Below are 144,179 nucleotides of genomic sequence, written 5' to 3'. Positions count from 1 at the left end.
GGGGTAGACAAGGTCAAAAATCTCATGACACCAGGTTATAGTCCAACAGGTTTATTTGAAGTTGCAAGCTCAGTTCCTTCCTCAGGCCGAGTGTGTGAGAGACCGTAGAAGACACAGAATTTATAAGCACAAAGGTAACAAACCTAAAATTGGCTGCTTTTTGTTGAATCTTTAATCAATTAGGAAGGAGACTGCTCATTAAAATACAAAATCCAGATTCGTCTCGAGTCATTGTCCCGAGATAATTAAAGGTTTTATCAATGTATACAAGAGTTGACATCTCAGATCAGGCGATGCATTTTCGGTGTGAGGTCTTGCTTAAAATCTGTCTATGTTTTAAACTGGGGCCAGGTTTTGTTTTTTTTTGACCAAAACAGAATGTATCTACAACTACACCAACATCTTGAATGAAATAATTCATGTGTGTGTGTGTGTGTGTGTGTGTGTGTGTGTGTGTGTGTGTGTGTGTGTGTGTGTGTGTGTGTGTGTGTGTGTGTGTGGTGGGGGGTGGGGTTACAAACATCACCTAAGTACAAGGCATGGCCATCTGTGCTCTCAAGAAAAATCACAACGTCTTCATCAAACTAGCAAACAAAGGAGGAGCCGTCATCATGGCAATAGGACGGACTACTGCAAAGAAGTGTACTGACAACTGAACTACCAGGAACACTACAGACTACTACCTGTCAATCTGATCAGACAACACACCCGTCAATTCAACAGGCTGATCAAAACTTTTGATTCAGTCCTTCAAAGTATCCTACATAGCACCATTCCGCATATTTCTCACACAGGGGACTTCTACTGCCTTCCAAAGATGCACAAAAACAATACATCTGGACATCCCATTGTGTCAGGCAATGTGACCCTGTGTGAGAAACTCTCTGGCTATATCGAGGGCATCTTGAAATCCATTGTGCAGGGAACCCCCAGCTTCTGTTGTGACACTATAGATTTCTTACAGAAACTTAGCACCTACAGACCGGTGAAATCTGGAACATTCCTCGCCACAATGGACGTTTCGGCACTCCACACCAGCATCCCCCACGATCTCAGCATCGCTGCAACAGCTTCAGCATTCAACACCAACAACTGCCAACTTCCAGATTTCCTACAACTCATCCACTTCATCCTCGAACACAATGTTTTCCTCTTCGATAGTTTTTCATCCAGGCACACGGAACAGCCATGGGGATCAAATTTGCTCTTCAGTATACCAACATTTTCATGCACAGGTTCAAACAAGACTTCTTTGCTATTGACCTCCAACTAATGCTATACACCAGAAAAAATGATATTTTCTTCCTTTGATCTCATGGCAAGGAATCACTGAAACAACTACATCGTGATATCAAAAAGTTTCATCCCACCATCAGACTTACTGTGGACTATTTTTTGGAATCAGTCTCATTCTTCGACACACGCATCTCCATCAAGGATGGACACCTCAGTAACTCATACTCCTGCAAACCCACGGATAACCTCACAATACTGCACAGCTCTAGCTTCCACCCTAAACATATTAAAAAAAGCCATCCCCTTGGCACACACAAGATCTGGTCAGTTGAGGGGGAACACAATGGACACCTGAAGGTGTTGAAGGATGCCCTCATAAACACAGGATACAATGCTCAAATCAATGATTGCCGACTCTGTTGTGCTACAGCAAAAACTGTAATGACCCCCTCGGAAAACAGACATGAGATATACCTGATACAGTACCCTTCATCTTCCAGTACTTTCCCAGAATGGAGAAACTGCGCCATGTTTCTTGCAGCCTTCAACACATTATCAATGATGATGAACACCTCACCATGATATTCCCTATGCCTCCACTTCTTGCCTTCAAACAACTGCCAAACCTTAAAACAGACCATTGTTCCCAGCAAGCTACCCAGCCTTCAGGACAACATTTACCACAACACCACACAATCCTGCCATGGCAACCTCTGCAAGACTTGTCTGATCATCGACATGGACACTACCGTCACACGTGGGAACACCACCCAACGCAAATGTGGCAGATACTCATGTAGCTCAGCCAACATTGTAAACCTCATATGCTGCAGGCAAGGATGGCCTGGGGCATGGTATATTGCTGAGACCATGCAGACGCTATGGCAAAGAATGAATGGCAATGATCACCAGGCAGGGGTGTACCCTCCCAGTGGGGGAGCACCTCTGATATCAAGGACATTCAGCCTCTGATCTTCAGGTAAGCATCCTCCAAGGTGGACTTCAAGATACGAAACAATGCAAAATCGCTGAGCAGAGGCTGATAGCCAAGTTCCACACTCATGAGGACAGCCTCAATCGTGATATTGGGTTCATGTAACACTACTGGTGACCCCACCACACTATACACCCGCACACACACATACACACACTCACACTCACATACGCACATACACACACAGACGCAATCTCTCACACACACACTCACACATAGACACACACCCTCACACACTCCCTCACACTCACACTCCCTCACACTCACACTCCCTCAAACACACACACACACAATCTCTTTCTCACAGACATTCTCTCTCTCTCTCACACACACACACACACCTCTCTCTCTCTCTCTCTCTCTCTCTCTCACACACACACACACACACACACACACACACACACACACACACACACACACACACACACACACACACACACACACACACACACACACACACACACACACACATGAATTTGTGTAGTTGCAGATACAATCTGTTTTACTCAAAAAATACAAAACTTGGGCCCAGTTTAAAGCATGGACAGATTCTAAGTAAGACCTCACCGAAAATGCATTGTCTGACCTGAGATGTCAACTCCTGTATACATTGATAAAACCTTTAATTATCTCGGGACAATGACTCAAGAGGAATCTGGATTTTGCACTTTAATCAGCAGTCTCCTTCCTAACTGTTTAAAGATTCAACAAGAGGCGGCCAGTTTTAGGATTGTTACCTTTCTGCTTGTAATTTCTGTGTCTTCTATGCTCTCTCACACAATGCGCCTGAGGAAGGAACTGAACTCCTAACAATTGTGTTTTCAAATAGACTCATTGGACTATAACCTGGGTGTGTGATGTTGGACTTTAGGAGAGTTAAAGTTTAACTATTGAGACTGCTGTCATTGTTCCCAACCATGAACACCTCACACTGTTGCCTGAGTAACATAACCTGAACCTCTGTCTGATCGTTAACAACTCCAGCCCGAGCAGACTGCACAAAATAATCACATGATCTTCTCTGTTTTACCCTAAGTAAAAGACAGAGATCCGGAGCTCAACAATCTTAAAAAATTTATTATTATTATTTATCAAAGTTAAACTGGAGACTAAAGTATTTCATACAAGTATATAATAGCTCTATATTCCAACATTTCACTTCAGACTTTAAAAGCTTGTGTTATTTTGAACTCCAGATACCAGAGAAAAAAAAACACAATCTTAAAAAAAATCAAAGTGTACTAGAATCCTTTGGGCAACAGGTAAGTTAAATTCATTTCACTTTCCTCAGGTAATGAATCCCACTCTTTCAAATAGGCAATTAACCTTCCTCAAAAGTCTGAAAAGAAGAGGTTGGATAAGCTCAGACTTCTTTCACTGGAGTATAAAAGGTTAAGGTGTGACCTTAGAGATGTTTATAAAATCATGATGGGCATAGCTAAGGTGAATGGCAGGAGTCATTCCTCTAGGGTGGAAGATGTCAAGACAAGGGGGTATTTTTAAATTGAGAGGAGAAAGTTTTAACAAAGACGTGAGGGCCATCTGTGTTTTAAAGAGAGTGGTTCATCTTTGGAATGAACTTCCAAAGTAAGTGGTGAATGTTAGTACAGTTACAATGTTTAAAAGACTTATGGATAAGAAACGTTAGGAGGGATATGGGCCAAGTGCCAGCAGATGAGACTAGTTTTATTTGGGAACATGGTTGGCATGGATTGGTTGGACCAAAGACTCTGTTTCCATGCCATATGACTCACTGACTGTTCACCTTGCACTTCTCTGTCCTTGAAAGCAATTATACCCCTATCTTAAACTCAGCGCTTCTGACTACATAGCTCCATCTTATAAAGAGCACAAGATCCACAAAATGAAGGCAAAGATAAATAGATTATATCATAAAACTGAACATAAAACTGAAGTAATTTTTCTAAATAATTTCATCTATAAGATTACATTGCATCTAACAAACATACTCAGCACAAGGTTTTATTATCACAATTTATCACTAATGCCAGCAAAAACACAAAATGTACATTGCAACAAAATATTGAATCTGGAATGATACACGCATTAGGACAGATTTTGCTGTTAAAATAATGCTGATGCCAATAACTGTTGAGTTTATTCTGGAATAAACATATTAATGACCGCAGGTGAGGAATAAAAGTGATATTCAATGCCAGTATCCAAATGCCAAGTCCTGGCAGTTCCCATCTTTTGAAATCGGGGCTCTGATGGGGTCTTCTCATCAGAACGGCATGGTCACAGCAGTGGCCACTGCTCCTGGCAGCAGCTCGAAGAAGAGAGCAGCCATTTGATCAGTGCTGGAAGTACTGCCTCAGCATAACAGAAAGTCTGAAGACTTTGGAATGGTTGTCTACTCTTGTCAGCTTTACCCCGGGGCTTTTACCTAGCTCACTGCAAAGGATTGAGTCTCCAGACTCTCATTCTTCCAGATATTAAATGCACAACAAAAAATATTCCTCACTTTTCTTGGTTCCCATCTTTCTTTTCTCTCCTGATATGATTATTTGGGGTAACAGTGTTGCAAACAGGTCTGAAAGAGTTAATACTGAGAAATGCCATGAACACCATCCACAATATTGGTGACATGGATCTTTTGGACTTTGGGCAGAACAGCACTGAATGTCAAAGGAGTGACGCTTCATGTCTGGTTCTCCCCAAAGTCTCATTAATAATATATTTTGTCAATATAACCTGTCACACATGGTGAGCTATGATCTTGATCTCCACTACTGAGGGGGTGTGTATAATAGTGAGCATTATGATGTAATCACACAAGAATTTCATTATTGAGAAAAACTATTGCAATTAAATCCTCTATCCTTATATGGCAAGATCAAATTTTCATCATCAGCTAATGAGAAATCTATTTGTATGCACGTACATTTTTATTAATTACCCAACTTTCTGTATTAACTTTTCCTTCCTGAAGAATGTTTACCAGGATAAGAAACTCAATGCTTCCAAAACTCAACGGCAACACTCAAACCCCTTAGGTTGGTTCATTTGCTTCAGGTCCATGCCCGTTTGTGCCTCTACTGGTCATTTTCCTTCAATTGACTCTAAATGGGGCTGCCACAACTGCAGTGCGAGCCCCCATGGTCACTGGGTACGGGAATCTCCCTGAGCTGTCCAACCATACAACTGGAAAATGGAAATGCATCAGCCTTAGAACACCAGTTTGTACCTTTGGCAGACTCAGGCAGTGCTAGTACCCACACTGATGGCCTTTGCAGGCAGGGGCAGCAAGCAACTTCCAAAAGACAGGCATTTCTTCAGTGTAGAGGGAGACACAGCCAGCCTCTTTCACCTCAGTGACGGAAATTAAACTTTAACATATATCTCTTTAGAATTATCACTTAACAAGACCTAATGGGATAATGAGGCCACAAGACACATTATAATTGTGGAAATAAGCATTACTTACAAAACTACAGGTTTTACACGATGACTAATGTACCCACAGAATGTTTTCTTAATCCACTCCCTACCACAGCACCAAGGCACAAGCCCAATTTGCACAGTTAGACTGGAGCAGTCCTGCAGTATGGTATGTCTTGTTGATGATGAAAAGTAGGCCATTGTCCCCTGGTCAGCTTCAGCCAAAAAAGTGTACCCTGGCCTGCTAGCAGGCTCCTGCCCAGCTAGAGACTCACTGTCTCAGCCTGTGGGCAATGTAGGAGGAAAGAAGAGGGGCAGGATGCCTCTGGAACATCCTGAGAAGAATTTGCCAGTGTACGTTTTGTGTCACTCCTGCTCCCCATGGGTGTTTGATGCCTCGTCTCACTGAGCATGGTGTTTTCATGCCTCTCTCTTCAGGTCAATAACTCACTAATGGCTGAGTAGACCATACTACCTCTGAATGGAGATTGGTTCTCGAGCCTTGTCTGCCCAGAGCTGAGCAGCTGCCTGGTCTCCTGCAGAATTCTGAGTGTCAGATATGCAAGGCATTTCTTCCCCTGCAGACTGCACAACATATATCAATGAAGTAGTTGCTAGTTTGTGTGCCCAAGTCTGATCTAACTAGATCTAGTGAAAGTCCCTTAGGTTGTTGCTGTGAGGTTTTGTGAGATGCATTTGCAGCAGCAGATTTCGAAGGATTGATGGCCCAGTGGTTGTGAGATAGCAGAGAAAAGATAGTGTCATTTCCACCAGTGAACTGCTGGAAATCATTGTCTTTTTTCTTCTGGCACTGTTGATCATCCCTTTTGTGGGATCCAACTGTGCAGTCCTGCATTGCTTTCTCAGGCTGGTCAAGTGTGATGCAATATCTTCTTGATTCTATTTACCAGGGAAAAGATGTTTCATCTTTTTGTGACTCTATCAAGCAATGTCTGCAGAGCACATTTTGTGAATAGAAAGCCAACAGAAGCTTATTTTTACTAACATCACTTCTTGTGTTGTAGGAGTGTCCACCATAGGCTGAGGCTTGTCGCATCTGAATTGATGGCCAACTGGTCTTTAAATCTGGAGCTAGACCTTAGAACCTGGAATTTCAGCTTCCAGGCAAATAATTAGCTGAGTAACGTGCAACATCTTGCTGAGGTACGTCAAGTGACGTAACCTGCCCCGGGTATTGGCATATATGATGCCATCCAATATACGTGCTGCCATACTTTAACCTCAAAAGGGAAAATTCCACCCTATGTCTCGTTAACCACAAGGGACTCTCCTAGTTAGACCAGGAAGTAATTATCTTCCACCACACTTGACCAAAGAAGACTGGCAATTTGATACACTTGGAAAGGATGTTGGCAGCAATCTTCTTCATGAAGCAACAAATTCACACTGCTGAGGGAGTCAAGTGGCCCCAATATAGACTCTTAACAAATGAAACTGTACACCTGAGGAATGAATGTATGTAATCCCCTAACTCCTTAGCTTTTAGTTCATACATGGTTGATTTGCTCAGGACATATTACCCACATCACAAACATTTGTCTTACAAAAGAAAAGAATGTCCTGTAAATGAATAATTATTCCATATTTCTAAAAGTTTTTTCAAGCTACATAACAGATCTCAGAAATGTAACCAGATTAACTGAAGTTGAAAAAGTACAATACCAAAGAGTAAAACAATGACTTTATTTATCAATTTAACTGTTCCGTCATTTTTACCAGATTAAGTACCGCATCAAGCTTGACAAGCAGTTATAAAGTATCGTAAAAATGGGCTATAGATAAGTAAAAGTGTAATTATGCCATTTGTCTGATTATTATATACACGTTACAATACAACAGAACAGTTGATTTTGAAAGGACTTTAAATATTCTGAGAAATCACTTATCAAATAGATGAATAATATTTGACAATACTGTATGGTATTTAATCATTTTGAAAAGTGCATTCAGTCCTGTTTACATTTTAGCTAAACCTACTAGATGGCTATCACAACGATCACAATGCCATCAACACTCACACCTGATGAGGATTTTTCACACTTCTCTGAAATACAGGCCACGTTGACTGTCAAAAATGCTTGAGCCCTTACATCTGATGAACTGAAAGACTAAGAAGCATCATTCAAGTTGATTCATTTAATGGCTTCCACAGAAATTCTTGCACAAGGGTTTAATATATTGGCTTTAGTGAAGAACTATATCACTTCAATTAGTAAATCTAGAGTGTTGCAATTCATTTAAATGTTTCATGAATTTAACATTTAATCATTTATCAGGAACTGATTTCATTGAAAAAGTGAAAAAAAGTATGTGCAGAGTGATTTTATTCTCTTAAACATTTTATTTGTTTCACAGTTATTAATTTCAATAAACCAGATTTGACTAAAACGTTATGCTCCCAGCAGTGAGATTGGCTGTTCAGGAATGCACATAGGCACTTAATGATAATCTATCTCTTAATTGTGAGAACTCATTGTCAATTTTTCACACAAACATGCATGACCACCTTAGCTCTCATGCCACATTTGTGGGGTGCTGCTCTATAACATCTAAGACACAAATAAGCGTCCAATCACATTACAACTAGCAAACAGGCCATCACAAGGCAGATGTGGATCGGGCACAGCTGAGCTGACAATTTCTCAGCTGGAGTGCCAATCTGCTGGCATGTTCCCACTTCTTGAACTATTTTTAGGGAGACATCTTCTGGTGTGTGATGACTATCAATGACAGGTATCCAACTAGATAAAATAAAATGGTATTTGAGTGCACTTTTCATATACTAAATGGAATTGACAGACAGCTACAGGATTCCCCCATGTGTTTGGAACCTGTTGAGTGAATGATGGTGACCTTCCTGTTGCAGGATGAGAACCAGAAGTGTATCTTTCAAAGCAGCCCAGCGTGGATCCACTGGAGTGAGAGGGTAGAGAGTCTCAGCATTAGCTCATCCTCCAGAGGGGATCTGCATCCACAATGGTAACCGTCATGTGGCTATGATATAATTGCACCATTTGGGAGTCTTCAGAAGTGACTCCACTTTAAGATACAATCACAATCCTGTATATGAGGCAGCAATGGCCAGCTCTCCACTTGGTACCTGCCAGATCTACCAATAATCATTGAACTCCAAGGCTGCAGACCCTGTGCAGTATATTCATTTGGTTGGGGGGGAGGGGGTGGCGGGGGAATGCAGGGAGGTCCCTAAGACAGCCTCTGATTCAGCAATTTCCTTGAAAATCTGCCCCAGGTTCCCAAACTACAATTCAACCAAGGTCAGCATTAAAGACTTTGAAACTGAAATTCAGCTCAAAAATAAGATAAAGTTATTCATTAATGCCCTGTAATGCATCTCATGAAGATGCAAAAGTTAAAAGGGAAACCTTTGAAATTAGACTTTCATGTAAAATCTCCTCTCAGGCGTCTCTCCCAATTTTCATTTGAACTTAGTGGAAATGAGAATCAGAAGAGATGTAGAAAGTATTACCAGCTCAACGCCATTAGCCAAAATTAAAATAACTCTAAAGGGTTTTGAATTGAGAACAAAAGTTGGGTGGTGTTATGATGATCTAAAATATGCACTTTCATTTTCCAGTCACATACTGTTACATTCTTGGATTGAAATACTTCTAAGAATAGGGACAAAACATGAAGACATGAAGGTAAAATGGTCACGGCAATGACATGACCATGCGGATTAGCAAAACTTCATGAAACCATGTAGAATAAAAGAAAATCATCTGAACTGAAATTAACATTTTGTCAGAGATACAGAGATTTAGTCAATCCAGTCAGGCATGAAAAGGCCCTCACAGCCTATTTCGATTTATGGCCCAATGAGAATTTTCAGATATTGGGAATGAAAAATGTTTCCTGCAATTACCAAGCTTGAAGACAATGAATTGAGATATGGAAATACACAAAGGAGGCAATGTCATCAGGGTAATGTCATTGAACTAGTAATCTAAAGACTCAGGCAGGTATTCTGTGGAGAGTGGTTTCAATCCCAACAAGGTGGATGCGAAAACAGAAGCTGCAGGAAAAGCTCAACAGGTTTGGCAGCATCTGTGAAGAAAATATCTGAGTCAACATATCAGGTCCGGTGACCCTTCCTCAGAACTCTTTTTTACAGAACATTCAAGGTGGTTTGAATTTGATAAAAAATGAAATTAGAAGATAGTCTAACTGCAAAAGTCTCTCAGTTTGTTCTACTTCATCTGGGTAACATGCTGAAAATGAATTCCAGCTATTCCAGGAAATGCCACAAAAACTGAAACTTGCAAAATTCTCCAATTTAACTGGCTTTTTAGACTCGGGTTGTCGGAAAGCTGAAGAAGGGTCAAAGGAAGGATCACCGAACCCGAAATGTTAACTCCGTTTTTTCCTTCACAGATGTTGCCAGACCTGCTGGGCTTTTCCAACAACTTCTGTTTTTGTGTCAGAAACACAGACCAAGTTTCTGTTTCTAGCATGAATTACTACTTACTATAATTAAAAAGATTCTAGTTGGAGATAAATAATTATGAACTGTTGACATATAACCCTGCTAGTTACTCTCTAAATCTAACTCTCATGCCCTTTTCAACTCCCCCCTATACACACATATCGAAAGAACAGGCAAAAAGGAAATATGGGTGCTCTGGTTGGGGGGAAATACTGGGAAGGCTGCTTTTTGATTTTCTTTCTCCAGACATGCCCATCTGTTTAAAAGCTGACTGGTTTCCACTTATAAACATTTTTGACTTATCAATGAAGGTCACAGATGACAGCAACTAGAAAGAGGAAATAAAATGCTATTTTCAGGCTTGAGAAGCTTTTTACTGCAAAGTAGAAGCAGTTTTTATTTTGCAAGGTCCAATGATTTCTGAAAAATAATCATATTTCCAAACCAAACTGGGAGCCATTCACCTAGTTGTTGGCAAGTAGAAAGCTTTTGTCAGTGTTATCTGGTCACTAGTCCACAGACAAACCTACTACTTGTTATCAGCCAAAGTGCCATTCATACACACAGTTTGGGTCCGGCTTGTATGCAAGCCAGGCTTCCACAACTAAATAAATAAGCAGCTGTGTAAACAGTACTTGCAATGAGTCTGAGTTACTTCCTTTTTAAACAGTGCAACAATCCTTAATTTTTAAAATTTTTTTCACATTTCAGGTTACAATAAAAACCACAGAAAATAAAAAGATATGATATTTACTAACCTTGTTGTAAAACTCCATCTGGTTCACATAATGTTCTTTTTGGAAGGAAATCTGCCATCCTGTTCTAGCCTACGTGTAACTCCAGGCCCACAGCAATGTGGTTGGCTCTGAACTGGCCTAGTAAGACAAGGTTTTAGGACAGTCTGTGATGTGTAACAAATGTTGGCCCTGCCAGTGACGTCAACAACATACAAGAATAAAACTGAAGATTGTTTTTCAATTGGTTGCTTTTGGCAGGACAAGAGAGATGGACTTTCGATGGAAGAACTGGAACAAGCTGGTGGAAGCACTCTTTTTACCCCTCAAGAAAGAAAAGTGCCTGGTGAACTGAGGAGAGAAATATCAGGACACTAAAAATTTAAAACAGTGTCTCAGTGATTAGCACTGCTGCCTCACAGTGCCTGGGACCAAGGTTTGATTCCACACTCAGTGACTGTCTGTGTGGAGGTTGCAAATTCTCCCCATATCTGCATGGGTTTCCTCTAGATTCCGGTTCTCTCCCATAATCCAAAAATGTGCAGATTACGATGGATTGGCCATGCTAAATTGCCCACGGTATCCAGGGGTATGCAGAGTAGGCGGATTAGGCATAGGAATGCAGAGTTACAGGGTGGAGGGGAGTGGGCCAGTCTAGATGAGATGTTCTTCAGAGGGAAGGTGTGGACTCAGTGAGCTGAATGGCCTGCTTCCACACTGTAGGGATTTTGTGTTTCTATCTTCAATATATACCATGACCGATGATTTAAGGCATCAATCTCACAACCATGGTTTCAAGTTAAGACATGAAGTCTCAATAGCATCCTTAAGGATATCAAAGTATGCATCCTTTTCACCCATCTTTCGTTTGTACTGGACACTATTCATTTTTAACATCACAATTGCGTGTGTCTGCTCAATGACATGTCCTCATTTTTTCTGAGTTAGCCGATATTAAAATTGCTCTTTATATCTTTTGAGAAATATTTTTAATGGGTTCTTTACTAGTAGGGTAGAAATTGGGTGTGTACATTTGTAGTCAGGTACAGGTCCAAGCTAAAAGAAATTTAAATCTTTATTGCATCAAACAAGGAGGTTTAAAAGGGGAGCCATTTACCCCTCATCATTTCATCATAACAGTGGAAGAAGTCACTCCTCCCTCATTTTCAATTTTGTTTTATTCTTACTCTCCTTCTGTAATTTTTCTTCCTTCAATGTGTGTTTCTTTCAATCACGTCTAATACTTTCCAAAACCTTTCTCTTTGTTGTGGTAACTTGCACGATCTGCAACAGAGATCAAACAAACTGCCAAAACACTAGTAACCATAACTACCTATTAGCCAACACAGTGTGGAGCTGGATGAACACAGCAGGCCAAGCAGCATCTCAGGAGCACAAAAGCTGATGTTTCGGGCCTAGACCCTTCTTCAGAGAGGGGGATGGGGAGAGGGAACTGGAATAAATAGGGAGAGAGGGGGAGGCGGACCGAAGATGGAGAGAAAAGAAGATAGGTGGAGAGGAGAGTATAGGTGAGGGGGAAGAGAGGGGATAGGTCAGTCCAGGGAAGACGGACCGGTCAAGGAGGCGGGATGAGGTGGTAGGTAGGAATTGGAGGTGTGGCTTGAGGTGGGAGGGAAGGATAGGTGAGAGGAAGAACAGGTTAGGGAAGCAGAGACAGGCTGGGCTGGTTTTGGGATGCAGTGGGGGAAGTGGAGATTTTGAAGCTTATGACGTCTGCATTGATACCATTGGGCTGCAGGGTTCCCAAGTGGAATATGAGTTACTGTTCCTGCAACCTTCGGGTGGCATCATTGTGGCACTGCAGGAGGCCCATGATGGACATGTCGTCTGAGGAATGGGAGGGGGAGTTGAAATGGTTTGCTACTGGGAGGTGCAGTTGTTTGTTGCGAACCGAGCGGAGGTGTTCTGCAAAACGGTCTCCAAGCCTCTGCTTGGTTTCCCCAATGTAGAGGAAGCCACACCGGGTGCAATGGATACAATATACCACATTGGCAGATGTGCAGAACCAAGTAGAGGCTTGGGAACCGCTTTGCAGAACACCTCCGCTCGGTTCGCAACAAACAACTTCACCTCCCAGTCGCGAACCATTTCAACTCCCCCTCCCATTCCTCAGACGACATGTCCATCATGGGCCTCCTGCAGTGCCACAATGATGCCACCCGAAGGTTGCAGGAACAGTAACTCATATTCCGCTTGGGAATCCTGCAGCCCAATGGTATCAACGTGGACTTCACAAGCTTCAAAATCTCCCCTCCCCCCACTGCATCACAAAACCAGCCCAGCTCGTCCCCTCCCCCCACTGCATCCCAAAACCAGCCCAGCCTGTCTCTGCTTCCCTAACCTGTTCTTCCTCTCAGCCATCCCTTCCTCCCACCTCAAACCGCACCTCCATTTCCTACCTACCACCTCATCCTGCCTCCTTGACCTGCCCACCTTCCCTGGACTGACCTATCCCCTCCCTACCTCCCCACCTATATTCTCCTCTCTACCTATCTTCTTTTCTCTCCATCTTTGGTCCGCCTCCCCCTCTCTCCCTATTTATTCCAGTTCCCTCTCCACATCCCCCTCTCTGATGAAGGGTCTAGGCCTGAAACGTCAGCTTTTGTGCTCCTGAGATGCTGCTTGGCCTGCTGTGTTCATCCAGCTCCACACTTTGTTATCTTGGATTCTCCAGCATCTGCACTTCCCATTATCACTACCTATTAGCTATTGTTGGAGGGCAGGAATTAAAACCAGCTGTACCTATTTGTGAGTTTGCAGGGCTGTAAACATTTGCTGAAATATTTGCTAATTACTAATCATCTCCAGAAAGTGTTTGCATTTTGCCTTTCACTGGGAATATTGATTTCCTGTCTTGCTCTTTGTGCATTTCCAATTAAATAGTTGAATTAGATTTCTGTGACCACAGCTACACCTCTGGTTAATCAGAGAACAGCAGCAAAAAGTTTAGACACTGGATTGCTCTAATTTTTATATATTAGACTGAAGGGGATAAGTCATGAAAATATTAATGTGATAGCATTGGCTGATCTTCAAAAACCATCTCACAATAACTAAATTTACTTTAATTCTGAACTTCTAAAATCATTGTACATAAAACATGCAAAGAGAGATGATTAAGGGTAGATGCTAAGCCACAACTGACCATGTTAGAGATAGACAATGTTTAAATCGCCTGCTTCACAAGGACAATCGAAGTAAGAGCTGGAGTGGACTGCTGTTCCTTGATATTGTGAAATGCAACAAGATTATTAAGGACATTGAGACAAAAGCACTTTTGGGTAGCATTGATTATAAATAAGGGCAACCTCAGTTTTGAAAGCTGAATACGCTGGATACGCTATTCTAGACTAAGCTATATCAATAGGGTAGCAGTGGCATATATTCAATAGGATTGTTCAGAACACTCAGATTAAGTTCATTCTACGTGAATAAAAGGAGAGGACCCACCCCCATGGTTAACTGAAGTAAAGGAAAGCACCAAATTTAAGAGAAAAGTATGTAATTGCCCAAACATGGAAGGCTGGTCAGGAGATTGTATTTCAAACAATTGCTTTTGGCAGGTCAGGAGAGATGGATTTTTGACTGAGGAATTGGAACCAGCTGGAGGAAGTGCTCTTTCTACCACTCGAAAAAGATAAGGCCCTGGTGAACTGATTGGAAAGAATATGACAAATAGCAGGGAATGACCAAAAAGTCAGGAAAAAGAAACCATGAAAGGAATCTAGCTAGAAATGTAACAACAGATAGTATGAGTTTCTACAGGTGTTGAAAAAGGTAAAAAGTAAGTAAAGTGAGTGTTAGTCCCTTAGAGAGGGAGAGAGAGAACGAGAGAGAGAGAATGGGAGTTAATAGTAGGTAATAAGGAATCAGCAGGTGAAATTAATTTAAAATTAATGGATATAAAAATGCATTCCAATAACAGCTGGAAATCATGACGTAAAAAGAAAAGAGGGGATCAGTGAAAATGGAACCACTAGGGAAGCGATACTCAGCAAACCGATGGAGCTATGGGCTGACATGAGACCTGGACCCAGGGTGCTTCATCCTAGGATCTTAAAAGAAATGACTAATGAGGCAGTAGATGAATTGGTGTTAATTTTCCTCAATTTCCTCATGTCAGGAAGGGTTCAATGGGACTAGAAAGTAATAAATGTCACTCTCTGAAGTAAGAAGGGAGAGAGGCAGAAAACAGGAAACTGTGGGAGATGTTAGAATTCATCATAAAGGAGTTTATGATTGGGTTTAGAAAAACTGAAATTGCTTAGAAGATTCAGGGCAGTTTTTTTAAAAGGGGATCATGTTTAACAAGCTTGATGGAGTTCCTTCTGGATTAGCATAAATTGTGGATAAAGAAGAGCCTGTGCTTGAATTTCCAGGACATTTGACAAGATGCCACATTAAAAGTTTTGGGTTAAATTGGCAGATCATGGTTTAAGAGTGGTACAAAAAGAAAATTGCCTGGCTGTTAGAAAAAAGAGTATGCATACACAAGTCTTTTTTCTCTGTTTGGAGTATGAGATGAGAGCAGTTCTGTAAGGTTCTGTGTGGGAGCTTCAGCTTTTTACAATTTGCACCTCTATGATTTTGATGAGGAAAGTGAGTCATGATAGCTAAATTTGCAGATGATGCAAGAGTAGGATAATATGTTTGAAGAGAAAATAAGAACTTTGCAGACCGATGAAGCATGGTGAGTTAGTGTGTTAAAATCTGGAGTATAATTTGGGAGAATGTGAAGTAGTTCACTTTGAAAGGAAGAACAAAAAATGTAGAGTATTACTTTAACAGGGAACAAGTGAAGAATTCCAAGGTCCAGATGGATTTAGATCTCCTCGTGCATAAGCCACAAGAAGTTAATTTTCAGGTACAACCAAGTAATTCGGCAGCATGATGGAATAAAATCCTCCATTATACCGCAGTTATACAGGATATTGTTGAAATAACATCATGAATATTGTGGTCAATTTTAGTCTCTTTATTTAAGGAAGGATATACGTATGTTGGAGGTGGTTCAGACAAAGTTTGCTATATTGGTATCTAAATGAGTGGATTATTTTATGAGGAACAGTGATACACACTGCTCTTGTTTCAATTGGAATTGAGAAGAATGAAGGGTGCCTTGATTGATGTATGTACGCAATTGCTTAAGAGACGTAATGACCTAGTGGTATTATCATGAGACACTTAATCCAGAGACATAGATGATATTCTGGGACTAGCACTTGAATCCTGTTAGGGTATGATGGAATTTGAATTCAATAAAAAAAAACTGGAACTAAGAATATAATGATAAGCAGAAAATCATTGTCAATTGCTAGAAAAAATACCCCTGTCTGAATCATTGATATCCTTTAAGAAAGGAAATCGGCCATCCTTACCTGAACTGGCCTACATGTGATTCAGTAATTAGAATGGCTAATAAATGCTGGCCTATCCACAGGTGCACACATTCAATGACTAAAAAGCAAACCCTGAAATGTCCTGATAATGTGGATATGGAAATGGTTGTGTCCAGAAACCGTTTTAAAATTATAGACTACCTTTTCAGGAATGAAATGAGGAAAAGCATCTTCACCCAGAGGGTTGTGCAACTTTGGAACTTTCTGTCTCAGAGGTTGGAGGTGGGGGTAATTGAATATTTTTAAGGCAGCGTCAAATCAATTCTTCTCAGGCAATCGAATCACTGGTTATCAGGGTGAATGGGAATATGGAATTAAAAACACCAACACATCAGTCATTGTCTTATTGAATGTCAGACCGGGCTTGTGGGGCTGAATTTGCTAATTTTGCTCTTAATTTATTTATATGTTTGCACAGTTCCTTCATCTTAACTCCACTTCCCCACCGGATAACCACATCCTGCAAATTCTTTTGAGTCCAAAAGTCTATTGATCTTGGCTTTGAGTGTTTGCAACAACTTAATGTCCACAGCTCTCTCAGGTACAGGATTCCAATTATTTCTCTTCATTTTCATCCAAAATCGACATTCTCTAATTCTTAAACGATGGCCTTTGGTTCTAAGCTCTCTAGGCAGAGGAAGAAAAGCCATTTAGCACTGCCCTTTCAAGTCGTCTCTGAATTTTATGTTTTTTCTTTAATCCAGATCACATTCCTACAGTTCTAGAGAGTATAAAGGTTTATTGTATTTAATTTCTCTACAAAACAGTCTTCTCAGCTCAGGTATGGTCAATCATTAGAAAACCCCTCCAGAGACAGTCTTTGGTTGCATCTGAACACAAGAAGCAGAGATGGCAAGTAGTCTTCCTGAAGAACTGGCATCGCTGACACAGCATCAGTAGATGTACACCATTAGACGGTTGAAATTCCAGCTTTTTTTAAAAAAAAGATTAAAACTTTTCAATGGTGTGAGGAATGGAGGACAACACAAAAACCCTAAGCACGCTCACAGCAATTAAAAATAGCTGAGACCCAACACTGGGTCATCTGGGTCATTGGGGCCTCTGTTGTCATGGCTGAATGAATCAGTGAGTTTTTTTTCAAAGAAAATGGTGCCAATAGAAAGAAAGCCAAGATTACACTTCTTAAAACTTTTACTGTAATAAACTGACACTGATAGCAACATAGGTCAAACATTAATAAGCCGGCAAAGGATAGGTTAAATAAAATGATAAATTTCACATTCGGTAGTCAATGTCACAAAGATATACCTTACAAAGTTACAAGCACCCAGATTACATCACTCACCAAGGCACTACTACATGCATTCTTACATTTTTCTAACCAGACATGTAGGATCTCTCACTTTCCATTCAATCATTTTAGATCTTGAATCACTCTCACCAGCAGCCATATCTCATCTGACGTTCTTGGACAATCGAGGTGCATGTGTATTAATCCTCTGTCACTCAGCTCAAGACAGTCCGATGACTTAGCTACCCCAATTACCTTTTGAATTGACCATCCAATATATGTGGCTCATGACCTAACTCTCTGATGTAAACACTCAGCTTGCTTACATATTATCTCACTAGCAGTTTCTGGAATTTAGTTTTAATTTTGCTGCTGAGCAGAAAACATGAATAAATATGAGTTTACAGTTAACTTGGCTTGCTCCAATGTTCTGGAATTCCTACCACAACATGGGCTGGAAAATGCCAGCACTGCAAATAACTTTCCATTCAATTTTTCCTTCAAATCCCACCTCAGGTCACATGGGCATTTCTTGGAGCCCAATAATGTCATTACCAGGAAAGTGATTACCCCGCTCTTAGAATACTCTTTAGTTTAATTCTAGATCTGAAGGGGTTAGGAGCAGATTGGTCACTCAAATATCTTAACACACTTACATGTTTCAGATTTTACCTATGTTTTAAATTTAACATTGACCAGCCAGATTTTCCAAGCCTCCAACCATTGAGAAACCTGATAGCTTTCCTGAAGCAAAGTGCTGTGTGGCATCCAATTTCCAGCATTGTCTGTGAGCAAAGAAGAGCAGAAATTCTTCCTGACTGATCAACACATCCAAGTTAACTTGTTCCACTGCCCTCATCAGATACTTTCACAATATCACTACCCGCCTTCACATGTTTAGAGCCCCACATGAATGCTGTATTTTCATGATCAGGTATCTCCTGTAAACACTGACATCCAAACTGATTCTGCATCACCCCCGCCCATAGGCATCTTTTGACCCTACAATCTTCACTTTATCCACCCCAACTCACGATGTAGCACTGTAGAACAAACTTACCTGCTCCTGAGCTGTAGCATTCCTTGTCCAACATTACCTGATGATCAGGCAGCTTCTGAGTGAGTGTCATATTGCCGTAACTGTTAGCACATTGGCATTTCAGTCAGAGTCAAAGGCTCCTAGTCTGCTTGTCCTCAGGGATTGGTTTGGAATGTGGGGAGAATGTCTTGCTGTGTGGCACGCTAAGACATGAATTTAACATCCACAGTATGTGCCAACAGCCTGTGCAGCAAACACTACACTTTCATTCAATCCAAAGACCACGTTGGAAACCAGATGGGAGCTAGTCCGCAGTCGTTGGGGGCAGCCTTCAGTCAGGGTGTCATGGTAGTGTCAGTCAGAGCACAATCTGCACCTTGTCTCGGGTTAGAGCCATGGCCAGTCACCCCTGTCACTCTGTCAGAATGCAGTCCAAGCAATGGGCCATGTTGTATACTGTAGGTCAAGTGCCAGCAATCAGGCGAATCATGATAGGTCAGTCAGGGTGCTGCAAAGATAGATGTCAGGTCCTGTTAGTCACGTCTAGCTGTGATGGTTGAAGTCTGTCAAAGATTTGTGGTTTTTATACAGTCCTGGAGTCAGACTTTCATTTGTTAAAGAGGGTGCAATGGGGACTGAGGGCAGCTAGGAGATCATTGCCAAAAGTGGTAGGCAAGTCAAGGCTGGGAGGGGTGGGGGAAAGGAGGGGCTTTTTGTGGAGGTGGGAACAAGGACATTAACAGAAGTAACCTCAAGGTGTATGGGGGTCGGGGTGGAAAATGGAACAGCATTGGAGCACATGCTGGACTACAGTAAGGGGTTTAATGGCAGTGATCACCAATATGTGGCCTCCCGACGGGAGTGTACAGGAACAGGGTGGCAATCATTAAGATGTAACTTTTGGACTCATGGCCATGCAGACAAGCTATAGTTGAAGGTTGGTGTTGTTAGTCTCCAAGTAGGAGAATTTGTGGAAATGGGCTGTTGGAGTAGAGTGAGTTAAAGAGGGGACACGAGTGCTTGTGGGCATACCTAGCAACCAGTCATGCCTTGTGTTGATGATGCCCATCTTGAGCTGCATTCCTTGCCATCACATGACATTCTCTAGTTATGAAATGCAACTAGAAAATGGCTGGGACAATGTCCACGACAGATGGCGACAGTGCCAGTTTGATGGATGAAAGTATGGGACCCACATCTACTAGATGCTAGAACATTGATGGGACAAATATGTGAAGCAATTCAGTAGAAGCCTGGAATTAAAAGAAATAGTCTGATGATGTTTGTGTAACCACCATGAGTTGTCATTTAAAAAAATATAGCTTCTTCATTAATATTCTTTAGAGAAGGGATTTTACCATCTTTACCTGATCTGGCTTACATGTGACTCCAAACCCACAGCCATGTGAGGTTAACTCTTCACCTATCAGTCAAGGATGGGAAATAAGTATTGGCCTAGACAACAGTCAACATACAAAGAACATATTAAAAAAAATGCAATGTGTCAAATACTGCTCAAAGGCAAATGGTACCATGCCGTTGGCGCTGGCTAAATTAACTTGTCATCTCAGCAATGCATAAGATAATGGCAATAATTTAAATAGAGGTAAATTGTGACCAAAGGCCTGTGGGCCTCATCACTTGTGGTGGTTCCAAGGGTGCCGTGGGACAAGGATGCTTGCTGTATTATGTTGTATATATCTGGTGAGGGACTTGGATGCAGTGATAGGTCTTGTGGTTCAAGTGGATCTGGAAGGGAAGGGGATTGGTCACTTAGCTGGAATGGCACCTTCACCAAGTTGGTACACTTGAAGCAACCAAGGCTGTGGTGAAACAGATGATAGGGCTGCCTAAACTGCCCTTTCATGGCTTGGAGGGGGCTGGGCGTACCTTGTACAAGTTGAACAGTGAGTGTCGTAGTGTTTTGCAGTGCTATGCTTTGAACAATCAGAACAGGCAATGATATAATGTGATAGATGTGACAGGAGCTACTGTCTGAGAAAGAGGATGAGGACAGTGAACTGCCCATTGAGCAGCTCATTGGCATCAGGCACTGCAAAACGATTGACGTTTAGTTCCAGTAGATGTGAGCTGGGTACAGAAGGCCATCATGGACTGCCAAGGTCATGATGCCAGTGCTTTGTGGTGTCAAAATCGATCTTCTGTTAGTTTCCTTTGTGTGCCCTTTTGCTGGTTATCAATGAAAGCTTGTGTTTGGACTTGTCCAACTGCCTTCCTCTATGTAATGTTCCCCTACAGGAGTAGGCTAATTCGCAGATGTTCAGTGGTTATTGGGGTTACACTAGCATTGAGATAGGGTGTGTGTTTAGACAGGATGTAGCTCATGGCAGGTAAATTATGTTGCGTGACAGTTACACAGCAGTAGATGAGAGAATGTGTTTGTATACGCAAAGAAAACTCAGCAAGATCTAGTCAAGCGCAATGAGTATTGTGGCTGTGTGGCTGCTGCACCATTTCATCGGCAGTGAATAGCAATGTTGGATTGCTTACCTGAATACACATTTGCTTTTCAAAAATGGTCAGGGTGCAGGATGTGCCACTTGTTTGGTGCATATCTGGTGATGGCAGAGTCATTCTGGGGAAGGGACTGGACAAGATGGGGTGCGAATCAGATGCAAAGGATGCCATAGGGATGGAGCAGATCGATAAGAAGGTAATTTTGGCAAGACACAGGAAGAAAACCAACTGGGTCTCACAGCAAAGACTCCTCCAAAAAACCTGTCATAACTCACACTTAGTCAAAAGAATGGAAGATTTTGCGCCCTATCCCCTTCATCAGCATTTCCACGTAACAAAACAGGCAAGTGCTTTAGATGCTGTGTGTTACAGATGAATCTATTTCCATGACCACTGGAAGATTTCCTTCCTTTAAAACCAATGCTGGTTTTGGATGTCAATTCACAATAAAAATTTTCCTGAGTTTCCAAACTACACGTTGCACTTCTAAAAATATTTTAAAAATACTTCAAGTATATTGATACTTCATAAATAATTATTTTACTTTGGAAGAATAATGGTTTGCAGATGTAATTATAGATTATTTATTTAGCAGAATAAGAACACATATATTTGATAGGATCATACTAACTATAGAAAAAACTACAAGCAGAATGTTTTGAAGTTATTTCAGGTTATTTTGCTTCTGATAAAGATTGTTTTAACAAAATAATTCATGCAATTGAATAAAAGTGCAAATTCAGTCAATTTTTATGAGGTGAAATTGATTAAATAGCAGCCATTGTTTCGTGTTTTAAAATTGTATATACTATAAGAACAACAAGTCATTGTTGGGTCAAACTTTATTAGTGCTGACAGACTTGAGTCAAAATATTTTATTGGACAAATTTTTATGGTTATCACTGAGTTTAAGTATCCACTGCTTATATACTATAAAGCACAAATTTTAAAGACAAATATCAGTGCAACTCAGTGCCCTGAATAATTTTAACTGCATCCTTCATAACAGTTTATCCATCTTCAATGTCACCAATTGATTTTTAATATTTATTATCTCTATTAACTAATCTCAAAATGTTACGATACTTATGACAGGCCAGTTCCATAATGATTTCATAAATATTCAGTCATATCTACATAAAAACGATTATCGATAAATTTTGTACAAGGCAATAGTTACAAGGTTTGAATACTGTTTGCAATTTTGAGACTCAAAGGACATTAAAGTCATTGTGGGAACATAGCATTATCTGACAAGGCTGATACCAAGAATGAGAAACTATTCAGAGTGATACTTGGACTGTTGCCACTGGAGCAGAGAAGAGCAAGAGGGGATTTTATAAGGAGTCTTAAGACCTGAATGGCACTGAGAGAATGGATTGCAGTCAATTTTCCAGTGATTTAGGAGTCAATATTAAGAAATCAATAATTTTCAAAAATAACTAAATGAGAGAGGAGAGATGTTAAGTTCTTTCATCTTCTATCGGAATGCAGCAAGGGTTATTATCTTATGGGAGATAGCAATATCTCTTATCTACTGTTAATGTCGCTAACCAGTCTGAAAAAATGTCAACTGTTCTCTTACTATAATGTAATAAACAATTTCCTGTTACTCAAGTTCATGCCTCTTTTACTCGATTTATTAGTTATTAATTCTATACCATTTAAAACTAGTAAGCCCCTTAAGAACAGTATCAGAAGATGCTTTGGTTGCAGCAAATCTTCCCAAAGAAGATCCTCTCAGAACTATGTGCCAGCAATGTGAATCTCTTATGTCATAGCTGACTTGAGGGAGCTTCATTTTTGAAGAACCATCATCAACCACTTTGCACAGGTCAGCAAAACCCTTGCAGTAGCACAAAGCACTGGTGTCTACCTAATATCTCAGATTCATTTGATGTTGTTCGACTGTAGTCATCATTCTAACAATACAAACTGTATTGTTTCAGACCTTACACGGCAAAACTGTTTAATGATGCAAAGTAGCTCATCAGAATCATTGGCTGATATTTCTTTCTAGCCAAACACTTGCCTGGAAAGTGATTCAGCTTCTTGCAGTTTGAGCACTGTCCTTCCCATGCTGGATATGTTCCCGTTCTTTTATGTGCAATATCTAGATATTTCTTCTATGCAATATCTAGATATTTCCTTTGATCCTTTTGCTAGTTCTCCTGTAAATGTTTCTTCTTTTTTTTCCAAATGTGTTGTTTTCATTCAGCCTGTAATATCTCTCTGAATACTGCAAAGCCTTGTCTGTTTGTTCAGAGTTTCTGCACATGTCAACAACTTTGTTGAGAAACATTTCTTCACTCTCAGCAGACATGCTCACTTGGCAGGATACCTTTTGTCTAAAACAATCTTATTACTGATAAGATCATGTTTCAGTTATGCAAACTCACTGGATCCAGTTCGATGTATCCCAGCATTCACATGTTGATCAATAGTCCCCATTTCCCTTTGAGCTTTGATGTTGAATGAGCATCATTCATAAATAAAATTGAGAATAGGGCTCAAAGTGCATGTCCGAAGATTGCACAACCTGTGGACCCTGGTTTTAGTGCTCCTCAGTGTGATTTGGGCTCAAATACAGTGTCTACCAGTCTTTACCCAATACAGTTAGCAAAGTTGAAATTCCTGAATGCTCAGATTTTTTTTAAAGCTATCTATTTTCAGTTCATAGTTCTGTCACCAAAAATAGAAAAAAATCCCAATTCTGTTTCAGAGATAATGGGAACTGCAGATGCTTCAGAATCCGAGATAACAAAGTGTGGAGCTGGATGAACACAGCAGGCTGAGCAGCATCTTAGGAGCACAAAAGCTGACCTTTCGTGCCTAGACCCTTCATCAGAAAGGATTAGTTTCATATCTCCTTTCACTTCCAAAGCAGCAAGGAGTGGAAAATTGAAGGAATTTTGATTCATGCAGTTGGAGACTTCTTCTTACATCCTTGCTGTAACTGTCAATCGCTGGCTCTTACAACTCTGTAAATGCATATCTTTTCAACTGTCCTGCATTGACAGCATGTTGTACATTATATGCTGTTAATAGTTTCCACATTTTGCACACTGAAGGTGCTTATTGCAGAGGTAGAGGTCCTATTAATACAGCAAATCAGCCAATGCATTCAGTGGACAGTTGGATTTTTCCAAAGAACATCATCCTATATTTCTTTTCTGTTTGTTTGGGTAGCTTACAGAATTTAATACCATTCATCACAGCATACCTGTAATGAAATGGAAATCTGTTTTATTATCAGCAAGTAAGCTAGGACGAAAATGCCTCTGGCTAATATCATGGAATTCCTTTCTTAATGGTGTGCAGTTCTGGTCACCACACTAGAGGAAGGATGTGGAAGCTTTGAAGAGGGTAGAAAAGAGGTTTACCAGGATGTTGCCATAAGGAGAGGTTGGACCAACTCAGATTGTTTTCATTAGAGTTTTGGAGGCTGCAAGGTGACCTGACAAAATTATATAAAATTATGAGAGGCATAGGTATGGTGGATAGTCAAAGTCCTTTTCCCAGTGCAAAAATGTCAAATACTACGGGAGAGATAATGGGAACTGCAGATGCTGGAGAATTCCAAGATAATAAAATGTGAGGCTGGATGAACACAGCAGGCCAAGCAGCATCAGGAGCACAATACTAGGGGACATAGGTTTAGAGTGAGAGGAAAAACGTTTAAAGGAGGTGGATGAGGCAAGTTTATACACAGCTGGTGCTAGATTGTCTGGAATATGCTGCCAGGGGAAGTGGTAGAATCTGATACATTAGCAATGTTTAAGAGGCAAATAGACAGACACATGACAAGGTAGGAAATAGGAGGGATATAGACATGTGCAGGCAGATGGATTGGTTTAAAATCGAATCATGATCAGCTCAGACATGGTTGGCCGAAGCATCTGTTCCTGTGCTGTACTATTCTTTATTCTATGTTGTCTGAAATACTGTTTGCTATTAAATTTGGTGGAAGTGTTTACAGACTGATAATCAACATGCTTGCAAATACAATTATGTGGCCAACAAGTCTATGTATAAGGTTCCCCACAATAGGCTATTCTACAAAATGCGGAGGAATGGAATTGTGGGAGATATAGCAGTTTGGATCAGAAATTGGCTTGCTGAAAGGAGACAGAGGGTGGTAGTTGATGGGAAATGTTCATCCTGGAGATCAGTTACTAGTGGTGTCGGTGTTGGGTCCACTGCTGTTTGTCATTTTTATAAATGACCTGGATGGAAGGATGGGTTAGTAAATTTGCAGATGACACTAAGGTCGGTGGAGTTGTGGATAGTGACGAAGGATGCTGTAGGTTGCAGAGAGACATAGATAAGCTGCAGAGCTGGGCTGAGAGGTGGCAAATGGAGTTTAATGCAAACAAATGTGAGGTGATGCACTTTGGTAGGAGTAACCGGAAGGCAAAGTACAGGGCTAATGGTAAGATTCTTAGCAGTGTAGATGAGCAGAGAGATCTCGGTGTCCATGTACACAGATCCTTGAAAGTTGCCATCCAGGTTGACAGGGCTGTTAAGAAGGCATACAGTGTTTTAGCTTGTATTAATAGAGGGATTGAGTTCCGGAACCAAGAGGTTATGGTGAAGCTGTACAAAACTCTGGTGCAGCCACACTTGGAGTATTGTGTACAGTTCGAGTCACCGCATTGTAAGAAGGACGTGGAAGCTTTGGAAAGGGTGCAGAGGAGATTTACTAGGATGTTGCCTGGTATGGAGGGAAGGTCTTACGAGGAAAGGCTGAGGGACTTGAGGCTGTTTTCATTAGAGAGAAGGTTGAGAGGTGACTTAATTGAGACATATAAAATAATCAGAGGGTTAGATAGGGTGGATAGGGAGAGCCTTTTTCCTAGGATGATGACGGTGAGCACGAGGGGGCATAGCTTTAAATTGAGGGGTGAAAGATATAGGACAGATGTCAGAGGTGGTTTCTTTACTCAGAGAGTAGTAAGGGAATGGAAGGCTTTGCCTGCAACGGTAGTAGATTCGCCAACTTTAGGTACATTTAAGTCGTCATTGGATAAGCATATGGACGTACATGGAATAGTGTAGGTTAGATGGGCTTGAGATCGGTATGACAGGTCGGCACAACATCGAGGGCCGAAGGGCCTGTACTGTGCTGGAATGTTCTATGTTCTATGACCCAGTGCACAGTTTGCCCAAAGTGAATGTTTAAGAATCTGTTTCGGAAGTCAGCCTCTTCTGAACAGCAAAAAAAAGTATCAAAATGTTTCAGAGTTTTACCCATGGCAAATTTTGATTTGCTCAACTTATTTTTCATTTGTTTATATCCGTATTAGGAAGTTAACCCATTCACTGTTTCATGCAACAGAAACATAAACAGAATTGAATTGCAAAACGGCCTAATGTGCAAATTGAATGGTTATTAATGATGACTTGTATTAAAACACCTCAAGTTAAGTCTGTGTTTGCTACTTTTGGTGAATGAGTGGTTCTTGAAAGGCCTTGTTGTTCTTTCTGTAGAAATGTTTGATGCAGATTGGTATCATTGAATGCGTCCGAGGCAAAATTGTTGCTGCAGCTTCAGGAGAACAGACGGTAGGTGGCAGCACTAGGCAGGAGCGACAGAGGCCGGAAGTGTTGCCAGTCGCGCCCGGAGAAAGTCTCGCGAGACCTTTGTGGCGGCCATGTTGTATTTTGGCTCCGGCCTTTTAATAAGTTGGAGACAGGGAGAGGGGCCGAGATAGAGAGAGAGAGGGAGGGACAGGGACAGACGTAGACAGAGAGGGAGGGGTAAGAATAGGGGGGAAGAAAGAGGGAGAGAAACGTCGTGGGGGCTTGGCGGCTTGTCGAGCTGCCCCCGGAGAGGAGCCGGCAGGCACCGTCCTGCCCAACGTCAGGAATGAGGATCAACGAGGAATGAAAGGCGGTGAGTGCACTTCTAACTCTTCATCCCAGCTTGTGTATGAAAAAGGGGCTGGGGTTCGTACCAATAACAAACCTTCTCCCCTACTCCTTCATCATCTTTACTTCCCCCACTTCATCACCACGCATTATCCCTCCCTAACCAGTCCAATATTATCAACATCTACCCCGCTCCTCCATCACCTCTTTGCATTTAATGCATCATCATCACCCCGACTCATCATCTTCACTATCCCATCATTATCTTTGCACACTCCATCATCACTATCCCATCATTATCCTAGCACCCTCCGCCGTCATCGTCATTATCTTTTCACCCATCATCATCATCATCATCTTTTCACCCTCCATCATCGTCATTATCTTTGCACCCTCGGTCGTCATCATCAACTTTGCGCCCTCCGTCGTCATCGTCATTATGTTTGCATCCTCCATTGTCATTATGTTTGTATTCTCGATTATCATCATTATCTTTGCACCCTCCATCATCATTATCCTAGCACTCTCAGCCGCCGTCATCATTATCGTTGCCCCCTCCGCCGTTGTCATTATCGTTGCCGTTGTCATTATCGTTGCCGCCGCTGTCGTTATCCTAGCACCCTCCACTGTCATCTTTCACCCTCCGTCATCGCACCCTCTGTCATCATCATTATTATCTTTGCACCCTCCACCTTCATTATCTTTGCATTTTCCATTACTATCTTTGCACCCTCCATCGTCATCATCATCATCATCTTCAGCACCCCTGTCATCGTCATCATCTTCAGCACCCCCGTCATCGTCATCATCATCTTCAGCACCCCCATTGTTATTATCATCTTCAACTCCCCCTGCCATCATCTCATTGACAGCTGGTTGAATTACAAAAGCAAGTGAAAATGTAGTGTGATTATTACATGATTATTTGCTTCCAATCACGTTCTTTTATCCGTGCTTTCATTCCCCTACTTTGTTGAAACCTGGTGACTTTTCTTGCAGGTGGATCTAAAAAGATCTTATGATGCTAAAAGGAAGACAAGGAATTTATTCCTATTGCCCTAGCCGCTCTTTCGCCCTCAGTCAACATATCTAAAATAGACAATCAGCCCATGATCAAATTGCTGTTTGTGGAGCTTGCTATGTGCAAACTGGCTATTTTGTGTCTTATAATAGTAACTTTACTTCCCAGGTATTCAGTTAGCTGTGGTTCTAACAAGTAAATACAGGAGAGATTTGAAAATTATTTTGTAAATTATCTTCTGTACAGAAATTAGGAACTGTCAACAATGTACCAAAAACAGATTTTTAATTTCAACACTGTGCAGTACACCTGTGTATGCACCCTAACCCTGGAAATAAAGTATTTACTAGTGCTGTATATTTTATGAATTACTGATTATGCATAATACTTACAGAAGCAGTTCTTGGTTTCAAAAAAAAGTTAAACACTGGCATCTGAAAGCCTGCGTGCATACATTGGGTAATATTTGTACTGAAATCTTCAGAAAAATTAACTTCACATTGGTGTTCATATTAACTACTTTCAGCTGTTAATTTTTACATGTCATTATGTAGCTACGAAGTGCATGTGGTGGTTTGTGCATTACTGGTGCTGCTCCTTTTGTCTACAAGTTGTGTGGAGTGATCAGATGTGGACATAGATCATATAGGTGCTAAAGTTGGGCAGTTGTTGTTTCTTCTTGCTTTGAGCACAAGAACTCCATTAATGTAAAGTGAAAATGTGAGACAGTGATAATTTTCAACTGATAAAACTTTGCGTAAAATACTCTTAGTATTTACAACTTATCTATAATATCACAAATCTTCAAACAGAATGGCTTCTTTGTGGGAAGCCTGGCCGAGTGGTCTACCACACTGGATTAAGGCTCCAATCTTGATGATGACGTAGGTGTGCGTCTCGCCACTGTCATTTGTGCCCGTGGTCTGTCATGCTGAGTCTTTGTGTGAACGAGTTCAGTTTAAGTTGCATGGGCAAAAACACTTGCTTTGAGCACTGCAGCCTATGATGAAGGGTAACAGGAAGCTCCATCAGGTCAGCCGACCCACTGTTTTTGGAGTGTTTTGGTTATCACGTTTGCCTCATGCACAAAGAGGTTCAGGATTGCTGCCTCATAATCTAGACACATTGTGTTGCACCCACTTTTGGGTCGGCGTGGTGTCTCAGTGGTTAGCAGTGCTGTCTCAGTGGTTAGCGCTGCTGTCTCACAGCATCAGGGACCCAGGTTCGATTTCACCCTTGGGTGACTGTGTGAAGTTTGCACGTTCTCCCTGTGTCTGCATGAGTTTCTGCTCTGGTTTCCTCCCACAGTCCAAACACACGTAGGTGAGGTGGATTGGCTGTGCTAAAGTGCCCTTAGGGATGTGCAGGCATAGGGTAGGGGATTGGTAATGCTGTATGGAATGCTGTTTGGAAGGTCATTGTGGACCTGTTGGATCAAATGGCCTGTTCCACACTGTAGGGTTCAATGATTTGAGGTGTTTAAAGTTCTTCATTGTTTCACTATTCGTATTCAGAAGTCTCAAAGTTAGGTGGAGTCAAGTAAAGAACTGTTGGGACATTGCTTTTTCGGCATCCAATCTTTGCATCAATGTTTATGTTGATGCTTAGATTAGGAAGATAGTCTCCATGTCATAAGGCTTTTCTATTAAAATAAATCTTCTGTTAGGAAAATAAATATACTTATTTGAATAAAGTAGTACAAGAGACAGTGCAGCCCATATTGCTTGTCTCCACTGTTTGATAGATTGGTCCCTTGTTTCCACATTTTCTTGCATTGGATTCAGATTGAAAATTTGCCAGTCTGGGAAGGTGTCATCAGAAGCAGGTATTTGTTTTCCCAATGGTATTGTCAAGCCTTTCTTCTGCAGGTTCTTTATTTATCCTTAAAGACTGGTGGTATTGCTATTAAGTCACGGTGCCTTTATCAGCTTCTAATATGTGCACTATACTGAACCATTAAGTTCTAGTATAAAACACAATTAATTGAGTCAATGCATAGGATCTTTGACATATCTTTATGTACCATAAATGAGACAGCAATTGTTCTAATGGCTTGTAGATGGAGTACAAATTTTGGAATTAGTTCAGTTAAAGTCCACCAAGACACTTTTCCTGGTAGTTTTTACTGTGGTTACTACCATTTTTTTACCAATTTGAGTGTAATAGCTAGATGAAATTAAATGTTAAATTTGCTTTCATTTTTATTAAAATTTAAAGAGATTTTAAAGAGAATGCACTCTAATAAGTTTTTAATAACAGTCGGGGAAAAAAAACAGTTTCTACATTCATGGTTTTGTATTCCTGTACTTGTAATTGCTCTCAGTACTGGAGAAGGAGGTTGAGAGTTTGAATCTGATTTGTTGTTATAAAATAAGGAAACATTTGCTTGAGAGACATCTATCCAAATGAGTAGTGGGTTGAAAGTTTCCCTTGATCTATAAGAATCCAATGAATTTGAGCCTGGTGGGCATGAGCTTAATTTTGCCCACAATTAACAGCCCTTGTTCAAAGGCCACAGGAAGGTGTTAGAATCCAATTTTACAAGTACAGAAGGTTCTCAAGTCTCGGACCAAAGTAGGTTGTTGGAAGAGACGGGGGAGATCATCACCGGGCTTTTGGCAGTGCTATGTCTGTCCAGGGAATGGCGTAGTAAATGTGTGAAATCAGGAATTTGATTTCTTCAGCATTAGTGTCACTTACCTTGTAATTCCCCAAATTTTTGAAAATATATTGTGCTATTGCCATCTTCCTATTAATCTAGGTGTGTTTTATGAAGAACATTGCTTTGACCATAGTAAAGACTTTTTGTGTCTTGAATGTGTTGCTTTTTATGGTGCACAAATGCTGGATGATTAAACACGACATTAGTAATGTCCATTTCAGATTTTCTGTGGGTTGCGAGGTGACCAGCGGTTCAAACTAAGAAGTAACTGGAAACAATAAGGTGATGAAAATTAGATTTTGATTTTAGGTACTTTGTTTAGGTTCTCCCATCAATAAAATACTGAATAAGGAGGCAAGGGATTGTCACAGAGATTTTGATTATGCTGCAGTGAACTTGCCTTGCTCTAAAATAGAGATTCTTTGGTGTATTTTAACTAAAGAAGTGAAAAACAAGTACAGTGAATCTAAGCTGTCAAGTTACAAAACTTGGTCAGTGATTCATTGTAATGTAACTGTCCCTCTGTGTAATACTTAAAAATGGTTTAATAATACAAAGCATCTTTGGACTTGTGTGTTGACTAAATATTTTGTGTAGTAATCATTTGTGGTAACTTGGATGCAACTTTTTAAGATAACAAGGTGTAGAGCTGGATGAACACAGCAGGCCAAGCAGCATCAGGGGACCAGGAAAGCTGACGTTTTGGGCCTAGACCCTTCTTCAGAAATGTCAGCTTTCCTGCTCCTCTGCTGTTTGGGCTGCTGTTTTCATTCAGTTCTACACCTTGTTATCTCAGGTTTTGCAGCATCAGCAGTTCCTACTATCTCAAACAACTTTGTAATAACTCTCTGTGCTTTTTTTTGGTTTATTTGCAGCAAAAGTGTTGTTTTTTGGGTTATTTCAGGGCCATTGATATGTGCCACTCCTGTATTGTTCAGTAGGCTCCCCTCACTGCTTGCAGTGAGGTATCTTGTTTGAGTCCAATGGCTAAAATTGCAACCTGTGCCCTACCCTTAGCAGCATAGCAGACACAGAGCTGACAAAACCATTTCAAAGACTTAATTGTTAGCCTATTACTTTTAACCATCTCAAAAATACAGAAGATGCTCTATAATTATACAAATGCTACCAGAAACATTCGAAGTACATGTTTCTTCATGTTGCATATTGGAGCTCAGCCTTGCACTGTTTTGCTTCTATTTACTGAATAATTATGTGAAGTTGAAATGTTTGGATAATTAACAAAGGATTGTGGGTATCTTTTTGTTTTTCAACCATTTCGTGGTAATATTCCTTCCAGTCTATGTTATACCCACTAGCATGGTTGCGGTTATCTAATTCTAGCCTCTTAAACATCTTTTTATAATCACATCACGGTTGGTCACCATCTCACAAGTCCTGGAATTTCCTTTCTATAGCCCTCTGACTGTCAATCTTTTTCTTCCCTTAAGACGCCCTCTTAAAGTCTACCTCTTTAACCAAGCTTTTACTCATCTGTCCTGATATTGCATTATGTAATTTTGTGTCAAATTATGCTTTATGAAAGTCTAAAATGCCTTGTGACGTTTTATGGTGTTATATAAATGCAAGTTGCCATTGCATGAACAATTTAGATGGGTTCCATTTCAAAATATCAAATATCAGGCAAGATCATTCTGAAAACATATTGTGGCCCAGCTGGAAATCAGTTATTACTGATAACTTCTTACCCACCACCCCCAAAAACTAATTTGAACAAATTCTATTCTTGTGAACCTGTTGTAACTGTTTTTATTTGTTGATGGCATAAAGCTACAATGTATAGTTTGTGGACCTTGGCTATTCAGTATTCCCGATGAGACTCTTAAAAACTCAAGTGGACTCTTACATACTTCCAGAAAGAGAATTGAAGATTGCCTAACTCTCATAAATATGCCACCAGATACGATACTAAACTTTATTAACCAGTGTGTTCACAGGATTGGTTGCTCGGTGCTGAGTTGCCTTGTCTCTTCTGAGATATTTAATGTCAATTGTACTGTTCCCTTGAGCAAGAGAGGATTATAGTTAAGCATGTAGTGCGCTCAGTTGAATTTTTATTCTTTTGGAAAGTGGATGAGGATAAGGCACATAATGCTTGACTGCTGCATTCCGTGGCAAAATTGCATGCTCGCATTTGCTGTGTATTTGCACAGATGAAGAATTGGCATGCTGCTGCGAGGCGCAGCTTATTGTTAGTTGGAGATTTTGCTTGGCAGTATTATGCCAAGTAGCGTTCCCTGGGGTGTTTATTTTCAGCATTGGAATTTGGATGCTTTTTGTGATCAATGCATATCTGAACAATTTTTCCACTATGTTGGGCAGATGCCAGTGCAGTAGCTGTACTGGAATTGCTCACCTAAAAATGCTGAAATGCCGAGTTGTCAGCACTGCATGCTGGATGTCATTGGGTCTTATTTGTTATGGCCATTGTGTTCAACTATTTCTTGAAGTATGAAACAAGAGCTACATTAAGTTATTTGACCCTTTGGGCCTGCTCCACTGTTCTTCCTCAATCCTAATGTTCCTATTGCCTAACTTCCATCTTCCCAAATGGTCTCTTACTTCTGTAGTATACCTGTTTCTTGAATATCTCAATAGCTAAGCACCTGCACCTCTCTGGGGTCGAGAATCCAAAGAGTCACAACCCTTGCAGTGAATACATTTATTTTCTCAGTATTCAATGACTGACCCTTCATCTTGAGACTGTGGACCCATCTTCCAGTTTCACCAATCAAGAATAAAGCTTTCATAGGAACAGAGATAGTCTTCTCAGCCCCTCCAGCCCCTTTTGTCATTTAGTGAGACCATGGCTGATCTGGGCATAGCATCTGCACTATCAAATTGCTTAAGAATTTTGTCTTTCACTTACACCACCTCCCCTCTTCCTTACCACTGAGGATTATAAACCTATTATAATTAATTCCTCCTTCTAAAACAATCTGTCATCGCAGTAACCAGTCCAATGAGTGACTGCAAATATTTTCCATGCCCTAGATTCTGCATTGTGCTCTTCTGCTGCAATCCCGTTGTAATAAAGACTACTATGCCATTTGCCTTGTTAAATTCTTGCGTGTCTGCAAGTAAACTTTGATGTGCAGGGATACACTGGTACGTCTAAATGCATTTCCACACAGAGCTGAATTGACTGAAGGTGGATTTTTGTAATGGTGGGAACTAGTGTTCTCGCAAATCCTTCTTTGCCTGGCCTTTTTGCTGCATCATGTGGTCCCATTAAGATTGAGCGTGCACACATCTTAAGGAGAACCTTGGTTGTCCATGGCTGGTTTACTCTGACATGTTCTTGATTGCTGTACAGTCGCACATATGTCACTTTAGAGGATCAAAGTTTAGGACTAGGTCAAGCTGGTTCATCCTCCTCGTACTTCTGGTTGAAGTTAGTACAAAACCTTGTATGTCGTGGCCAAATGCTGGACTTCATCACTGAGGACAAACATGTTCGTGAACTTTGCTTCTTCCGTTAGTTTGACAGTTTCTGATGAAGAGTTACTCAACTCAAAACATTAACGGTGCTTCCCTCTACAGGTGCTGCCAAATGTGCTGAATTATCCAGCGCACTGTTTGTTTTAGATCTCCAGCATTTGCTATTCTTTGCTCTATATATCCATGTTTCTGATCCTGTTTGCCTATTGAGACCCACACCTTTAGTAATTTCCACTCCATTTCTGAATACTATATTTGAAGGCTGCCTCTCCATGGTCCTCTCAATTTTAACATTCCTTTTCATACCATACTTCAAGAAAGCTTTTTTTCATGTCCTTTTGTATTGTAATTCCTTTTTCATTAGCTTTTCTCAAGATAATTTTGCTTTTGTTTTGTTGATGACCTTTGCTTGCACTATGTTGCTAACGCTATGCGGTAGTTACTTTGGTTCTCCCATGAAGTATGAAATTGGTGTAAAGCTCCCATATCAGCTTTGTTGATTGGATCACTGCCTGTTGTTCAGCACCAAAATTGGATAAAGTAAAACAAAGAACTGTGGATGCTGGAGATGTCTGAATTACCCAAGGACAGAAATTGGTAGAGAAACTAAATAGCATCTGTGGAGAGAAAACAGATAACGTTCAAGTCCAGTGATGTTCAGTGTGTGTCGGAGAGAAGGGGTAAACGTGTGTTGCGGGGAAGGGAAAAGAGAAAAAAATATAAACTGGTCTTGCAGTGCTTTGCTGAGGGATTGCAGTATTTTTTGGGGGGGGGGGGGTGCAGTCTTTTTGATGACCCATTATACCAAGGGTTCTGTCTTGCATCTTAAGTGGATATGATAGATCTCTTCACAATATTTTGAAGAAGAGCAGAAGATTTCACCCTCAGCTGATATCATTTTGAACGCTTCTGTTCACTCTACACACATCCCTCTCCCCCCCGCCAAAAAACAAATCTGTGTTTTATTACTTGTTATTTATGGAAATATGTGTGTACTTTGCTTCATTTCCCTCATCTGTGAAGTATTTTGAGATGTCATGGGGTTGTGAAATACAATAATTGTTCTTTTTTGGTTTTGGTGTCCCAAGCCTGAAGAGGGAAAATCAGGCAAGATGTCTCTTTATCATTAGTGTTGTGGACATTGTGTCATGAATATTCAGTCTTTTAATATTTAAAATTTCACATACCAAAACCAAAAGTTGCAACTGAAATGCAATTATTTTGTCCTAGATTTTATACACTGTACAGAAATTCCATGATGTGGGACAAGGAATCACAATTATATACTGTCGAAGCCTGACCTGTCAAAGAAGAGGAGCAGGGGTAGTTGGAGAATTTAGTCTTGGTGGAAAAATGAGTAGCATAATGATCAGAAGAACTGGGTGTTAGAGTGACTGTTGGGTTAAAAAAAAATGCAGATGAAGAGCCAAGAAACTTGTGTATTAAAACGCATGTTTTTTAAAAATGTTTGGTGTGATGAAAGATAGGAACTGACTAATCCAGATTTTGCTGTTGCTATGTATTTTCATAAAATCAAAAGAAATAGGAGCAGGGAAAGACCATTTGGCCAATTGAGCCTGCTCTGCCATTCAAACAAACAGGTTTTGATCATGACCTCCTTTCCACTTGTCTGCCTGTCCCTCACAATCTGTGACTTCTTGTCAATCAAAAATTGTAATATCATCCCTGAATATCTTTAATGAATCAAACTTTACTGTTCTCTGTGGAAGAGAACCTGAAAGATTAACAATGCTCAAGAAATTCCTCCTGACCTCTGTCTGAAATAGGTTGTTCTGAAACTCTGTCTCCTCGTTCTAGATTACCCATGAAGGAAAACACCCATTCAGTCTCTGAGCAAGCTACCTCTTCTTCTCCAATCTGAGCAAGCTCTGTCTTTCCTCTAAAATTACTTTGAATTTCTTAGAATTATAGAATGGTATTTTATAAGAGGTTTGTTCAACCCATTGGGTCTTTGCTAGCTCTCAGACACACAGTCTTTTCCCCTTTTGAATTCCATTTTGAAGGCGAGCATTGAATTGGTTTCCACCACTCTCAATCACTTTAACTACTTGCCAGTTGCATAAAAATATTTGTAGTCCTAGTTGTTTTGGTTTAATAAGATCACCAGTCATTCTTCTAAACCCCCATGAGTGTAATCCCAGCTTGATTATAAACATTCATTGATAGTGAGGAATTAACTACCATAATCATCACTAGAGAAGTGATGTTTGACAGACTGATGGGTCTAAAAGCAGATAAGTCTTTTCATGTTGCCTCTATCTTTTGTCAGCCATCATTGCCTTGTCCTTCCCAAGAAAGAAGAAACGTAGCAAAGGATGAATTTCTGCTGAATTACCCCCAGAAACTCGTGCCATTGCTGCTTTATTTTCTTCCTTGCTAGGCTCCCCTCCCCATCAAGTCTGGCCAGCTCCTCCCTCACGTCTTTGTGGTCATCATTACTCAATTATAATACTATTAAATATGATTCCAGCATTTCCCTGTCAAACTGCAGGGTGAATTCTGTCTTATTCCAGCACTGCCCCTGAGGAGTTCCTTGATCGTAAGCTCCCTTATCAAATCTAAATCATTGTACATCACCAAATTCAGAAATACCGGGTTCCCCAGTGGGCTCTAATACAAGCTACTCCAAAAAACCATCCTATAGACATTAGATACATCACTGTTCATGACTTATGCTACCAGCCTGATTTTCCCAGTCCACCTGCATGTTGGAGTCTACCGTGATCATTGTTACAATAGCTTTTTAATATGTCTTTCTGTTTCCTGGTGTTTTATTCCCCACATTCCTGACCACTGCTAGGAAGCCTTTACACAACTCCCATCAGGGTCTTTTTTGCCTTTGTGGTTCCTCAACTCTATCCACATGTTCTATGCTGTCCGAATCTGTATCACTTCTTGCTACTGATTTAATTTCATTTACTTAGTGACAAAGCAACCCTTCCCCCTCAGCCCATTGGCCGTCCTTTTGATAGGGCATGTATTCTTGGGTGTTTAGTTACCACCCCTCATCCCCTTGCAGCCACATCTGTGATACCCACATTGTTTCTGCCAGTTTCAGTCGGCGCTACAAGTTTGTTTACCTTGTTTCATGTACTGCGTGCAGTTAAGTACAGTACTCTGTCCTGCATTGATTGCCCCTTATTCGCAGAGGATGGTGCGTGTATGGAATGAGCTGCCAGAGGAAGTGGTGGAGGCTGATACAATTACAACATTTAAAAAGCATCTGGATGGGTATATGAATAGAAAGGGTCCCGAGGGATATGGGCCAAAAGCTGGCAAATGGGACTAGATTTATTTAGGGTATCTGATTGGCATGGATGGTTTAGACTGAAGGGTCTGTTTCTCTGCTGTACAGCTCTTTGGTTCCATACCAAAGAAAACTACTGCAGATTCTGGCAGTTTGAAATGAAAAAAAACCTGTGTACTCAGTAGTCAGGCAGAATCTGTGGAGTGAACGAGTTCTCATTCAGACCTGTGAATCTTTTTCAAAACGAAAGCCATGCAGTACTGTCGGTGTGGTTTCACCGACTATTACCACTATTGTCCAAACAATTTTCTGCATTTGTGCTCCACCATTGTCCCTCCCCCATAACAGTAAAGACTAACATTTTTACATAAATACTTGCTGTACCTGCATGTTAACTTTGTGAATCATGTATGATAATACACAGGTGACTCTACTGTAGCAGTCTGTAGTCCCTATCCATTTAAATTTGACATTCTTCTCCAAAAGTTGTGAATTTTCTTGTATTACACAATCTGGGCTTTCAAAACAAAATAGAAATGCTGCAGAAACTCAACAAGTCTGATTGTTTTCCTCTTCAAAAATGCTGAGTTAGTGATTCGGATCCAGTGACCCGAGGATTTCAAATTGCCAACATCCATAGTTCTTTGGTTTATCCCAGTTTTTAAGGCTGTTTTTGCTTTAGTTCTTCTCATCCAGATTCCCCTCTTCTGTATTTGCTGCAACTTGAGGGACTGATTCTTTGGAAGAGCAGCAAGAGCGGGAGGGAGGCAGTCTGTGATTTGAAGAAGGTGTTCTGGCCAGTCTTCCAGCATGACAGGAGCAATCCTGGAGAAGCTGTCACTACTCATTGAGCCAGTTGATGCTGAGACTGAGCTTTAGCTGGCTGGGGGTGGGATTTACTGAACTTGAGTTTCACCTGTCTATGGGTTAAGGGGAGCTGCTTTAAAGCTGCTGGCCACCTTGGTGTCATTCATGTCTTGCTATGAATTTTACCCCAGTGCTCTTGAGACACAAGTTAAAGGATTATTTGATTTGCTTCTGATTTTGCCCCTGAACGTAGGCAGGCCTGAATATTGCATGTTGAACGTGCAGAACCTCACTGTAATCACACTGCGTATTCTTTCTCCTCTACAACCTGTTTAATGTGAGCAACAAACCATTTTGTCTTCCGTTCATTTTGGGCTGTGTCTTCAAAGTAGCTGATTTCAATGCTGAGTTTCAACTTAATTTTAGAAGAAAGGTCAAAAAGAAATACTTTCTGATTTTTAAGTTGCCCATAATTAAGTATGAACTTTAATTGAACTATATTGTACCTGTCAGGTATGAAAGAATGCTGATATTTTTTGACATTTAACTCAACAGCCCGTACTAGATTTGAGTTTTTGCTGGAGGTAGTGGTTTCATGGTGACAGTGGATCTCACCATTGCTGAATGAGTGGGAGGAGGGTTTTGGAAAAACAGGCATGTCTGGGGGTTTGAGAGATTTTGTCAGATCACCAAAAACATCCTCCTTGTAGATGTAGCATAGACAGATTATCAAAGAGATATCGAGATCAAATACCACAAATAAAGAAGGTTAGATTATTGCATGATTGCACCATCTTATAAGAACCAGCAAAAACAATAAAGATGTCCCTGAAAACTAAAAGTAGTCTCCAAGAGTCAAAATCTAAATAAATGTTCAAAGTCTCTGCCATTTTGCCATTTCCCACCCTAGGTATGTGTCTCATCCTGTATGGGACTAACATTTGTTTCAACTACTTTGTAAATTTTTATGTGTTGTTAGAGACTCTTGCCTTCTGTCTTATTTTTCTTGCCAGGTGTTTTTCCTCTTTTATTTGTTAGTTATCCTTTGCTCGCTTCTATAATTTCATGAATAATGTGGCCAACCAGTAATTTTGGCAGCATTGCACATTATTTCTTTCAATTTGATGCTATTTTTATTCCTTTATTCATTTAAGGGATGAGAATATTGCTGGCCAGGCAGCATTCATTGCCCATCCCTAATTGCCCAGAGGGCAGTTATGAGTCAATCACATTGCTGTGGCCGGAGTCACATGTAGGCCAGACCAGGAAAGGATGGCAGTTTCCTTCCCTAAGGGATATCGGTGAACCAGAAGGTATTTTCTGACAATCAGCAATAGGTTTGTGGTCATCATTAGATTCTTAATTCCAGATATTTGTTGAATTCAAATTCCACCATCTGCCATGGCAGGATTTGAACCAGGGTGCTTAAAACATTATCTGGGTCTCTGGATGAACAGTCCAGCAATAAAACCTCTGGGCCATTGCCTCCCCATTCCTAACTTAGTGTCATAGAAATGTACTGCATGGAAACAGACCCTACAGTCAAACTTGTCTGTGCCGACTAGATATCCTAGATAAATCTAGTCCCATTTACCAACAGTTGGACCATATTCCTCTTAAAACCTTCATATTCATATACCCATCCAGATGCCTTTTAAGTGTTGTAATTGTTCTAGCCTCCACCACATCCTCTGGCGGCTCATTCCAGACACGCATGAGAAAAGTTGCCCCGTAGGTCCCTTTTAAATCTTTCTGCTCTCGCCTTAAACTTATGCCCAGTAGTTTTTGACTTGCCCACCTCAGGGAAAAGATATTGACTATTTCCCCTGTCTATACTCCTCATGATTTTATAGACCTCTATAAGGTCACCCTTTGGCCTCTGATGCTCCAAGGGAAAATAGCATCAGCCTCTCCTGATAGCTCAAACCCTCTAACTCTGGCAACATTCTTGTAAATCTTTTCTGAACTCTTTCAAAGTTCACAACATCTTCCCATGTGGTCACTGCCACTGCCTTTATCTGTCTTCTCCCTTTTTGATCTTATCTCCCCCCAAAGTTCCAAAATGATGCAACAGCTTATAAAACAGTAATTATTGCTCTTACAATTGGAGGAAATCAGCTTTAACGTTGAAAATACCGAAAAAAAAACAGAGCAGCTCTTGCAGTCACAACATTTTCCTGTCCTCCATCTTGGATTACCCAGAATTCTTACCTATGAGTCTTTCTTTCGCAAAGGAAATATCTTTGGGTTTATGAAATTTGTGTTTATGCCCACCTTTGATAATCTACTGTCTTGTCTTTTAACCTGTTTTCTCATTTACTTTACCCAAACCTGCCTTCATACCTTTTCAATTGTCTTTATTTAATATTAAGTGACTAGGTTTAGAACAAAGAACAAAGAAAATTACAGCCCAGGAACAGGCCCTTTGGCCCTCCAAGCCTGCGTTGAGCAAGATCCTCTGTCTAACCTGTCATCTATTTTCTAACGGCCTATGTCCATCTGCTCCCTGCCCATCCATGTACCTGTCCAAATATATCTTAAAAGACGCTAACATGTCTGCGTCTACCGCCTCCGCTGACAACGCGTTCCAGGCACCCACCACCCTCTGCGTAAAGAACTTCCCACGCATATCTCCCTTAAACTCCTCCTCTCACTTTGAACTCATGATCCCTAGTAATTGAATCCCCCACTCTGGGGGGGAAAATGCTTTTTGCTATCCACCCTGCCTATACCCCTCATGATTTTGTAGACCTCAATCAGGCCCCCCCCCCCCTCAATCTCCGTCTTTCTAATGAAAATAGTCCTAATCTACTCAACCTCTCTTCATAGCTAGCACCCTCCATACCAGGCAACATCCTGGTGAACCTCCTCTGCACCCTCTCCAAAGCATCCACATCCTTTTTGGTAATGTGGCCACCAGAACTGTACACAGTACTCCAAATTTGGCCGAACCAAAGTCCTATACAACTGCAACATGATCTGCCAACTCTTGTACTCAATACCCCGTCCAATGAAGGAAAGCATGCCATATGCTGCCTTGACCACTCTATTGACCTGCGTTGTCACCTTCAGGGAACAATGGACCTGAACACCCAGATCTCTTTGTTCATCAATTTTCCCTAGGACTTTTCCATTTACTGTATAGTTCGCCCTTGAATTTGATCTTCCAAAATGCATCACCTCGTTTTTGCCTGGATTGAACTCCATCTGCCATTTGTCTGCCCAACTCTCCAGCCTATCTATATTCTGCTGTAATCTCTGACATTCCCCTTCACTGTGTGCTACACCACCAATCTTAGTGTCATCCGCAAACTTGCTGATCAGACCACCTACACCTTCCTCCAGATCATTTACATATATCACAAACAACAGTGGTCCCAGCACAGATCCCTGCGGAACACCACTGGTCACAGGTCTCCAATTTGAGAAACTCCCTTCTACTAGTACTCTCTGTCTCCTGTTGCCTAGCCAGTTTTTTTATCCATCTAGCTAGCACACCGTGGACCCCATGTGACTTCACTTTCTCCATCAGCCTGCCATGGGAAACCTTATCAAACACCTTATTGAAGTCCATGTATATGACATCTGCAGCCTTTCCCTCATCAATCAACTTTGTCACGTCTTCAAAGAATTCTATTATGTCGGTAAATTCTATTAAGTTTAGATTTCTTGCACTCAAACCAAATGTGAAATCGGTTTTTGCCATCATATTTTCATAGAGGATTCCTTACTATGAAATTATTAATCTTGATTTGTTATGCACTGTTAGATCTAAAATAACCTCCACCTGATATGTTCCATAACACATTGTTCTCTAAAAAACTGTCCCTAATACATTCTGTAAACTTTTCTCTCGGCTACTTTGATATTCTGATTTTATCCATTTTATGATTGTTACAATCATGCACATTTATTGCCGTACCTTTCTGGCAACAGCCTTTTTATTGTTCGGTACGGATACTTTCGGGGTTTTATAAATTCATATATTCTCACAGTGAATTGGTTTCTTTGCTATTTCTTATCACCACCCAAATTAATTCCACATCTTGTTCTTCTAAGCCAAGATAATTTTTCACTGCTGTACTATACTTGTCATCATTTGTTGACAGAGCTACTTCATCTCCATCTCCCTCATCTTTCTGGAATGTCAGATGCCTTTTAATAGTCATTTCTCAGTCTTGGGCACCTTGCGACCATGTCCCTGTCATGGCTATCATATTTATTTTTCTACGTTTGTTTATCAGAGTATCTATTTTGTTATGAATGCTGTATGCATGCGAATTGAGAATGTTTTAATTACATTTTTATTATCTTTCACAATTCTAATTGTATCTGCTGGTTTGACCTTAGGTTTGCATGTACAGTCCCTTCCTGCCTCATGCTAGTAATCATTAGCAATAGTACAACTCTATATTCTTGCTTTTCACTTTCTCATTTACTTTCTCAATTACATCTGCCTGAACTTGCTGAGAAGTATTTAGTTTTAAGCCCTGTGTACATTCCTGATTGCATTACTCTTTAAACACAACAGAACAGCTCCCTTTTTCTCTAATACTGGAGCAAGAGCCCCATAAATTGGAAGACATGTCTTTCACCAATCCTTGAGCCAAGCATTCAACTCTCTAATCCTATTGCCTTCTGCCAGTTTTCTCTTGGCTCAGGTAATAATGCAGAAATTGTTATTTCTGTGTTTCTGCTTTTTTAATTTAACCACTTGCTGCTGCTGTATTATCACAACCACTTTTTTAATTCTGGCAATGTTGTGGATTCGCACACGGATCCTCCCCTCCCACTTCAGAAACTCTTTCAGCTCCAAGGACTGGAGCTGAGCAGGGAACACAGCATATGGGGCTCACACTCTCAGCTGCAGAGACAGTATAGACAGGAAAATACAGTGCCCTAACTCTAGTAGATTACGTTCTACTCCCCCCATTTTGAATGGTCCTCTGCACCATGGTACTGTAATCAGTTTGCATACCCTCCATGCAGCCCCTGCTGGCATTTACACAGACAGTAATAACCTCACAACTGTTGGGCAGTTGGATAAGGCAATTTATATTAGAGCAATGAAAAGAGAATAGCCCTGTTGTAATGCACAAGTAATATCCCTGGACTGGGAGGCTTGGGTTCAAATACCAGCTGCTCCAGAGGTGTGTAGTAACATCGCTGAACAGGTTGATTACAAAAATGGGTTAAATTTTTAAAAAAAAAAGTATTCTCCCATCATTACTTCTTTAGGACTCTTATGGTCCACCGGTAGTGTCCTTCTGTCTGAGTCAAGTGGCCTAGGTTCAAGTCCCGTCTATTCCAGAGAGGTGCAGTGATACCCTTGAACACATTGGTCTGAAAATATGTTCAGTAGTTTTGGCCAATAGGTTAAGGTAATGAATTTGAAATCCACTGGGGCCTCCCCATGCAGGTTTGTACCCTGCATTTCCTGCTTCCTTGATTCTTCACTTTGGGCAGGCTCTTGTGATAAAGTGGTAGTGTCCCTACCTTTGAGCCAGGAGGCTGGGGTTCAAGTCTCATCTGCTGCAGAGAGGTGTAAAATAACATCTTTCAACATGTTGATGAGGGAATAAAGGTTAATTTGAAAAACATTCAAGCAATGAAAGTAGTGGTACAGTGACAGTGTTCTTACTTCTGGATTAAGAGGCTACGTGCCTCTCAAGTCACACCTGCTCAAGAGGTGTGCGATAACGTTTCAGAGCAGCTTGCTGGGAGAAAGTCATTTAGATTTTTTTTAAAGAAAAGAGTAAAGCAAGGAATTCTGTGAGGGTGATCTGACAATTAAAATATTGGGTAGACCAGAGCAGCTGCAAAATATGCAGAATCCTTGTGGAAGCTGTCAACTGACATTCTGATAATGAAGCCGCCTATGCCTATAGGTGGCAAGATTAGGACAAAATTTAGGCACAGGTTTGATGCGTGTGTGTGGGTTGGCAGATGTGGATTGGTGGAGCGAAGTAACATTGTACTATGCAGATTCCAGGCAATGACAATATACATGAAAAGAAAACCTTTTTGGCCCATTGTGTCTGCTCTACCAGTCAGTAAGATCTGATAATCCTCAATTCTACTTTGACTTTTTCCCTTAACCCTTAATTCCTGTACTGATTACTCGATCTGCCTCAGCCTTGAAAATTCATAATGATCTAGCATCGACAGTTGTTTATGATAAAGAATTCCACACATTGACTATTCTCGAAGAACATAAAACAATACAACACAGAACAGGCCCTTCAGCCCTCGATGTTGCGCTGACCTGTGAACTAATCTAAGCCCCTCCCCCTACACTATCCCATCATTATCCATATGCTTATCCAAGGACTGTTTAAATGCCCCTAATGTGGCTGAGTTAACTACATTGGCAGGCAGGACGTTCCACGCCCTTACCACTCTCTGAGTAAAGAACCTGCCTCTGACATCTGTTTTATATCTATCACCCCTCAGTTTGTAGCTATGCCCCCTTGTACGAACTGAAGTCATCATCGTTGGAAAAAGACTCACTGTACAGAGAAGAGCTTCTCCTTGATTCTGTGCAACTGGGTGACTCCTCAGTCTGAGATAATGCTCTCCGGTCCTAGACTTTCCCACAAGAGGGAACATTCTCTCTACATCTTACCTCATCAAGATTTGTTTGTTTCTCTGTTGGACTGCTGAGTCCAAAGGAAGCTGCCATCAGAAGTCTGTTGAATTCTGGCATGGATAGGGATTTCCAGGCATTCAGAATCAATAGTGTCATTGAGCTGGGTAAGTAATTTTGGAAACTGTGAGGGATCGTTTAATGTGCACAGATCATTTAAGGGCTATAGAACAGGTAGAGAGAAATAAGTATCGACAGTACCCTCTGCTTTATTGAAAGGGGTGCAGAGTACAAGACCAAGGTGATATTGAAATCGTATATGACACTGATTAGACCTTATTGGGAGAAATGTGCATATTTCTGTGCTTCACATTAAAGCAATGAAAGCAGTGGAGAGATTGCAGAAGTGATTTACAAGAATTGTTTCAGTTGTGAGTGTTGTCCATGGAGAGAAGATGGCTAAGAAGAGATTTGTTGGAGGTTTTCACAATCATGAGCAGGCTGGATAGAGTAGATAGGGAGAAACTGACTCTGTTTGAAAAAAGGATAAAGGGCAAAAGAGCATAGTTTGAGGTGATTCGCAAAAAAAAGCATGACATGAAAAAATTCACTCAGCAAGTAGTTTGCACTGCCTGAAGCTGTGGTGGAGGCTGGCTCAGTTGAGTTACTTGATGGCAGTAGATGATTGTTGGGATAAAATTAACATACAAGAATATGGGGGGAAAAGTAGGAGATTGGCACTCGGTAATGATGCTCCTTCGAAGAGCTGGTGCAGGCGTGGTGAACTGAATGGCCTCCACTTGCTTTGTAAGACACCTGTGATTTGCATTCTCCTATTCTTATAAGGGTACACCCAGAAAATAAAATGTTCTGAATATTTCCACTACTGAGCAAGATAACTGATTAGGAAATACTTGGTTTAAAGTAAGAAATAAAATATCATTAACTTTAAAAAGAATTGAAGTATTGATTTTCTGTTTTGATTCAATATACTGGAGAAAGTTAACATTCCAAGACTATAAATTCAGTGCTACTGTGGTTATTGCATCAGTAATGAACTGTTTAAATCTCGAGTCTTAGCTCATTAGACAAGGCAACATTTTTTTAAAGGTTTCTTTATTTGTAAAAGGCAGGCTTTCATCAGTCCAGTGATGGCGATTTCATATCTGTCTGCAGTTCCTCAGCAGTGCACTCTGGAAAAGTGCAGTATCTACACTGGTTGTTCTGTATTTCTGTGCTCAACTGAACACATTTTTGCTAGATTTAGCGAAATAATTGTGATGAGCAGTGATGGATTTAGCATCTTCACTGCAAAATCTAGGGCAGTTTGATTATAATGGACTATTTGTTTTCACAGATTGGTAGAGGCAAAGCAGCTTCAGTGTAAAGTCAACCATTTTTGGAATGGATTCCAGTTGGCCTTACTAGGTTTAGTAGGTTCAGTGATGAGTATTGAGCCAGAGATAATTAATCATATGACTTCTAAAAGAACATTTTTAAAATAATGGCTATAAAACTATTAAGTTTATTACTTGGTTTGAAAGAAAGTCATAGATGAGGGTTTTAAACTGAAGGAATGAGAAATTAATTGACCATTAATTGAATTGTTAATTGGTAAATTGACAAACAGACAGTGCAGAATAATCAAAGACATAATTGCAACAGTATAAAACTGCTGCAAATCTCTAAAAGATTAAACAGTTATGGTCAGAAAATCAGGCAAGGGGTAAGGAAAGGTTGAGATTCAGTAGACTGGGAGAGTCTTTTACAAACCAACAGGGTGATGCAGAATGACAATGTGGGGAAGAAAATGGAAGGGATTGCAATGTGGAATATGAAAATAAGGGGCCCAGGAATCTGTACTCTGGTCTAAACTTTTCACCCCACATAATACATATGATAAAAGTAGTTGATTATATTTGCAGTTAGATAGTGTGTATCGCAGTTCTGTTGGAGTTTGAGCTTTTGGACAGTATGCATTTGAATATGTTGCAGGTTGGAGCTGTGATGTTCCAATCAGCTTTCCGTCACATGGCTGACCAGGTGTTTCTCCCATTCCTGTTGACTACCGTTGGCATGCAAGTTGATCCTTGACCTGTTTGGCTCAGTTATACATCACTTTGGTTGGCTATCATGTCCTGGAGTGGGACTTGAATTCTGGCTCAGAAGTAAAAGAGCTACGCACAAGACCTCCAACTAGGTTAGGGGGAATCTCGAGATTATGGATGGAGCAGGAAGTTACTGAGCAACATAAATTCAAGGATTGTTACAAAAAAAATTAATGTGAGTTTATCTATTTTACTGGAAAATATTCCAGCTGTAAAATTCAGACAAGGAGTTTTATAGGAGCTAAACTATTTGGGTGGCCAGAAGACCTATTGTACAGATACAAATTGTTTTAATTTTTCACAGTCAGAAGTTATTGGAATGTCATCTTTATCTTAAAGTTGGAATAGAAGGAGGATGGAGTCACATTTGAGCTATTCTGAGCATTGTTCTGACTCCATCTAAAGTGTTCTTTGTTTTATGAATCAAATTTGAAATTATGTTGGCCTTGGAAGTAGTACAAGATTAAATTGTGACAGCAGGTTCTGTAAACATGACTTGAATCCCCTTGAATTTGGAATGATGAATGATCTAATTGAAGTTGATTTGCGTATGGAAAGTTAAAGGAGACCAAGCTCGTCTTTGACCATGAATAAACTTGATTCTGCTAATAGCCTGTGTGATTGAGACCCCTAGTATTCCAAGCATCAAAAAAGCATAGATGTTCCATACTTCCTCCTTGACCCCTCTGAAGCTTCTGTTTTGTCAGATTCCAGTTCCCTTATGACTAATTCCACACTTCCCCTGCTCACTGTCTTAGGCTGAACCAGATAGTTGACAATCTTAGAAGCCCTGACTTGGTTGAATATCCTCCCGTATGTATGCTTCTTCAACTCCCCGATGTCCGTTACTGCTTTGCCCATATCTCAACAAATTTGTAGCTGAAATTCCTTGCTTTTGCCAACTTCAGGTTCAATTGCCCCAAGGCCCTCCTAGTTAACCTGCCATGTTTATTCCCTCCATGCAGTTGAGGTCATTCAAAACTCGGTATTAACTGTGGTCACCTCAAGTTCCAGCCATTTTTCACACCCCTCCAACCTGCTGAGGCTTAAAAGTGAAATTCTCATCCTTTGTTTCAAATCCATTAATAGCCTTGCTCCATTTTATTTTCTTTTTAGCCCCTTTCAGCCCTACAACCATCAAGATGGTTCGATTCCTCCAGTTCTGACTTTGTGTATCACGATCCCTCCCTGTTGGCCATGGCTTCAACTGTCTTGGCTTGAAATGTGAAATGTTCTACACTCTTCTCTCTCCCTCTCCTCCCCCTCCCCCTGCATTGCTATAAATGCAAGTTGTAGTTGCTTGGGTCACACTGAGGTTCTGGTCTCCACTCTGGAACAAATGAGCTAAGCCGAGCAATATGAAAGCATGCAGGGATAGAGCAATAGTCATTCTCCTTGGGATGCATTCTTTTGAGACAGCAAAACTTGGCATGGGTGTTTTCATTCCAGGTAAACTGATCTCTGAATCAAATGCTATTGGAAAATCAATGATTTTAATGGTAAAACTAACAACGTTGATTTGCATTCTGGTAACTTCATTAAAGTACTAATTACCTTTTTTAAAAAGAATTTTGACTGGAAAACTTGGAAATGAATGACTGTCTACATAGGAGTGTAATTTTCAGTATTTTTTGGTCTGAGTATTGAAATGATTTCTTTTTTATGGCTTTCACACTGTTTCCATTATCATTAGTTTCTACACCTTATATTTTATACAGTCTTCTTCATCTGGTCACAAATTGGGCAACCGTACTTTCCAAAAGGCTATTGCACTTCCTCTGACCATAATTATGTTATACTACATTGTTTAAAAATGCACATTATGTAGTGGCAACTTGAAGTCTTAAATTGCAAGTACATTCATGGTAATACAGAGCAATCCTTCAGAACCAATGACTTAAAACTTGATTAAAGCCTTTTCATGTTGAGTACTCATTTCTGCTGTAATATGCTTGAGATTTCTTCTGGACTGTGTATTCAGCAGTTCAAAGCAGACTCCATATTCAATTTCTAATACTGCATTCTGAGTTACTACCCCTGACTATTACGTAGTTGAAAATGATTTTACAGTCATTGTCTTTTGGGTAGTGGCATGGCTCATTTTTCACACGTTGTACTTAATTCTAGATCTCCACCATTTAACTCCACCGTTCACCCTCTTTCCATTATCATTATCAATGATTTTACATGCAGAAATTAATCTGTGATGGAAAGTTTCTTTAAAAAGTTAGGAACAATTTTCTGACTGGTATTCTCTTTTTGCACCTTGAAGTGATATGTGACAGTCTCATTAACTTTTTCTCTTGATCAAAATGTTTGTGCCAAATTTCAAGCATTTCTAAAATACAAAACACTAACAATGATTCTTACTTTTTGCCTGAGAGCCAGCACACAGGAATTATTATAGAAGAACCATTTTACCTGCATCAGCTTTCTGCTTGAAGTAGTTCTAATCATTTTTTTGCAGTATCTGAATTAATGTATTGATTTGGAAGCGCTCAAACCTTTGTACTGTGGTGTGTGCATCGCTTCGGACTAGCCAAGCAATGAGTCTTAATTATTGTACATGTGGCTAGCTTATAAATGACTTTGACTCCATAGAACTAATGACTCAGTGAATGATATTGAGGCTGTTCAGAGGAATTTAATGTGTTAAAGAGCAACTTGAAGTCTTAAATTGCAAGTACATTCATGGTAATACAGAGCAATCCTTCAGAACCAATGACTTAGAATTTTCAGTATATGTTCCAATTAGATCTGTTTCTTGTTACAGTAACCTGCTGTGAATAAAATCATTCTTACCATGTCCGTAGAGTTTCTATTGTCATTTTTAAAATTATTCTTAAAGAAGTTTTCAGATCAGTTCACATTACTGTAAATTGGAAGTTACAGTTGCAAGTGGAGGTGAACTTGGAGAGGTATGCTTATGGCTACTGGGACAAATTGGAAAGGAGATTTTGGGACACTGAAGCTTGTATGTATTTGTTCTTCCACCCCCTGATTAACTCCAGGCTGAAATATAGTTTATGGCTCATCCAGTGAAATAATGTGGGTGTTTTGCGCATACATTACTTGCAGAGTGACTTTAGTTTGTTGAGGGAGTTTTCTAAACATGTCTGTGCTGGGTCTTTGTTGCAGCAATCCAAAATGAATCTGGATTCTCTCCTGCTCATAATCATGATGTTCTTCCTCTTTATTTTGTCAATTTCCATTTAAAAGTGGCCCATTTATAGTCCTGTCCGAGACAAAGCATTCCATGCTTCAACAGTGCTCCACATGTATATATATTTTCACAAGAACTCAAATTTTTTTGCTGATTTAGAAGTGATGACTCCCCATTTTTGATTTTCTAATCAGAAGAAATGTTCTTAATTTACGAAACCCTTAGTAATTCGAAGATTTTTGTTGAAGTTCAATTTTGCCTTTTCTAGGATTAAAACTCTGTATCCCATGTTTTCTTTTTATTTATACATTCCAATTCCTGCACAATCTCATTGAACTTGCAGTAGTGCTATAATGTCCTTTCTATTAAAGTGCGCTAAAAAACTGCCTACAGCACTGTTTGAGTTGTGACTTAACAAATGCATTGTATAAATTGATTACTTCTCTACTCTTGCCCTCCAAGCCCTATTGTATAACACTCAAATCCCTGATACTTGTACTGTTTTTATTTGCATAGAATTTTACATCTGGAGCCCTAGGTATTTAATTTCATTCACTCTTCTCTGTTTATTAAAGCTGTACTTCTTTTTAGAGATGTGCAAGGGGTGTAATACCAAACAAATATTCACAGTAAAGTTCACCTGACACTTCTCTGCCTTTAATGCTAAAATAACGACTGAGCCAACAATGGGTATATTAAGTGGGTGACCAAAAACTTGGTCAAAGAGAAGAATTTAAACAAGCAGAGACAAGTTTTTTTTTGCCAAAGAATGCCAGAGGGTGGCATGAAGGCATGACTCATTGTAAGCAGACAGAGATGCAGGTAGCATAAAACCAAAATTTGAAAAATGTGGTGGGCATTGTTCTAGTGCTGGACAAGATTCCTGTCAGGCGAGACAAAGTTGTGAAGGTATTTTAAACATGTGCTTTAAAGTGAAAGCAAAGGTATCAAAAACAAAAGTTTTCATTCCATATGAGGGAAATAAATGCACAGATGTCAAAAGTTAACACCCTAATTCAAAAGATGAATGCATCAGCAAAGAAGAAGCTAGCTAGTGATATGAATAGAAAAAAAACACTCGACAAACAGAGAGCAGTTAAATTTAGAAATGTTTGAGAATAGCTGGTCATAGGGCAAGGCTTCATATAGTGGGGATTGAGTCCCTAAGTGAGGTTGTGAGCTGAAATTTTGGGCTGTGAGGCAGCAGTGTCGACCATGGAGCCTTGACTGAGTTCTGACAGCGATTCTCCTGCTGTAACAGTCTCTCCTTTCTCAGCTTCACTCACCCACCCCCAACCTCGACTCTTATTGAGAGCTCACAGCAATTTTCAAGCCTCACAATGGAATCACAGTGGATCAGTGTTTAGGAAGCAAATGCTGTAGGGAGTAGACACCAATTTGTAATTGCAGGCTACGCTTGATTAATTTCATTGGAAATGTTGGGCATCTGGACATAATTGCTTCTCCAAATTTATCTAGCTTGTAACATAGATGCCTAAATTCCTAATTTGTACATGCTCAAAATTTGTTATAGTTCGCAAGTTTTACAAACTCTTTCTTAACATAAATTCAGATATGAGATAATGAGCATGAAGAAATCCAGAGCGTTGGTAAGTTACACTTTGTCCATCTGGAGAAATATTGATTTATAGCTCTTGCATTTCCACTTTTCAGTGACCCCTCTTGTTCATGAGTGCTCATTTACCCTGTAACGCTGTAGACTTCAATCTTAGTATTTGATTAAGGTCAACAAAAAAAGACAATGGAAGTTTGATCTGTAAAGATCAATACTATTTTGTTTGTTGAACATTGATTAGTTTGCATTAGTCCAGGAAGAATGGTACTGGAGTTTGCTACAATTAGGATCTCTGGCAAACTCTGGCAAGAACAATGTCAAATTAGCAGAGTGAACAGGTATTTCAATCTCAAACATTTACAACAGAGCTGGTGTCAATTTGACCCATTGTCCTGCTTCTTGGAAAGAGTCTGCAAGGTGCCATTTTGTGGGAACAAGAGTAAGGCACAATAGTAGATGTGCTTATCTAATCAGGTATCAGTTTTGAGTCCAAGATATTTTATGTGAGTGCTTGGGAATTGCACTGCTTCACATGAAAAATGTATTTTGTGGTTATACAACCAAATGACTAGCTCTAATTTTAAAATTAGGCTCCTTATGACCTGGATTTTTCTCGCTGGAGAAAATACGTTCTTTGTACTGACCTTATAAATATCTTGTTTACAGGAGTTTGGTGGGATCACTCGAGGGAAGAAAACCAAATTTACTTAGCTTTTCCACATAATTTATCTTGTAAGTTCTGGTATTTTGATAAACCCGCACAAGACTCCTTTTGAAGGCCAAGGGTTAAGTAACCAAATGATGGTGTTTGACAAAGGCTTTTTACAACTGAAGCATTTTTCTTTTGATTTGATTTTCTTCTCCTATTTTCGTAAAGAAAAGGCCAACATTCCATAAGGCTATTTAATTACTTTAGTGTATGGGCACTGGCTTCCAGTGATCCTTATCTATAGATATTCAGATCCCTTTGCTGTTTCACAATTCCAAGATTCTCATCACTTTAAAAAAAACTCTTATTTTTCTCTCTTTGATGGAAAGCTGACAACCTTGCTTACCTCCCTACATTGAACTCCCTTTGCAACTTAGTTAGATTTTTTGGACTTTCCACCAACTGCCTAACCTAATTGTGCCGTAAGTTAGAGTCATTTGCAAGCTGCAAACAGTACCACTCTTGTCTTGATTCAGGTCATTGCATTTGATTTAAAAATTGCTGAGGGTCCAGTGTAAGTTTTTACATCTCAACATTCAGAGCTTTTGTTTATGCATATGGTTCCCAACCACCTAAACAATTACAAATCCATGTCACAAGGTTGCCTCAAAATGTTGTGTGCTGCATCTCCCAGTTTGTGAGAAAATTGAAATTTATTACATTGTGTTTTTTTTCAACTAATTGCATATCCTCGATGCCCTCTTTTTTTTCTGTAGCTGTAACTGTAGCTTATTGGTATTACTATTCCACTTCCTTCTTTAATTTGAAAGTAGTTTTAAAAGATCTGTTTTTAAACAGTTTTTTTCCAGCAATTTGTGCTTTCGTTTCTGACTTCCAGCATCAGCAATCTTTGGTTTTTCTAACGATTTAATAGCCTGGATTATGAGCTCTCAATCATATCTACTTGACATCCATTTTTTCAATGTTTCCAGTATTGTGTCTTTTATGCTAATGTTCTGATTTGTGTCATGTATCTTTGTCATTTTGTGTTTATGTATAACGGTCCTAATTGGACCATTTTCCCCACCTCATCTATGAGTCTGGCTGGTCTTTGTCAGTATAATGATTTACTCTGATTTTCTCCAACTTCTTTTGACTAACTTAAATCTTTCACCATTGCCATATTCACTCTTCCTGCAGTGATCCATGGTTGGTTCTCTAGTTTACATGAAAACTGTCTTGTTTCATACCCTTTCTGGAAGAAGGTCCAGTTTCCATTTAAATTTTCCAGTCTAACTCTTTAAGCTTGGTAGGAATCATCTGAATTCTCTGCCTCCAACTTGGAGTTAGAGATTTTGGAGCCTTTCAGATGCTGGGTAGTTGCCTATTGAAAGTTTCAATTTCCCAGGCAATTCCCACAAAATCAGGTTTTTTGGTATTCTCATATGGTCGCTGTGTGCAACTTTTGTCAAGTTTTTGCAATGGCGAAAGATCAGGGTCATTGTTTAAGACCAGTCATCTGAAAAAAGGTCATCGACCTGAAATGTGAACATTGTTTCTTTCTCCAAAAAAGTTGCTTGATCTGCTGAATGCTTTTCAATCTCTCCCTCCCTCTCTTTTTTTTCTCTCTCTCTCTCTCTCTCTCTCTCTCTCTCTCTCTCCTCTCTTTCTTTCTTTCTCTCTCTCTATATCAGAAATAGGTTGCTTTTGAACACAAGCATTTGCTGTACTTAATACAGTATTGTTTAGCAGTTATGTTACTCACTATACAAATTTCATCTGGTTTATGCTGTAATCATTTCATGTTTGAGTGAATTGCATTATTTATGTGCCATTTTCATTGCTAAGTTTTCTCTTTAGTTTATTCTTGGTTCGTTTCCTTTTTATCTTGTTGAAATGGGAAGTAGCAGTGCAGTGCAGAGAACTGAATTCGCACATTTCTGGGATGAAGTACAAGTTTGTCCTAATTGGTTCGATACTCTATAGTATAGAAAATATTAATCACAGGAAGCATATTTGTAGATCTTGAACTCAGCAGAGAGAAAATGTCAGATAAATGCAAAGGGGTTATGGCTTTAGTTGAGCACCTTTGAATTTACAGGGAATTAATGTTAAATTTGAGTGAGAGACCAGGCCACAGCTCATTTATTGCATGAAGTTCTGACCATGCTCTTTAAAAAAAAATGATATTGGAGTCAAAGAAAGAGCACAGCAAAAAAAAATCCACTGTACTGATAGAGCATTTGGAAAACCAGTGATTTCCAAAAGAATTGACCTTATAATGGAAAGTGGAATCTGAGAGCTTTTCAAAATTGAAAGGATTCAGGAAGCTAAATAGTAAATTTAAAGAAAATCAATTGGTTGATTAACGAGTGAAATACAGGATTATTGCTTGAAACACAAAAAGAGACGTTAGAATTGTTTTTTGCTATGGTGTGCTAAGTGTGTGATAGGTGTGTTTTAAGCTGCCAGCAGTGGCTCGAGGAATAATTAGTTCAATTTCTGGGCAAGTTAGAAAGAATCTCAGACCTCCAAACAGCTTAATTTCATTACATTTGTATGTCATTATCCCATTCCAAATCTCACTTCTAGTTGTACGTTTCTCAGGTACTTAAACTTCAGTTTGACAGATGGACTGTTTAGTGATTTAATTGCTCTGTGTTTTCCTTTTTAATTCAAAATTTTGGGAGATTCTGTCTTCACAGTTTGAACTTGAATGAATTGTAAAAGTGTTAGGCGCATAGAAGTGGGTAGGATGAGCGCCCCAGGGACAGCAGTTGATAACACAAGCAATCTGAGGTCTGATCTCAGACGCAAAACGAATTGTCTGAGTACCAGAATAATGAACTGGTATATAGAGAAGTCAGTCTTCGAAAATCAAAAGTTTGGAGAAAGACTGAATGTGTAGAAAAGTATCTGAAGGGCTGACTTTGAATCTCGAAGCTGTCAGTCACACCAGAACTTAGTGCTTAGAGCTTTGTTTCCTTAAAAATGTGCTATCAATTATTAAAGGAGCCTGGTACGTTTGGCTTTGTCTTGGAGATTGAACATCTTATATACGCTCGCCAGCACACTAAATTGAATGAATCGCTGCCCACAATGCAAGTTGCTGTCACCGTCCTCAAGTGTAGCAAGTTAGGGCATGTTTGACATGAAGGTACAGGGAACTAACCAGCGTTTGTTGTCATTAACAATGTAGTTTATTGCCTGTAAAAGCTAGTTACAGGTTATGTTGATATTGTAGTGTAGGGAAGGCCAGTAATATAGCAATGTAACAGAGCAAGTATGCAGACCAATATAGATGGGTTAAGTGAGTGGCCAAAAATTTGGCATTTGTAGTGGTAAAATGTGAATTTTTTCACTTTAGCGAAGAATGAAAAAAATCAATGGAGAATGACGGTAGAATTTTGAGATGCGAAGGAATCTAAATGTTCTAGTACAGATAAAGCAAGTGAATAAGGCAGAAAATGGATTGCTACCCTGAATAATGAAAGGAATTGAACAGAGAAGCAAGGTGTTCTGAAGAAGTATCATTAGTCTCGACATTATTTATGCTCTATCTCCATAGATGCTGCCAGACCTACTCAGTTTCTCTAGCATGTTTTGTTTTTAATTCAGATCTGCAGTTCTTTGCTTGATCTCTAGTTTATTATAGAAGCAAGGAGGTTATGCATCAGTTATGCAGAGCATTGGCAAGGCTATGTCTTGAATACTGTGCGGTTTTAGGCCTCTTATTTAGGTAAGGATTTAAAACCATTCACGGTTGTTCAGAGGAAGCTCACTAGATTGAAACGTGTGAGGAGTGTTTGCCACATAAGCAAAGATTGTTCAGGCTCACTCCTAGGGGAGGCAATGGCTTAGTGGTGTTATCTCTGGACTATTAATCAAGAAAGTCAGCTAATGTTCTGGGTGCCTGGGCTCAAATTCTGCCCTGGCAGGATTTGAACCCGTGGAATGGAATTTTAACTCATCTATTAAGAATCTAATTTTGACTGGGAACAATTTGCGATTGTTGGAAAAAAATGCATTTCATTCACGAATGTTGCTCAGGGAAGAATTTCTGCCATTTGGCCTACACGTGACTCCAGACTGATAGCAATGAGTAGATTCTTAACTGCCCTCTGAAATGGCCTAGCAAGCCGCTCGTTTGCATCAATTGCTACAAACCCTCATCAAAGAAATGAAACCAGATGGACAACCTGGCATCGGAAACGACAATTTCAGAAATAACCCTGTTGACCCTGCAAAGTCCTAGCAGAGTTGGCAGCACAGCAGTATCCATTAGGAGGGTGTTTTCCTGGAAGTCCTCAACATTGATTCTGGGCTCCATGAAGCTTCAGCGTGCCAGGTTATAGATTGGCAATGAAACCTGCTGATTATCATGTACCATCCTCCTTAAGAATCAATAATTTTCCGTGTTGGATAACACTTGGAGGAAGCATTGAAGGCAGCAAGGGTGCCGAATGTTCCCTGTTTGGAGGATTTCAGTGTCCACTACCAATAGTGGCTCACCATTGGCGTTACTGATCAAGCTGGTTGGGTCCTAAAGGACATAGCTGCTCTGACTGAGTCTGCGGCAGGTGGTGAGGGACCCAACAAAAGAGTAAATATATATGATCCCGTCAACACCAATCCGCCAGTTGCAGATGTATCTATCAGTAAGAGTCGCTGTGGAGATGACATCCCACCTTCCCGTTGGGATACCCACCATTGCATTTTGTGGTACTGTCACTGTGCTAAATTTGGTTAGACTTCAAACAGATTCGATGATCCAAGATTGGGCATCTAAGAGGTGCTATGGGCTATCAACAGCGGCAGAATTGTGCCCCACACAATCTGCAATTCCATGACCTGGCATATCCTCCGAGAAACCATCACCTTAAAGCTAGGCAAATGACACTTGTTCAGTAGAGAGTGTAGGAGGACATACCAGGAGCAGCACCAGGCGTATTTAAAAGTGAGGTGTCCACTTGTGGAATCAAACAGGACTAATTGTGTGACAAACAGCATAAGCAGCAAGTGATAGACAGAGCGAAGCAACCCTAAAACCAAATGGATCAGATCAAAGCTCTGTAGCCCTGTCACATCTGTCATGAGTAGTAGTGGACAATTAAACTCATCACTAGAGAAGGAGACTCTACAAATATACCCAACTTCACTGATGGAGGAGCTCAACATAACAGTGCAAACAATAAGGCTGAAGTATTGGCAGAAATCTTCAGCTACAAGTGCTGAATGGATGATCTACTGTGGCCCACAGCAGTGGTCCCCAGCATCACAGATAATCAGTCTTCAGCCAATTCAGTTCACTCCACATGATATCAAGAAATGGCTGCAGGCACTGGATGCTGTAAAGGCTATGGGCCTTGACAATATTCTGCCAAGCATGCTGGAGACAACTTGAACTCCTGACTTGCGCAAGACTTGCCACTCCCATAGCCATACTCTTCCCTGACAGCTACAACACTGGCATCTGTAGAAAATTGGCCAGGTATATCCTGTACTCTTGATCATCAATAAAGTGATGGAAGATTCATAAACATTGCTGTCAAGCTGTACTTACTTAACAACATCCTGTTCACTGACAGCCAGTTTGGGTTCCGCCAGGGCCACCCAGTTCCTAAAGTCAATCCAGCCTTCATTCCAATTTGGACAAAAGAGCCGAATTCCATCAGTGAGGTGAGAATGACATTCCTTGACAGCAAATCAACATGTGATCAAGTGTTGCATCAAGGATCCCCAGCAAAATTGGAACCAATTAGAACCAAAGGAATCAACAGATAAACTCTGTGCTGGCTGGAGTCATATCTGGCACATGGAAGATTGTTGTGGTTTTTGGAGATCAGTCAACTTGGCTTCAGAACAAGTGTGTAGGAATTCCACAGAGGAGGGTCCTAGGCCCAACCATCTTCACCTGCTTTATCAATGACCTTTCCTTTATCACAAGGGCAGAACTGGACCTTTCATTTATGATTGCACAATGTTCAGCACCATTCATGACTCCTCAGATACTGAAGCATTCCATGTACAAATGCATAAAGACCTGGACAGTGTCCAGGTTTGGGCTGACAAGTAACATTCACACCACACAAGTGTGAGACAAGTACCATCTTCAATAAGAGACAATCTAATCACTGACCCTTGACTTTCAATGGGGCTACCATCATTGAATTACCCACTGTCGACTTCCTGGGGTCACCATTGACCAAAAATTCAACTGGACTTGCCATATAAATACACTGCTATAAGACCAAGTCAGAGACTAGGAATGCTGTAACAATTAATCTACGTCCTGATTCTCAAAGCCTGTCCACCGTCTGCAAGGCACAAAAGTCTTTGGAATACTCTCCACTTGCCTGGATGAGTGCAGCTCCAACAACATTCATGAAGCTTGCCACGATCTGGAATCAAGCAGCCTGCTTGATTAGCACTGCATTCACAATCATGAACTCCTTCCTTCACTGATGCTGAGCAGTAGTGTGTATTATCTGCAAGGTGCAATGCAAAAGTTCATTAAAGATCCTTTGACCACTTCCATTTAGAAAGACAAGGACAGCAAATATATGGGGGCATCGCCGTATACTTGCAGTTCCCTCGCAAGTCACTCACCATTCTGACTCGGACATATATTGCCATTTCTTCACTGTTGCTTAGTCAAAATTCTGTCCAACAGGGCGTTGTGGGTTCACCTACATCACATAGACTGCAGTTGTTCAGCAGAGTAAGTTGCAACCACTTCAAAAGCAACAAAAGAATAAATGCTGGCCAGCCAGCAATGTCCACATCCCACTAATGAATTTTAAAAAATGAGGCTTGTTTTTTACTGAAGTTTTGAAGACCAATTGATTTGATTGAGGTTTTTAACATCCTGAATAGTGTTGACAGGCTGGACGTGGAAAGGATTTACTGGGGAAATTGCAAGCAGGGGAGCAGTTTTTAAGACAGGTAAGGGGAGTTATTTCTCTCAGGGTTGAGAGGCTTTGTAACCTCCTTTCTCTGAAGACAGAAGCAGGGTCATGGAATATTTTTTAATGTGGCACTAAGTTGTCTTAAGACAAGGAAATCAAAAGTTATCAGGTAGATGGGATGTGAAATGCAGAACATGTTTCAGCGCAAGAGCAAATTTGAAGGGTGAATGGCTTACTTGTCTTACTTTTCTAACTCTTAATGGCTCATACGGAAAACGTTATAAAGCTGTCTTGCTTCTAGATTCATTCAGGGTTCCATGCTGCACCCCAAACTCATTTAATACTACATGTAGTTTGCGACATTTAGGTGCATCAAGAAAGTCACAGCTTTTCAGCAGCACTACTCTTGGTCACTATTTTTAATAAAAAGAGGTATTGTGTGACCATAGAGCGCTCTACCTACCAACCCAATAACGTATTGTTAGAATGTTTCAAATTCTCTTGTGCATGAAGTTTACAGACAAACAATTTTGACTCCTTTTTGAAAGCTTTCCGAAAACCCATATCTATTGCTTTCTCCTCATATACTCCGTCACTTCAAAATAAATTAACATTATTTTAACAAACATTTTACTGGTTCTTGCCAATTAACCAGTGGATTTCTAAATGCTCAGTTTGCCATTGATTCTGGATTCCAAAAATAGACTAACTGGTTTGAACTTCGATGGTTCATTGTCACATAGGCAGCTCTTTAATGTCAAGGGATAATTTTCATATTTAAGACAGATTTAGAAAATCTGATGAGCACCTCTTTGATTTTGTATCTGCACAAAACCTTTTGGGTAAAGCAATTATACCTTTTGCTCAACAAAACTCAATAAAACTTCCCACTTCTAAGTGAGCATCTTTGGGGTGATCAAACCCAGTCACAAGATCACTTCTACTCACATAAACAGATGGGCTTCAAAAAAGAACTATTTATTTGCTGTTCAACTGCCAATAAACAGCGTCATCTGCAAACTTACCTACCATGCCTTTGATCCCTTTGTCAAAGTGTTTGATAAATAGTAACCTTCAATTTTACACAAACTTTTCTCCTTGATCCTGTTGTTTGCAGATCATTGTATAGCAATGGCTCAGTTGAATGGCTACTAATTGTTGAACAGAGAGCTAAGTTATCTCAGTGATATAATTTGTAAACTCTGGTCCAAGCATAGTGACAGGTACAGTCAGAGCTTCTAAAAGAACTTGCTGCTGTGTTTATGGGTCTTCAAGTTTCACTACCCCCATTATGTATAATACTTGAAACCACAAAATGAACATTCTGCCTTGTCACTTGTGCATAAGTCCTGGAAATACTGGAAATAAGCCCTGTGAAAAGGAACTGAAGTGAAGAGCTGTCCAACAAAACCAATTAATACATTTGCGCAATGCATCAAAGGCCAGATGAGAACGTAAATCCCCGTGAAAGTAGTCAATGAAAAATCCCATCTCTCCTTGTCAGAAATTTGAGGCAGCATGCCAGATCCTAGGATTTTGTACACTTTCAGCTTTATCGATGAAGCTTCTATATTTGGAGGCTACCTGAAGGTGTAAAATTTGGTACAAGATTCTTTGCCCCTCATAGGATGAGATAGTATGTCTTCATGCCTCTATTATTCTGCTCAAATACACAGATTTGAAATCTTTTCTGTTTGCTGTATTTTTTAAAAAAAAACTACCTTGAAATTGACCACACAATGTTGTTCCTGCATTTGAAAGTAAAAGTAACTTCATGCCCATACTACATTATTGGTCTGAAATCTGTAGTGACCCTCTTACTGAAACTGGTTGACCAAATGAATTTGATTACTCTCAAAGATTTGGAATTAGATTAGGAACCTGACCATATATTGCACTTTTATCTCCCTTAAGAAGTGAACTCCAAATGCTACCTGAAATGAATCCCATCATTTTAGGCCCACAGGGGATGGATAAAAAAAATAGCCTAGTCAGTATTGACCACATCTTGAGAATAAAAATGCAGCATATTCCTTTACTGAAAGCGCACACAAAATTCAAATGAACTGCAAGTGGAGAACCACTAACATAAACACTTTTGAGAAAAAAAATCTTGCTTTGAATTGAAGTACAAAGTCAAAGTCTCCGGGGTCACTAAATTCACCGAAAGCATAAAGCTCACAGAATCATAAGCATGTAACATAAAATCGTTGTCGTACTCTTGCCTCAGCATTCCTGTGTTGTCAGTCATCAAACTGGATAAGCATATGCATGAATTAACCCCAATTCTAAATACAAGCTAGAAGAAAATTGAAGAACATGGAAATAATTGGATGTGTGCTTGGGATCAAACGTTATTTGCTTCTATATGAATTCAGATTTTAAGGGTGGAAATCTTTTACAGTGCTTAAGTTATGAGTCCCAGTAGCGTGACGCACAATTTTATGAAAACTACACGAGCCTGAACTTGGTGCTATAAAATGACAGGAAACTTGAGTTTTTAAAGATAGTTGCTTTGAAAACATTCTCTGATCCCCAGTCACGCACGCAGTCTCATGTCCCAAAATTCACCAGGCAGAATCAAAGCACATGGGATTGGTGTAACAGACTGACATGGATTGAGAATTGGATAGCAGACAGGAACCAGTAGGAATAAATGGGTCTTATTCTGAGTAGAAGGTTGTGGCGAGTGTGGTACCTCAAAGATCAGTGTTTGGGCTCCAGCTATTCACAGTATACATCAATGATTTGGTTTGGGTTGGAAAAAGCTGTAAGTGATGAGGAAGATGTCAGGAGCTTTTATGATAAGCTTAGTGATTGGGCAAATAAATGGCAAATGCAATCTAATGTGGTTAAGTGTAAAGTTATCTGTTTTCGTAGGAGGAAAATAAGGCATAATATCATTCAGATAATGTTAGATTGGAAAATATTGATGACCAAAAGAATCTGGGTGACCTTATGTACTAGTCACTGACAGTTGGAAAGGCAAAGACATGTTGGCCCTCATTACAAGAGGGTTTGGATGTGGGAACAAGGGAGTCTTACTGCAGCTGTACAGGATCTTGGTGAGACCACACCTGGAGTAATGTCCACAATTTTGGTCTCTTTATCTGAGAAGCCATCACTGAGAGAACTCAATGAAGGTTCCCCAGACTGATTCCTGGGATTCATGGTTTGTTTTATGAGCAGGGATTGGTTTGACTTTGTCTATACTCATTGGAATTTAGAAGAATGAGAGGGGATCTCATTGCAACACTTCAGTGTAACACTTAATGGAGTTGGGACTCCAGAGCAATGAATTGTGGTCTGCATATATCCTGTCAACCTTCTTGGACTGTGATGAGAAATGTCTTTACTTGAGTGGTGGAGCTCTGGAATTCTTTCTCAAAGTAGACTTTCAAGACCAAGTCACAGAATATGTTTATGGAATAAATAGTCTTTTTAGAGGTTAAGGGTGTTGAAGTGTATGTATGGGGGGAATGTGGGAATATGCAATGAGATAGAGGATCAGCTGTAATCACGTTGAATGGAATGGACTGGTTGAGCCGAATGACCTCCTGCTCCTATTTTCTATGTTTCTGTTTCACTGGTGCACTTAAGCTCATTTCGCTCCAGAACAGAAACACTTTCTGGCTGGTGAAGAATTCAGAATGACAGTTCACATCAACTTCAACTTACTCCAAAAAGGTTGAGCTGCGTGTGGTTTAGGTTTACTTTCGTTTTGTTTGTGTTTGGCGATGAATTTATTGCTTACTCGTTCTTAGTTATTGTCTGATTGCCTACCATGCCTCAGTTTCAGTTCATGTTGAGATTTACATGTTTTTAGTTTCAAATAAACTTTAACAGATGCATGTTCGATGGATGACTTTTCAATACTTATGCATTTTGGCAAACTGCGTGCTTTTATTTCTTCAGGCTTTTAATATATTTTCACAGCTCACCTGAGACTTTATAGAAAGCTCAGAAAATGGTTAAAAGAAAGGTACAATTGAATATGAAATTCAACAGCTGAGGAACTATCCGTTCACTGCAAAAAAAAACCCAAGGGAAATTGATGTAAAAACAGTGCCAATTTAAGGCAGAGTTACCTAATCTTTTGCAGCTCATCACTGGTCACCCAATTCCAAACCATTGAGTGAGCTACATAATTATAGAAGAAATTTGCTCCACCAGATAAAGTTCAAACCATACGCTCAGTGCACTGCCTGCAGAAAAATATAGATTTATCTAAAAACATTGTAATTAAAAACTCTAAACACATGTTCACTCACTTGTATCCATATATTAAAAAAGAAGCCAGACCTGTGCACACAAAACGCAGTTGCTCCAAATGCATACATTCTAATGTTCGGTTTTGAAACAAAACTTTGCTTCTTCATCTGTGCTAAGCTTAACTCATTTTTACGACTAAGAATTCAGATTTCTGAGTCTATAAAACTCGTGACAAAGTCTGTTTCCCTCATCTGACTAATGTACCCCTTGATATGGCATTGCTTATCCTTAATCATGAAAAGATTTAAACAGATGAAGCTAAAATCAGCTGCACGTGATTCAGATTAGTTCATCAGATGATGGGATCATATGGCTGGATTTGGCTTGCAAGGCGGCTTTTACATTTGATTTTGGGGTGCAGGTACTTTTTTGAACTGCTGTGATCCTTAAAGTGTAAGGACTCCAACAGTGCTGTTAGGAAAACAGTTCCATGTTTTCAGTTTGGTGACCATGAAGAAAGGTGATATACTTTCAAGTCAGGCTGATGTGGCTGAGAGGGGAACATGCAAATGGTGGTGTTCCCATGCATTGCTGCCGATATCATTCTGGATGGCTAGAGATTGCACGTTTGGAAGGTGCTGTCTTAGGAGCCTTGATGACTAATTGAAGTACTTTCTGTAAATTCTATGTACTTCTGCCATTGTCTATTGGTAGTGAAGGGATTGAGGCTGATAGAGCTAAAATTAAATGGCCAGCTTTGTCCTGGATGGTGGCAAGTTTCTTGAGTTTTCTTCGAGCTGCACCCATCTAGAGAAGTCACACTTCTGACTTGTGCCTTTGTAAATGAAGGAGGTGAATTACCTGCTGTAGGATTCTTGACCACTGACCTGTTACCTTAATTACATTATTTGTAAAGCTAGTCTAGTTCAGTTTCTGTTCAATATTTATCCCCAGGATATTGATCATGTGGGGATTTAACAGTGTAATGTTGTTGAATGTCAAGGAGAGATTATCAGGTTCATGCTTGTTGGAGATGTTCATTGTCTGACATTTTTGTGACACAAATGTTACTTGCCACTTAACTTCTGAAGTCTTTATGTTGTCCAGGTTCTGGTGCGTATGACCTGGATCTAAGGAGTTGCAAATGGTGCTGAATGTTGTGTAATTGTAACCAAACATGCCCAATTCTGAATTCATGGTGTAGGGAAGGTCTTTGATGAAGCAGGTGAAGATGATTGGGCCCAGGGCACTACCCTGAGGAACTCTTGCAGTGATGTGATTAGATTGACATGATTGGAGTGGATTTGTTCTACTTTTTGTGGATGGGACATTCTTGCGAATATTTCCATCTTGTTAGATAGATGCCAGTGCTGCAGCTGTACTGGAATAGCTTGGCTAAGGTGCATCTAGTTATGAAGCCCAAGTCTTTGTAAACTATCATTGGATCATTGTCAAGGCCTGTTTCCTTTACAGTAGCCAATGCCATCACCCTTTTGCATGATCATGGGAGTGAATTGAATTGGCTGAAGACTGGAATCTGTGGCGTTGGGGAGCCTCTGGTCGAGGCTGAGATGGATCGTCCACTTGATACTTCTGTCTCGAGACGGATATAAATGGTTCAGCCTTGTCTTTTTGCAATATTGTGTTTGGCTCCAACAGATGAGGGTGGGGATATTTTTGGAGCTTCTACCTCATTTTAGTAGTTCAATTGACCACAACCATTCATGACTTGATACAGCAGCATTGCAGAGCTTGGATCTGATTTGATGTTTATGGGATCACCTTTCCTTTTCATTGCTTTGTTTTGTATGCTTTTCATGCTGTTTCCATTATTTAGCAATAAAATAGTGCTGTATTGTAGCTTTGACATCTAATTTTTAGGTATGCCTGGTGCTGTCTTGCCATGCCATTCTGTGCTGTTCACTGAACCAGGGTTAATTTTCCCCAGCTTAATGGTAATGGCAGTGTGGGAAATTTGTGGGCGTAGTGTTCCAAACAATATGGCTGAACTGAGAGTGCAATCAATACAACTTGGTAACTATTACCAAGACGTGGCTCCGGATGACTTAGATTTGGACCTGAAATTTGAAGGGTATGTGATGCTTAGGAACAACAGGAAAGAAGGAAGAGATGGAGGAGTGAGTCTCTCAGTGACTGTTTGTCTTTGCACAACAAAGAGAATGTCCATTTCAAGCCCACCGACTCCCACAGCTATGTGGAATACACCTCCTCCCACCCACCTTGCTGCAAAAATTCCATCCCTTATTCCCAATTCCTTTGCCTCCGCCACAACGCTCCCAGGATGAGGCATTTCACTCCCGCTCATCCCAGATGCCCTCGTTCTTCAAGGGCCGCAACTCCCTCGACCGTGTCTCCCACATTTCCGGCAACTCATCCCTCACACCCCACCCTTGCAATAACCACCCAAAGAGAATCCCCCGAGTCCCCACGTACCACCCCACCAACCTCCGGATACAACGCATCATCCTCTGACACTTCTGCCATTTGCAATACAACCCCACCGCCAAAGACATTTTTCCCACCCCACCCTTGTCTGCCTTCCGGAGAGACCACTCTCTCCACGACTCCCTTGTCCGCTCAACACACCCCTCCAACCCCACCACAGCCAGCACTTTCCCCTGCAACCGCAGGAAGTGCTACACCTGCCCCCACACCACCTCCCTCACCCCCATCCCAGGCCCCAAGATGACTTTCCACATCAAGTAGATGTTCACCTGCACATCTGCCAAAGTGGTATACTGCATCCGCTGCACACGGTGCAGCTTCCTCTACATTGGGGAAACCAAGCGGAGGCTTGGGGACCGCTTTGCAGAACACCTCAGCTCGGTTCGCAATAAACAACTGCGCCTCCCAGTCACGAACCATTTCAGATTCCACTCCCATTCCTTAGAAGACATGTCCATTCTGGGCCTCCTGCAGTGCCATAATGATGCCACCCGTAGGTTGCAGGAACAGCAACTCGTATTCCGCTTGGAAGCCCTGCAGCCCAATGGCATCAATGTGGATTTCACCAACTCCAAAATCTCCCCTCCCCCCACTTCATCCCAAAACTAGCCCAGCTCTTCCCTGCCTGCCGAACCTGTTCTTCCTCTCACCTGTACCCTCCTCCCACCTCAAGCCACACCTCCATTTCCTACCTACTAAACTCATCCCGCCCCCTTGACCTATCCGTCCTCCCTGGACTGACCTATCCCCACCCTACCTCCCCACCCAAACTCTCCTCTGCACCTATCTTCTCCTCTATCTATCTTCAGTCCACCTCCCCCTCTCTCCCTATTTATTTCAGAATCCTCTCCCCATCCCCCATTTCGGATGAAGGGCCTAGGCCCGAAACGTCAGCTTTTGTGCTCCTGAGATGCTGCTTGGCCTGCTGTGTTCATCCAGCCCCACACTTTGTTATCTAAAGAGAAACGAGTGATGTTTAGGAATCAAGAATTGACAGCAGTTTAATAAAGCAAAGATCTACAGATGGTGGAATCTGAAACAAATAAAGTGGAAACAGATTGGTTGGAAATGATAAAGGCAAGAAACCACTTGGAGTAATGACATCGCATGAAATAAAAGAAGAAAGAATGAGTGCTCGTCGGAAAGGCATGGTGATAATCTTTTGAGATGTTATGTTTCGACTGAAAAAGTCAAATTGGCAAAAATAGCCTCGATTGAAGATCATACAATAATTTGAGCATAGTTTCTAAGAACAACACATTCTGGAACTGATCATAACATTTGACCTGATATTCTGTAAATGAGCTATGGTCAATTCACAATATTTTGGTGAAAACAACCATTATAAAATTAAATTTTGCTTCATTTTGACAGAGAGGAGTGGGTCCAAAATGTGTTTTGTTTTAATTAATGTAAAACATGAGGGCATAAAAACAGAATTGGCCAAATTTGTGTTATTGGATATTTGAATAGAGATGCAGTGACAGACATTTTGGAGATATTTCTGAATGCACAGAATAGATGCATTCCAATGAGTAAGAACAATTCCATGGAGTGGACCCGCTATCTGTGGTTAACTGGAAATGTTAAAGACAGTATCAAACTTAAAGAAAAAGCACATACGTGTAACTGGTGGCAGTTCAGAAAATTTGAGAGATACGAAAATCCACAAAGAATGACGTAACTTTTTTTAAAAAGTGTACTTTTAAAGTTCAAGAGCAAACTAGCCAGAAATATGAAAACTGTTGTGAAGAGTTCCTATATATATTGCAGAAATTGTTAGTGAGTGGTAGTCCTGCAGAAAGACAGACTGGAAAATTAATAATGAAAAATAAGGAGATGACAGGTGAACGTGGCAGCTGTTCTGTGTCACTCGTTATAGAGGATGCAAGTAACATCCCTAGAAATCATGATGAATCAGAAATTGAAACATTGGGACAAACTCAGTGTGGGGCGAAGGAGGAGAATCACAATTGCCAGAGTGGCACTGACTAAATTGTGTGAGTTTTGCGCTGACATAACTGGGTCCTGATTGACTGACTTAATCTTAAGCTCCTAAAATAAGTGCCTAGTGAAATTGTTGATTCTTTGGTTTTAATTTTCTAAAACTGTCTTTTATTGTGGAGGCTCCATTAGATTGAAAGATAGAAAACATAACTCCTGTATTCCAGTAGAAAGGGAAATGGGAAAACTGGAAATAATAGGCCTGGTAAAATGGGGAAAATGTGATAAATTACTATTAAAAATAGTGACTGCGTGTTACTTGGATAAGATCAAAGTAAGGATGCAGAGTTTAATGTAGTTTTATGAATGTGAAATCATTTTTGACCAATATATTGAAGTTCTGTAAGGAGGTTAACATATGCTGTGGATAAAGGGACATGTGTGGATGTACTATGTTTTGATTTTCGGAGGTTTTTGATAAGGAACCACATCAAAATTTGCTATGGTAAATAAAAGCTACCTGACATTACCTTGTCTGGCAAACAGAATGCAGAGAATATGTGGAAAGGAGTATTTTTCACACTGGCCACGGAACCAGAGCCTGGGGACCTCAAGTATTTACAATTTATGTAAATGACTGAATGGACTGTGGGTATGATTGTGCTGATGACACAAAGAAGGTCGGAAAGTAAGAGGGCACAAAGTTACAAAAATGATTGATAGATTGAGGAGGTGGGCAAATGGAGCATAGTGTGGGATAATATGCAGTTATGCATTTTGGCATGAAGAATAAAAAGCATATTAGCCAAGAAGTGAGATTTCTAAATTCTGTGACACAGAGATCTGGGTGTCTTTGTGTAAATCATTAGGAAAGCTGGTAGAGCATTTCTAATTTATTTTGCGGGAAATGGAATACAAAAACCAAGAGGTTGTGACAGTATATGGGAAGAGATAAATAGAGTTAATATTTTACATACAGACAAAAGAAACTGCAGATGCTGGAATCCAATGTAGAACAATCGGGAGGCTGGAAGAACATAGCAGGCCAGGCAGCATCTGGAGGAAACGAGCAGTCAGCATTTCCAAAACGTTGACTTCTCCTTTCCTCCAGATGCTGCCTGGCCTGCTGTGTTCTTCCAGCCTCCTGTTAATATTTTACATCTAGTATGAAGAATCATACCTGACTCGAAAAACTTACTCTGTTTCTCTACAAATGCTCTGAACTTATTGAGTTTTTGCAGCATTCTCTGTTTCTAATTTCACAGGGTTTTCCTATGAGGGAATATTTGACAGAATGGGCTTGTTTCTGTTGGAGATTGGAAGATTAAGAGGTGACTTGATTAGAACATATAAAATCCCAAGGGTTGTTGACAGGGTAAAAATGTGGACAGGATGTTTCCTCTCACTGGAGAACTGAGGAGTAGGGGCTCGTTGTATTTAAAAATAACGAGTCACCTATTTAAAACAGAGATTAGGTGGATTTTCTTATTGGTTTTCAGAGTCTTTGGAACTCTGCCCCTGAAAATTGGTGGAAATCCTGATTACCTCTGCCTTAAAATTGGACACGTTTTGTTTTCTGTGTAACCTGTTTTCTCACCAAGGTTAATTTTTGTCAATTAATGAATTGAATGGTTATAAGGTGAAAGCAGGAGTGCGGATTTGAGGTTACAACCTGATCAGCCATGATCGTGTTGAATGGCAGAGCAGGCTTATGGGCCTGAATAATCTATCTGTGCTTCTGATACATATGTCCGTATGAAGTTACAGGTTGTGGTTGAATACAGTTTATTTACCGATGGCTTACAGTGCCTTGTGGATGCTTAGTTGAGAGTGTTTGGATCTGTATGAAACTTGTACTATTCAGCACAGTTGTCATGCCACACAAGACAGTGGAGGACTCTCCATTGTGACTGTGTGAAAAAGCCAGTCTTAGTAGGCGCTGTCATGGATGGACATATCTGCAACAGCTACCTTGGTAATTTTGGGTTTGCTGATGTTTTCTGTCCCTCAGTTGCATGTAGGCCAGATCAGGCAGTGATGACAGATCTCCTTCCTTTCAAGGACATTAGTGAACAGATGGATTTTTACAGCAATTGACCACAGTTACATGCTTAACTTTAGGCTAGATTTTTAAAATTCCAGATGTTTGTTGAACTTGCATTTCACCATTTACCATGGTAGGGTTGAAGTTGAAAATTCCATAACCTGTGGATCTGAAATAATAGTCCATTGACATTACCATTCATTGTACATCCTTAATTAAAGGTGGACATTTTTACAAATTATATTTTCATTCTGCATGCTCAACTAAACGGAATGAATCGTAATAGTATTGTGTTCTTCACATATTTGAATCTTAACCCTACCTTCTGATGAATCTTAAATCAGAGTTGAAATTGCAAGTTTCTCATTGATCTGCTCCTACTGTTGATGGACAGGAATGCATTATTACATTTGCAAAACTGCCAAGATCTGTAAACAAGCCTTGTGAAAAGTAGGCACACCCAGGTGTTGAGTAATAATGACCTGCTGTTGTTACCTAGAACTGCTTGTTTATCAGCCAAAAGGTGCAACTTCCTTCTGCCCACCTCTATGAATGTGCATATCTTTCCCCATTATGAAATCTTGATGCGCGTGTTTCCTTCCTTACACCCTTATTGGATGCAGCTCACCAGGATAAATGTAAGATATTGCATTTTTATAAGACAAACAAGGGCAGGACTTGTAGAGTTATTGGTAGGGCCCCGGATATTGTGGTAGAACAGAGTCTCGGGTTCAGTACACAATTCTTTGAAGTTTGCATCCCAGGTAGACGGGGTGATTAAGAAGACGTTTAGCACGTTCGCCTTCATTACTCAGACTTTTGACTATAGGAGTTGGGGCATCATGTTGAGGTTATACTGGATATTGGTGACGCCTCTTCTGGAGTACAATGTGTAGTTCTGATTGCCCTGTTATAGAAAGGATGTTATTAAATTGGAGAGGGTTCAAAAAATATTTACCCCAGGGTGTTGCCAGGAATGGACTTTTCGAGATATAAAAGTCGACTGGAAAGGCTGGGGCTTTTTTGACTGGAGCTGAGGAGACTGAGGGCTGATTGTGTTGAGGTTTATAAAATCATGAGGGGCATAGATGAGGTGAATGACTAGGGTCTTTTTCCTAGGGTGGAGCAGTTCAAAACTAGGGAACATATTTTAAAGGGTGGGTGGAGAAAGATTTATGAAGGACATAAGGGGCAACATTTTTACACAGAACTGCCAGAGGAAGTGGTGAAGGCAGGTACAGTTACAACATCAAAAAGACATTTGTAGAAGTTCAGAAAAAGGCAAGGTTTGCAGGGATATGGGCCAAGCACAGGCAGGTGGGACTACTTTAGTTTGGGAATATAGCCGGCATGGATTAGTTAGTCCAAAGGGTCTGTTTCCATGCCAAATGGCTCTATGACTACCTCCGCCCTTACCTTGGCCCAGCAGGACGTGAGTCTCTGTTAGAGTGAGACTAGGTCATTGTCTCTATGCAATAAAAGCTTGGATTGATGGGTTGTGCAACTTTGGGCTGCCAAGTTTCCCTTCCCAATTAGAACTTTCTGAGTTAGCTAAATTTCAGACACTTCGTATCATTTGCAAGGTGTAGGTAGGAAGTCATGAAGCACAGAAGCACCATCTTAATGTTTCTTGCAAGTTACACAGCTAAGAGCAGCACAACCGAACTCAACCGATTTGCAAACTTTTGTGTTATGATAAAAGCCATCAAATTGAAGGAATTTGAGTGACTTGCTGACAACATGTCATAATTAGTGTCATCCATGTTGTATTCAAAAGATTCAGTGAAATCTTTGACTAATATACATTTTTTAAAAATCATGTTTTATCAGTAATTGCATGAGCTAACCCAATCATAAGACCCAATGAATCAAAACAAACAATGTCACAAGTATAAGATCAGTGTCAACTCTTTAGGGACCTTAGGAATTATACTTGAGAGATTTCTGTCTGAATGAAATGTCAATAGTGGTAACATCAGGAAAGGGAAAACTTTTGAATTATTGTGGAGCAGCCTCAAGAATGAATACATCTGCAGCATTTTGTACATATGTAATATGTTGTAATGTAAGATATTTCAAAGTGCTTAACAAACAGTTTTTAAATATTTAGTTACTACAGTATCTTTGTTTTGTCTTCCAGTTTGACAGTATTTGCCTCAGACACGCATACCACTTGAACTAGCTGTTAAATTGAAGGCATCTCACATGACAGTTGAGCAACATGATTTATCTTTCATCTGCCAGGGACCAGTACAGTTCTGAGTTATTGGTCTACTGTAATGCACTGATCATGCCCCAGTAACTGTCACATTTAAGTCTGCCTCACTAGGCCTTATTCGCCCATCTGCTTTTTTGGCAATTGTTTCTTTTGCAGCACTGTCCAACAAATTTTCTTCAAGAATATTTATTGGAATACAGCAAGACTAGTTTAAGCCAGTGTGCATTAAATTAAACATACATTTCAAAAGCTTACTTTGATGTCATGCAGCTTGTACTATATGTATACATTACGGCAAAACCATTCTCTTCAACAGTGTATGCACCATCTGCAGAATGTAAATTTGCTTTCATGTAAATTGGGATACTAAATAAAATCTGCTCTGATTTAACTTCACAAGTCACACCAGCATCTTGAGTGCTGCCTTAATTTGACCTTAACACAGCAAAAGTTCAAAAGCCAAAAACTCCTCCAGCTCTACATCCATCTGAAATATCAGTGCTCTAATGCTGACATCTTGAGCATTCCCAATTTTAATCATGCCTTCATTAACAAGAATGCCATAGGCGTCTGAAGGCTAGAGGAATAAAACTTCTGCTTCTCTTCCTTCCTCCTTGTAGCTCCTCCTTAAAACCCACCTCGGTGATTGAGCTTCTGTATCGTCTGAATCTAATATTTCCTTACTGCCTCAGAAACATTTTTAACGCTGCCATGAGGTACCCTGGAAAGCATGAGTAAATTGACTTGCTTAACTATGAGTTGTAAATATCACACTTGAGTGTTAATAGTCTGACAGTGTTGCCTTTTCCCTTTGAAAATGGATTCATTTATGAGGCATGTGTGAAAAAAGATTATCTTTGTAATAAAACTGCAATGATATATTAATCTGTAGTCCACTGATAATTACTTATTTATAAGATGGCAATAATGCTTCCTGACCATTATTGATAATTAACATGTCTAGCGTCATATCTAAGATACAGTTATTGTTTATTTTGATAACATCAGGAAACATGGTATGGGTTATATTCCTTTACCTTCACGTTGCTATTAACCCTATTCAAAAAAATTGTCTCTAATGTGGTCAGTTTTTATTGCATGGTTTTTTTTGGTTAACACTTTAGATAAATAGCTTAGGATCTGAAAGCATTGAGAGACAGAACCTAAACCTGTGCTTGCATTTTTATTATCCACGTTTGTGCCACATATGTTGCTGATGTTTTGCTAAATAATGAATAAAGAGTTCCTTTATATTTGGTGAAGTTGAGCCCTCTTTGCCAGCCTGTGCTTTGCCAGTTTGTGAAAACTACAGTGAAAAACGCTGTTAAGCTGTTTTATTATGTTAGAGATGGCACATAAATGCAGTTGTTATTGCTTTCCAAAATTTCTGCTGAAGGTTCTGGACATCAGTAATGTATGCGACAACATCAGGAAGTCAACAGCCTTTTGAGGAGTGCCAACAGGAAACTTGTGTTTCAAAATAGTTGCCAGCTTGCATTATGGCACATTACTTTGCAGCTGCATTTCCTTTATATAATGTGCTTGAGGTGGTTTATGTAGCTGGTTTTTGTTGGATGCTTCTGGCTATCTGTTTATCAGCATCCATGCTTTCGCCGTGAGGTTGGTAAGCTATTAGCCGCATTTGATAATGATTGTTCAAAACTTTGCAGTTTTTATTTTTCTTGCAGCTTTGGGAAGTAAGCCCCCCACACCCTGCACTTGTTCAAATGATATATTTTGAAAGCTTTTGATCATAGTTAGAAGACAGAGACTGGCATGCTGCAGCATACATGTGAAGAAATGTTGAAGTACCTCAGCAGTTGAATTTTGAATTTTTGGGAAAGGTTGTCAGTTCTTAGTTTCTCTGCAAACTTTACAATCAGAAAATGAAATTTATGATTCCAGGTCTCATAAGTTCTTGGGGGGCTTCAAAAGTTTCTTTTGATGTGGATTAAAACAGCAAAATAAGAGAGTTGTCAACAAGTTATTATTTTCTGAATTCACTAAATAGTATCTCCTAGCTTAAAAAAATTCTAATGAAAGTAATTTGATTGTAAAAATCTGCTCACTATTTTAGAAGTTATTTCTGTCCTGCATTGAACGTAAGGTACTGTGTTACACTGCACAGTAGAGATTAAACCAGTCAGAGCATTGCTTTGCGTAGGGTTATGATATTTGGATGAAAAATGCCTTATTCTCTCCCTACTTTATATTATGACATAAGACATTGTTTCCACTTGGTCTTTAACTGTAAAAGTGAATGGAAGTGATATAATGTTTTATTTTGTGGAAATGCCTTTCAGTGTTGCTGATCACTTGAATGCTTTTGGTTTCTTTTTTGGATAGCATTCAGGCTTCTAAAAACTGTGGTGTACTACATTCAGTATGATTGTCAGACTTGAGGAATGGATGGAAAAGGAGGAAGGAAACGTGAATATGGTCCAGCACATAATGATCATGTGAACTCACAACCAGAGCTGCTTCCTCCATTTGCGAAAGGAAGCAAAACGGTATTTTAATGGAAAAATGTAACCATTCTTGTGAACTATGTGATGAAACTGATTTATAAAACCATTTTGAAAAAGAAATGATCAATGTATAAAAACATAGCTCCATAGCCAAAGGAACCAAGAGATTCAGATTTGGTTTTGTTTTATTGTCATCTTTAAAGAGAGTAGTCATTGAAAGATACCAAGAAGTGTAAATATCTGGAGTGTATGTTTTATATACTGAGAAAGCATTAGAGTCCGCTATCAGAAAACAATCACCTGCTTAAACAGACTAAAAATTGAGTGAAGAAAAGAAAATTTAGAATCTATACTGGAATCAATCAGCACATGGGACTTGATAGTAACGTGTCAAACAGCTTCCCATGCAAAACATGGGTTTGCCAAGGAGTGTTGAAACTGGGTACTGAAACTATCATCAGAGACTAATGATTCAGTGAATGGGTTGAACGTTAATAACTTGAAATATGCAAATGACACTGCACTGATTGTTGAGTCAGAAGAGGAGCCACAGGGAATTGTAAACAAAGAAAGCGAGGTTCATGGGACATGGATCAAGAGCAAATGTGAAGAAGACCAAAACAACAGTGATAAACAGAGACTTAACCCTGAAAATAAAAATTGAAGTAAATGATCAAGTCCTGGAACAAATAAGAAATATTCACATATCTTGAGAAGGTTGTTACATCCAAAGGAAAATTGAGATTGCTAGGAGCAGCTTTGTCAGCACGGAGGGCATGTTACCCACCAAAAAATTGAACCCATATCTTAGAAAACGAACACTGGGATGTTGTATTTTGTCGTCTATGCCATGTGCCTCTCAAACAACCAGAGCCTACTGTGCAACTGAATGCTTTTGTGATGTGAACATAAAGGAGGCTTTTCCTCATGACTAATAAATTGCTGAAGGAAAGGGAAAAATGTTACAACAAAGGTAGAAAACCAGTTTTGGCCGCATCATTAGAGCAGCTGGCAGAGGCAATTATTGGAATGAAAGATGGACAGACAACACAGGTAAGGGAAGCAGAGGAGAAAATGTGTGAATGGACCTAATGGATTGTGTACGTTTGACCTGTGTGGAATGTGTAAGGGTAGCATAGGGCAGACAGAGGTGAAAATCTGAAACAGTTAAACGTCTTAGGAAGATGACACCAATTAATGAAAAAAAAATTAATATAAATAAATAAAATTAAAAGTAAAAACACAAAAAAATGAAAAAAACACCCATCTTTGGCAAGGATCGTTTTGTGCATCATGTTGTGTTCTATTGTTGAACAATGCATGAGAGAAATTCCTCGAGTCTCTTACAAATCTGCTGATTTTAACCCTAAGATATAGGAGCAGAAATTAGGCCCATTGAGTCTGCTCCGCCATTCAATCATGGTTGATGAGTTCCTCGACCGCTTTCTCCCCCGTAACCCTTGATCCCCTTGACAGTCAAGAACCTATCTATCTCAGTCTTAAATGTACTCAATGACCTGGCCTCCACAGCCTCCTGTGGCAGTGAATTCCATAGATTCACCACTCTCTGGCTGAAGAAGTTTCTCCTTATCTCTGTAACGACATCACATTTACTTTTGTTTTAGAAAAGGTTTGTGAACTGTTAATGTTATGCTCTGACGTGTAAGACTTGCTATTATATCCAAATGTGTGCTTGCCTCTTGACTAGTCCTAGATTGAGGTCCCGGTTTGAGTTGCGGAGATGGCGCTGCCTGGTTCACGTTCAGAACTGCAAACTGATTCCATGGAATCAAAAGAATTCCATAGAGCCTTAGGTTGAAACAGAAGACGTAGCTTTCTGTGATACAAAATAATTCACTCATTGCATTTACGTCTTGGAACTCCCGATTAACTGAGACTAGTAGTTATTAGCTATTGATTTCGATATTTTTAAAGTCAGTTTTGAGCACTCTTTAACAAACAGACATGTTAAAAAAAATTAGTCATACTTTTCATATAAGCTGTCTTTTTATTTTGCCAAGCCAATTGTTTTTTATACTTACCAATAATTACTATAAGTTCTGTATTTGTCTCCCAAATTTCGAGTTGAGTCTCAGTTGTGTTCTTGCCTGTGAAAGTTTGTATTAGGGGAAAGGGCTGTTCGATTCTGTGCTCTTAAAGGAAATGTATGTATTGACTCTACTGTACAGCCTGAGTCTAAAAATAGTGCAGTAGCAGGAAACAGTTTTTCAATGTGCATTTTTGTGTGCGGGCACTTAAACTTCTTCAGATTCAAGATTGTTTGCAAGTAGTTGTCAATTTTTGGCCTCCTGCTGTTGTGATTGGTAGCCATTGAGTGCAAACCTGTTGCTTAGTGATAAAATTACCGGGCTATAAATCCAATGCCCAGGGTTCAAACATTAGTTCATATTTCACCATGATGATGAGATATCAAATCAGAAAAATCTGGAATAAAAAGTTAGTCTAATGGTGACTGTGCAACTGCTGTCGATTGTCATTAAAACGAAATTGACCCACCAATGTTCTTTTTGAAAGGAAATCTGCCTCCCTGCCTGATGAAGGGTCTAGGCCCGAAACGTGAGCTTTTGTGTTCCTGAGATGCTGCTTGGCCTGCTGTGTTCATCCAGCTTCACACTTTATTATCTTGGATTCTCCAGCATTTGCAGTTCCCATTATCTCTGCCTCCCTTACCTGGTTTGGCCTACGTGACTCACAATCAACAGCAATGCAGTTGATTGCCCTTGGCCAATTAGATATGAACAGTAAATGCTGCCTAGCATCTGTATCCCAGGAATGTATTGTTTAAAAAAAAGTGTAGATGTGTTTACAACAGCATGCATGTATTAAGGGGAAGGACTATTCTATTCCATGCTCTTAGAAAGAAATAAGTATACTGACTCGACTATGCAGCACAAGTCTAAAAATAGTTCAGTGGCTGGAAACAGCTTTTCAATATTCATTTTAGTAACACATGTAAAATACTCTTTCTCGTGCTGCTCAGCCTGTCTGCATCCTTCGGGCTGACTGCACTATCCTCCCCTAATGCCACTTCAATGTCAATCATCCGTTTCAGTTTGCACTGGCTTTGTTCCATTCTTGCCTAATTGCTGATAAATGATTGCCTGGCTTTTGTTCCGGCTATCTGTTGCCTCAGTTCCTAGAGATCTACCCTGGGACCCTGCACTGTCTTTCTCATCGACTGGTGACCTGAGAAAGTCAGGCTCAGTTTCCACATGTGTGCTTCATGACATTCACCTCAGCCGCACCACCGCATATTCCTTTTTTTCTGTTCATGTGCAGAAGGAATGTTCTCATGTAGCAAGTTCAGAGTTAAATGCAGAGGTGTGCTTTAGAACCAAAAAAAACTTTCGGTTATATGTATTTATAAAAAAAGTTATTGATATGCAGCAAGCAAGGAAATATTAACAAAATTTTTAAAATTTGTCCTTTCACAAGATCTGAATGTTGCTAGCAAGGCCCACCACTAATTGCCCTTCAGAAGATAGTACTCACTGCCACCTTGGCTGCTGCAAATTCTGTGATGTAGGTACATCTACAGTCCTATTAGGAAGGGAGCTTGAGGATCTGCACCCTCTAAGAATGAAGGAATGACAACATAATGTCAAGTCAGGGTGGTCAGTGGCTTGGAGAGGAACTTGGAAGTAGTGTTATTCCTATACATTATCTGTCCTTGTCCTTCTAAGTGTTGGAGGTCATGGATTTGTTCAGTGGTCGAGAAAGAGTCTCAGTGAGTTGCTGCAGTGCATTGTGCAGATGATGCACACTGCTGACCATTGGTGGGGGTAGTGAATGGATGCCATTCAAGTATAATGCCCTGCCCTTGAATGGGATCCTTAAGTCTTGCTGGACCTGTGCTCATCCAGGCAGGTGGAGATTATTGACACTCCTGACTAGTACTTGTCGATGGTGGAAAGTGTTTGGAGAGTCAAGAGGTGAGTTACCCGTAGCAGAATTCCCAGTCTTTTGACTTTCTCTTGAATCCACAGTATTTCTGTGGTGGACATTAATGAACATCCACACTTAAACATAGAAGTAATTGGTGAGGAAAGTTGTGCTTAGGGCACTACCTTGAGAACTCCTGCAAAAGCTTTAAACCATACAGGACAAAAGAAGCCCACTTGATTAGTACTGCATTCACGCCCTTTACCACTGGTGGCAGTGTGCACCAACGACAAGATGTACTGCAGAAATTCATAAAGATTTCTTCGACAGCACCTTCCAAACCTATGACCGCTATCATCAATAAAGGCAGGCGCACACATACATGGGAATACGAGCACCTGTAAGATCCCTCTGCAAGCCATTTGTGTGGCACAGTGGCCCAGTGGTTAACACTGCAGCCTCACAGTGCCAGGGACCCGGGTTCGATTCCACCCTCCGGCGAGTGTCTGTGTAGAGTTTGCACATTCTCCCTGAGTCTGCATGGATTTCCTCCGGGTGCTCCGGTTTCCTCCCACAATCCAAAGATGTGCAGGCTAGGTGGATTGGCAATGCTAAATGGTCCATAGTGTTCAAGGATGTGTAAATTAGGTGGGGAATTATAGGAGGAGGGGTCTGGGTGGGATGCTCTGAGCATCAGTGTGGACTTGTTAGGCTGAAAGACCTGTTTCCACACTGCAGGGATTCTATGATCTATGGTCATCCGTCTGTCCTGAAAATATATTGTTGTTTGTCCAATGCTACTGCGTCAAAATCTTGGAACTCCTTCATTGTGTTGCTTCAAACTTTGCCTGCCATTGCTTGGACCTTGGAAGTTCATGTGCAGCAGACACTTCCAGATTGGAAGTCATTGTTGTGGTGTGCAGATCCTCCACACCACAACAGCAGGAATGTAGATCCTTTCCTGACAGCACTGTGGGTGTACCTACACCACATGAACTGTAGTGGTTCAAAAGGTAGCTCACCGCCACTATCCCAAGAATGATTAGGAATGGACAGTAAAAGCTGGCTTCTCCAGTGATGCCCACATCCCCTGAATTAATAAATATAAGAAAAATAAACCTCATAGGATTGTGTGGCAGAGGAGTAAGCCATTCGGCTCATCACGCTTCTATTATTGTGTTTTTTTCCCCCCAAACAGTGCTTCAGTTTAAGCCCATACCTCTGTTTCATCCATGATAACACTATCCAATTGACATTTCAAGATGACTGTGAATTCTGCTTCTACTACCCTTCATGTAGTGTGTTCCAGATTTTAATTCTCTGTGTGAAATCATTTCTCACTTTTGCCATCTATATCAAATTTATGATCTCTGCTCACCGGCCCATCTGACAAGAATCATTTTGCTTGCTGTGTCAAACCTTTCATAACTTTGAATACTTCCATTAGGGCTTCCCCTAAGTTTCTCAATTTTAAGGAGAATCATCCCAGCTTCCGCAATATCATGACATAATTGAACTCCCTCACTCTTGGTATAATTTTGTTAATACTGCTCTACATGCTTTCTACACCTTACTCCAATGCCTGCATAAAAGTAATGTAAGTAACCCTTACAGTGATGCAAAATTAAGAATCTTCTTCAACATTTCATCTGTATAACTCTGTATAGGGAACCCTGATAGCTTTCGTGCTGTCACCTTAGGTCATTTAGTTTTTACAGACACACAGATTAGTTCAGTCAGCTATTTGCTCTTTGTTAAAAGTATGATATCATGAATTTACCCATAGCCATTTTGATTAGCCAAGCCTCCTGCAGGGCCACCTTCAAAACAGATGCTAAAGCTTTTTTCTGACTTAAAGAATGCATTCAAGTTGTCCGAAACTGTAGGTGTTTTGTGAATCAACTTTCTTGAGATCACTTATTAGGATTGAGGCAAGTGGATGATTCACTGCAGTCTTTTCCTGTGAAGTTAAACCTGTCCTGTAGATAATTCTCTCTGTATTGTCAACCTGTTTTGCAAGTATCAAATCTTACCCAACAGACCAGTTTCATACTTGTTCCTGTTTGTCGAGTTTGGAATGTAGATATTTAGAAAAAAAGCATGTGATTTGATTTCAGTGACTCCAAAATGAACCCCTTTTTGATGATGAAGTTAGTCTTGAAAAGTTGATTTCAACACTAGTTGCTACAGGATTTTATTTGAAATAATTTTATTAGAAGTTGTAGTTGTTGAGATTTGTCTCTTGGAAGTTGATCAAAGACCCCATGAAATTCTCAAAAGGCCATACAATATAGGAACAGAATAAGGTCATTGACCCATTGAGTATGCTGTGCCATGATCTGTTTCTCAACCCCATTCCCCTGCTCCATTTCTGCGGACCTGGAGCCACGTGTCAGCCAAACCACGTACAGCTGAGAGGTTTCCAGTTCTCAATGACATTCGCAAACCAGATGAGTCTCTGCGACAATCAATGACACCATTCTGTGCTTAAATTCCACCAGCTGCCATGACAGAATTTGAATCCATGTACTCAAAGCATCATCCCAAGTCTCTGCCTTACACATCTTAGAACATTACTATTACACCACTAATTCCTCATCAGAGTTGGCTGGTTGGAGAGTACTCCTACCAATCCTGTCCTAAAAAAGCTAAAGCTCCCCGTAACCTTTGATTTCCCTACAATCAAAATGTCAGCCTGAAATGCTCACCATAATTGGGAAATGTGCAGGCATACAAATAATTAATTAAAACAAAATAACTCTGACATTTACTGTCACTACGGAGATTTTCTTGAGTTGTTCGGTAGAAATGTCTTGAGACCTACATTTCCTGATTTTTGCTGTTCGATGCTGCGCTGTGAACATAGTCAAATTGGAGCTGTTCACAGTAGATTATCTCTGGTTGTCCTGATGTGACGTTTTGTCCAGTTGACCTTTGGTTCTCATACTGAGTTGGGAGAGCTCATGTTGAATCTTGCCATCACTGCTGAATTTGATTTTCTGGCTCAAAACTTTGAACCCTTGGTTAAGGATCATGTGCAACTTAAATTAAATTTTTGCTTCCCCCTGGACTTGCCTCCAACCTGTCCTCCTCAGACTGGCCTGTTACTTCAGGCTACACTCTCCATCACTGAACCCAATTTCCTCATTTTCATTATGAACTTTAACTGAAGAGTCCCATCTAGTGGCAGACATTGGTAGGTACACTGACAAACATTTGCTACAAAAGTTCAGAGTTTGTATCGTTTAATTTTTTTTGGAAAAATTGTCCTGCTTTGATATACATTGTATTTTAATTTTGTAAAATTATTTCAAATAGAATACACAGTGCTATACAAAGTACGGTACAGTAATTCAGATATATAGAACATAGAACAGTACAGCACAGAACAGGCCCTTCAGCCCACAATGTTGTGCCGACCATTGATCCTCATGTATGCACCCTCAAATTTCTGTGACCATATACATGTCCAGCAGTCTCTTAAATGACCCCAATGACCTTGCTTCCACAACTGCTGCTGGCAACGCATTCCATGCTCTCACAACTCTCTGCGTAAAAAACCTGCCTCTGACATCCCCTCTATACTTTCCACCAACCAGCTTAAAACTATGACCCCTCGTGCTAGCCATTTCTGCCCTGGGAAATAGTCTCTGGCTATCAACTCTATCTATGCCTCTCGTTATCTTGTATACCTCAATTAGGTCCCCTCTCCTCCTCCTTTTCTCCAATGAAAAGAGACCGAGCTCAGTCAACCTCTCTTCATAAGATAAGCCCTCCAGTCCAGGCAGCATCCTGGTAAACCTCCTCTGAACCCTCTCCAAAGCATCCACATCTTTCCTATAATAGGGCGACCAGAACAGGGCGCAGTATTCCAAGTGCGGTCTAACCAAAGTTTTATAGAGCTGCAACAAGATCTCACGACTCTTAAACTCAATCCCCCTGTTAATGAAAGCCAAAACACCATATGCTTTCTTAACAACCCTGTCCACTTGGGTGGCCATTTTAAGGGATCTATGTATCTGCACACCAAGATCCCTCTGTTCCTCCATGCTGCCAAGAATCCTATCCTTAATCCTGTACTCAGCTTTCAAATTCGACCTTCCAAAATTATGTACACTATTTCATATATGGTGCACTTTCATTTCATTTCATTTCATAGAATCCCTACAGTGTGGAATCCCTACATTCAGCCCATCAAATCCACACCGGCCTTTCGAAGAGCATCCCACCAGACCAAACCCCCTACCCTCTCCCTGCATTTCCCACCCTGGACACGATGAGAAATTTAGAATTGCCAGTCCACCTAACCTGCACGTCTATGGACTATGTGAGGAAACCAGAGCATCCGGAGGAAACCCCTGCAGACACGGGGAGTATGTACAAACTCGGCACGGAAAGTCACCTGAAGCTGGAATCAACCATGTGCTGTGAGGTAGCGGCAGTAACCACTAAACCACCGTGCTGCCCTTCTGGCAAAAATGCCTGAAGGAATCCAACTCTGATTTTAACATTTATTCTAATAGGAACTGATGATTCACTTAGAAGTTGTGATTGTCAGGTGTGTGCAACTGTAACTTTAAGTGGTGACTGCCTGTTTATTTGAATAATAGTTATTGCATAAAAGTAATCCACAACTGTTAGCAAAATTTTACTTTTTTATTTACGCCTTGTGTACAGATCAACCCCTGACTTACCACAAGATTGTCGTGAAGGTCAAGCTGTCACCCTGATTCAAACCTACTTGATAGAGTAAGAGCAAACATTGAAGCCAGATGTTAAATTCCTTCCTTCTCCGTGAATACCTTTAGCTTTTTTAGGACAGGGTTGGTAGGAATACTCTCCAACCAGCCAACTCTGAGGAATTAGTGGTGTAATAGTAATGTTATAAGATGTGTAAGCCAGAGACTTGGGATGATGCTTTGAGTACATGGATTCAAATTCTGTCATGGCAGCTGGTGGAATTTAAGTTCAATGCATAAGATCTGTAATAGTGACCACTTAATGGTGTCATTGATTGTCGCAGAGACTCATCTGGTTTGCGAATGTCATTGAGAACTGGAAACCTCTCAGCTGTATGTGGTCTGGCTGACATGTGACTCCAGATCCACAGAAATGAAGCTGATTTTTAACTACCCTCTGAAATGGCTCAACAAACTATCTGTTAAAGGGCATTTAAGGATTAACAACAAAATCTGACCGTGCAGCAGAGCCCAGATTCCACGAAAGAATAATACTGTGATTTGACTTCAGCCACTCCAAAATGAACCCCTTGTTGATGAAGAAGTTAGTCTTGAAAAGTTGATTTCAACACTAGTTGCTACAGGATTTTATTTGAAATAATTTTATTAAAAATTGTAGCTGTTGAGATTTGCCTCTTGAGAGAAATGAAATAGCTTGCCTCTAATAATAATTAAAAATGTATTTTCATAAACTGCAATTACAAACTTGCCACCTCCATGCTCTTTACACCTTTGACAGCTGCTTCCTTTTTAATAAATTGAACTACGATGTTTTACATTTGGCTGTGTTTTGTTTAGAATCACTTCACTAAAATGCAGAATTTGTCAGTGGAACATAGTTTTTCTTTGAGTTATCCGCTGAGAACATAATTTAAAATTAAACATCGTTGCACTTTGACGCTAGTTGGGCCGAAATGTTAATTCCATTGGCTTAGTCAGTCACAAGAAATTATTCCATTTGTTTTTACTTCCAGATGTTTGCCAATTCATAATTGTAGCCTACTGACTTAGCTCCCTCTTACTGGCTAATTGACAGTTATAGGAAAATCTGCTTGTTAAATGCTCACAATGATATGATTCCAGTTCTGAGTTTTAAAAAAACTTGACAAAATAAGATTTTGATATTTTTGGCAAAAGGGGGGCTATAAAATTATCATTTGTGAGCATTTCCATATCATATTATTAAAAAATTGAATAAAATGAGATTGCAATCTGATTATGGTTCAATTTATTCCATATTGTAACTTCATGCATCGACCAGACTTGTCTGGAGTCATCCCCATTGTGCCTGATTCTGGGCAGTACACTTTTAAGAAGGAGTTAGAGGCATCAGAGATTAACTATCATGGTGTCAAGGATGAAGGATTGAAGTTACAATACTTGGGTAGACTGGAAAAACTGCCCTTTCTCTCCTTCCTGCAGTGGTGATGAGGAGCGGTAGTGGATTCACCTTTCCTAACAAATGAATGTTGATTAATTTAAATATTGATGGAATAACGTCAAATGTTTTCGAAGCTTTTCACCCTTACACTCATCAGAACAATTCGTATGAATATCAATTTATGGAAAAAAAATCAACATTTATACTGCATGAGAATGTTGGTTGATTGGCATATGGACTCCAGTGGCTTGACAAGCAGTTTTTCTTTTAAATGCTAACTAGCCATCTAAAACTAGTTTGGGGTCGATTCTGTGTCATCGCCAAATCTTGTTTTGCAGATTCAATTGCAAATATAACATATGAACGAACTGTCAAAGTGGTACATCAGGGTGTTGACTTTGTAGCATGCATGCTTAACCTGCGATGGCCTGACTGTTCTCCTCAAAAAAATAAAATTACTTAATGAATTTTGATCTATGTGTTTCCGCACCCCCTCCCCACCACCCCCATACAGTGGGGTCCAATTTATAACATCAGAGATTGGCTTTCAGAATGCCTTTGTATCTGAATTTGGAACTTCTTACGGCATGGGTTCCTATCCTCAACTGGTTGTTGAATATCACCTTCGGTATGTAGGAGTCCTCCATGAAATTCAAATGGACAACGCAGCAAAGCTGAACTCTTGAGCATTCTCCTGATACTTGGCATGTGGCATTTTGCAAGCAATGCATCTGGGACTTTGTCCTGCCGCTTGATCTTGCAGATTGATCCTAAACCATGAAGATGGAGTTCCCTCAGTTGCTTTATGTTTCATTGTTAGCTTGTGCATGACTTGCCTGATAGTAAACTGCTGGATTGCAGACATTTATCTTTGTTTCAAGACAAATCCCATTCTCTTTCTAAAGCCTGTGGTGATATTTAATGTTGAAATTTATTATGTTGAAGTACAGAGAAAGAAATTGTTTCCACAAGATTGGACAACCAGAGGGCACAAAATCTGACTCAATGGTGAAAGAGCCAGAGGCAGTATGAGGAATAACTTTGTTTTAACGAGAGCTAGGTAGAATTTAGAATGTACGATTTCTTACAGTGGTGGATGCAGGTTAAATTACAGCTTTTGGAAGGTATTTCATTAACACTTGGATGAAACAATTTAAGAATATAGAGAATATATCCAACTAGGTTGCTCTTTGAAAGAGCTGACGCAGATTATATGAGCCAAATGATAGCCTCCTCTACCATACCATGCTTGCTGATTCTATGATCATTAGCATTATTCCCAGCTGATATTTTGATAACTGAGAAACAAGAATGACACATCACTGGTAATGTTCAGTCTCTATAGTGTTTGATCATTTTTTCCCTACATTTGAATAAATGTTATGAAATATTTAAATGTCTGTTAAGATAGTGATATTTCCCAAAGACAGTATTGAAACAGATGCAATTAAAGTTGATTTAAAGTTATCACAGTTGGAACATGAGCTGAATATATTTTCCAGTTGTTGATTTGGGCCAACATTTGTAAAAACACTCAGCTCTGTTAATGTTCCATCAGTTCTATACTTTATCTTCCTCTTAATATATCTTAAATATTGTAGTCATTTGGTGTCATCCTTCTATAAAAATTTATTGAATTATTGTTTGTGTGCAGCTGATCATCCAGCAGCTAGAGGGTGAGCTCAAGGCTTTGGATTGTTAGGTATAGTGATGGTGAAGAGGCTTCACTCCTAGTGGAACTCCGACAAATACAGTTGGATAAACTGAATATCTGGAAAAGACTAAGAGAATGCTGGTGTGTGAGATTTTTCTTGGTAAAATTATTTCTAGCCGTTGCACCATCACTATAGTATTGTACTTAAACTGAAAGGTTAACTGGAGCATTACATGTGTAGTCAATTTCTTTTCATATTCAATTTATGTGCAAACACACTGAGATGGGCCCGGTTTGAAATTTCTCTTTTGATGTTGTACCATAGCCATCTTGGACCTGGCGCTGTCAGCAAAAGATAGAATTGAAGTGGGCATGCTCTTCAGTATATTGGTATCAAGGTACTTGGAAGAATTTGTTTCACATTGACTTGTAGTGTCTGATGGGTAAAGTTAGTAGTGTGAAGTCCTACTGTAGTCAATTTTAAAAGTATCAGTTTTAATAAGCCCAGGAATTTCTAATCTCATTTAGGAAAACAAAACAAATGTTTAGCTTATTTGATATGTTCCGTGAGTATGCACATATAGTTTTGTATGTTTCTTCAAATTAATAGGATTACCAGTAAGTGAAAATTGTTTTTTTTTAATTGTACTGTGTATTAGCTCAGAATCATGTTGTTTTGCTGTGTATTTCTGAAATGAGTGAGCCCCTTTGTAACTAATAATTAACCAAGATGCATAGCTTTCATAACGAGTCTCAACTAATTTGCTGGGTTGCATTATTGGACTTTGGCTGTGTTTCAACTCCCTGGATCTGTCAAGGTAGTTTGTCTTTTGTTTCCTGAAATGCTTCAATTTAACACAAGCCATGCTGTATATTTTACATGCATCATTTCTACGTCGTTGTTCAAAGCTTGAAATTCCCTATCATGATGTATTTTAAATGGCATAACAGTAACTGAACTCCAATTGTAATTCATTATCATGCGTCTAGAAACGTTTGATGAGCTTGAATACATGCATTTTTCATGCCGTTTTGGGCGTATCACTTACTAAAGGTGCTTGCATTGTATGAAACATTGCTGGAGGGGTTGCAGGTTAGCCTGCTTTTTTTTCAACTAACGGTAAAACTCAGTTGTGTTGTCCGTTCCTCAAATCTTCACTATATTTTGTCTTTCTCTCTCTGTACAGAAAATGCCGGAAGGGTCGGAGGACTGTAGGCACTGGCAGGCCCATTGACATCCATCCCCTGTAACTGTTCCAGTATATCCATCAAATCCTGGCAATGGCGCAGGGCATCCAGCAAATAGATATTCAGGTTTTGCATGACCTCCGGCAGCGCTTCCCTGAGATCCCAGAAGGAGTGGTGTCTCAGTGCATGCTGCAGGTACTGTTTCAAATGGGACCCATCAGCTGCTGAATATGCGTTAGCTTTGGAACAGCAAAGTCATGGCTTGATGTAGCTTTACTTTCTTTGTACTACTTTAAATTGTTGTGTGGACGGTCATTTATGTTAATAATAAGTGAAAGCTTTTATTGTCCGGAAGGGGTTATTGTGACTTCAACTGACTTCCACCTGTGACCTTGAGAATCTTTCACTCTGGGCGACGTTCTTTGAATATTTATGTGTTATCCAAAATTACACGAAATGTTTTGCAAAAATATTTAAGGAATTATTCCCTATTTTTGTACATCCCATTGTCAAACATTTTAAAGACTACTTTGTAAAGACTCTAATTTTGTCAAGACTCCAAATAAACATGCTAAAAGAGTCTGTATCATTAATAAAAATTGAAAATATTGGAAACACTCAGCTTTAGCAGAACCTGTGGAGAAACAAAATTTTTGGTTAGGTCAATGACCCGTTGTTGGAACTGAAAAATGTCAAGATGCGTAAAAGATTTTGAACAAGTACAGAGACAGGGCAAGGTCGAGAGAAAGTTCTGATTTGGGATGAAACGTAGAAGCAGTTGAATGACGATAGGATTATGCTGCAAAAGTAGATAGTAATGGGAAAAGCAAAATAGAAGATCCATCTTGGGTAATGCATGGTAAAAGCAAAATTACGATCGAAAGATACTACCCAAACCAGTATATATCCAGGAATATACATCTTTTGTTGTTGAAGGAGCCAAGGGAGGAAATATGATTTGATTATCACCATGAAGAAATCATGAGGCGTATACTTCTGATGACAACAGATGTCACTTTCCAAAACTGTGTCTCCATCTGGACACTCATGAAAGGCAAAGATAATGTAGTCAAATGTACCGCAATATTTCAAGGAGAAAGTTGTAGAGTAAGCATTCGGCAATAAAACAATTAAACAAGCTCACAAATTTGTAAAAGATGATTTGACTTTTTCATGACCTTGCCTGTAACGAAGAAGCACACCACGGATATAGATTGTAGATCTCCAAATATTTTTGGAAAGTATTTCACACACAGAGCAATTAAGTTAATGAAAAGTCATTGGAATTCAAAACAGAAAATGGGAACCAGTATAGACAATTTTTTCGGTTTCAGAAAAAGCTTGAAGATGAATAAGAAGCTAGTTTTATTTGAGGTTTAATATTTATTTGGTTGTGGTGGGCGGTAAGGAAAAGTAAATATGTTGTGGAGCCACAAAAAAACATACTGTTTGGAACACGAACAGAAGTTGCTGGAAAATCTCAGCAGGTCTGGCAGTATCAGTGAAGAAAAAAATCAGTTAACATTTCAGGCCTGGTGACCCAGAGGGCCTGTGCAAGGGTCACCGGGCCTGAAATGTTAACTCTGATTTTTTCTTCCTTCTTCACACAGAGTGAGAAATGCAGGGATAGGATGGGATACTCTTCAGAGAGTTGGTGTGGCCTTGATGGGCCACATGGCCTACTTCCACACTATCGGGATTTATGATCTTTACAACTTTCTGGGCTCAATATTGAATTCAACCTTCAAATTGTGAACCTATTCCTTCCCTTTTTAGCTTCACCTTTTAAATTCTCTGGCCCCTCCTCCCACCCTAGTGGGACTGTCTGTTTTTCCCAGTCTGGCAGTTAGACACATAATTGTTCTGCCATTCTCACATTCCAATCACTTAATCTGAGCGATCAACACCTTTCTCCCCCTAACACCCTACCTCCCCTTCCCCCAACAGTTACGTGAATGCTGCCCCCTGCATGCTTCACTTCAGCTCTGATGAAGCGTCATTTAGATTTGAAGCATTAGCTTGCTTTCTTTCTATGGATGCTGCCTAACCCACTGTCACCCCGCCCCCGCCACAACCGCCCCAAGAGGATCCCCGTCGTTCTCACACACCACCCTACCAACCTCCGGATACAACGCATTACCCTCCGACACTTCCGCCATTTACAATCTGACCCCACCACCCAAGACATTTTTCCATCCCCTCCCCTGTCTGCTTTCCGGAGAGACCACTCTCTCCGTGACTCCCTTGTTCGCTCCACACTGCCCTCCAACCCCACCACACCCGGCACCTTCCCCTGCAACCGCAGGAAATGCTACACTTGTCCCCACACCTCCTCCCTCACCCCCATCCCAGGCCCCAAGATGACATTCCACATCAAGCAGAGGTTCACCTGCACATCTGCCAATGTGGTATACTGCATCCACTGTACCCGGTGCGGCTACCTCTACATTGGGGAAACCAAGCGGAGGCTTGGGGACCGCTTTGCAGAACACCTCCGCTCAGTTCGCAACAAACAACTGCACCTCCCAGTCGCAAACCATTTCCACTCCCCCTCCCATTCTCTTGATGACATGTCCATCATGGGCCTCCTGCACTGCCCCAATGATGCCACCCGAAGGTTGCAGGAACAGCAACTCATATTCCGCCTGGGAACCCTGCAGCCATATGGTATCAATGTGGACTTCACCAGTTTCAAAATCTCCCCTTCCCCTACTGCATCCCTCAACCAGCCCAGTTCGTCCCCTCCCCCCACTGCACCACACAACCAGCCCAGCTCTTCCCCCCCCCCCCCCCCACCCGCTGCATCCCAAAACCAGTCCAACCTGTCTCTGCCTCCCTAATCGGTTCTTCCTCTCACCCATCCCTTCCTCCCACCCCTAGCCGCACCCCCCACTACCTACTAACCTCATCCCACCTCCTTGACCTGTCCGTCTTCCCTGGACTGACCTATCCCCTCCCTACCTCCCCACCTACACCCTCTCCACCTATCTTCTTTACTCTCCATCTTCGGTCCGCCTCCCCCTCTCTCCCTATTTATTCCAGTTCCCTCCCCCCATCCCCCTCTCTGATGAAGGGTCTAGGCCCGAAACGTCAGCTTTTGTGCTCCTGAGATGCTGCTTGGCCTGCTGTGTTCATCCAGCCTCACATTTTATTATCTTGGAATCTCCAGCATCTGCAGTTCCCATTATCTCTAACCCACTGTCATCTCTGGCATTTTTTTGTCTTCAATACAGAATCCAGCATTTGCAGTAACTTGCTCCTATCTCCCAAACCTTTTCTGATCTGTCTCCAGTGAAATTATGTCCTTCCTTAAAGGGACCAAAACTGCTGACAGTTCTCTCGGTGTAGTCTCACCAGCACCTTGTAAACTTGCAGTAAGACTTCATTGCTCTTGTACTTGAATTCCCTCAAAATCAAGGCCAACATTTCATTTAACCTGAGATAATAAGGTGTAGACCTGGATGAACACAGCAGGCCAAGCAGCATCAGAGGAGCAGGAAAGCTGACGTTTTGGGCCTAGATCCTCCTTCACCGAAACAGCAGCTTTCCTGCTCCTCTGATGCTGCTTGGCCTGCTGTGTTCATCCAGCTCTACAACATGTTATCTTAGATTCTTCAGCATCTGCAGTTCCTACTATCTCGTTCCATCTAACCTTCCAGATTACCTATTGCACCTGTGGGCTCGCCATCTATGTTTTGTACACAAATACTCCCATGTCCCCTCGTGTGGCAGCTTCCTGCAGTTTCTCTCCATTCCAGTAAAACTCTGTTCTTTTGTTCTCCCTTGCAAAATGAAAGACTTCACATGAAAAGTATGTCTAATGCTGTCTTAAATATTTCATGATTTAGCTTCTATTAATCAGGACGGAAGCAAATTCCAAAAAATTACAACCTTCGGAAAGGAATTCACTCTTCTCTTTGTTATGTGGGTGGTGCCTTATTTTAAAACTGTTGTCTCTAGTTCTGCATATCCCCATTAAGGGACGCATTTAATTAGCATCTACCTTGTAAAGCTCACTTAGAAGTCTGTGTTTCAACTCATTCCATTTGCCCTCCTAATTACCTGCATCCTAATTCAGTATTTTGTGAACTTGGATATTTTGCTTATCTGTTCCTTCCAAAGTTCACAACTTTAGATTTTCTCCATCTGCCATTCCCCCCGCCCCCACTTATATGAAGAATCGGTGCCCCTTTGTAACCCCTCCCAACTTTTATTCCAACATTTTGTTTAAGTTTGGTCTCAGGATCTGGATATTGCTGCCTTGGTCACCATTCATTGCCCACCGCAATTGTCCTGGAGAAGGCAGCGGTGACCGTCCTTCTTAGACCACAGCCTTTACTGAATGCAGATACACCCACAGTCCTGTTAGGAATAGTGTTCCAGAGTTTTGCCCCAGCAACAGTGAATGAAGAGTAATATCATTTTTGCTTTGTAAAGATAGTTAATTTGAGAACAACGGACTGAATCCTAACACCCAAAAGATGCAAGTAGTTTTCAAACCAGAGGTTAACTTTTTTTAAAATCCGAAACCAGAGCCAAGCTCCTCTGCATTTGATTTTAGTGAAGAAGTGATAGTGGAAGAGACCGATATACTGTTTTGAGACAAAATGGTTAAGTATGATAATGAAGCTGCGTGTTTTTTGAAGTCAGGTCAGTCAGGTTTCTGGGCCTTAGTAAACCTGGATAATGAAAGGAAGTGCGAAGAGTTGCATTCACAAGGTAATTACCTTTACAGCACTGCTATGGGCCAGGAAGTGTTCCAACAATCTTCTCACTAAACCATCCCAATTTGCTATTAATGATCGCACGTAGCCCCATTCCCTGACGTGCCTAATCACCACTTGAATCTGCCAGTGCTTCTCTGTTACAACCTTTACGGTAGGCTTCCCTGCCTGAACAACGTCCAGCCTGCATTCCTGCTACTTGTAAATGTGAATGCCATGCATCTTCACCTAGCCTGTAATGGCCAGCCTAACTTCCTGGTCACAGCCCATTTCAAATCCTCTCCTTCCTCCTCCAACATGACTGTCCTCAGCATCCTCCAATGTCACAGGAATTCAGAACGTAAATTTGAGAAACATCTTGATGAAGGGTCTAGGCCGGAAACGTCAGCTTTCGTGCTCCTGAGATGCTGCTTGGCCTGCTGTGTTCATCCAGCTTCACACTTTATTATCTTGGATTCTCCAGCATCTGCAGTTCCCATTATCTCTGATCTTATCTTCCATCTGGGCACCCTACAGCCTGGAGGGCTCAACATTTAAGTCCTCGAATTTCATATAACCTTCTCACCCATCCCTTAGCTCCCTTTCTAGCCCCACCTCCTCCCTTCCATTCCTACCTACTGACTCTCCCTTCCATTCATCTCTTACATTGACCAACCAGGTTGTATCTACTACCAGTGCCAGCCTATTACTGCCATTCTGCAACCCCCTTCCCTCCTCTCTTTATCTGCGGCTCCCCCTAGCCCCACATTCAGTCCTGAGGAAGGCTAATATCTGAAACGTTGACTGCTCCTTTCCTCCAGATCCTGCCTGGCTTGCTGTATTCTCCCAGCCTCCTGTTGTCTATGTAAGAATATAAAATTGCCCTGGACCAAATGTCTGCTGAAGTTTCAGGGGAATTTATTCTTCTGGATTCCCCAATCTCAAAGCAATTATCCACCTGCTTTTCACCCTTTGAGGAATACACCTCAGGGTTAATGTCCATGCTGGTATTGCTGTTACGTGACTATGATTACAGACATTGATTGTGTTTTGTTTTATATTGTTGAATTTGAAGAGAATACCTTAATGTAGTGACAACCAAGATGATTTCTGAGACACATTGTATCATTTGTAGAACTGTAATCTATGCAACAAGAAAGCCGCAATTGGTAACTCAAGCATCCATCCTGTACATTTGTTAAATTAACATGTTATGAAGTTGTTGTACTCCTGAAGTTGTACAACTTGATACCAAGGAATTTACTCTGAAAATCTCACACAATCAATGTGGGATATTTCGCAGTGATCAACTTTTCAAGAAATTCATTCTGACCAATCTGTCACATAAGTAGACAAACCTACACAATTATTTCGTCGTATTTTTGTCTGCCCTCCTGTAGGGCAAAGGGAATCTTTCACTTGATCCTGGTACAAGAAAAACTGGTATTAGGAGGGATTAAGGTTTGTTTTCTCTTTTTTGTCTGTCTAATGGTTATACCAGGTATTCTGGATTGGTACGGTTCTGGCCAGGTGCTGTGTTAAAAGAGGCCCAGTAAATAACTTCATCCTTAAGTAATCACTAAATACTGTATCATTCAGTGTGCCATCTTTTAGTATTGCTCTCGTGCAGCCATGACACTGACATCTCCCCAACAACGTGGAGATTGTACAGGTATGTCCTGTTCACAAGAAGCAGACAAATCCAACCCTGCTGACTATTGCTCTGTCACTTTACTCTTGATAATCAGTAAAATGATGGAAGATATCATCAGCAGTGCGATCAAGCAACACTTCCGTAACAATATCTTGCTCATTGAGTTTTGTCAGGGCCATTGAGCTCTTGACCTCATTACAACCTTGGTTTAAACATGGATAAAAGGGCTAATTGCCAGAGGTGAGAGTGACAGACCTTGACATCAAATCGGCATTTGAGGTGAGAGTGCTAATTTTATTGAGTGTGGCATTGAGAGGTCGAGCAAAACCAGAATCAGTGGAAAGCAATGTTGTGGGGGTGGAAGAGGAGGGATCTCTCCAATGATTGGAGTCATACATAGCATATAAAATGATTGCAGCTCTTGGAAGTCTGTTATCTGAGCTTCAGGATTCCTCTGCAGAAGTTCCTTCGCATTGTAACCTGGGCTCTACCACCTTCAGCTGCTCCAACAATGACCTTGCCTCCAATCAAAAGTCAGAAGTGGGGACGTTCACTGATGATTGCAGAATTTTCAGCTCCATTTGTGACTCCTCAGATACTGAAGTAATCCCTGTCCAAGTGAGGCAAGCTGTGGACAATATCCAGGTATTGGAACGTCAAATGACCAGTAATATTCACATCACACAACTGTCAGTCAATGATCATCTCCAACAAGAGAGAATTTAATCGTCGCCCCATGAAATTCAGTAGCATCACTAAATTTTGCCATGCCAACATCCTGGGTGCGTGTAAAGTGAACTGGACTAGCCATATAAATATAGTGGCTCTAAATGCTGGTCAGAGTCCAGGAATCTTGCAGTGAGTAACTTGCCTTCTATCTCCCTAATGCTGTCCACTAACTCTAGGGCACTAGTCAGGAGTGTGAGGGAATACTGTCCACTCACCTGGATGGTAGCTGCAGCAGCACTCAAGGTTGACACCATTTCAACTTCTTGTTTGGCTCCATGTCAAGAAATATTTACTCTCCACTACTGCCACCACCACCGTATTCAGGAGCAGCAGGGTGTTCCATCCACAAGATGCACTGCAGCAATTCAGCAAGTCTGTTTTGACAGCACCTTCCATATATGCTACCATTTAGCAGGACGTGTGACAGATGCATGGGAACACCACTATCTGTAAGTTCCATCCAAGCCACTGACCATCCTGATTTTGAATATATTGCTGTTCCTTCAGTGTTGTTGGTTGAAGTTCCTGGCATTCCCTCCCTAATATCCTTGTAGTTATACCTACGCCAAATGGTCTTCAGCAAATCAGCCAGTAATACCAAATATCATGCATCAATAGGAACGAAATCCACACCCTACTGTCCTTCAGAAAACCTGTAATATTATACTGAATAGTGTCTAATTTGTACAGTAGAATCACATCTACCAGGGTTAGAATGAAAACTGCCCATATTAATTTTGCTTTGTCTTCTTTCTGTGGTGATTTGTGATGAACCATCATTCTGGAATAATTAGAATCTAAGTGTGGGTTACTAAAAACTGCAGTGCATCCTTCTGAAGTTTGTTTGTTTGAATCACCTGGATATCTTGCCACCATGGTAATCCTGAATATCAGATCATAATATGCTATACAGTACTACTGATGTATGCCAGGCACAAAATACGAGCATGACAAATATAAGTTTTGATTTTTGAATAACCAGTTTTTAAAACTAAATTGTGATTAGTCAGGAAAAGAAGTTATAATTGTTTGTACATCATAATATCAACCTGTATAATTGTGATCCTCAAAACATTGTTATGATTTGCTGGCTAGTATAAACTTTGCACTGTTCAATACGGTAGTTTAAGAGTTGTATTAGATTTTCTTCAAACCTGAGTCTTTGTAGTTTGAACATGCTGTAGAGTGAACATGAACTCGTGCTCCATTTCCCTTTCCCTTTTCCATTTCGTTGCAGAGATGGCACTTGCCAATGGTGTAATGAAGCACTGCACCCCTATGATAAGATTTGACCACCATTGATTAAATTGAACTTTGACTCTGCCTTTAATTTAGCTGATCTGAGTCAGTGTATTTAACTAGTCCCTAGTTGGACGAGAGGAGAAAAATCTATTCCAAATTGCTCTCTACCCATTCTGCCAATTGTATGGCTGATATAGGACTTGACTGTCACGTCTCTTACCCTCTCAACCCCAAGTCTACACAAATTAAATAGTCCACTTTCATACACTGTTTATATTGAAAGTGAAGAATAGCTTTTGGAACAAGGTACCAAGGCTTGCCAACATTCATTTGTTGCAGACACACCCTTCAAAAAAGTACAGAAAATGCATCAAGTGCAATGTTAATGTCTATTTCGGAGAGAGCATTTTTTTTTATAATGTCTGTACATCCTGTGGGTGTTGGCAAACTGGGATTTAAAGCTTTTCACAGCAATAAGTAGCGTGAGCCCAGTGTCGTGCAGAGTTGTGTGTAAAGTGGCTTTTGTTTTTTCCTGTTTGATCTGTGTTCTGACTCTAAATGGCTGAACTATTGAAAATGCATCCTCGAAGTCTACATCTCATTTCTCAATAATTAGATTAATAATATTTGTCACAATTTAAAATAACTTGACATTTCCTTGCTACTTAGCAAAATAGAATAGCTGGTGCACCGTCTTTCTCATCATGGCATTGTATAGTACTTGTAATAACTGCAGTGATTTTAGGCTTTATTGTATCGTTTGATCAATATTTTCCTCTTGTACATTGGATTCATTTTAAAGTTTCTGTATTTGAAATTGACCAAATGTTACTTTTAAGCTGCAGTAAAACCAACATTACTTATTTTTAAATTTCTCTTTAAATTAAGAATAACAATAATCTGGAAGCCTGTTGCTTGGCACTTGCCCAAGAAAGCAGCAAATACCTTTATGGGGAGTACCACAGCCCTGATGACGCCAGAGTGAGCAGGAACCACATGCTGCAGATTAATCTGGGTATCCAGCCTCCAGCAACATACCAGGCAGGGGATGGTGGCCAAATCAATGGGGGTCGAACGCTGGTCCACAGCACAAGTGATGGCCACATTGATCCTCAGCGTGGAGGTGGTAAACCGCTTGTGCGACTTATACAGGAGCCACATTCAGCCCCTGCAATTGTAGCTAATCCATCTGGATACAACCCTTTCTTTGTAAATGACCAGGGACGGAATACAGGTACACCTCCCCCGCAGTCTCAACAGCCGTCGTCCCTTCAACCAGGCATGAACACGTCACCTATGCAAGGTCTTTCTCCAACATATCAGCCCATACCTCGGTACACCATGAACCCTATTACCGTAACCTTGTCACAGAATGTGCCATCTGGTCAGACTACTCCTACTGCTTTGCACATACATGGTGGTCCATCACAGATGCAGAATGCTCCCTATGGGATTGGTAATTCTATTTACATTAGGCCAGCATCTGGACGACAGACTCCTCAGAACACAGCTTGGACTTCCAGTCAGTGTCCTGTTCCACAGTATAATCATCATCCTCCACCCGTTTATCAACCACAGCAGACTTATCAACCTTCTCAGTATTCTCCCAAGCAACCTCCGCTTCCTCAGCAAGCATTTCGCTCGCCTCCTCCATCACAGTTCAGCTCGCCCTACAGTTCTCCCCAGCATCAAGTACAAGCCAACCAACAAGGTCATCAGACTTCACATGTCTTCATGCCTATTAGTTCTCCTACAATGACGCACCTTCCATACCAGCCTCCACAGAATTATCCGCAGCAAGGCAGTCAATCACTATCCTATATCCCTTATTCCATGTCTGGATTGTCCAAAGGTCCTATGAAAAATCAGATAGAAATCAAATTGGAAACACCCCAAAGACCTGGTGTCAACATTACGCGAAGTTCGTCCCCTGTAAGTAGTCAACCTGTTTTACGGAGTCAGCCTACGCTGTATATTGCTACCAATTCACCTTCAGGGTCACCATCTAGAGGAATGTCTGGACAGATGAGTGTTGTCCAACCACAGCCGGTGTATACTGTACCTCCCACGTATATTCATCATCAACCATCACGACCTAGGTCTACAACTGCTGGCAGTAATCAAGTGAACTCTCCTCGTGTGGTTGTAACGCAGCCAAATACTAAATATACGTTCAAAATTACAGTTTCGCCAAACAGACCACCTTCAATTTCAAGAGGTGTGGCATCACCTACTTTTGACCCTGGGAGCATCTTGAATTTAGTTGACTGCCATGGAGAGCATCCAGGAGCCCCAGAACCCATACAACCAATATCCGCAGTAACAGGATCTAGTGTCAATAAACGGAATGAGGAGCAGCGGAGAAAATCGAGTTCAGGGTCAGATGACTATGCTTATACTCAAGGTACTGTATGTTTTCACTAAACTTTGGTATTTTTCTGCATTGTATTGTAAGAATGCATGTTAAATTTTGAGTTGCCTCGTGCAATTTTACTCCACGCGTATAGGCAGTGTGTTTGATGTTTTGGATATATGCTGCAACTCGATAGTAATTTCTGTCATTGTAAATAAAATTCATAGGTTCGTCGTAGACAATTCGTTGCAGTTATTAATAGCATAGATCAATATTAGGGCAACTTGTTAGATTGTTGTTTGGTTATCCAGTCAAAGCAATTTTTGTTCATGCACTGACTGAACTGTTGCTCAGAGATTATCTCATTTTATGCTGGAAAATTAAATAGAGGATGATGGGGATTCTAAGCCATTTCACCTCTTCTCAAGCAAGTTCCACTGTTGAATCAGACCATGGCTTAACTGTATCTTGGCCTATTTAACTATCATTGTTCTGTATGCTTTGACATCCTCACTTTAATGCTCATCAGGTGCGCTTTTTAGAAGGGAGAGTGCTGAAGATCACCTGACGTACTCAGTCTAGCCTTGTATTTTACCCGATGGTAGGAAGAACATTTGTTGCATGATAATTTTAGTACTGTCAAAGTGAGTTTAGCCTCCCAAGTTCACCATCACTAATGAAATAGGAGTTACTTTAGGGCTTCATCAAGGAGATGTAAGTTAATTATTTTAAATGATTACAGATAATTTTGAGTGACAGTTATTTGGCTGTGATTGTAGGAAAGCATAAAATTTGAGACAATATGCAGTTTGGAAGATTAAGTCTGGTTGGCCGGTGTTGTTCCCTATTCCTGTCTTATTTCTGCATTTGGCTGATCTTCACCACCACCCATCCATGTCTGGTTTTTGAGTTTCAGCGTTTTTTTTCTACTGAAGCACTTGTCAAGATTTTAGTTATTATTTTTAACTTCTGATGCACTTCTGATTTCACCAGAGCTTTTTAAAACCATTTTGTGTTTGCTCACTGTGTAAAAGAGCACCAACTCTTTGCGTCCCAAGATTATGAGTAATTTAGTAGACCTGTTTTGTAGATTGTTTGATCTTTGTACAGTATAGAGTACCTGTTGCATTGCACCTGTGCTCCGATTACAGACATTGAGGTGGGAATAACTATTCAGTTATATAGCTAAATGTCTCACTTGACAGTTACGCATCCTACACCTGTTAAATATATGGAGAGAAAGTATTTATAGGGCTGTGGGGGAAAGAGCGGGGACCAATAGGAAAACTTGGTATTAAATAGTTGATGCAGGCATGATGGGCTGAAAGGACTCTTTCTGTTCTGTGTCTTTCTGTGATTGTATACTTTGATTACGCATTGTTTAATTAGAATGCATCGAATTCTGTGCTTTGGATCATGGCACTAATTTTCTGATTATTTCTCAGCTGCTACTCTATAGCAATCCTAATGTGTTTTTGGTGTTTAGTACTTTTGTGATGGAATATCTGCTTTTCATTTGTATTTGGGCAAGCATGAATCGTAAAATACAGGATCAGAAGTTCAGATGTAAATTAGATCATTTCAGTCTTAAAGCTAAGTCTTCACGTTAAAATTTCTCATTTCATTTTGTAAATCACGTTATAACATGACTAGATTTAACACTTCTGCAAAGTTAATTGTCATGAACAATTAAATATATAGCCTGTTTGTGTGACTGTTATTGTGGAAGTTGATCAGGATGCAGTGCTTAAGAGATTGCAGAGTTACATTATTATTCATTTAAATATGCAGTAGTTTATAGTATATTCCTGTAGGGTTGGTTGAGTCTTAATCATTTTATAAACCCACTGTAGTTTGTGTTGGCAAGAATTGCTGACTTAGCTGTGCTGTCAGTAAAGAGGGTTATAAATAATCTGCTGAAAGTAAATACGCTGCTCGATACAAAGTGAGCCTTTGAATTTTATCTTTATTATGACTCCTGAATGTATAAAGAAAATTCACATCTTGATATACTTGTTATGCTGCATACTTGAGTTACAGACAATAGGCAACTACTTTCAACAGCATTTTCTTGTCGGTGAGAAGAGATTCTTGATTTAGATTAGTTGATCAAACCTTGTCAACCTTGGTTTAACCAGGGTCATTTCTCTACCTATTGCTACCCAATATAGTTGTCTGATGAACCTAGATGTGACTTCTTTTTGTTCTTGACTGAATTTTTACTATGTGTCTTTAGCACTGTTGCTTCATCAGAGAGCTCGAATGGAGCGATTACTGAAAGAGCTAAACCTGGAAAAGCAAAAGCTGGAGAAGCTGAAGACTGAGGTCAATGAAATGGAATATGATTTAATGCAACGACGGCTGAGGAGAGTGAACTCCAACACATCAATACCTACAGTAAGGCCACTACTCAAAATGATGTTTATTTGGGAAGTAAGTAATTTGGACGTTTAGGTAGAACGGACTTTAACTTTGTGGGTCATTATCTTAAGCTGATCCGTCTAAGTGGTCATGTTATGTGTCGTACACTTTGGAGGTCATCATCTCCTGTTTGTGAAGCTGTTCTGTTAAAATTGTTGGTCTGTTTCACAAAGGTAGCATAATTGCATCCTGCCTGGCCCACCTGTCTCACTTGATTCAAAGCTAAGCTGCTACTGAACTCGCTAATTGATTTAGGACCATGGAACAGACATCTTCCGTGGTTCAAATAGAACATCTTTGTGGTAGGCTGCATAGCTGCTTGTGTTATACTTTTTGAATTTTTTTAACATTTATATTGAATATTTATTCCCTTTTCATTGTACATCTATGCAATCCATACTGTTCAGTGAGCAAAGGAGTGAAAGCCCTCAGCAGTTTAGACATGGATTTAGAAATTTTGCGTGAGGAAAATCCTTCATTTGTGTAATACTGCATTGAGATTTTGGGAGTGGAAAACTAATCAATTAATGAGATGCTAAATTATTTGAATTTTGTGGAGTGATTGGTGTATATTGTAAATATTAAATCAATATCGTTTTCAGTAAAGTTGTCGAATGAAACCCTATTTCTTGGACTGTCTAATACATCTGTATTCGGTAGTATTCTGGTTGAAATGGAAATTAATTAACCCTATTGTACATACACAAAGGATAAACTATTTGCTGAGACACAGAACAATAATAGACTAATTTGCAGCTCAGTCAATACATTTTATCTCCTGAAAAACAGTTAAATATTATAGCTATGTTAGTTTCATTTGCAGCACACTACTGCATTGATATACTTCAACTTTATAAAATTGGTTTCAAATCAGAGGAGACATGTAGTAGCAGATGCATAGCCATATCGTCAGTTCCAAGATTTGCTTCTTTTCACCTTGGACGTGTCATCTTTCCAATGTCACCAGTCAGTCACACTCTTGAAAATTCCACCTTTATAGAAGTCTGGATCATTTTCACATAAGTTTCAGAAGTTCAAACAGAGGATCTGTCTCTAGCTTCTGAGATAACAAAGTGTGGAGCTGGATGAACACAGCAGGCCAAGCAGCATCCGCTGCTTGGCCTGCTGTGTTCATCCAGCTCCACACTTTGTTGTCTCAGATTCTCCAGAATCTGCAGTTCCCATTATCTCTCATCTCAGGCTTCCCTTGGGTCATTAGACATTGGCCATAAACATTCTACTAGGAACTCCCTTTTTCTGTTTTCAGTGCAGTTTATCAGAGCCCATTCAGCTTGTTTTTTTAACAAGTTTTGTAAGGTTTTATGGTGCAAATGTCATGGTGGTTGTCACCTTATCAGAGGACATGTCAAAAACCAGTAGTGATAGCCATGAAACAGATTGCTAATTTGTGTGCTTGAATCAATATTGAACAAGTACCATGAATTATGCACAAGTATAAACTCATGTCTTTGTTGGTATTGGAAGGTACTGCTGACTCATTGTACTTTCTGTCAAAATTTAATATAATGCCCCTTAATAATATCTTAATGTCATAAATTTTCTAACTGATTCAAGATGACACAGCAACTTTCCATCTCATGATACTGGTAGCTTACTTATGTTGTTTCCACAGTCTAACTGGATGGCATCAGTGGGAGCATGATGTTGAGCTAAATAGTTAACATTTGCACAATGGGGGAGGAAAATAAAGGTCTATTCACAGGCTTAAATTTACTAATTGTCTCAACTTTTTTCAAACCAAAATGACTTTTCTAAACTGTACATTTGTTTGCAAATAACTGACTATGAAATTAATACATTTTGAATGGATATAGAAATGAATGCAGATATAATGCTTCCTCTTCTGCATAAAAGCTTAAATAGAAGCCATGACGTAAGATAGTCACCAAGAAATTCTGTACTGAATTCAGAAGAAACTTGGTTACATAGAGTGTGGTGACAATGTGGCTTTTGCCTCCATGCAGAGTGGTTGGGACAAATATGAACTTTTGAGGAAAAAAAATGGAATAGATGGTTATGATAGATTTGGATGAGAAAAGCTGGGAGAGGCTTGAGTGGAATGCAAACACTAAGACCCTACTTGGCTGAATGGCTTTTTGTTTTTTTTAACTCATTCATTCACAGGGTATGGGCCTCGCTGGCTAGGCCAGCATTTATTGCCCATCCCTAATTGTCACAGTTGAGAGTCAACTGTACTGCTCCAGGTCTGGAGTCACACGTAGGCCCGACAAGGTAAGGATGGCAGTTTCATTCCCAAAAGGACATTAGTGAATCAGATGGGTCTTTCCAACAATTGACAGTGGTTTCACGCTTATGGTTAGACTCAGTTCTGGATTTTTATTGAATTCAAATTCCACCATCTGCTGTGACAAGATTTGAATCATTACCTGGGCCTCTGGATGATCAGTGCAGCGATACTACTGCTAGCCTGTCACCACCCATGATTTGTACATATTACATATGCAAATTGATATCAATTCTTATCCAGCTATTTAAATCTTGGGTTCTACAGTGTTGCTAGTATTTTGAGAATTTCACCATCATTTTGAAATTTTGCCAAGAAAGTTATGTGATTATCTTAAGTGCTAACCATCTAGTTTATGGCTTCACACTTAAGATATTCCTATGATTTTACTGCATTTATGCCTGAGACACAGCTGGCTATTCCATTACTGTTTCCTCAATATTTCCGTTGTCAAAAATTGTGAAATGGTAGCAAAAGCTTTTTGTCTGCCCAACGAACTGATGACCTTCTTCACTTTTTAAGGGACAGCAGACAGATAATAAAGTTAGCAGGTGAATTGTAAGAACAGAATTGATTGCAGGTAGTTCCATCGAATTTGATTTAAACCTTTCCATTTAATCTCTTGAACCAAAGCTGACAGAATACTGAAATGAGACAACATGTCACCCAGACCTCCAGAGCTGTTTTGCCATATGATTAGATCATGCCTTGGTTTTGTAAAATGTTAATTCAGCCAAACAAAAACATAGTTGTAATGGAGTTGTTCTCGGCTCTTCTTGTACCTTTGAAATTGATTGGAGAGTGTAGTTTTTACTTTTCCAAGTGTTTGAAAGTCTTGGAACTAGAGATGACATGAATGACTTACATGATTGATTTTTGATTGGCTGCTGAATGGGATGAATAGTCAGTTGTGAGTTAACTCAGCGTCTTCACAATCAAAACTAGTTTTCTGCTTCCCAAGCTGGTAGGTTCTATAATGAATTGTTTATTGGCAGTCAGGTTGAGACAGAATTCATATGGAGCCTTTCCTCTCTCACCTGTGACCATTTTGGTTCATTTGTTATCTTCCTGAGACTTTGAAAATGTTTCATTTTGTTTGGAGAAATTATGTAGGTCCTTATTCCTACATGATTTACAAGGGAAAGGGCTCTTTTAAATCCCTCACATTATGCTCGAATTTTCCAATGAAAACAGGACTTCATATTAGTTAGATTTAATGATCTCAAAGTTAGGTTACAATACATAGATGAGCATCAGGGATTTTAATTCTTGTTGTATCGATGACTGACTGACTTCACTTGTGCTGACCGATTACCTGTCTGCTACACTTAAAATCCATCATTCTTTACAGAAGCTACTGATTTAAAGTGAGTACTGATAATTTGTAGTTAACGGCTCTATGTGACTGATAGTTTATTATCAATTTGCTTTTGTTTTCTATAACCTATACTGAGAAGTGATTTTTAAAAATTGAGTGGTAGAATATCCAGTATTACTTTGTCACGCAAATTGAGGAATCGTTACGCAAAGGTCCTGCAATGATGACATAAGATAGCTGTCATAATATTGAAATCAAGCTCGTATCCGATTTCTGAAAAGTCACCGTTATTGTAGATTTTCCTCCTTTCAAACACCACCTCGAAAAGGAGTCAACCGAAGTTGTATCAAAACAGAAATATATTCTCCCGAGATAACAGGAACTGCAGATGCTGGAGAATCTGAGATAACAAGGTGTAGAACATGGATTAACACAGCAGGCCAAGCAGCATCAGAGCAGTAGGAAGTCTGACGTTTCAGGCCTATCATGCTCTCCTGATAGCTTTGGCACTCGTGATATCAGCCACTATTATCCAAAACAGCATCATGGTCATATCTTGTGTAACACTAATCTAAGTGCAATAGTGTATTGTATTATTTGAAGTTTTGAAAGTTTAGGGAATCTGTATTTGCCTATTTTGTCTTCACAGCCAGAGGAGATGACTAGATTGCGAAGCCTAAACAGACAACTTCAAATAGACATTGACTGTACCCTGAAAGAAATTGACCTTTTACAGTCCAGAGGTTTGTGGTCTTTACTACATTTCATGAGGGTAAGGGATGTGTTAACCTGGGTTTTCATTTTTACTGTTTATTGCGAGTAACAGTTGATGCTCAGCTAGATAAGCTGGCTTAACCAAACCATTTTTGCACATTACCTTGTGTAGTTATGTAGATATTTTCTCATCAACCTGTTCAGAGATGTTATTACACACCTCTGGAACAAGTGGGACTTGAATCAGTAATGGGGCATGACCATTGTACCACAAGGGCTACTGCAAAAGGATTAGAATTTCCTAAGCTTCTTCAAGGCAAGCAGTGATGGTCCTTGAATCTGGTGCCTTGGACTGCTTGGCCGTCTTTGTAAAATGCCTGTTAGTTAGACATAAGTGTTGCTTTAAAAAGTGGAAGTTGGTCAGCATTTGTGAAGGAAATCCAACGTTTCAGATGTACAGTCTATTTTTTCCTGATAAAATATGCCCATAATGTAAATTTTGTTCTTTCAGCTATGACGAACCAGTATACTTCCAGTATTGCCTGTTACTATTTTAAATTTACAATTTTTTAATAAATGTTTGCATTTATACTGTACATTTTTAATGAAGTAAAACTATACACATGTACTTAAATACAGTTTGAACGTGAGCCACTTAAGGACCTGTTTTGTTTGATTGATATCCAAAAACTTACTCCAAGAAGTGGGTTTTAAAGAATGTTTTAAAGGAAGAAAACAAAGTATAGAGATTTACGGGGACACTCCAGCCTATAAGTGCAAGGCAACATGATGCATAATCACGGTTGTTGGAGCAACAAAACTCAATGCGTACGAGTATGGAATTAGAGGAATGTAAGAATCTTAATCGCTTTCAGACTGACAGCTCTTTACAGAAATGGAGTGTGTTCAGACAGTTGAACAGTCTGAAAACAAGGATGAGAATTTTGAAATTAAAACATCACTGAACTGGAAATTAGTGTATGACTCAGTGAGGTCAGGGCTGAGTGCTGAGCAGGAGTTAGACTTGGTGCTACTTATTCTAACTAACATGAAGTTTTGAATAAGATTTGATGCCAGCCAGAAGTGCATTGGAATTTGAAATCTAAAGTTGAAAGGTCATGGCTGAGAGTTTCAGTAGCAGATTGGCTATGGGAAGGACGGATCAGGTGATATTAAAGAGGTGAAAATAGATATGTTTTTAAGCCTGTCTGTGGAATTGAATGTTATCTAAACAGGAAGGTTAAATCACAAACCAGAGGATATTCAAAGAACTTATTAAACAGTAGCCACCTGAGCACAGAGCACTCGTGTTATCTCTGCTCGTATCTGACTTGTGAAATTTTGTTTTTTTTACTTCATTTTTTTGTCGATACCCTGCTTCAACATGCTCCCATTTCATTTGTTTGTATCCACAACACACACAGAAGTGTTTGTGGCAATGTAGCAACAGAGCTTTAGCCTCTTGAGTCTGTCTTGCCTTTTAGTGGTTGTAAAACTGTTTTATTTCTTTAGCCCTTCGTGGGTATGGGCAACACTTATTGCCCAACTCGAATTCCCCTTAATCTGGGCATATCAGAGGGCATTTAAGAGTTAACTACTTTACTGTGGGGCTGCAATCACATAACAGCCAGACTAGGTAAAGGTAACAAATTCCCTTCCCTGAAGGACATTAGTGAACTTGATTGATTTTTATAAAACTCACCAATTGCTTCTTGAACATCCTTTTTTATTTAGCTAATTTTTAAATTCTGAATTTATTAATTGAATTCAAGTTTAACCCTTATTGTAGTAAAGATCAAAAGCATATCTCCAGTGTATTAGTTTGGACATCTGGATTACTATTCCAGAGACAATAGCAATATGCTACTGACTCCCATCAGACTATTTCTATATTCATTTTTGTCCTTTTACGCCTGACTTTTTATTTGTTAAACCCAAAAGGTATAACCCCACTTAAACTTGACAACTAATCTAGCATCAGTTGCTTTTTGCAGAAAGTTATTCCAATTAGGAAAGGAGCAGCCACTTTACTGGGAGTTTTCTATAGACACCTCCAATAGCAACAAAAACACTGAGGAACAGATTGCGAGGCAGATTTTGGAAAGAACATAGAACATAGAACAGTACAGCACAGAACAGGCCCTTCAGCCCACAATGTTGTGCCGACCATTGATCCTCATGTATGCACCCTCAAATTTCTGTGACCATATGCATGTCCAGCAGTCTCTTAAATGACCCCAATGACCTTGCTTCCACAACTGCTGCTGGCAACGCATTCCATGCTCTCACAACTCTCTGCGTAAAAAACCTGCCTCTGACATCCCCTCTATACTTTCCACCAACCAGCTTAAAACTATGACCCCTCGTGCTAGCCATTTCTGCCCTGGGAAATAGTCTCTGGCTATCAACTCTATCCATGCCTCTCATTATCTTGTATACCTCAATTAGGTCACCTCTCCTCCTCCTTTTCTCCAATGAAAAGAGACCGAGCTCAGTCAACCTCTCTTCATAAGATAAGCCCTCCAGTCCAGGCAGCATCCTGGTAAACCTCCTCTGAACCCTCTCCAAAGCATCCACATCTTTCCTATAATAGGGCGCCCAGAACTGGACGCAGTATTCCAAGTGCGGTCTAACCAAAGTTTTATAGAGCTGCAACAAGATCTCACGACTCTTAAACTCAATCCCCCTGTTAATGAAAGCCAAAACACCATCTGCTTTCTTAACAACCCTGTCCACTTGGGTGGCCATTTTAAGGGATCTATGTATCTGCACACCAAGATCCCTCTGTTCCTCCACGCTGCCAAGAATCCTATCCTTAATCCTGTACTCAGCTTTCAAATTCGACCTTCCAAAATGCATCACCTCGCATTTATCCAGGTTGAACTCCATCTGCCACCTCTCAGCCCATCTCTGCATCCTGTCAATGTCCCGCTGCAGCCTACAACAGCCCTCTACACTGTCAACGACACCTCCGACCTTTGTGTCGTCTGCAAACTTGCTGACCCATCCTTCAATTCCCTCGTCCAAGTCATTAATAAAAATTACAAACAGTAGAGGCCCAAGGACAGAGCCCTGTAGAACCCCACTCACCACTGACTTCCAGGCAGAATATTTTCCTTCTACTACCACTCGCTGTCTTCTGTTGGCCAGCCAATTCTGTATCCAAGCAGCTAAGTTCCCCTGTATCCCATTCCTCCTGACCTTCTGAATGAGCCTTCCATGGGGAACCTTATCAAATGCCTTACTGAAGTCCATATACACCACATCCACAGCTCGACCCTCATCAACCTTTCTAGTCACATCCTCAAAAAACTCGATAAGGTTTGTAAGGCATGACCTACCCCTCACAAAGCCGTGTTGACTGTATTTGATCAAGCCATGCTCTTCCAGATGGTCATAAATCTTATCCCTCAGAATCCTTTCTAACACCTTGCAGACGACAGACGTGAGACTTACCGGTCTATAATTGCCGGGGATTTCCCTATTTCCTTTCTTGGAGAGGAATTACATTTGCCTCTCTCCAGTCCTCAGGTACGACTCCAGTGGAGAGCGAGGATGCAAAGATCTTCGCAAGTGGCGAAGCAATTGCATTTCTCGCTTCCCAAAGCAGCCGAGGACAAATCTGATCCGGGCCTGGCGACTTGTCAATCTTAATGTTTGACAAAATTTTCAGCACATCAGCTTCCTCTATCTCTATCCATTCCAGCATGCACACCTGCTCTTCAAAGGTTTCATTCACTACAAAGTTGGTTTCTTTCGTAAAGACAGAAGCAAAAAACTCATTTAGGGCTTCCCCTACCTCCTCAGGCTCCACACACAAGTTCCCTATGCTATCCCTGATCGGCCCTACTCTTTCTTTGACCATTCTCTTATTCCTCACGTAAGTGTAAAATGCCTTTGTGTTTTCCCGGATTCCTTCTGCCAAGCCTTTCTCGTGCCCCCTCCTGGCTCTCCTCAGACCATTTTTGAGCTCCTTCCTTGCCTGCATGTAATCCTCTCTAGCTGAACTTGACCCTAGCTTCCTCCACCTTATGTAAGCTACCTTCTTCCTTTTCACTAGAAGCTCCACCGCTCTCGTCATCCAAGGTTCCTTAATCTTACCCCTTCTTGCCTGTCTCAGAGGGACATATTTACATATTTAAGGTGCATAAGTAATGGGGTAGTTGTCATGGGTGACTTCAACTTCCCTAATATCGATTGGAACCTCCTTCGTGCAAATAGTTTTTGCATGAGCAGATTTGTCACGTGTGTCCAGGAAGGATTCCTGACCTGATATGTGATAGACCAATGAGAGGGGAGGCCAGGGATAACTCAGCGTGGAGCTGGAGGAACACAACAGGTCAGGCAGCATCAGAGGAGCAGGAAAGCTGATGTTTCGTATCGGGACCCTTCTTCAGAAACCCCTTCTTCATTTCTGAAGAAGGGTCCCAAGCTGAATCATCAGTTTTCCCGCTCCTGTGATGCTGCCTGACCTGTTGTGTTCCACCAGCTCCACACTGTGTTATCTCTGCCTCTAGCATGGGCAGCTCTTACAATCTAGAGGGGAAGCAGTTTTGGATTTGTGCTTGGCAATTAACCAGGTCAAGTGTCAGATCTCACGGTGGGAGAGCATTTCAGTGATAGTGATGACCTTCCTGACCTTTACTGTCGTCATGGAGAGGGATAGGAGCAGATGGTATGGGGAAGTATTTAATTGTGGGAGGGGAAATTACAGTGCTATTAGGCAAGAACTGTGGAGCATAAATTGGGATCAGATGTTCTCAGGGAAATGCGCGACAGAAATGTGGATGTTGTTCAGGGAGCACTGGATATTGGCTAGCTGCAAGTGCTGGACAGGTTTATCCCGTTGAGGCAAGGAAGAGATGGTAAAGTGAAGGAACCTTGTATGACAAGACATGTGGAATACTTAGTCACGAGGGAGAAGGAAGCTTACTTAAAGTTGTAGAAGCAAGGATTAGACAGGGCTCGAGAGGGCTACAAGGTAGCCAGGAAGGAAGTGAAGAATGGACTTAGGAGAGCTAGAAGGGTACGTGAAAAAGCCTTGGCAAGTAGGATTATGGAGAATCCCAAGGCATTATATACTTCTGTGAGGAACAAGAGGATGGCCAGAGTGAGGGTAGGGCTGATCGGGGATCTTGGAAGAACTTGTGCTTGGAGTTGGAAGAGGTAGGGGCGTCCTTAATGAATGCTTTGTTTCAGTATTCAGTAGTGAGAGGAAACTTGTCATTTGTGAGAAGAGCATGAAGCAGATAATATGCTTGAACTGGTTGATGTTAGGAAGGAGGATGTGCCAGACATTTTGAAAAACATGAGGATAGGTAAGTTAACAAAGTGTGGAGCTGGATGAACACAGCCGGCCAAGCAGCATCTCAGGAGCACAAAAGCTGACATTTCGGGCCTAGACCCTTCTTCAGAGAGGGGGATGGGGAGAGGGAACTGGAATAAATAGGGAGAGAGGGGGAGGCGGACTAAAGATGGAGAGAAAAGAAGATAGGTAGAGAGGAGAGTATAGGTGAGGAGGTAGGGAGGGGATAGGTCAGTCCAGGGAAGATGGACAGGTCAAGGAGGCGGGATGACGTGGGAGGTAGGAAATGGAGTCGCGGCTTGAGGTGGGAGGAAGGGATGGGTGAGAGGAAGAACAAGTTAGGGAAGCGGAGACAGGGTGGGCTGGTTTTGGATGCAGTTAGGGGAGGGGTCGAGCTGGGCTGGTTTTGGGATGCAGTGGGAGAAGGGGAGATTTTGAAGCTTGTGAAGTCTACATTGATACCATTGGGCTGCCGTGTTCCCAAGTAGAATATGAGTTGCTGTTCTTGCAACCTTCGGGTGATATCATTGTGGCACTGCAGGAGGCCCATGATGGACATGTCGTCTGAGGAATGGGAGGGGGAGTTAAAATGGTTTGCCACTCGGAGGTGCAGTTGTTTGTTGTGAACCGAGCGGAGGTGTTCTGCAAAGCGGTCCCCAAGCCTCCGCTTGGTTTCCCTAATGTAGAGGAAGCCACACCGGGTACAATGGATACAATATACCACATTGGACCGCAACTTTCCCCCCGCAGTGTTTGAGACAGAATGTGACAGAACACGATGATGAAGGCTGAGCAGTGGATGTGATGTGTATGGATTTTAGCAAGGCATTTGATAAGGTTCCCCATGGTAAGCTCATTCAGAAAGTAAGGAGGCATGGGATTCAGGGAAATTTGGCTGTCTGGATACAGAATTGGCTGTCCATAGAAGGTGGTAGTAGATGGAAAGTATTCAGCCTGGTGTTCTGCAGGGATCTGCTCTTTGTGATCTTTATAAATGACTTGGATGAGGAAGTGGAAGGGTGGGTTCGTAAGTTTGCCGATGACTCAAAGGTTGAAGTTACTGATAGTGTGGGGGGCTATTGTAGGTTGCAACGTGACATTGACAGGATGTAGAGCTGCGCAAAGAAGTGGCAGATGGAATTCACCCAGGAAAAGTGTAAAGTGATTCAAATTCGACCTTCCAAAATGCATGCAGAATACAGGGTTAATGGCAGGATTCTTGGCAGTGTGGAGGAACAGGGGGATCTTGGGGTCCATGTCGATAGATCCCTCAAAGTTGCCACCCAAGTTGATAGGATTGTAAAGAAGGTATATGGTGTGTTGGCTTTCATTTGCAGGGGAATTGAGTTTAAGAGCTGCGAGGTTATCCTGCTAGACCACAGTTGGAATATTGTGTACATTTCTGGTTGCCTCATTATAGGAAGGGTGTGGAAGCTTAAGAGAGGGTGCAGAGGAGATTTACCAGGATGTTGCCTGGACTGGAGGGCAGGTTTTATGAGGAAAGGTTGAGAGAGCTTTTCTCATTGGAGCAAAGAAGGATGAGAGGTGACTTGATAGAAGTGTACAAGATGATGAGAGGCATAGATCGAGTGGATAGCCAGAGACTTTTTCCCGGGGCGAAAATGGCTATCACAAAGGGGCATAATTATAAGGCGGTTGGAGGAAGGTATAGGGGAGATGTCAGAGGTAGGTTCTTAAACAGAGAGTGGAATACACTGCCTGCGGTGGTAGTGGAGTCAGATACGTTAGTGACAATTAAATGCCTCTTGGATAGGCACATGGATGATAGTAAAATGAAGGGTATGCAGGTTAGTTTGATCTTAGAATAGGATAATAGGTCAGCACAACATCATGGGCTGAAGGGCCTGTACTGTGCTGTACTCTTCCTGAATGTTCTGGCTGTACAATGGCCTCTAGCCTTGGATTCCCAACCAGCATCAATAGTTTATCTGTCACCACCGTAACCTTTAATATCATGAAAATTTGAATTAAATCGTTAACTTTCTGAATTCCAGGCACCAGAACTTTACCAGGTGTTTGTAATCTTTCACATAATTTGACTGTTGTCATCCAGATATAATTCTGGTAATTTTATGCTGGGCTCCCTACTAGACTTTTCAAAGGTGTGGTGCCCAGAACTGTGCTTTGTACTGCATGTGTAGTCGAACAATATCTTCGTATAGTTGAAGTAGGACTTCTCCCCACCTTGTACTCCAGTTTTCCTGACATGAAGGCCAATATTCTGTTAACCATCTTGATTGTTTGTAGCTTTCCCTGATCTAATGCAGTACATGGCTCAATGTTAGCACTGTTGCCTTGCAGCACCACGGACCTGGGTTTGATTCCACCGCCGGGTGACTGTCTGTGTGGAGTTTTCACGTTCTCCCCGTGTTTGTGTGGGTTTCCTCCAGGGGCTCCGGCTTCCTCCCAGTCCCAAAGATGTGCAGGCGAGGTGAATTGGCCATGCTAAACTGCCCGTAGTGCTCAGGGATGTGCAGATTAGGTGCGTTATAGGGTGGTGGGTCTGGATGGGATGCTCCAAGGGTCGGTACGGGCTCATTGGGCCAAAGGGCCTGTTTCCACACTGTAGGGACTCTATGATCTACATCACGTGCCTCCACTGTATCAGTTAATGCCCACAGTGAAAGATTTAATACTTGCCTGCATGGAAATCTATTTCTAATTGCAGAACCACATTTATTTTGCTTCTGTTGCAGTTATTGCCATTGCTCATGATCTTTGAATGTAACTTTATTTTTATTCCTTTACTGTGGAATCTCTTACAATCTAATTTCTATTGTTTAATGACAATGCTTCAGACTTAGAGGATGGACTGCTATTATTTCCAACAGTTTCAAGCTTTTATGGTGTTTTTTCTTTATTCATTAACGGGCTGAGGGTGTCATTGGCTAGGCGGAATGTATTGCCCATCCCTAATTGCCCAGAGGCCAATTCAGAGTCAACCACATTGCTGTGGGTCTAGAGTCACACGAAGACCAGACCAGGTAAGGATGGCAGTTTCCTTCCCTCAAGGACATTAGTGAACCAGACGGACTTTTTTCGACAGTCGATTGTCCTGCTGCAACACTCTTGAGAACGAACTTATAAGAGAAAGTACATAGTGATATCCAAAAGTACCACATGGATAAATGGATGTTGTGAAAAGCCTAAGCTTGGAAATGCTGCATCTTGTTTTTAGCTCTTATGTCAACTTTTATATTGATGGTCACAAAACGTGAAAACATCAAAGTTGGTGCGGCTTTGCTATGGAAGTTATTTTTGTGTTTAAATTTGATACTGGCTGGGAAACCTAAATGTTCTGTGGAAGTCCTGAGATGCTGTGCACATTTTGTCCATTTTTGCAGGATGATCAGAATGCAGACACTGTCTCCTGTGGAGTGTGACGTTTTTTTCCAAACCTTAATATGCCCGTATGATTCTTGGATATTATCACCCAGATGAGAAGCTTTGATAGAAGTGAATGGAATAGTTTTTCATCTGTTTCACAAATATTATTGATTGGGTAATCCTAGATCGGATCAAGTTTGTTCTGTTTTGCCCAACTTTATTTCTGTTTGTAATAATTTTCTAATTTTTGTACACTATATTATAACTTTTATCATTATTGCAAGTGCTAAGTTGGATAGTTCTGGTCTATGAATCTGTACTTACTGGAATTCATTGTAGTTCTTAAAACGAGCTCATGGTTGAGGAGATGCTAATTTTTAAAAGTCTTGACTCCCTCTCCAAAATTGGCTCATTGGAGTTCACATGAGAAATACGATAGTTTTGGAATACAGCTCATTTTAGGATAGTAAATATTTAGCATGATCCATTAAGTTATAGAATAGGGAGGGAAAAAGAAGTGAAAAAGCAGAGAAAGCAAAACTTTACACATTGATTTATTTTTTACAATTATTTAGAATTTTTTGTTAAAAGTGTTTTAGAAATACAGGTAGTTCTGCTATAACGCATGGCTTGTTAACAAACTTTCTGCTCTACAGGTATAGTGATTGTCTCCAGCGATTTCCCTATAGCACAATTTTCTATGGCAGTTTTTGATAGCATATGGTCACACAAGAATGCTACAATCAACTTAGAGGAGAAATACCTGTAGTTTGGTATTGTAATGTAATATATCTGACTCTAGATTAGTTGAGTTGAATGTTATTATTTTAAGATCAAACTCTATTCATAGATAAAGACAAAACAAATGAACTTACTAAGACCGGAATTTCCTGAAATAAGATGAAGATGCTGGAGAAACTCAGCAGGTCTGGTAACAGATCTGCCGATTTTAAAATATAGAATTCATGTGATTGTGTACTTGGAAAGAAATGACCACCAATGTTCTGGTATGTTTCTGTTTCAGAGCAGTAACACTCTGCTTCATGTACCGCCTTAAACATTGTACTAGCGACAAAATTGTGTTACTTTTTTCCCTGGTGTGTTCAGTTTGCGGTAATGGTGAATAGTATTTATGTTACATGATGGAATGTTTGCTGAAGAGCCCTTCTGTGTGTCATTATCTGAATCTGCATTTTTACTTTGTCTCAGCTGTCATATGTTGCAGAAATGAAATAAGCTGTTTATCATTGCTGCACCCATTCAACCACCAAATCCCCACGTCACCATTACTAGTTATCTACTTGCCATTAGTGAAGGTTTCATATTTTCAATATGAAATATTTCATAATCTGAGTTGAAGAACTTTTTTGTTCCCATCTTTTTCTCCCTTCCCATTCTTACCAGGAGTTTGGCAAAATGTGTTTGAGCTTCTTAAGCCTTGCTTAACTAGATATGAAGCATTCATGAATCTTGATAAATGAGCCAACTGCAGAAGAATCAAAGCTAAGCTGATTTTGTTGTCACCTGAAATTGAAAAGTACAGTTCTTGCATGATTTGCTGAAATAATTGTGAGAATACGAGTCAGTTCCATCACATCCATGAGAATATTAGAGTGCCCCACTGAAATCCTGGCTAATAACAGCTGCTTTAATGCAGACTGTGCCCAGGTCTCCCCCTTGCTCTCCACAACCACTAACTGGAATGGTACAATTGCTACTTGCTGGGTTTTGGATATTTGTGCTTGCTTAAAAAGTTTTTTTTTTAAATTCAGTTTGAAATATCATTCCTTAATTCTTTCCATTTGTGCTCATTGCAGGGAATTTTGACCCAAAGGCCATTAATAATTTTTATGACAACATTGGATTAACTGGTCCTGTAGGGGCAGTCCCCCCAAAGCATAGCAAAAAAGGTAAGTTATTCACTCATATTCAGTGCTGACTTCTTGTTTTCACTTTTCTCATTTATAAATGTAACTGTGTTTTTGACTTTTAATCTGTACCAGGGGATAGCACTATGGATTAGAAAATGCTTATTCTAATTATTCATTCCCTTGTCACTTTTATGAGGAAATGGGGTATATCTCTGTTTGTTCACCTGTCTGATTGCCCATCCATACACAAAGAAGGTAGGGAAGCAGCTCTCGAATGCCATGACAATGGAGGTAGTCTCCTTGAATTAGGATTTCCTCTCAATAGCGTTGCTGGGATAGAATTCAGTCTGCTTCTGTAAATGGAGTACACACCTTGCATGAAATGGTAGGCTGTTTGATTGTAACTTGAATTTGCTAGATGTTGGAGAGAAGGTAGGGTTTCTTTCAGTGAGCCCGAAAATATGAATCATGCTTTATCTAGTGGGTAAGTGTAATAAAGCTTTTTGTTAATCCAGTCAGAGATTTGGTTAGATATGTAACTATATTCTTGAATGTAAAACATCGATGTAAGTGGAAATTGTGAAATGCATACTTTTTGTAGTATATAAGTTGATTGATTAGGCCACTCGCTCCTACTTGTGACATGAATGCATGAAAGAACTATTAATTTTGCCTCATCACAACCTTTTTAAAGACAAAACTTTCACATTTCCTTTTTAAAAGCTCTGATAGATTTTTTTTCTTTTTGGTGTTAATACAAGCTAACATCTTTCAGAGCTCTTTTGCTGATTTGGTGGTAAACTTCCCTTCATATTACTGATTCATTGGGTTTTTTTTAGGGTTACTTTGGCAAAAAAACAGCCTTGGTTTTCAGTTTCTGTCCCTGTTGTTTTTAAAGTTTTTATTATGATCTAAACAGCCCAAACTCCTGTAGCCACTCCCTCTTAATTTAGCTTCTTGCTTCATGTATCGTCCACGTCACCTCAATGACGTCTTTCCCAAAGTCGAATCCTAAAAAAATCCATATCTTATTGTATTCCAATAAACGATTTGTATCAGTTCCTGTTAACATTTTGCTTTTGTTGTTGGGTTTCTGTTCATAAAAGTTTTGATTTATGAACTTAGCCTCTTACCTTAAAAGATTTATGACTTTGAATCCCTGCGTGTATCTGTTCCTCAACTCCTTTATTGAAGCTTTACAATTTACCCTGTCGTACTTTTCCCAGAACGAAACCCCTTACATTTATTCTTTGTTTCATCTGACAGCTGCTTGTCTACTTGCCTAAAGATGCTTTTGTCCTTTAAATAAATAGTATTGGTCCTTATTTTTGTATCATTTTAGGAATACTGACATTGTACTTCCCTAGTTCAGGTCAGTTACAGAGAAGCAGTGATCTTAAATAATTGATGGCTGTATTCAACACTGTTGCCGATAATTGGTGTATTGATACATTTTCTTGTCACATGGATTTGTCCCTTTTTTTGACTAAAATAATGTACCGTTACTCAGTTTCAATCCTTTGAAACAGTGTAAAACTTGCCTTGATCAGAAGTCAACTCAGACTGAGAGTTCTGTGTGGATTAACGTACTGTTGGACTCCTTAAAGCCTGTCCACCATCTCTTTACAAAGCACAATTCTGGAGTTTATTGGAGTACTCTCCGCTTGGTGGGATGAGTGCAGTTCTGTCAGTTGACAGCACTTGATTGTGACCCTATCCATCACCTTCACCAGTCACGTCCTTACTGCCTGTGCACAGTGACAGCCCTGTGAAGCACATAAAAGAAGCCCTAGAATGACTCTTTTGACAGCACCTTCCAAACCATGGTCACAACCACCCAAAGTGTGTTAGCTTTAAGCAGTCCCTCAGTTAAAATTTAGGGCATAAGGACCATAGCCACTAACATATGCAGTCAACTATCCCTAAAGACTGTCAGGTAGTTTGTCATGCTTTTTTTTGATAAGCAGCAATTAAGGTATGATACAATAGCTATTCAAACAAATAATGTATAGAATGCATAATGAACTGACACGTTGAAGGCATCATCCTTGTCTTCAATGGACGTATTCCTTGGGTCGTCATCCTCCTCTTCTGGCCCCTCTTCCATCTGAAAGAGGCAACTGTTTACCAAGCAATGTCACTTGATGAGGACTGCCCCGATACTGTTCATATGCTGTATTTACAGGGGCTGGCAATTTATCTTATGACAATCAGCCGTTTGAATCTTTCTAAATTCCAGTAAGTCAGTGTGTGTGCAACCCATACCCCAGTGAAAGTGTACAGAATCAATATCCTAGTAGGAGCTGATATGTTAGAATTGTACCTCTTGAGTGTCAGAATGTATGGAATCCAAGTGTTCGGGGTGGGTGGGTTATAGGGGGATGGGTCTGGGTGGGATGCTCCAAGGGGCAGTATTGACTTGTTGGGCTGAAGGGCCTGTTTCCACACTGTAGGGAATAAATAAAAAGTAATGGACATTCTCTCAAGGTCAGAGTAAACATTGCTTATTTTCCAACATCTACTTGAAAGTTACTTTTCATCCTTTCTTGGAACAAAACATTTATTTTCCTGAACTCTGTTATGCTACAAGGATACGTCTGGCATTAGGTAGCTCCTTGAATCAGCTGAAGGCAAATAGTGGACTCAGTGATCCTTGTTACCTGTGTTGTCACCTTCATCTTGTCCCTTTTGAAAAATATACTCTTTATGTTTGGGGACAGAATAGTGCTGTAACAGCAGTTACATGAGGACTCATGCTACACAGGAAACAGTAGAAAAATTCAATTTTAACAGGACCCCAATTTCCAACATCTCAGAAATGAACATGACTAACTTTCAGTCTCATTTAGTGAGCATGGTCTAGTCAACCACATGTAGGACAGGCGGTGCTTGAAGGGTTGTGCAGGTGGATTTTTTGGAGGTTTGTACACTTCGTCTGATGTCTTGACTTCATCTCTGCAAGTTTCCATTGAATTCTCTATTCAGTGCCTTGTCTTTCCCAGATGATCCTTGTCCGTTTTGGTCGGTTGTAGCTCCCAGGATGATTCACTGCTTCAGGGTGCTTTGATGACACTCTGAAACTAAACTGACTGCTATCGGCATACCTGATCACAGTTTGCAGATGGCTACTGTCCTCTTGCCCACTCAGCAGCAGATTTACAAGGCACTGTCACTATTGACAATTCTGTATACATTAAGTCATCACTTAAACTTTTGATAATGTTCCTGAAAATTTCATTTTTAAGTGAAATGACTTTAACAGAATCATGTTTTCCCATTAAAATTAATGTGAAAGTTGTAGTTGGGTTCTGACAGCTAATACCAAAAGGGGGGAAAAAATTATACCCTGTAAGTTGAAATACTTTGCAAGACTAAATTCTTACATTTGTTGATTAAATAACTCTTGTAATGCTGTATTTTTCAATTTGTTTAATTTTACAGCTGTAATTTTCTACTTTATCTTCTGCTTGCTGCTGATCCTGTTCTCTAGACTTCCTGTTCTCTGATCCTCCTGGTCCTTCCTATCCCTAACCCTCCAACATACGACCACCTCCTCTCCTCCAACCCTCTGATTTAGCAGCCTCTCCCTGCTCTTGACTCTGATTTGCAGTCTCCTCTAACCTTGTCATTTCAACTTGTGATTTCTTTCTTCATCCCTGACCCTCTTCATCCCCAGCCTCCCTCCCTGTCCTTGATCCGTCTTCTTGCTGGACTTCCCACTCCGCACTTTGCTTTCTTAAACATACATTTGTGTTCAGGATTTAAAACACAGAACTGCGGGGTTGTAAAATTTGCGTGCCTTGATGCTGCATAAGTGCTCCGCTTGGGCTGTAACAGTCAATGGCTTTTCTACATGCTGCTTCCTTCTCCAGAATCTTCACCTTATCTCAGGGCCTGTGGATGACTGGTGAGAGGCAAAGCAGTAGCTTTGACAGTTGTTTAAAAAATACTTTGATTAAGCTAGCCCCATCTTGGTACTTGTGCACCATCGTAACTTGCACTCTGGTAACCCAGGACTTGTATGGGGGACTTGAGTGGGAGCACAAGTTCAGGAAAGGAATGGGTGAGAGGGTGTGTCAGAGACTGGTAAATTTGGAGGAGCATCTGGCATGGTGAGAGGTCAAAAATCAGAGGGTCAGACATGGCAAGAGCAAGAAAGGCCAATCCAAATGGTAGCAATAAGGTGTTGTGAGGAATGACATTAAAGTGCACCTTGTGACATTCAACAATATTATAGGCCCCATTAACTTAACTAGTGTTAAAGCGAGGCAACGTTAAATGGGTATTATACATGAAACTTGAAGTTGAATTTTGCCAAAACAAAAATCTGTTTGCTCCATCTCTGATTATCCCAGAAAGAGAAATTCTGAAATGTGTTGAGCATTTCCTGTTTCTTGGCAGCCACCTCTCTCAAAAGGTCACCATTGATGAGAGAGTCCAACATTGAATCAGCTGCAGCAGCCCAGCGATTTATAACTAATGCAGTGAATGTTTGTTAGCAAAGACCTCTCACAAGTCAACAGTGTACAGCTCTCATCATCACATTCCTGTAAGAAAGTCAGTCTTGGACACTGTATTTTAACATGCTAGATAAATTCCAAAAGAATGGCTGTCAAATAAACACCAGCATCGTCTTTAAAACCAGCTTTGCAAGCATTTGAGTAAAACGTCTGCAAAATTATTTTCAATGGACTGGATGATCTCTGGATGACCAAAAATATTTGCTCTTGCTATATTCTGTTTGTTTCCAGCTCTCAAATGGGAAGTATTCTCGGGAAGAGAATCAAAATGCTTCAAAGAAACTTAGAAGCACTCCTTGAAATAGTAGAGCTTGGTATCAGTTGTACAAAATGGCACCAACTTGCCCATTAAACTGTATCATGTTTTGAGTTGCCACATATTAATGATCAGGTAGAGTGGCAGCAGAGGAAGATCGAAAAAAAGTGCATCCTAACAATTGACCTGCCCAGTTATGGGCAGATCAAGGGAAAAACTTGCAACCCTCAGTAGATGCAATCCTCTCATTGAGGAGCAGCCAACAAGAACCATTATTTATGTATAGAAATGCCCAAATAAACTTTTTTTCTGGTATGTGTAAAGGAAGAATGTTGAACAGGAGACCTCTCCTGTCATAGGATGATTTGTAGCCAGGCAAATAGAAACTTCGTTTTTTAGCTACAAAATTGTACTTGTGGTAGCACCCAAATAATGAAGTGAAGAGCCACCTAGAAAATGTGCTGAAATCCTGGATTGTTTTGCAAGGGAAAAGCAAAAGTTGCAGAATGCAAATATTTTGGAAATTGCAAAGACAGTTTGTTTTAATTCGATGAATATGTTCAATATTTTATGTGATACTATATTTTTATTGAACTTAAGTTGATTCAGTGGAGCAGCAAATAGCTGGAATTAGTGGGGGAAAAAATATTGAACACAATTAGTGATGTACTAACATAGCATTAGATAAGTTACAATGTGTGAACAGCTCATTTATCCAAGTCTTTGAAGAAGAAACCATTATATTTTGTACAATCTACACTTTTCTGTGATTAAATCTTTAATTGTTTGAAATGGAATTTTGATTGTGAGCCAGCATCTGTCAAAATGAAGTTTTCACGTGGTCAGTTAAATTTTGCACTGGAATGTTTGAGCTGTAGGCTCTTAAAAGTTGATTTTTGTGGTACAGTTCAAAAGCTGGAATCTGTTGATTTGTGGTTTTAGCACAGTAAATAGCAATTCTAAAATAATGTTGCTTTCTCATTGTTTTAATTGAGTTGACTGGTATTTAGTGCATCTTGCCATGAAATGACAGAACATGATTTTCTCCGTACATTGAGGTTATGAGTTTATTTTAGTCCTCAAGTACTGAAAACAGATAAGGTATCTGAACTGCAGGGGAAAATAAGAAATTTACAGTCACTCCTTACCTGAACTAGGTGTAAGGGTGGAGAAAATTATATGGACATCGGCTTGAATGTGACAAGTCTACTCCTTATTCATCAAGTGTTATGGTTTAATTGGAACAGGCACAATGAGCAAGTAAGGCTGGAAGGGAATGGAATTTGTGTGTAATTTCATAGTTGATCTTTAGTTGTTGCAGTTTTAGGTCTCCTTCAAAAAATGAAAAATTGCCATGTTCTGATTAATTCTTGGTCACTTCCAATTGAAATCTTAAAGTTGACGTTTTCAAAACTATCGAACTGAGATAAATCACAAGTTTCAATTATTTGTTGGAGCATTTGTATTAGAGATGAAATATTGCTGATCTATTCAAGTTATTGTGGAATTCAGTTCTAAAAAATGTTGCAGATTGTTCATTGAACATCAATCTCATGTTAAAGTTGAACGACATCTCTAGCTCAGCTCAAGCCTTCAAAAGATTACAGATTAAATTGTATGATATCAAAATATTTCATGGCTCAGCTGATCCTGCAAGGTTTCTACATATTTGATAATATCTTTATAATTGCAGTGTACTACTTTTGATAACATGCTTTTTAATAGATTTTTGAATACCAATGTGAACGTCAACCTATGTGCACCCTGAAGTCTCAGAGCTAATACGTACACATTGTGGCCATCAAAAGGAATGCGATCTTGATTTGAGAAATAAAATTGTTTTCACAATGTAAGATTACAACAAGTACACTACTACATGTAGCATCCATTAACTGAAACATATCTGGGCACCAATTTGACTTGTTAAGTTCCATTATTTTTTGGGCGGGAGAGACATTCTTGAGCCCAAATGGGGGACTGCCTACACAGTAAAACTAAGAAATTGTAAATAATTTTCTTGCCTTAGTGCTATCCCACTAACTGTGTCTGCAGGATTATTTGTGCATGAATCTTTGGGTTTCATGAAGGTGCCAGTTGCTATATATATTGTTGGATTTCTCTTGTTCGTTAGTTTACTCTAGTGGTGTGAAATAGCAAGATAAATACTTAACAAATATGCTTTATGTATCATATCTAGTTGTGGCGTCTTACTTGTGTGTTGGGGTTTTGTTTTAGGTTTTTTGAGGTTTGCCCCTTTATCCCTCTCAATCTTCATGACTTGTCTTGTACAGACCCTTCAGGTACTCTAGAGAGAAAAGCAAGGAAAATTAGTGTGACTTCAAAGTTAAAGAAGGACTCCTCTGATTCCCAGGCTGCTGCAGCTGAGGGTGGGTACTTCCTTGAATGTCAGCTGACTACTAGATTGGAGTAGATATTCAAAGTACATAAAGCAAAAGGACCAGTCCAGAATGGTTTTTAAAAAATCTTTTTACATTTCTTGATTTTGTCCTTTTTAATCTTTACAGATTTTGAACATTGTTAGCATCTATACTAATATTGTCGAATTATTTAGACCATCATTTGTTTTGAAATACTTTATTTTATCTGAAATGTCTTGTCTGCTGATTGTATAGTAATATGGCTAACTTGAATGACTGTTTTTTTCCAATTTTAATAACAATACATTCGATCAATTCTTTGAAAGGAGTTACACAATTGAGGACTTGACGGAATTTGAAACAGCTCTGGTTATAACTGTTCATATCACAAACTCTGTATATTAATAATTTTAGGTGCAGCTTTTCTTTTTGATATCTAACCTCTTAACTGCAGCATTGAAGATGAAGTTTTTCCAGGCCCATTAGAGGAAGCTTGAAGATGATATATGACTGTTTCAATTTACAATATTAATTGTTTAGGAAATGTCAAAACAAAAATTCTCAAGTGATTAATAGTAATATTGATAGTTTCACATGGTTTGCACCCAGTTTCAGTCTAACAGCCTTTTTTGTGCTGGAAAGAGGAATAAAATTACTGGAATTTTCAAGAAAAACTGTTTGATGAGATTATTGAGAGATCTCTTAGGAAAAATCTACAAACGTTTTTGAACTATAAAAATTTAAATTATTTAAGAATCCAAATTTAGCAATCAAAACGAAATGGAATTTAGTGTTTCCCTGATAGTAAAAGCAGAAGGGCTGGTCATTTTTAAATGAAGCAAACTGAATTGAGTCAGTGCTGAATATTTTCATGTCTTTGGAAGATGATTTAAAATGCAGGAACCAAGTACAAAATGTTTGGAATAGCACCCTAATCCGTACTAACCAGGTTTCTGCCTATACATATGTAAACCACCCCATTAGTATGTATCGTGCAAAGACGTTGTAATTGGAACAAAAAAGGAAATGTTGAAAATATTGAACAGGCCAGGCAACATTTGTGGATAGAAACAGTTGATGTTTCATCAGCTGAAAGGCAATTGAAACAATAGCTCTGTTCCTGTTCACAGTTGGTGCTTGTCTTAAAAGCAAACATTGCTGGAAATACTTATTTCAAATTTTAAGCATTCACAGTATTTTGCTTGTGACAATAAACAGTGTTACTTTCTTCCGACTGGAATGTGGAGGTGCTGCTGTTGGACTGGGATGGATAAAGTCAAACATCTCATGAAACCAGGCTATAGCCCAACAGGTTTATTTGAAATCACAAACTTTCAGAGCGCAGCCCCTTCGTCAGGTACAATGACAGGAGAGCACAGACACCTAGTTTGTGGCAGAGAGATCCAATGACCATATAGGTGTTATGAGTGGAGCGAACAAACCTAAAATGGCTGGCTGTCTCCTTTTGAATCTTAAATCATTCATACATTCCTGCATTCTCAAAATTGCAAAAGCAGGATATGGAGAACTCTATTAGAAAGGAGATGCAATTTTCAGTTGATTAAGATGCAAGCTCTGGAATCTGTTTCAAGTTGCTACCCCAAGATAATTAAAGGTTTTATCAGTGTCTGCCTAACTTTCCAAACTTCAAACAGGCAGAACGACCTGAATATTCAAAAGGTGACATTTCCAGTCGGACACCGATTTGTAGGTGTGAGGCCTTCTCCAGAATCTGTCTGTTTTAACCTGGAATCAGGCTGGTTTGATTTGGAAAGCAGGAATTTATAAAATGCCACATTGACTAATTGTGATGACAAATTGTGTGTTTCTTGAACAAAATATAATATGTTTGCCAATAGACAAACATCGTGGATGAAATGATTCACCCAGAGGCTTACGTGTGTGTGTGTGTGTGTGTGTGAACATGAGAGAGTGTGTGCGTGGGGACACGAATGCGACGTGCACACAGAACACCCCCCCCCCCCCCCCCCCCACTTCACTCATGCGCTCATTCTGTCATACAGATGCACACACAAACCTGTGGGGTTAATCATTTCATCCAAGATGTTTGCTTATTTGCAGATATGTTCTGTTTTGTTCAAGAAGTTGAATTCACCAGTTGAATGTCAGTAAGAGCAAAGCTATTAGCTTAGCAGTGCTAAAAAATTTGGTTTTCAATTTCCATTCGAACTAGCCACACCTTCAGCCTGTTTGATTGAGAGTTGCGCTTCTAAGTCCATATTAATTCCATCATCCAGCCTACAAAACTTTCACTTTGCAATGCTTTGAACTTCCACCCCTGCCAAAACACTTAATTGTGCATTTGCTGGTCCAGTGCCCCACATACTAATTCTTATTTTCCCTAAACTGCAAATCATCCTGCACTGTCATACACATCCTGCTCCATACTAAATTCACTTTCTCTTCATCCAGGTCTTGCTGAATCATATTGATTCCTTGTTCCCAAAAATCAAATTTAGAAGTTTTGTTCTCATAACCTCTTCATCCCCATTATGTCTGTTATATCGTCCAGCCTTCTGGTCTTTTGCTTGTCCTTTCTTTACACACTGGTGTTCGCATCAGCTTGATTAATGATAGGATACTTCCCTCTGAAGCTCCACTGCGAATTTTGAGCATTTAATCTGGTTGAATATTTTATTGCTACAGTAAGGCATAAAACTGAAATCCCACCTGTCTGGTTAATGGGAAATTAAGTCTCTCGTGACAGTATTCATTCAGGTGTGCGACAGTTTTCTGAGTGTCCACGTGAATTTGTTTTTTTTTGAGGAACCTTGCTGTCCACAACTTGCCTGTCTTGTTTTCCTGTGTAACAGTGACTGTATTCAAAATTTATTGGATGAGTACTCTGGGACTTGCTGAGGATATATTGATATAAGTATGCTTTTTTTAAAACCTTATTCTGGAAGTGTCTTCAATAATTTGGACTATATTATTCACAGTGTTCTCTGTAAACTTATGTGCATCTCCTTCCTTGGCTTGCAAAGTCTTCTGAAAACCAATCATTTTAATTCAGCCAATGGAAAAGGAATTCCAACACAGCACGACTGGATTCAAAACTGATTGAACATGGACTCTACTTCCTTTATGCAGTACTTTGGGATAGTTTTAATTATCTAGATCAACTGGGAACTAAGAGTGGTGACCTATCTGATTTGTTTAACATAGTAATCAAATGCTGAGAAGTGCATATCTGATTTATAAAGTCATCCCCCTTTAAAAATAATGACAAGTTCATGATGCATGTGATTATGCAAATTGACCAAGTTCAGTGGAGGGAGATTTGAGTACAGCAATTAATTGTCATTTTATAATCCTCCATCTTTTCCGTAATGCACAAAAACATGTCATTCTTTACTCTCCCTGTTAATTTTTAAGCACTTTCTGGATTTACACATTAATTGCCCATTAAGCCTACAGCAGTAAATTAGAGTATATAATTAACATTATTAAATACTTAAAGGGAAGTGAATGACGATCAATCCCTGCTAATTCCCAGAAAGGAAACAAAAACTGTTGCATCTCATTCAGAAATTTTATTTTTTTCTTAATTCTTTTTTATTCTTGTCAAACATCTCTTTCTCTCTCCTCATTTCTTTTTCTGTGTTTGATTTTAATTCTGAATCTCTCTTGCATCTTCTAATTTCTCTTTCTTGTCAATCCTTAAATCTCATTGGTTCAGAGATCCATTGTTGGCCCCATATGTCCTATTGACTCTACTGTTCTGTTATCAGCCTGCATCTTGAGCAAGTTGTGTAGAAAATTATTGACCCGAAAGGTGCAGGGAAATGTTGCAAATGAGGAAAACCATCAAATACTAACTATTTTTCAAAGCGCAAGACCATTTTTTTGAATTCTCCAAGGTGCGGACTTTGTCTATTTATAGATAATTTAACAATGCATCCTGCATTTTAGCTCAATGTTGTAACAGAGGGTGTATTCCATTTAAGAGTGATTTGTGTTATTTATAACTCTAATTTGGCTGTAGCTAAGTATAAGGTTAATATTTCCTTCAGAGAAAAGTAAATATAATCCAGCTTTTTATTCATAAAGATTTCACTGGACTAATGTTACCATGGAGTCTCATTGGCTAGGATCGAAAGAACAGCAACAAGCAACCCTTCGAAAGTATCAGAATGTAAATACAGTGTCTCTGTTTTAAGTTGCCCCATTTTTACATTGTCCGGCTTTAATAATGTATTGGGACTGGCATTTGCCTTTGGTACACAGGTTCCATTGTTTTACCATTCTTTTGTACTGGAGTGACAGCTTATATAACCCAGTCGGTGTCAGTTTGGAGCCGTGTCTCCTGTTCACCGCTCGTCTCCCCCATCGTTTGTTCACAGCTTTTTCCAAACCCTTGCTCATAGCATGGCAAGCATTCAAGCAGGTGGTGGGTAGAAAATGTCAGCATATTTATTTTAATTTATAAAGTATCTTTCCTTGAATACAGAAATTTCTCCTCCTTTTCTCAAATAGAGGTGTTACATTTGCTACTTTCCAGTCCGATTAAATCCGTCCTGAATCTAGGGATTTTGTAAAATTAACACCACTTGCCATCTCATTAGCTACTTCTTTTAAGACCTTGAATTGAGGTCCGTCTGGACCTAGCAACTTTATTAACCCATAAATCTGATTCCAAATTTGCTCGATTTCTCTCTTCCTTCCACCTCCTAATTTACAGTGATTGCTGGGATTTATTTTGTGTCCTTTATCGAGCAAAATATTTGTCCTTCTCATCCCCCATTTTGTTGTTATTTGCCATTAGCTCTGCATTCTCGGTCTCTTAAGAATCAGCACTCACTTTGTTTACTCTTTTCCTTTTTAAATGCCTGGAGAAATTGTTGTTAACTTTTTTTTCATTCCTATCTGGTTTCTTCCCATTCTTTATTATTCCTTCCTCCTGATATAACTACACAAAAATGAGTGATGGAAAGATTTACGTCTTTTCTTTACATTTGATAGTTTACCTACTTCTTTAGTTAATCACAGCTGGTGGGTCCTCGCTGTAGGATTTTCCTTTATAGTAAGAATAAAGTCATCCTGAGTATTCCAAAATATCACCTAAAATGTCTGTCACTGGTCTCTGTTGATCTATCCACTCACTTAGAATGTCAGTTCATTTCACCTAACTCAGCTTCCATGACCACATTATTGGCTTTGTTTAGATTTAAAACATGGGTCTGAGATAAATTTCCTCCCTTTTCAAGTGGAATTCAATCATTTTGCAATTGCTGCTACCTTGGGTGCCTTAATACCACAAGACCATAAAATGTACAAACTTTCGTGTCGTTGGAGAAGCTCACATTCCGTTCCTCTGGATGCCCTTAATTGTCTGACACACATTCACATGTTCCTGTCCTTGACCACATGAGCAGACCCTGTCCAAAGTGATGTAACTGCTTCTTGGAGCAAAGAAACCAGGTTACTTTATCCTTATCACATGAGTTGAATTGCTTGAAGTTCAGCCTTCTGCTCAGAGCTTATGAGCCAAAGCTGCTTGATTTTCACATGTGTTTGCGCCGGATCTCAGTGCTATAAGAACGTAAGAACCTTAAAAAGTAGGAACAGGTGTAGGCCATCTGGCCCCTTGATCCTGTCCCGCCATTCAATAAGATCATGGCTGATCTTTTTGAGACTCAGCTCCACTTACTTGCCCGCTCACCATAACCCTTAATTTCTTTACCGTTCAAAAATTTATCTAGCCTTGCCTTAAAAACATTCAGCGAGATAGCTTCAGCTGCTTCATCGGCAGGGAATTCCACAGATTCACAACCCTTTGAGTGAAGAAGTTCCTCCTGACCCCAGTCCTACATCTGCTTCCCTTTATTTTGAGGCTATGCCCCCTAGTCCTAGTTTCATCTGCTGGTGGAAACAACCTCACTGCCTCCACCTTATCTATTCCCTTCATCATCATATATGTTTCTATAAGATCTCCCCTCATTCTTCTGAATTCCAGTGAGTATAACCCCAGTCTACTCAGTCTCTCCTCATAATCCATACCTCTCAACTCTGGAATCAACCAAGTGAATCTCCTCTGCACTCCCTCCAGAGCAAGTATATCCCTTCTCAAGTAGGGAGAATAAAACTGCACACAGTACACCAGGTGTGGCCTCACCAGGACCCTATACAGCTGCAGCATAGTCTCCCTGTTTTTAACTCCATCTCTCCAGCAATGACAGACAAAATTCCATTTGACTTTTTAATTAGCTGTTGCACGTGCAATCGTACTTTTAGCGATTCATGCACAAGGACACCCAAGTCCCTCTGCACAGCAGCATGCTGCACTGTTTTACCATTTAAACAGTCCATTTTGCTGTTATTCCTACCAAAATGGATGACCTCACACTTACCAACATTGTACTCCATCTGCCAGACCTTTGCCCGCTCACTTAGTCTATCTACATCCCTCTGCAGATTTTCTGTCTTCTGCACACTTTGCTCTACCACTCGTCTGGGAGTCATCTGCAAATTTTGACACACCACACTTAGCCCTCACTTCAAATCATCTGTGTAAATTGTAAACAATTGCAGTCCCAACACCGATCCCTGAGTCACACCACGAGCCACTGACCACCAACCAGAAAAACACCCATTTGCCCCTACTCTTTGTTTTCTTCTAGTCAACCAATCTCCTGTCATGCCAACACATAACCTGTAATACCGTTCAATTTTATCTTAGGTAGCAGCCTTTGATGTGTAATCTTGTCAAATGCCTTCTGGAAATCCAGATACACCACATCCACAGGTTTCCCATTGTCCACCATGCATATAATGTCCTCAAAGAATTCCACCAAATTAGTTAAACAGGATCTACCCTTCATGAACCCATGCTGGGTGTTCCCAATGGGACAATTTATATCCAGATGTCTTGCTATTTTAATGATAGATTTAAGCATTTTTCCCAATACCGAAGTTAACCTAACTGGCCTATAGTTACCTGCTTCTTGTCTACTTCCTTTTTTAAACAGTGGCATCACATTGGCTGTTTTCCAATCTGTGGGAACCATCCCAGAGTGTAGTGAATTTTGGTAAATAATTACTAGTGCATTTGCTATTTCCCCCATCACCTCTTTTAGTACCCTGGGATACATTTCATCAGGGCCAGGAGACTTGTCTACCTTTAGCCCCATTAGCTTTGGCAGCACTGCCTCCTTAGTGGTAATGATAGTTTCTAGGTCCTCACGTGTTATAACCTTCTTGCCGTCAGTTTCAGCACGTTATTTGTGTCTTCCACTGTGAAGACCAACACAAAATAACTGTTTAATGCCTCAGTTATTTTCCTTACTCCCAGTTATTAAATTGGCCTTCTTATCCTCTAAAGGACCAATGTTTACCTTTGCCACTCTTTTATAAGAAACTTTTGCTGCCTGTTTTTTTTTCTCAGCTAGTTTACTCTCATAATCTATCTTACTTTTCTTTATAACTTTTTTTTGTTGGCCTTTAAAGATTTCCCAGTCTACTAGTTTGCCACTACTCTTTGTTTTTTTTGTATGTTTTTTTCCAATCTGATATTTTCCTTTATTTCCTTCGACATCCATGGCTAGCTATCTCTTTCCTCTCGTTCTTCCTTATCACTGGAATTTACTTCTGCTGAGCACTGTTTAAAATTGTTTTGAAAGTCCTCCACTGTTTTTCAATTAACCTATCATAAAGTTTTTGTTCCCATTCTACCTTAGCTAACTCCTCCTTCATCCCATCATAGTCTCCTTTGTTTCAGTGCAGGACATTGGTACTGGATTTAACCTTTTAAATTCGACCATACTGTGATCGTTTATTCCAAGAGGATCCCTAACTGTGAGATTATTAATTATTCCTGTCTCATTACACAGGACTAGATCTAGGATAGCTTCCTCCCTTGTAGGTTCCATTACATATTGTTCAAGGAAATTATCGTGGATGCATTGTATGATCCCCTCCTTAAGGCTGCCATGACTGACCTGGTTTGACCAATCGATATGCAGATTAAAACCCCCATGATAATTGCTGTACCATTTTTACATGCATTAGCTATTTCTGTGTTTATTGCCTGCCGCACCACAATGTCATTATTTACTACCGCCCTGATATCATCCTTAAAAATCAGAGCGACACCACCTCCTTGACCTTCCTGCCTGTTCTTCCGAACAGTTTGATATCCCTGGATGTTTAAATCCCAGGCATGACCATCCTGCAACCATATCTCTGTCATGGCCACTAAATCTTACCCATTTGCCTTGATTTGTGCCATATGCAGGCGCTTCAACATAATGCAACCCTGACACATCACCTGAACTACCATCCCTAATGAGTTTTTATTATTCAGTTCTTTATATTGCCTTTTATATGCTGTACTAATATTACCGCCAATTTATGTACTATGTTTTCATTTAAGAATAGAGAAGACCTTAACCGTTTAACAAAGACTCACCAAACAGTTAGCTCCTTTCTCTGTAGTGGAGAAACAATTCCACAATCCAGTGAACCTAGATCTGTATTTGACTATATGTCTTGGTTTCATCACCTCACCCATTGCTCTTGGTGATGCTGGTTGCATGTCTTGGGATCATCCACTCTTCTTGGTGATGCAAGTGCCCAATTCAGGGTCTTCACTTCAGCTCCTCTTCTCGGTCATGTTAATTCTGTGTTTATGGGGTCCTCACTTCCTTTGGTCAAGCTACCTGCCTTTTTCAGTATCCTTATCAACACCTTCTTAAAGATACTGATTGCCTGCCTTGGGTTCATCACCATGTCTACTCCTTTCCAAATCTGCTTCACTTAATAATGTAAATAATATTAGCAGATGCTTGAGATCCAAAATAAGCAAAATCAGAAATTGCAGAAGAAACTCGGCAAGTCTGTTAGCATCAGTGTAGACAAAACAGTTCATGTTTTGAGTCCCTCTGCAGAAGGACTTGAAACAAACTCAGTTTTCTCTGATTCAGTTAATATTGTTTAATTTAAAGATGCATTTTTCAGGAATAAAACTATAATCTGAAGCACAAAATTACTGTTAAGAGTTAGTGACCTCCTTTTGGATATCAGGAAACGTCAGCTATTTGTAAGTTGTTGTGCTACAAGGATTTCACCCCTTCATTTACCAACTGATTAAATTGTTTAGCATGGAATTTTAATTTTAAAGGCAGTATTTTTGTGTTTGAAAAATGCTTTAAAATCTTGCTGAGAAATGTTGACATTGTAAAATTATTATTTATTTACATAGCTTGACACATGTATAATATATTTTTTGTGACTTAAGTGCAAGTTTTGTTGAACTTTTTACACTGTTTTTACTTAACTTTTAGTACTTAGCGCTGTAGAGTTGTAGCCAATAAAAATAAGATTAAGACTGATAGACTTGTACCATGTTGAAATGTTACAACTTGGCAAATGGAGGAATTTCGTGTTATGATCTGTAAACAAATCCAGTTGGAGTATTCCCATCAACTGCAATGCTTGTCTTCCTTCTTGATTCTTTCCATCGTACTTTGCCTGCTTTTATAAACTGTTGTCACAAAATTGAGTTCAGATGCGAGGTCTGTGATGAGGAGAAATTGTTGTCTCGGAACACCAGTGGATGATAGGTGTTACAATAGATCTCTTAAGTAGCACTCATGTTTAAGATATGTAGCAAATTTTTGTACAAATGCACTTGCTGCTGAATTCTCAACCTCAACTGTAATGTAGTGAGAAGTGTTGCAAAGTATCAAAAGTTGAAGTATGAGATGTCATATTCCACCTAGTGAATGGCTCTAATGGTATTGAAAGCAAGTAATTCAGCAGTTCTCCAAAACAGGAGGGAAGTGAATAATATTCTCTTACATTTATTTGGAGGCTGCTTTTTTTGATAAATACACTGAAGCTACAACATACAAACAGTCCATTTGGTCTATGCAAACCATATTGGCATTATTCATTTCAATTACACCAAACCAGCTGTTCTCATTTCCTTTTACACACTTTTCCTTCATCCAAAGATCCAATCTTACGTTGAAAGCTGACACAGACTTAACCTTAACTGCTAAGTCAAGAATAAGGAACATCGGATTAGGCCATTCAAACCCTCAAAACCGTTCCACCATTCCATGAGAGCAGCTATGATCTGTGTCCAAACTCCATAATGACAGAGTTAAAATTAACAACTGATCCAGCATCCACTACAGTTTGTGGAAGAGAGTTTCAAACATTGAGCATCCTTTGTTTGTAGACATGCTTGCTAACATCTCACCTGACAGTGTGGCCCCAATTCACAGCCAATGTCCCCTACTTCTAGAATCCCAAGCCAATGAAAGTGGTTTATCGTTGTCTACTTGGTCCTTTACTCTAAATATTTAAGACCTCAGTCAAATCACCTCTTAACCTTTTAAATTCAAGAGAAAATGGGTCCAATAACCTCCTCATAACCTAATGCCCGAAGTCTAGCTATCATTCTTGGAAACAAAATTGTACTGCAGTTGTTTAACTTTCCAATGTTTTAGGTCAATCACATTTAATTTTGCACTTACGATACATCATTTTCATCACTCACTTAGTAAAATGTCTAGTTTGCAAATGTGCATATGCACTATTTTCTGGCCAATCTGTTCAAATTCAAAATATTAATGCTTCTAACATTATCATTCCAAACTCCGCATGGATATTTATGCTATCTGTTGCACAAAAAACTAAAGTTCTTATTTTAAATCATCAAAATCATCATCAATATGAGGCGAGTCTGTTAAAATTCTGAAACTGGACCATAATGCCTTTTGTACACTAACAGGAGGCTGGAAGAACACAGCAATCCAGGCAGCATTTGAAGGAAAGCAGAAGTAAACATTTTGGGTATTACCCTTCTTTAGGACTGGATGTGGGAGTAGGGGGAGCTGCAAATAAAGGGTGGGGTGGGGGGAAGAGGAAGAGCATAATGGTGGTGGTAGGTGGACACATGGTTCATGTTGCAGCGACACAAAATGCAAATTTGAAGAACAACATCTTATCTTTCGCCTGGGCATCCTACAGCCCAGAGGACTCAACATTGAGTTCTCCAATTTCAAATAACCTTCCCATCCATCCCCTGGCTCCCTTTATGGCCCCAAGTCTTCCCTTTCCTTCCACCTTCTGACCCTCCCATCGACCAACCAGGTTGTACTTACTATCAGTGTCTACCTAACACAATCATTCTGCTACTGCCCCTCCCGTACTCTTTATTTGCAGCTCACCCTCACTCCACATCCAGTCCTAAAGAAGGGTAATACCCAACACTGGCTTCTCCTGTCTTCCAGATTTGGTTTGATATGTTCTTCCAGCCTCCTGTTTGTCTATCTTGGATTCTAGCATCTGCAGTTTTTTTTGTCTCTGACTATAATGCCTTTTGGCCTTCCAAGTAATTTGCAGTTGGACTATAATTACTACCACGATATTCTCTTCGCAAGACAACACTTCCCATTACTGACACCAAATTCTACTTCTTCATGATTTAATTTATTCTTCAATCTCAACATGTACATTCCTTTTAGAGATGGACTTCCTTCTCATTTCGTGATCAAGGACAATGTTTTTCTCGGCATTATGTACATTGCATTCGAGACCCCCAGATCCAAACACTGCGCAGCCCCTCCAAAACTGTGCTGCCACTTGCTTTTGCTAACTTTCTGGTAAACAAAATCTACTTCAAAATGTTGTACTGACTTGAATCGATATATCTTAGACAATCACGCAGTATGACCTGTTGTTTGGTAGAGCAGGTTACCATGAAATCCATATTATTTCCCAAGTGTGGTTTCCCTAAAAAAGATGGGAATAGGCTTTCACCTTTAAAATGCTGCATGATTTGTACTGATGATGAGTTTCAGAACTTTGACCGAAAAATGAAGGAGCATTTGAGTCTGTGCAGCTCTGAATAGTGAGAGACTTTGGCAAATTGGTAGCATTTGTGACCTAGTTGCATTTGATGTCAGTGATGGAGGTAATTATGTGAGAAGCTATTATTGGAATTATCATTGTGCAGTTTTTTTTAGATGAGATTAGATTCCCTACAGTGTGGAAACAGGCCCTTAAACCCAACAAGCCCACACCACCCCTTGCAGCATCCCACCCAGACCCATCCTCCGATAACCCACACGCCCCTGAACACTACGGGCAATTTAGCATGGCCAGTCCACCGAGCCTGCACGTCTTTGGACTGTGGGAGGAAACTGGAGCACCTGAAGGAAATCCACATAGACATGGGGAGAATGTGCAAACCCCGCACAGTCGCCCAAGGCTGGAATCGAACCCGGGTCCCAGGCGCTGTGAGGCTTCATTATTGCCAGAATTGTCGACAACAATGCCATCATAGTAGATGAAATATCTCTTGAGTGGCAGGTACACTGACCCAGTGTTTCATTTACTTGGAATATTGCCTTGTTATGATAGAGGTACAAGTTTCCAGGCAAGTGATGATGATTTCATTGCACTTGTGTCTACAACCTTGGAGCTGTAAGGGATGAATTGCTCATCGTTGTGCTGTTTTTTAGCAATGATTATTGCCACTTTGGTGTCATTAATATTAAATGACATTTGTCAGGAAAACTTGGAAGATGGAAGGGTATGCATTTTAGTAGGACAAATAAACAAGCAGAATATTATTTAAATTGAAAAGAACTGCAAAAAACTGTTGCACAGAGGAATTTGGGAGTCCTTGTCACAAAAGACTAATATCCAAGTTTAGCCAGTAATTGAAAAGACAGATGAAATGTTAGTCTACATTTCAAAGGGAATGGAGTATAAAAATAGCAAAGCCTTATGAAAACAATGCAATGCAATAGTTAAACCACATGTGGATCAGTTCACTTCCCAGGAGTGATAAGAAGCAGCCCAGGGGCATTTTTCTCGGTTGATCCTGGGTGTGGAGGGATTTTCTTGTGGGCAGAAGTTCAGTAGATAAGGCTCATACTCACTGGAATTTTTAGAATGAGAATTTTTTTTTGGAGAGGACTCTTAAGGGGCTTGACAGTGAATACGGGGAGGTTGTTTCCTTAAATGGGAGGATAAGGGACAGAGGGCATCATCTCCTAATCAGAATAAGGAGTTGCTCAGTTGGGTCAGAAATGAGGAGGGACTTCTTCTGAGAATAGGGAATCTGTTGAATTCTTTACCACAGAGCCTGGGTTTTTACTTACATTCAAGGTTATGATCAGCAAGAGTATTCAGGAGTTATGGGAAAAGGCATTGAAGTTGAGTATTGTCAGATCAGGCACCATGTCTTTGAATGGCAGAGCAGACTTGATGGGTCAAATGTTTGACATCTGCTCCTACATCTTGTGGTCTTATAATCTCGTGGGACATTGTCCAGGCTTATTGACATAGGCTACATTGTCAGATTCTCTGAAAGGTCAAGACTAAAATCAGCATACAACCCCCTCCTCCAAGACAGAGTAGAAACGTGGCTTCACTGATTGCCCTAGCTACCAAGTTTTTATGAACAAAAGCAGAAGCTGCTGGAAAAGCTCAGCATGTCTGGCAGCATCTGTGAAGAAAAAATCGGATTTAACGACTAGACCTGAAATGTTAACTCCGATTTTTTTTCTTCACATGTTGCCAGATCTGCTGAGCTTCCAGCAACTTCTGTTTTTATTCCCTACTTACAGCATCCACAGTTTTGCATGGCTTGGATTGGTACTCAACATTACCTCCAATGTCAGGCTTTACTCACATTCTCTTCTTTCACCCATGTCTGGATCAAAGCTATATCCAGTTTGGAACTGCACAGTATTGGCAGAGCCTAAAATGATCACGTTACTGGTGTGCAGGTGTTGTTTACCATTACATTACTCTTTTAGTAATTATCAGGAACTTCTGTGGGGCAGTGGTATTATCCATACACCTGAGCCAAGAGGCCCAGGTTCAAGTCGCACTTGCTTCGGAGATGTGCAATAACATCTCTGAACAGGTTAAATCAAAAAATAGGTTAAATCTTTTTTAAAAATCAGGAAATTGAGAGTAAGTTTAGATTTGTCTGTCAGATTTATCCTATTTTTCTTTGTACATAAATAAGACAAACAGTGACAGTTTTACACTTTGATAATCCGTAGTGTCATAATGATTTGAATAGCGTTCCTAGAAAGACACTCGTTCTCCTGCACAGGGTTCCCGAATTACAAATGGGGATGTTGTTTCAAAATCTTGAGTGGCATGTTAGAGTGAACCAACTTCTGAGGATATTTGCCTGCTTACTTCCAGGATAGAAACATTGTAAAGAAATCAAGTAGAGTTAACCTTTTCGACATGATTCATGCACTGTTACTCAAGTTAACGTCCAATTATGTGCCAGTGACCACGATCAGTTTCTAAATTAAAATTTTATTCTAAAATGACAGAATTTATATTTTAAATATTGAATTTTTTTGGAAAAACTTCAAATCATATTTCCAGTTGTGGTCTGCAGAATGAAATACAAATTTTATTTCTTTTATTGTTCAGTTTCCTTGTGCACAAAGGTGAAGAAACTAAGTGCTGGTAATAGAAGTCTTTCCATTCTGGGTGTTCGCTGTCAGTTTCAGCTCTTGCTAGATAATGATAGGTTTTCCACTCACCATCAGTCTCAGATAAACAGGTTATATTGCATCAGGAATATAATGACCTAGAGGTGTTACAGTTAGACAACTAATCCAGAGACCCTGGTAGTGTTCTGTGTCCAGCTTCAGATCCTGCCATGGCACGTGGTAGATTTTGAGTTCATTAAATGTTTAGAATTAGGAGGCTAATGATGATCATGATACCATTGTTGTTTGTAGGGAAAAACCCATCTTGTTGACTAAGGTCGTTTATTAAGGAAACCACTGCCCTTACCTGGCCTGGCCTGCATGTGACTTCAGACTCTCACCAATGTGGTTACTGCCATCTGGGCAATTAGGGATGGATAATAAATTCTGTGAATGAGTGGAAAAAAAACTTTTCCTTTTTCCCCCACATTAAATGTCCACAGTTCTTTGAGTGATATTTGGATTGTTTTTTCCTCAACAAGTTGAAACTCTGCTAATCTCATTTGGCTCAAATTCTATAGGATCAGCAGAAAGGAGGCTCATATCTCATCAAATAGAGCAGTTGTGAAGTAATGTTGCAAAGAAGAAAGATTGCTTTTTGATCAAATACAATCACATTGTTTACCTGTGGCTGTTTCATTTCACTGAGATGTCTGAGGGAAGTGCTGCAGAGAAGCCAGGCTCTGTAACTCTACCTGTGTCCACTGTATAAATGCAATGAAATTATGATGTTAAAAGCAGTACATAAATGCAAATGTTTGAATTTAAGCTCCTGTACTTTCTGATACATTGCATCTTTAAAGTGTACTCATAATTGCTGGTTATATTTTCCCCCACAGTCCTGTTCTCTGCGACTTAACTTGTCCACTAATAAAAAAGTTTTTCCCTGCTTATTTTAAGGACCCTCGTGATTTTCAGCATCACTGTCACATTTCTTTTGACCTTCTTTAAGGCAAGCTACCCCAGATTCCTGAACTATCTTGGTTGAAAAAGTCTTACACTCGTGGAATTATTCTCGCAAACCTTTTGTTCATCCTTCAAAGTTTCCGTATCTTCTCTAAAGATCAGTGCCCAGAATTGGACACTACTCTAGTTGAGGCTGAACTACTGTTTAATAGTGATTCAACATTACTTATTTATGTATTCTATGCTGTTATTTGTAAATCCTGTGATCCTGTCTGCTGTTTTAAGCGTTTTCTCCACCTACTTTGCCATCTTCAATGATTTGTGCACATAAACCCCAATTGTCTCAGCTTCTGAACTGCACTGAGAATTGTGCACTTTGTTTCTTCTTTTCCTTCCTGTCAATACATGTTACTTCATTATTGTATGCATTTAAATTTAATCGACCGTATGCCACCTGACTACATCCTCTTGAAGTCTACCCCTGTACTTCTGTTCAGTTCATAATTCTTTCAGGTTTTGTATCGTTCTATGAATAATCCTTCAACAATGTGTCCAGGAAAATGCCTTAAACCCACCTGAGAAGCAACTGTCCCATCTGTGTGTGGCTCTGAGACTGAATCAGTGTCTTGAGTACTGGCACACCAGTGGAACTAAGTGCAGATGACACTCCTAAATTTCACTATTTTCTGCAGACAGTTACATCCTGTTTGGGTTCAGATTTAAGTATCAACAGTCTTTAGTTGATGCACTTCAGTTATTTTGATGTACAGTAGAAAAGTCTTTGTCTCGCAATCTAGTTACTGTTAAGTTCTGGAAATGCTCTTGTTATTCATCAGAAAATAAAGCATTGCCAGCATCCTTTCTGTTTAGCAATGCTTGTGCAACACTGAAAGTTATGAATGAAAAACTGCAGGCAGTTTTTTTTTCTCAAATGTTAGTTATTTACGTTGGAAAAAAAGTGCATGCTGAATCTGAATGTTTGGATATTACATTTTCTTAACTTTTCCATGACAGTATCAATCCTTAGTAATCACTGTTATATTTGAACTTCACTTCACTTCGCTTGTGTTGCAGAAGCTGGTCCTGTCATGGCATATAGTCCAAGACCTCATCAGCGTGATGAGGATTTTGAAGGTGCCCCTTGGAATTGTAACAGCTGCACCTTTTTGAACCATCCAGCACTGAACCGCTGTGAACAGTGTGAAATGCCGAGATACACCTGAGCTGGAGTGGGCTTGCATTTGCCAACGAGCAGGATCCTGCACCTCTGGGGGCCGCAATGGAACTGAACATGTGTAAACCATCTGTCAGGCCTTAGTGAAGATGAAAATTCAAATCTGCTGCATATTGAAAGTCAGCTAAATTCACAATGCAATCATAGTTGTCTACATCACAGTAGGAATGCTAAACTTTAAACAGCATCTCGTCACAGTGATGTTTCTTTATGTGATGCATTCAGTAAACATTCAGCTGCCATGAAGATGGTCTTCAGTGAAGCTGACCACAGCTACCCCTTCTAGGTCTGTGGATCATAAGTTGGGATGATGTTTTGTTACTCTACTTTAGTAGGGTATCTATCCACAGGATGAAATTGGTTGCCTAAATGAAAGTCTGTCTGCAAAAAAATGATGTAAATCATGAAGGATTCTGGTTGCTTTCAGTTGAGGTTGATTGTCCCTTGTGCTACATCTGTTAACTGTTGGTATATTGACTCAGTCTTGCAGGCAAAAGGGACTGCCATGACACTACAGTAGAGTAAAAGACTTGAGTTACTTGTAATTGCTGCTTACTTCAGGGTAATTGCAATCTTTACACAAATCAATTATATATTAAATTTATGAGACTGTCGCAATGGACAGGTGATGAGGTATTGCCTTTTGTGTGTTCTAAAATTACAATCATAATCAACAATCCCTTTTGCTTGTACTGTGTCCTTTGAACTACATCACTGACACTGGTTAATAATTGAGTCTTTGCAGACCAGAACAGTGCTGCATGCTCTTATTAAGGAAATGATTTTAGGCTGTGGGCCTGTTCATTTGATTTGAAAAGTCATGTGTGCCCAAGTGTGCTTTTTAATTTCTTTTTTAACAAAGCTTCCTTTAGCCCTTGCTCTGTAACTGTACGGCAAACCAATGCCAAAGGCAAGTATTCCACCATGTGCTCAAGACTCACCCACCCTTTCTTGTGAAGATTTTTCTGCTACTTAAGCAATTCCTGAGCTTCCACTCTACAAAGAAATCATCTTGTTTACAGCACAGAAGATATGTTTTGTATGCCTTCTTCCCCATGCAGCTGCATTCTGTAATCAATAGCTCTTTAATAAGAGTGAATTTGCACATCACTAAGAAACCAGCCTGTAATAAAATTTGCTAAATGCAGCCTGAAAATAAATGGTCGCACACTGCAAATGTAAAAGAGAACTGTTGGAACTTTGTTTCATTCGCAAAAGAATGAATTTTGCTGGACCCACAAATCAGAGTTCATTATGAACTTGCTGGTACTTGTATGCATACAATGTTATACTGTATTATGAAAGGTGATGTTTAGTTTCAATGCTTCAGGTTGCTATAACTATAATAAAGTACTTGTTCTTTGTGAAATTACACTTTGTTGGGTCTGGACAGCTGAAAGAGAATAAAATTTGTGAGTGAATAGAATGTTTGTGTTCTTACACATGAAGCGCCCATCTTTCTTTGTATGGTCTGCTCTCTACAGTTGAAATAATTGTTTAATGTATGATCTTGTCTGAAGTTTTAGCTGGAGGCAAAGTTGTGCAAAGGCAATAAAGAGTGCATGTATGGTACATATATGAACATTCTGGTGGCCACAATATTTTACAAATAAAATCACGAAGTGAAGAAAACATAATTTACTTCGTTTTACTTGGGAAGCAGTGAAAGCGTGATTCATGAGACTTTGGAAAGTAGCTGGAGGGTTTTAAATCCAAATGAAATCCTCAACATTTGTGTAACAATAGCAGATATCTCCTTACCTTTCAATGTCAATGATCCTTACCGCTGAATTCCTCGAATGCATCCATTTTAGGATTGCAGTGCCTTATTATTTATTGCCAACACAGTTGCCCAATTGAGGAATTGGATACAAATCAGTTTTTGATAATGCATTTACTACTACTTATATACCATAAACTAGTTGACCCATCAAGGATATAAATTAATATTACGGTAAGGCCATAAGATATCAGGGCAGGATTGGGCCATTCAGCCAGTAAAATCTGCGCTGCCATTCAATCATGGCTGATGGGTTTCTCAACCCCATTATCCTGCCTTCTCCCTGTAACACTTGATCCCCTTGCTGATCACTTATCCATCTATTACTGTCTTCAATACACGAAATGACTTGGCCTTGATAGCCCTCTGCGATAATGATTAACCACCTCTGGCTGAAGAAATTTGCCCTTGTCTCAGTTCTAAAGGGTCATCCTTTTACTCTATGAGGCTGTGCCCCCAGATCCTAGTCTCTCCTACTCGTGGAAATATTTCCACGTTAACTCTATCCAGGCCCCTCAGTATTCGAAGTTTCGATCAGATTGCACTCTCACGCACCCTCGTCCATCTTTCTAAACTCCATGGAATATAGACCAAGAGACCTCCATTACTCCTATGACAAGCCCTTCATCCCTGGAATATCCTTACACAGATACGGGACTCAAAACTGTGTAGAGTATTCAAAATACGATCTCTCCAGAGCCTTGTACAGCCTCAGCAATACATTCCTGCTCGTTAATTCTAGCCCTTTTGCAACAAATGCTAACATTACATTTACCTTACCAACTGAGCGTGCAAGTTAATCTTAAATGCTGAACTAGAATCCCAAAATTGCTTTTTGCTTTAGATTTTCAAAACTTTTCCCTATTTAGAAAATAGCCTCTGTCTGTATTCTTGCTACCAGAGTGCATGACCTCATACTTTCCCACAATGTGTTCCATCTACCACTTCTTTGCCCACTTCATTAACATGTACAAGTCCTCCTTTCAACCTCCCTGCCTCCTCAACACTACCTGCCTCTCCACTGTACTGAAGAATTCTAACTGCTTTGGCTAGGTGCAATCAAGTGATCTTTGATATTTTTCTAATCAACTTGTTCAGAGAAAATGTCACCTCTGGAGCAAATGGAACTTGAACTTGGGCATCGTGACTCGGAGATTGGGATTTTGTTAGTGTACCACAACAGCCCTTCAAGTGACTTTCTAAAGTATATTGCATCTCTGCTTTCACCTGAGCCTATTTCTCCAGACCTAAAAGGTAAGGACAATGTTTATTGGTGCAGATTTCCCTGTATCCTCATTATGACTCTGAAGATGTTCACTCTAATTACCTTAAATTCCAAAGTAAATTTATCCTTTCCTCCCAGTGTCTATCCCGTCAGTTTGAGAATAGGGTGTGTAATTCCCGGTATTTCCATCTATTTCACTCTGATAGCCTCTGTCATCCACTGCTATTCCTACCATCTATGGTGTGGAGGTGCCCGTATTGGACTGGGGTGACAATGACAAAAATCACGTGTCACCAGGTCATAGTCCACCAGGTTTATTTGAAAACACAGAGTCTTGCTCCTTCTTCAGGTGTTAGTAAGTGAGTTGGCATCAGACACAGAATTTATAAGCACAAAAATCAAAAGGTCAGACAATGCATTTTAGGTGTGAGGCCACATTTCTTGTTCCTCGTGCGTGCAAGCGCGCCACACGCAGACAGACGCACACACATTGTGTCTTCACCCCCCGTCCCAGTACACACACATGAGTCTATGGGGTGAATTGGCATTTGCAGATTTGTAATTGCAGACACATTCTATCTTGTTCAATCAAAAACACAATTTGTAGACAATCAATGTGGCATTTTATAAATTCCTACTTTGGAAATAAAATCTGTCTGACTCCCAAGTTAAAACAGATTCTAAATAAGGCCTCACCTAAAATGTTACAGAGATAGTAGAAACTGCTGATGCTGGAGAATCTGAGATAACAAGATGTAGAGCTGGATGAACACAGCAGGCCAAGCATTATCAGAGGAGCCGGAAAACTGACGTTTCAGGTCTAGGCCTTGTTATCTCACTTAAAATGCATTGTTTGGCCTGAGATGTCACCTTTGATAAACTAATAAAACTTTTAGTTATCTCAGTGCTTGAAAGTGACTTGAAAAACATTCTAGGATTTGCATATCAATCAATTGAAACCACTGTCACCTTTCTGACAAATCAAAGATTTAACAGCCATCTTAGGTTTGTTAAATACATCCACATCAGTTCTACTGACCAAATGGAAAACTGCTGTATAAATTCACACACCTTGAAGGCAATCCAAATTAAAATCCTTCTGGTATAGCATAATCTGTCTGATTTACCCAATTTATATACAATATTATGCATTTTTAAGTCAGGATTTTGAATTAGTAACGTGGGCTTTCTGTATGTCTGATGTTGATCATGAATTTGTAAGTATTTCTATAGGTGTGGTGATTTCATTTAAAACTGTTTTTGTGGGCTACTTTGGCTGCCTAATGTGTTTAGTTTTAGATTTTATGACCAAGCAGTGTGAACCATCGTGCTTTCAGGTCTGTTATAATTTTTTAGATTGTTTTAAAAAAAACTCTTGAGGCTAATCGCCAGAGCTGAGAGGGACAGACTTTTCCTTCAGTTTTACTTTGTTTTGCACAGTTCTGTGAAGTCGATATATGGAGATCCATGCATACAGCATTGCTTCTGAGAAAGGAAAATATAGTGAAATTAGATTATCTTAGAGTAGGAGTGAGTAATAGCCCCAAATCAGAAGTATTAGAATAAAATAATGAAGAGGTTACTTGAAGCTGAGAACTTTTAAAATGTGGTGTATGATAGCTCCAGGAATAAGTTCTTGATGTTTTTAGTTTAGGAGTTCCTTAAACTTGTGGTATTTGAGAAAGAGATCTAATATAGGAACATAAGAAGCAGGAGCTGATCAGCTCTACTTACCTGCCGACTCCCCATAACCCTTAATTCCTTTACTTCTCAAAAATCTATCTATTTTAAAAAATTCAACGAAGTGGTCTCAGCTGCATCACTGGGCAGGGAATTCCACAGATTCACAAACTTTTGGTAGAAGAACTTCCTCCTCAAATTAGTCCTAAATCTGTTCCCCCTTATGAGGCTTTTTCCCCTTTCTCAAGTAAAGAGGCCAAAACTGTGCCTGTGCCAGGTGTGGCCTCACCAGCATAACCTCCCTGTTTTAAACTTGATACCTCCAACAATAAAGGACAATATTCCATCTGCCTTCTTAATTACCTGCTGCACCTACAAACCAACTTGTTATGGTTCATACAGAGGAACCTGGGCGTCCTCATGCATAGCAATATGCGACATTTTTTCACCATTTAAA

At 40.1% G+C, this 144,179-nt stretch overlaps 1 protein-coding gene across 7 annotated transcripts; it reads left to right on the top strand.

The window, feature by feature from the left end:
- Nucleotides 1-26,675: 26,675 nt before the first annotated feature.
- On the top strand, nucleotides 26,676-140,674 carry LOC125457141 (TGF-beta-activated kinase 1 and MAP3K7-binding protein 3). Of its 7 annotated transcripts, XM_048540925.2 has the most exons (9): nucleotides 26,676-26,916; nucleotides 74,332-74,495; nucleotides 87,318-87,513; nucleotides 96,535-98,050; nucleotides 100,236-100,432; nucleotides 104,654-104,747; nucleotides 115,189-115,281; nucleotides 122,310-122,405; nucleotides 138,878-140,674. In XM_048540925.2, the coding sequence occupies exons 3-9, from the start codon at nucleotides 87,412-87,414 to the stop codon at nucleotides 139,024-139,026; spliced, it is 2,247 nt and encodes a 748-aa protein (XP_048396882.1). In that variant the 5' UTR covers nucleotides 26,676-26,916; nucleotides 74,332-74,495; nucleotides 87,318-87,411; the 3' UTR covers nucleotides 139,027-140,674. The 7 variants fall into 7 exon arrangements, with proteins under 7 accessions (XP_048396882.1, XP_048396886.1, XP_048396881.1 ...); XM_048540929.2 differs by lacking the exon at nucleotides 74,332-74,495 and having other exon boundaries at nucleotides 100,236-100,396; XM_048540924.2 differs by lacking the exon at nucleotides 74,332-74,495.
- The last annotated feature ends 3,505 nt before the right edge of the window (nucleotides 140,675-144,179 follow it).

Source organism: Stegostoma tigrinum, chromosome 12, assembly GCF_030684315.1.
Source record: "Stegostoma tigrinum isolate sSteTig4 chromosome 12, sSteTig4.hap1, whole genome shotgun sequence".
NCBI lineage: Eukaryota > Metazoa > Chordata > Chondrichthyes > Orectolobiformes > Stegostomatidae > Stegostoma > Stegostoma tigrinum.
Note: the sequence above shows the minus strand (reverse complement) of the source record. Positions and strands in the feature narration are given on the sequence as shown.

Excerpts from the sequence above, each read along its gene's own strand:
- LOC125457141 (XM_048540924.2), top strand. The coding sequence starts at position 87,412 with ATGGCGCAGGGCATCCAGCAAATAGATATTCAGGTTTTGCATGACCTC. Across the intron at positions 98,051-100,235 it reads TGACTATGCTTATACTCAAG|CACTGTTGCTTCATCAGAGA; the intron begins GTACTGTATGTT and ends ATGTGTCTTTAG. Across the intron at positions 100,433-104,653 it reads AAATGATGTTTATTTGGGAA|CCAGAGGAGATGACTAGATT; the intron begins GTAAGTAATTTG and ends TTGTCTTCACAG.